General features: G+C 41.4%; 9 protein-coding genes across 26 annotated transcripts; 7 read left to right on the plus strand and 2 right to left on the minus strand.

The window, feature by feature from the left end:
- Window positions 1-4,884: 4,884 nt before the first annotated feature.
- Window positions 4,885-19,257, plus strand: map7d2a (MAP7 domain containing 2a). 4 transcript variants are annotated; one of them, XM_049592835.1, is made up of 17 exons: window positions 4,885-5,405; window positions 7,423-7,515; window positions 7,991-8,077; window positions 8,179-8,256; window positions 8,883-9,046; window positions 9,213-9,309; window positions 9,973-10,062; window positions 11,682-11,788; window positions 12,288-12,403; window positions 12,533-12,915; window positions 13,000-13,144; window positions 13,236-13,416; window positions 13,533-13,637; window positions 13,782-13,832; window positions 14,041-14,080; window positions 15,774-16,449; window positions 16,922-19,257. In XM_049592835.1, exons 1-17 carry the CDS (start codon window positions 5,369-5,371, stop codon window positions 17,178-17,180), a joined length of 2,709 nt encoding a protein of 902 aa, XP_049448792.1. In that variant the 5' UTR covers window positions 4,885-5,368; the 3' UTR covers window positions 17,181-19,257. The 4 variants fall into 4 exon arrangements, with proteins under 4 accessions (XP_049448792.1, XP_049448793.1, XP_049448791.1 ...); XM_049592834.1 differs by having other exon boundaries at window positions 4,888-5,405; window positions 7,991-8,086; window positions 14,044-14,080; XM_049592833.1 differs by having other exon boundaries at window positions 4,889-5,405; window positions 7,991-8,086.
- A 3,499-nt stretch (window positions 19,258-22,756) lies between these two features.
- Window positions 22,757-31,664, plus strand: si:ch211-114c12.2 (uncharacterized protein LOC336578 homolog). Its single transcript, XM_049591890.1, has 10 exons — window positions 22,757-22,849; window positions 24,653-24,714; window positions 24,919-25,608; window positions 25,961-26,599; window positions 29,548-29,663; window positions 29,790-29,901; window positions 30,031-30,097; window positions 30,612-30,683; window positions 30,781-30,930; window positions 31,127-31,664. The coding sequence occupies exons 2-9, from the start codon at window positions 24,674-24,676 to the stop codon at window positions 30,919-30,921; spliced, it is 1,878 nt and encodes a 625-aa protein (XP_049447847.1). The 5' UTR covers window positions 22,757-22,849; window positions 24,653-24,673; the 3' UTR covers window positions 30,922-30,930; window positions 31,127-31,664.
- A 2,269-nt stretch (window positions 31,665-33,933) lies between these two features.
- On the plus strand, window positions 33,934-37,974 carry si:dkey-71d15.2 (SH3 domain-containing kinase-binding protein 1). 7 transcript variants are annotated; one of them, XM_049592451.1, is made up of 7 exons: window positions 33,941-34,079; window positions 34,461-34,560; window positions 34,793-34,892; window positions 35,225-35,336; window positions 36,486-36,685; window positions 37,102-37,165; window positions 37,317-37,974. In XM_049592451.1, exons 2-7 carry the CDS (start codon window positions 34,530-34,532, stop codon window positions 37,353-37,355), a joined length of 546 nt encoding a protein of 181 aa, XP_049448408.1. In that variant the 5' UTR covers window positions 33,941-34,079; window positions 34,461-34,529; the 3' UTR covers window positions 37,356-37,974. The 7 variants fall into 7 exon arrangements, 6 of the variants coding, with proteins under 6 accessions (XP_049448407.1, XP_049448409.1, XP_049448412.1 ...); XM_049592454.1 differs by having other exon boundaries at window positions 34,793-34,845; window positions 35,226-35,336; XR_007450638.1 differs by lacking the exon at window positions 34,793-34,892 and having other exon boundaries at window positions 33,934-34,079; window positions 35,226-35,336; window positions 36,486-36,695.
- Window positions 37,975-38,320: 346 nt separating this feature from the next.
- lipia (lipase, member Ia) lies at window positions 38,321-47,363 on the minus strand. The gene is made up of 11 exons (XM_049592448.1): window positions 47,215-47,363; window positions 46,568-46,651; window positions 44,675-45,045; window positions 44,470-44,578; window positions 42,688-42,789; window positions 42,496-42,585; window positions 42,215-42,382; window positions 42,026-42,115; window positions 39,186-39,294; window positions 38,906-39,079; window positions 38,321-38,787 (listed from the first exon to the last, which is right to left on the minus strand). The coding sequence occupies exons 2-11, from the start codon at window positions 46,623-46,625 to the stop codon at window positions 38,703-38,705; spliced, it is 1,356 nt and encodes a 451-aa protein (XP_049448405.1). The 5' UTR covers window positions 46,626-46,651; window positions 47,215-47,363; the 3' UTR covers window positions 38,321-38,702.
- A 1,966-nt stretch (window positions 47,364-49,329) lies between these two features.
- pcyt1bb (phosphate cytidylyltransferase 1B, choline b) lies at window positions 49,330-55,407 on the plus strand. Its single transcript, XM_049592068.1, has 8 exons — window positions 49,330-49,842; window positions 52,056-52,155; window positions 52,856-52,972; window positions 53,159-53,310; window positions 53,423-53,501; window positions 53,582-53,724; window positions 53,846-54,034; window positions 55,004-55,407. Exons 1-8 carry the CDS (start codon window positions 49,762-49,764, stop codon window positions 55,232-55,234), a joined length of 1,092 nt encoding a protein of 363 aa, XP_049448025.1. The 5' UTR covers window positions 49,330-49,761; the 3' UTR covers window positions 55,235-55,407.
- Window positions 55,408-57,679: 2,272 nt separating this feature from the next.
- On the plus strand, window positions 57,680-65,779 carry zdhhc20a (zinc finger DHHC-type palmitoyltransferase 20a). The gene is made up of 13 exons (XM_049592021.1): window positions 57,680-57,825; window positions 59,167-59,193; window positions 59,297-59,391; window positions 59,554-59,674; window positions 61,162-61,231; window positions 61,702-61,734; window positions 61,911-62,031; window positions 62,498-62,630; window positions 62,749-62,875; window positions 64,197-64,283; window positions 64,380-64,459; window positions 64,562-64,608; window positions 64,696-65,779. The coding sequence occupies exons 1-12, from the start codon at window positions 57,708-57,710 to the stop codon at window positions 64,603-64,605; spliced, it is 1,056 nt and encodes a 351-aa protein (XP_049447978.1). The 5' UTR covers window positions 57,680-57,707; the 3' UTR covers window positions 64,606-64,608; window positions 64,696-65,779.
- A 3,876-nt stretch (window positions 65,780-69,655) lies between these two features.
- On the plus strand, window positions 69,656-75,600 carry LOC125898261 (organic solute transporter subunit alpha-like). Its single transcript, XM_049592022.1, has 8 exons — window positions 69,656-70,114; window positions 70,746-70,897; window positions 71,078-71,151; window positions 72,753-72,911; window positions 73,112-73,223; window positions 73,299-73,445; window positions 74,113-74,218; window positions 74,314-75,600. Exons 1-8 carry the CDS (start codon window positions 70,039-70,041, stop codon window positions 74,472-74,474), a joined length of 987 nt encoding a protein of 328 aa, XP_049447979.1. The 5' UTR covers window positions 69,656-70,038; the 3' UTR covers window positions 74,475-75,600.
- A 3,533-nt stretch (window positions 75,601-79,133) lies between these two features.
- si:ch211-244c8.4 (mucin-17) lies at window positions 79,134-84,548 on the plus strand. Its single transcript, XM_049592023.1, has one exon. The coding sequence runs from the start codon at window positions 79,334-79,336 to the stop codon at window positions 82,478-82,480; it is 3,147 nt and encodes a 1,048-aa protein (XP_049447980.1). The 5' UTR covers window positions 79,134-79,333; the 3' UTR covers window positions 82,481-84,548.
- Window positions 84,549-85,768: 1,220 nt separating this feature from the next.
- On the minus strand, window positions 85,769-108,781 carry phldb2a (pleckstrin homology-like domain, family B, member 2a). 9 transcript variants are annotated; one of them, XM_049592421.1, is made up of 17 exons: window positions 108,632-108,781; window positions 106,168-106,292; window positions 103,166-104,112; window positions 102,723-103,055; window positions 98,569-98,703; window positions 97,429-97,566; window positions 96,227-96,373; window positions 95,343-95,453; window positions 95,176-95,265; window positions 94,256-94,393; window positions 93,814-93,913; window positions 90,121-90,313; window positions 89,488-89,578; window positions 88,984-89,130; window positions 88,656-88,875; window positions 88,398-88,483; window positions 85,769-88,172 (listed from the first exon to the last, which is right to left on the minus strand). In XM_049592421.1, exons 2-17 carry the CDS (start codon window positions 106,220-106,222, stop codon window positions 88,032-88,034), a joined length of 3,072 nt encoding a protein of 1,023 aa, XP_049448378.1. In that variant the 5' UTR covers window positions 106,223-106,292; window positions 108,632-108,781; the 3' UTR covers window positions 85,769-88,031. The 9 variants fall into 9 exon arrangements, with proteins under 9 accessions (XP_049448378.1, XP_049448374.1, XP_049448371.1 ...); XM_049592417.1 differs by having other exon boundaries at window positions 90,121-90,316; XM_049592414.1 differs by having other exon boundaries at window positions 90,121-90,316; window positions 94,235-94,393.
- Between the last annotated feature and the right edge of the window lie 1,290 nt (window positions 108,782-110,071).

Raw genomic sequence — 110,071 nt, forward strand, 5'->3', positions numbered from 1 at the left:
AGCTCAACACAACAAAGACAAAAGAGCTGGTGGTGGATCTGAGGAGAACGAGGACACCAGTGACCCCAGTTTCCATCCTGGGGCATAACGTGGACATTGTAGAACACTACAAGTACCTGGGTGTGTTCATAGACAATAAACTGGACTGGACTAAGAACTCTGAAGTCCTTTACAAGAAGGGACAGAGCCGCCTCTATTTTCTGAGGAGGCTCCGCTCCAACATCTGCCGGACTATGCTGAGGATGTTTTATGAGTCTGTGGTGGCCAGTGCTATTCTGTTTGCTGTGGTGTGCTGGGGCAGCAGACTGAGAGTAGCCGATGCCAACAGACTCAATAAGCTGATCAGAAAGGCCAGTGATGTTGTGGGGGTGGAGCTGGACCCTTTGACAGCAGTGTCAGACAGGAGGATGCTGTCAAAGGTGCGGGCGATACTTCAGCATGGCTCTCACCCTCTCCACAACACTCTGGTCGAACTGAGGAGCACCTTCAGCCAGAGACTGATTGCTCCTAAATGCACCACTGAGCACCACAGGAAGTCATTCTTACCTGTGGCCATTAAACTGTACAACTCCTCCCTTTGATTATCGGACTCATTTGGCTATTTATAAAACAAAACACACAATATAATTACTCATTCTTATTTCATTTATAACGCTACAACCATTTCATTGTATATTGTATATATTTCAGGTTGTCTACTTTACTATTTTTATTATTTATTTTACTTTATTGTCTACTTTAATATTTTATTTTATGTTAATGTCTACTTTAATATTTTATTTTATTCTATTTTATTCTAATGTCTACTTTAATATTTTATTTTATTTTATTTTAATGTCTACTTTAATATTTATTTTATTTAGTTCATTGTCTATTTTAGTATCTTATTTATATCTTCATCTTTATCTCTTGTTTCCATTCATGCTGTATTTCTATTTCTACTTTGCACGGAGCATTGGAACAAAAACAATTTCCCCCCGGGGATTAATAAAGTATTCTGAATCTGAATGTGAACTGAATATTTTTATGATATACAGGCAATGCATGAACAAATACTATTTTTGTTCGCCAATGCTACATGGTGACTTTACTTCAATTAGACCCCAAAGAGGTTGTACTCCTTGTTGAACTGTTAAAACCTTAATCCTAATAGATTCATTTGGGATTTGTGTAAAAACAACTGTCTACGTCAATCACAGAAGCACAAATCCATTAAATTTAATCATGTTTTACAGCTGGTATCTCTGTCACTCCAGACAGATGTAATGTTTAGTGTACAACTGAAACATGTAGTGACTTAAAAATCGTGTTCATAAGAAAGTCTCACAAAATTTGGAGATGCAGTGAAGCATTAAAGGAGCTATATGTAAGAAATCTAAAGCAAATAGTCGTAAAATCATCCTAATATGTCACAGAGACTAAGGAATAATGTTCATATAACATACTGATCTCACCGACAACAATAGTACGGCCAGAATATTCGCATTTAAAAAATATTTACATACCACAAATCATGTTTATGTTTTGAATTTGTGTTTTGGCCTGTTGCACCACCCACCGCCGTCTACCAGTCACGCAGTCAGTAGAGTCTCAGCATCAGTTAAAGTTACGACTGAGCTACAGCAGCATGGCAAGCAGCATAGCAGTGTCCCAGTACATAGCGTTAGCAGCCGGCTCCTCCTCAGCTGTATCCCGGCAGCAGCGTTAGCAGCAGAGAAGCTGGACTTGCTCGAATGGTCCGCTGGAAAACCGAAGATCACGGACACGGCGACACGGCCCTGCCACGGCAGTTGCCTGTGGGCAAACAAATCAGTCTCCAGCGTGCCGCTGTCCAGCAACCTCGAATCTGTAGGGGAGGGGGGGCGGACACGACATGCGGCAGTATTTTGAATTTGAGTGCAGTAACCGTTTTGGCCACATTCTTACATACAGCGCCTTTAAGATGATAGATCGAGTTGTTAAAGAGGACCCAAGTCCTCGAAGGGAGCTCAACCTGAGCTATTGTGCTAACCAGTTGTGAAAATTCTGCCACTGGAGAAACTGTACCATATTCTGTAACCCATCAGATTCTGTGACCTGATTAGGGATTTCAGAAATGAGGGTCACACTGGCTGTATTACATAATCTTGAGGCTCTGTCTCTTTGACATTTTTAAAGCTTCAGTTTATATTGGTGAATATTCTAAAATAAATTTATTATCTGACCCACAACAAAACATAAGGTACTTGCTTAAGTTGTTTTTTGGGACTGTAGGCAAAATAAAATAAGGCTGCCATGTGTAGTCTGCAGTATGCACTTAAGTTGATGGCCACTTAAAGATTATGTTACATTCACTGAGTGCAGAGAGTTGGAAGAAGGGGGAGGATGTTGGGGCCCACAGCTTTTTGGGACCCTAAACCACTGCAAAGGCTTTTATCATGGTCATATTAGCAAAATAGCTGTTACTCAAAATGGTGAAAATATGTCACCCTACATGCTATAGGGTCACAAAGCTGCGATAGCAAAAACTAGTGTTTAGATCTATGCGTGCATCAGCCCTATCCAACCCATGAGACTTTTTTCATTCATGGCTTCAGTGGTGCCTGAAGAATTTTTTCATGGGGTGGCCAGATGGTGCCACTGAAAATCTTGGGGTGACACACCAAAGCCAAAAGCCATAACTGAATTTCAGGAATTCTGTTATGCTGTTGAATTATATACGCTAGTTGAAAACTGTCAATATGAGAGTTAAGGAACTGCACACTGATAAACCTCTGTTTCTTATTTTACAGTTCATATGACTAATTATCTGATGTGCGTACTGGTACAGTTAACATTTAGATTTTCACAACAATCCTGTTTCAATGTGTTGTGTATCTATACTGTTAGGCAATTCATTTTTCTTCAGAGAGGCTGATTGTCCTTTTCCTTAAAAAGACAAATATACAGCTTACATGTGAATGATTACATTGATTGTAAGAAACAAACCTTTACTTGGAACAAGCCTTCTCAAATTTAGGGGAGACTCGTGGGTATCCACATAAGCCATTTTCATTCAAATATCCTGAGGTGAGAGTTCAAACCCCTTCAAAATGGCCATGCCAATTGTTCCCTCACCAAAATATATATATCTATATTTATATAAACACAGAAATGTTGCTGAGAGGGGGAGTGGGGTGGCCAGCGATTGTAAAAGCAACATGTTCTCATTCCAACTCATCAAACATCGCTGTTTTATCAGTCTACAGTTGTTTATTTGACAAGGACAAATGCATAAAATATCGCTTCATATAGTATGTAAAATACAAAGCAGATGCATTGCATACTAGTTTCTAGTCATGGCTAATTTGTAACTCCATCCCTGTTTGGAATTTTAGTACAGCATTACTGAAGTAATACAGTACAATAATACTCGTGCGTCTGCTGTAAACATTCTGGGATGCCGTGTCAATTTGCACTTGTTACATGCATTGTGTCCCTGTTTTCACAGGGAATGTAAAGTTTCTGCTTGTTAGATGCAAACAGTCTTTTTTCATAATAATAACGTTGGTAAGCCACCTCAGATATACATTTATTTTCTTGTGCAACAAAAGTACAAGGTCAGGTTTAGGGAACAAAACTATGTGGTTAGGTTTAGAAAAATAGATCATGGTTTGGCTCAATATTCACACAGGAAATGAACAGCGGACTCCTGGGTAAAAGTCTGGGGTTCATCCACTCCTCTGCTGTCCGCCATGTAGGGACTTTCCAGCTCCTTATTTATAACACCACCTGGCAGCGTATCATAATGCAGTGAAAGATGCCTTTTTGCATTAGTGCCTGAAGCTGAAATCTCTGCCAGATTTTCCGCAAATGTTGGGCCATTTTGCCGGCAAGCTGCGAGCGTTTAGACACACAGAGCCGGATTGGCGAGTTGATCCGAGGTGCCCAATTTTCCGCCTCGTAGGGTAGTCATATTGGCGGAACCCTTTTAGTTTAAAAAGACCGAGGCAGCCTTCTGCAACGGGAGGGGCTGTTGAAGACTTGTGGGAGGAGCTGTTGATGACGCCGCACGTGCGACCCACTGGCGGTAGATAAACAGGAAACAGCTGATAGCAGGAATTAGCGAGCAGCTGGTAGCAAGAGGGAAACGCAAACCTGACAGACACTGTGAAGATGAGCAACTGGGGAGACAAGGAATTGCTCGCTCTCCTTGCCCTCGCAAACAAAGAGGACATTAGCCGTCAGATGACGTGGACGGTAGGGGACGTGCCAACTTACGAGAGAATCGCCGAAGGACTGACCAGCCGCGGCTTCCCTCCCATGTCACTGTTTACATCACATGCTGAGCTACACGTTTTGTTACTTGCTCACGCCCCCCATTAAACAAAAGTAGGTAGGTGGCATTTTTGCCAGACTTCCCGATTTTGTTTTTATACTGCCAATGCTGAAAGATGACTGATCGGGCTTTCCTGCAAATTTGCCCAATTCCTATCTAAAAAGGGCTAATCACTGGCAATATTTGTTTAGCTAGGAATGAGAACAGGTTGGTATCAGGGTGGCCAAGGCCCCCCTTACCCCCCTTGGGGACGCCACTTCATGGCTCTCCCACATTGATCTTTTCAAAAATACAATCAGACAATCAATGCCACGTAGTAACTGTAATTTTAATGAAATGTTCAGCAAAATTATATAAATCTAATTTTACAAGCCATCTAAGCCTACAGGTGAGATGTACGAGTGAGGGGAACTGATCGAGGTTTCTATCTATTTTTAATACCATCTAAACGATTGAGATGCCATAGAAAACCAACATCCTAATCCCTAAAGCATTTTATCAGCCTCTGAACATGATGTGAAATGGTTAACCTTCTGTTTATTATGATAAAATCAAGTCAGTATTTGTTGCATATTTTGCAGTTTCGTCCTATAGGAAAGCACGCACTGATTCTGCGTGTTGTCCCTCTGCCTGTTCCTGCATTAAAGTCAGCTAAATTTGGTTCGGACCCGGCTGGGCAGCGTGCAGAAAAGACCTCTCCCCCATCTGCCGGTAATGTGTTGATAGCCTGTGTATCAGGGCGGGCTTACGCTGCGACGCACAGTGTGGTCGGTCGTTGGTAAACTCGATTGTGTGCGCATCATCTTCTTTGCTCCAGCCTCAGCATCTCTCTCCTCCAACCATCCATCTACAAACGACTCTCCCGTCCTGCCCATCATCTCCAGCCTTCATAATGACCTTCACGCCATCCATTTGAATGGTGCGTGGTTGCTTTTGTCCGCTGTGGCTGCGCTTATTGCTGCTGCCGTGGAGGGAAACGGATACCTGTGCTGCATTGGCATCACTGCAGAGTGTTTCTGGTGACAGCAGCACGTCCGTACATTTGGCTGTATTGTGCTTGTGACAGCTACCATGGCAAAAACAGTCGCACCATCCAGTCCAATAACAGGTAAGCTTGGTGTAACGTTTGTTGGGCTCGGTATCATCACGCTATCAGGCTGTGTTTTTGTGTTTGCGCCGCGATTTGAAGCAGACTCATGAATGACGCAATTGACATTTCCACTGCTTTATGTGCGTGATGCCTGCTGTGCAGTCATGATCCGGCGTCACTGTTTTGTTTATGCGCTTTAAGGCCTTTTTCCAGTGGATGCAGGGCTAAAAAGTATATTTTTATTGCCTTTAAAGCAAACCAAAAATCCCTAGGCCTATTTTTATTAATTATTATGAATGAAAGGGACCAAAACAGATCTGTTTTTTGAAGGCTTCTATCTCCAGTCACTGTTTTACATTTTATCTTTACAACATTTAAGATTTAATGTGTCCGGTGACTTTAAAGCAAAATTAGGGTATGTGTGTAGCCTTTTCTTTGGTGATGACGCGACTCAATCGGATAAAAGGGTTCAAATGGGTGGAGACTGAGAGAGGAAGACTGGATTACTGTGTCATTTTTATGAGCATCAAACCATTGTCTGATGACTTTGTGGGTTGAAGACTGGGTCACTTTGTCTTTACTCTCCATGCCCTGAGAGAAGGGAACATCTCCCTGCAGGTCAGTAATCACATTTGATTTAACAGCATGAGGGACTACACCAAAATTGGAAAAAAGGATGTTCCCCTGTGACACTAGTTCACTGCCTCATTGAGAAGGTACTGGAAAAGATGCAAGGTGACTACAGGAAGCACTTTATGTTGGAACATTTATATTAAAAGAATATGTCAGCATCTTGTACACATAATTTTGTTTCTTTTTGTTTTATAATAACTGGCTTAATGTTTAATAATAATGCCTGGGCAGCTCTATTGACATAACATGTCAATAGAGTGTGAGTGGCATTCTCCTCAAAACCATAAAAGCTACAGTAAATACACCCCAGTTCATTAGAGATAGACTACTGGTGTGGTCACTGGAGAAATCAATGAAACCTTATAGAAAATCGTAAATGCTGAAGGTGATGAATGTGTACAGTAATATGTTTAGTTAAGTCAGTAGAGCGTAAAGGTTTGGGTGAAGTGAGCAAAGTCAGCCAAACCACATTTAAGAGGGCCTCAGTCTGTCTGCCAGGTTTCAGTATACACAATAAAAGACCTTAGTAAAAAGAGAGTAATTCACTTGATCGAGTGAGGCGACTTAGTTTGTTGGCAGTTTAGCTGACAATGCACATATTGATTCAGTGAATCTGTGGAATTAAACTTTTATTTTGTAGTTCAAGTTGCGATTTAGGGGCATGTTCAAGTTTTAGGTGTAATTATTTGGAGACTGATTTGGAGACTGTTATCAACTCTCCATATCGATATAGATTTATCTAATATTAACTCATTTAATTAGTTTATTTCCACAGTAATACTGACATATGATATTTGTTTAACTATCTCTGCTTCATATTAGTATATAAATTACTAAAAAGGTATCACATTTTGAATATTTACTCCAGTTTAGGTGTCTATTTCTATGGATGGATAGAAAAACGGGCCTGCTCAGCACAGGCCCAGGGGGTCCAACGTGTCACAACCTTCACCTGCAAAATTGCAAAATATCGCACAAATGTACACATCAAAACAGGAAGGGACTCAAAATGTACGCAAATTGATGCAAAACAACCACAAAGAGACACAAAACAACCAAAAAAAAGTGCACAGAATGACCTCAAAGAGACAGGAAATGACTACAAAGAAAAACAAAACCATTAAACATGCATAATGACTACAAAGAGATTCAAAGCAACAGCAAAAAATTGAGGCAGTGCCGCAAAGTCTGTGTGTCCAGTGCATGAAAGGTGATGGGGATGTCTGCCCATTGTCTCACAAATAGCCTATGTCCTACCCTGTGTTGTCACTATATACCCAGTGACTTTAGTTTCTCTCTTCTTCTCCATTCCTACCATTTACAACCATTGTGAAGTGATGCAGCTATAGGAACTATTTTTAAAAGCATTGGTCTATGTATTCTTTCATCTTCTGTGCATTAGGTGAAAAGATGGCACCACCGTCCATCACTCTACTTCCTGAAAAGAGATCTCCGACAAACGGTCACAGCTCTCCAGCTCGAACTGGAAGAACTAGTGAGTAATCCTCTCTGGCTTTCACATGACGCACTCTTTGCCTTCCAAGCGGTTACATCGGGATGACAATTACTGACCACACAATGATTGTTACGAGAGAATCATTACAGACTGCATGACTTGATTCTGTAGGCCTGTACATGTTAGGGAAATGTGTTTCAGGGCTGCTCTGTCATCAGCTGGTTACAGCAGCAGCAATAACCAGCAGAGGCATTCAGCATATGTGGACTGACTATCCCATCAAGGGCAGTTTCCTCCCTTCTCCTGCATATTGCTGCAGTTTGCCCTTGGCATGGGGCTGCTTGGCATTTTGCAACACAATGCATTTAACACAGAGGAGCAGCCCCACGCAGAGCTGTTTCCCTCTGCTGGTAATAAAGCAGCACTGCAGGTCAGCACTGTGGCGCTGATGTCATTCCTTTTAGGCAAAGCTGAGTGTGCTCTCTCTCTTCTCCTTCTGTCATGCTAATCCCAGCTCCATCCAACACAGAGAAGAGGCCACAAATAAATGGACATGCGTCCCCTTCACACTTAGCTGCTAACGTGAGCAACAACCATGCAGGTAAACAAAGTAAGTCTCTACGTTTGCTTCTGTTATTCTATAACTCTGTTGCCTTTCATTCCCTTTTTGGTTGTTCTCTGACATCTTCTTTCATCTTTCAGTCGTGGAGGGTTACATGAAGACAGATGATAGGATGCGATTAGCCAAAGAGAGACGTGAGGAGAGGGAGAGAAGCCTGGGTAAGTCATGTCCTGTTTTGTTTTTTAGGCACAAGTGCAAATAAAATTGCCACTTTTTGTGAACTTTAAACCCATGAGAAGTCTGTAAGTTCCAGCTCTTGCTGAGGTTATGCTTTCCTTGCAAAGTTTTTTTGTCATGACACTTTTCTGCTCCACTCTCTAATTGGTTATGGAGGAGCTTCGCCAGCAAGTAGAGGTTGAGTTCACTGGATTTGTGATATGATGAGAAATGCCACTTGAGACAATGTGACAGTAACACCGAATAGTCCACAAAAGTAGGTCAGTTCATCAAGCAGCTCCTGCAGTTGCCTCATGATGACAAGGATTTCTATCTTCATCATAGTCTCGGGTGCAGACTGACAAATTCACTGTAACACTTAGAAGTTCATGTAATACTGAACGATTTTGTTAAGGTTTAGTTACAAAAATACACTGTTCTTAAAAAAGTATAATGTAAAGAGATCAAATTGTTGTTGCAAAATGGTAGAAAAAAAATCAGAGTCTGTATATGTTGAACTCTACACGACCAGCTGAATGGTAAAAAAGGCCACTGGCAACAACACTGGTCCATTAACTCTGATTTTTGTCCTTGGAACCTGGAGCTGAATTTGTCTTGTCTCTTTCAGCGGCCAGGGAGCAGCTGATCCGGGAGAAGGAGCGCAGAGCTCGGCTGCAGTATGAACGCACAGTGGAGGAACGCTGGAGGCGGCTGGAGGAGCAGAGGCAGAAAGAGGAGCTCCGCAGAGCTGCAGTGGAGGAGAAGAGGAGGCAGCAGCTTGAGGAGGACAGGGTCAGCTGATTTAACAAAAACAAAAATCATAATCAAGACCTGTCTAATTAAAGAATACACTGTTTTCCAGGCTATCTAATTTGTGGTTGTTTGTTTCTGAACTACATAAAAGATCAATTCATGTGACTTCTTATTATAACAGTCGACTCTGCTGTGTTGCGTTCAGGAGCGACTGGAGGCTCTGATGAAACGTTCTCTGGAGCGAAGCCTTCAGCTGGAGCAGAGGACTAAACGCTGGAGTAGAGGTTGCCCTACAGGAGCAGGTAAGAACACAGTTTATAGCTGCAAATAGAGATATGGATACAAGAGGCATGGGTGCAAGGCGTGACTGATCTGAAAGTGAGAAGCAGCAGGATATGGACGTAAAACTGTGCTTGTTCCAGAACGATTGCATTTTGCTGTATTTCTGTGAGACACCAGACACTGTGTGTGTGTGTGTGTGTGTGTGTGTGTGTGTGTGTGTGTGTGTGTGAATGTATGCTATAGTGTGTGTGTGTAAGAGAGAGCCTTCCTCTTGGCTTGATCATTGCTGACAGCCTGGCTGCCAAAGTGCGCATGAGCAGAAATGTGTCCCTGGTTTCCCACAGAGACAGGATGGAGTTACATATCTGCACTGGTGTCTGTGAACTACATCTTTTAAACTCATGTGGATGACTGAAATAATGTGGGGGGGAAAAGAAACACTGAAATCATCTCTGTGCATGACTGTCTGCCACACTGACCTTTTTTGATAACCAGTGGAGAGTCATCACAGTCAGATGTTTTCAAAAGCTACACAAAAATGCCTGTTTTGGTTTCATTACATCACCACATCCCTGCTGGTATGTTAACTCCCATCCAGGTCTGTACGGCTGGATGAGGAATTGCTCAGATAAACTGTTCATAACGCTCTGTCTGCTCTGCTCTGCTCCGCCTGCTGCCTATAGGTGACAGTGAGAATGCCCCACTCCCTTTCTCTGCTGCCTCCGCCTTTTCCCATGGCATTGCCTCCCCCCTTCCTGCTGTCAGCGAATCTGGTAAAGTTAAGCCCCCCTTGCCATCCCAAATGTATCACCCCTCCTGTTCATCCAACAGTTGCCATGTCTGTGTTTGTTTGCCTCATTGGCGAGCAACTTAAACCTTCCTGTGATGTGCGCATGTCAAGGTGCTCTGTTGTCGAACGTTTGTGCAAATGAGATTTAGTGTATTTCTGCAAAGTAATCTGTGTGTTCTCTGGGCTTTGGTGTGTTTGCTGTGTTTGTGCTCTGCTGCAGTGGCTTCTATCTTAGAGCTATTGTCGCAAAAGTCAGTGTGGAAGAGCAACACTGTGGATACAAATTAGCAGTGCAGGAAGATTTCCAGGCATATATCCAAACTCGTATTATTATCATCTAACCTAATTTTCAGGCAGAATTAGGCTGAAACATTTCCATCTTCCTAATTTTCTGGAGGGACTCTCATTGTTTCCTCTATAACTGCATGTGAACCACCATGTAGGAACAACAGGACAAAATGCACGAGCATCAGCTATTTTTGTAGACTGACTTTTGTTGTCGAAAACACGTTTTCCCCCATTAATGCATCATCTTCAGCCTAGTATTCCTGTGCAACATGTTAGTTTAAGTAAACACATATGTTCAGTATGTATAACTCTCTTTCAAATTTCCCTAGAAGTCGACGTTTGGATTAGTTTCCCCAGATTAGAACCTCTCAGTAATCACAAACAGGCTAAAGGACGCTGGATCAGGATGACTTCTCCATGATCTCAAACACCAGGGGTATTACTGTCACAGTGTGTAGATGAGTCAGAAGTATTTGTTTCTTTTTTTGTTTTTGATAGCCTGGCTTTTAAAAATAAAAGCAGCTAAGTGGTGCCGACTCTCTGGGGTGGACGGTTTTGGAGATTAACTGCATATGACCCAGAATGGAAATAAAATAGACACGGATGGCGTCATCCCACTTAGAGAGCTGCACTCTTCAGAGATTACTCTTTACAGATGGTGACAGATGGATTAGAAGCTATAAGAGACGGCAAGAAGACCGCTTCTGTACGATGTGTTTCATGTGTAGGGCCTTTGCTTCTGTGATTGTGTGTTCGCACAAGGTCCGTGTGTTATTGTTCACAGCTGCCATTCTGGCGTGTGTGCTTGCATCACACTGACTGGATTGAAGCATACAGACTCAGGATTAATTCCTAAGCATGACAAAGAGTGGCATTAACACACCCCATTGTGTCTGACTGTTGACTGAATCAGTCAAACTGGGAATTAAAAGACAAAAATGTGTTCAATGTCCTGCCATCAGTTAGGTTTAATGTAATGCTGGGAAGTCATTGGCCTCCGTGTCTTCCTCCGTGTTTGTCCAGTTGGACAGATGTGTTGACTGGGAGTCGGTCTGAACAAAGTTCATCATACATCCAATGCCGAGAGATATTTAGGTTTGCAGGTCTTCTACCCAAATCAAAAGCCTGATGCCTTTAGCCCTGATTTCAGTTGGCTTAAACTGCAAATGACTGAAAAATGAGTGTGTAAGCTTCAGCTGGGTGCAGCACACACTGTCCAGTCAGGCCCTCCCCCGGCTATTGTATTAGTATCCCTGTGTCACTTGTGATTTGCCATCATTTGACTTGATAAGCATGGTGTTTGTCATCATGCAGCACCCTGCAGCCCTCACAGGTCACCTTTCCGCGGCTCGCTGAACCCTGCAGATCACAACAGAGCTGGACTTCAGGGAGGCTCTCAGTCCACTCCCAATACCCCAAAGGTCAGAGCTTGCACATTCTTTACTGTTCCTTTAAATGCTTTCTTTCTTTCTTTATTAACAAAGCTGGATTTGAGAGATATGCACAAGAATTCCATGTCTTGTACCTTTGCAGAGGCAGTAAATAAACTGAAGAATTAGGGCTGGGCAGTATATTGATATTATTTCGTAATAGACTAGATATCATCTTAGATTTTGGATATCTATAGTAGGTGTTGTGATTTCCTGGTTTTAAAGGCTGCGTTACACTTAAGTGATGTCATTTCTGAACTTACTAGACAGTTCTAGCTTTCTGTTAGTCATTACATCTACATTACTGATGATGTTTTTAATCACAAATGAAGAAATTGTGTAAATATTTTGTGTGAAAGCACCAATGGTCAACCTTACAATATCGTCGCAATATCATTATCGAGGTATTAAGTCACCCAGCCCTAGTAAGAATCAACCATTAATGGATACAAGCTGTAAGTTCTTATGTCTTAAATCACTTTGTTTGCAGAAAGAGCGACTGCGTAGAGAGAGAAGAACTGAATCACCAGGTTGTGGATCCCCTTTGAGAAGATCCGAATCCCCTGCTAGTGTCACAAGACACTTGGCTTCCCCTACTACCTCCAAGTAAGATTATTTAGTTGGTGAAAGGTGGGCAAACATGGCTGTCACCTTGTTGGCACAGCATACTTTTAAAATTTATCTCCTGTCATGACACAATTAATTCGTAAGCCAAACATCTCTGTCTGTGTGCAGGCTGGCATCTAAGGTGCGTGCTCAGTCTCCAAGCAATGCACATCAGTACCATTACTCTCCTACAAGACATCGTGCAAACCTGTCACCTGATGAGAGGAGAGTGGAAGATAAGAAGGTGGAGAAACACAGCGAGCAATCCAAAGCAGTGAAAAAGAATACTGACATCAACAGCACTAATCCACCGTCACAAGATGAGAAGAATGTGGCCAACGCTGAAATTACTAAATCCAGATCATCTAAAGGTGAAACCTTGGATAAGCATCTCGAAGGTGACACATCTGAAAAAAATCAGTCCCCTGACAGAAAGGACCACATGTCTCCCAAAGTGGATTCCTCAGAGAAGAGGACGCAGAACAACACTCAGGATGGAGACAAGAAAAAAGGTGAACTTTATCTACTATCTTTAACTACAAATCTTAGTAGTAAACCTGGATGATCTTACACAAGTCTTTCTGTGTGTTTGACAGAATCAGCACCGTGCAACACAGGCAAGGTGGCAGCTGGCACAACAAATGCAGAGGAGGCTACCAGGTTGCTGGCAGAGCGCAGGCGTCTGGCTCGAGCTCAGAAAGAAATGGACGAGAAAAAGCGGGAACAAGAGAAAGAAGAACGGTGAGTTCACTAAATAAATCATGAATGAAAGGCAGCATGTGGCATTTAAGTCTTTAAATGTGTTTAACAAGTGTATGCATCTGCCGATCAGGTTAAGGGAAGAGCAGCTGAGGAAGCAGCTCACAACAGAGCAGCAACAGCAGGAGGCAAAGGCTCAACAAGTTAAGGAAAAGCCGAAAAATGAGGAAGAGCTTCACAGGCTGAAAGACGATGAAGACAAACGAAAGAAGGAGGAGCAGGAGAAGGAGCTGCACACCCAGACGGACAAAGAGGTGAGAGATCACTGTCATGTGCCAGGCGGTTATTTTTGCCCTAGATGTCTGGCCATTTGTTGTGAACTTCAGAAGAATCTTTGGCATGTTGTGTAAATTGTGCTCTGTCTTAACAGAAAGAAAAAGCCAAAGTCCAGGCTCAGGAGGATGCAGAGCGTCAGCGGCAAGACAGAGAACTGCAGACGCAACAGGAGGAGGAGGAGAGGCAACTAAGGAAAAAGGTCATTTTAAACAAACAAACAGAAACCTCAGAGAGGACAGTTCAAGCACGCTTTGCATCCTGACTGCATGTTGCACTTAAAATGTTTTAATCTCTGAATTCTGGAAAGTTCACAAGGTGATTAAATGTTGATGTATTTTTGCAGAGAATCGAGGAGATCATGAAAAGAACGAGGAAGGGTGAAGCTGAACTGAAGGTACTGTAAGAGACGCCCCCGTTCTCATACAGTAGACCCGCTGCCTTTAAGCACCTGCTGATTATGGGATTTTTCAACTATAATTGATCAAAACTCTGACTTTCTGTTGTTATTCTCTTTATTAAATTCTATTGTCGGTGATACTTTGGTTTTGTGTCCTGATTACCACCATCATTGACTTGATCGTCTCTGTTCTGCATTGAATCAGAAGGAGGAGCAGGTGGAGACGAAGCCCGTCTCACCACCAGGTTAGTACGTAATTCAGTCGCCCTGCAAATACTTGAGTTTGCTTGCTGCCCTTGCTTACTCTCCCCATCTCTGTATGCCTTGCAGCTGTAAAAATGCAAACAGGGCATGCATGGTTTATGATGTGATTCATTTATTACCTTATTTTGAGCATGCGCAGCAGTACTCTGAATTTTTATGAGTTGGCTTGCGTGAAATCTCAATAAGGGACTTGTGCCAATATTTTTCCGGCATTTCTCGTTATTATCTTGTTATGCAATAATTCTGATGCTTTGACTATTCATTTATTCGGCTATGATTCTCATCTACATCAGTTTAAGTCAACCATTTGCTCTTTGGACTATTATTTAAAACCATTTGGTGGAGGTTATAAAATGTTTCCTGGAATATGGAGCAGCAGCCAAGGACTTCCTCTTGGTGCTGATAGGGCACCTTTTACTGTAGAGTAGTGCCATGGGACTGACTGTATAATTAGCTGCTCTTGAAAATGCCCTTGGAAGATTTATTCAGAGACCGGTCTGCGCAGTGTGAGCTCACACTTTATTTGGAGTGTCCAGTGTAAATTCTCAGCTCATTTGGGTTTTTCTAATTAAGCCAATGTCAATATTTAGCATCAATTTGTCCAATAATTCTGATAATATGTGACATGCACTGTTACTGCCAGTGGTGGAGGAAGTATTTAGATTGTACATAAAGTATTAAAAGTAAAAGTACTCAATGCAGAAAAATCAAAATCATTTTTTAAATTAAAATAAGTAAAATAAAAAGCAGCTAAACCCCATATTGAAGAAGCTGGAACCATTACATTTTTTGGAATTGAAATACTTCATAGCACTGACTGATAATTTCAGCTGCACTTGTATATTTCTACATGATTGGTGTGCAAAACTCTTCTTTTTTTTTTTTAGGTAACTAGTAACTAAAGTTTTCAAATAATTGCAGTGTAGGTAAAAAGTACAGTACTTCCTTCTGAAATTACAGTTGAAGTAGAAAGTAGCATGAGAATAAAATTCTCAAGTGAGGTACAAGTACCCAAAATTCTTACTTAAGTAAAGTACGCACTTACATAATTAGGCTCTGCCCTCCACTGGACTCTATGGGTGAAACTATTCTCCAGTCATGAGCATGCATTTGCCCACTGAAATTTGCACAAACATAGCGGCCAATACGGACGTGCCCACCCGAATATGTGCAGACCCCCCGCAGTCAATCACATCAGTAACCGTGATTTGCTTGCTGGACGGGATCAGTATGGCTGGGTCAGTGTTATGTCATGAGTCATGACAACATATTCATCCTTTGGGCTTCACCCACTGTACCCATAGAGTCCAGTAGAGGGCAAAGCTTGTGTGAAATAGACTGAAGGTTAAAATAGTGAGGCCCTATTTCTGTTAGCACAAGCAGAGCCCACAATCTAGGGGCCCTGTTGCTCCTGTGATGCTCATAGAGGGCGTAGGATAGTGGACAGTGTTGTGTACAGCACATATTTGGATAGGCACATCCTGATTGGCCAGCTATGTTAATACAAATTTCAGTGAGCAAGTGCGTGCTCCTGATTAGAGGAGAATATTACCTATAGAGTCCTGTCCAAAATTTTAATTGCTCAGTTGTACAGTCGACTCAAATGAAATTCAGTTGTTACCTGGACAGTCAAAATAAAGTGAAGCCCACCGTTATGTTTTTCATTCTCCACAGGTGAAGAACAAGTAAAGACTGTTCAAACTAATGCTCAGGTAAATGAGCAAGCAGTCAAAAAAGTTGAGTTTCAGGTTAAAGGGGAAGTCCAAGTCAACACGAAGGAATGTGCCCCGGTGAAGAAAGAAGCTGCAGCAGCTGTAGCAGCAACAGCAGCACAGATGGACAATCAGAAGCAAGTTAAAAACAACACTCAACAAGCGACACCGACACGCAGTGTTCCTGACAAGAGACCGGACACCAAACAATCCAGTGAAGAGCACGGCGGCCAGCTTAACAGAGAGGGCAAAGCCAATGTTGTCAAGCAACAGGGAAGAGAGGGGGAAATGAATGTAAACAAGCAGCCCAGAGCACATGTTAAAGTCGCAGACCAAATAAATAAAGAGGTGACAAAGACAGCAGATGCCAAAGTCAACCAAAATGAGGGCGGTATGATGAATGGAGCGGTGAAGGGTGAAGGAAGTGCCTTGATGAGAAGCCATCAGACCGCTGAGGTAAGCAAACAGCAAAGCCTGCATGTGTCGACAGCTGCTAAAGGAGGATCCCAGATGGAGGTCATTAGATCCTCTGTGGAACCCCTGCCAGTGGTCCACCTGTCACCACCAGTCATCAAGCTGGAGCCACTAGATGTGAAGGGTACGGGGGCTGGTGATGAGGTGCAGTCCATGGAGGTCAGGTGAGTCATTAGGTAATCCTGTATTATTATAGTAGTTATCAGAGGTGTGGACTCCAGTCATATGACTTTGATTCAAGTCAGACTCAAGTCCCAAATTTGATGACTTTAGACTCAACTTGACAAAATTAAAAGATTTGTATGCCGACTTGGACCTTGCTCTTCCACAGCTCCACCCTATTGTCTTAATATGGTCATTTATCGCCCATAAAACCAAGATGACGAGGCTGAAATGAAACCAATAGGTGACCTCACAGTGGCTATGTCCATTATTTTATACAGTCTGTGGTTTGAACCAATCTGTGGATAAGTGGATGAGAAGGACATGGGAGTTGACTCTTGACTTTTCAGTCTTACATGTGACTTGCACCACACTGACTTTGTCCCACTTCTGATTTTTCTTATCACATTACACACTTGGTCTTTAAGGGCACCAATATTATAAATAATGTTTTTTTTAATTATTGTATTCCAGCCCGGTTTCAAAGGAGGAACTGATTTCAATCCCAGAGTTCTCACCAGTCAATGAAATCCAGCCGAGCAGCGTGAGTAACACCCGTGCTCTTGAGGACCTGATGGACCTGACAGGCAGTGTCACCTACCCGAAACTGTCCTCTGAAAGCAACATAGGTGACTGCAACAAAAACCTCATTGAGGGTGTTGTTAGTCCCATGTCAGACTCAAAGCTCATTGGGATGTCTGCGCCATCCTCAAATAAACTTAGCATCCAGTAGTCCGTTACGCTCTCTCTTTTCTTTCTCTATCGCTTGTCTTCTCTTTCTCTCTTCCCTCTGTCTGTCACACACACAAATCTTCACAGGACGTCACATTTGGAGTGTGTGCCCTTGTGTCACTACATTTATGGGAATAGAGCCATAGAGATTGACTTAAAAAAGTAAACTTGCAATATAAGGAAAACATACATTCTATATTCTAACCACATAGCAACTGACCATTGAAAGTCTGTGTCAAAGATTTTGTGTAATCTGCAGTTTTTGTTACAAGGACAAGTGTGTGTGTGTGCAACATGAGCACATGTGAGAGCAGTCAGGGAGAGAGAGTGTGTCTGTGTGTGAAATAATGACAAAAATGACAAATATCAGGGTTTTCAATATTATAAGAATTTAGAAAACACATTATTGCTAATGTATGGTCATAATATCTAATTTTCCCTGTGTAGATTCCTCACTGGGTCCCAGTTCAGTCCCAGTATAGGGGTGACAAAGCCTGATTAGAGCACTGACTATTGCATTTATACCTCTGCCTTTCCACATGCCCTCTTTAGCCTTTAAATCTGATTCAGTATGTTGCTGGGAAGGGCATGATGATGATTTCATTATAATGAAAGCCTACTTTTTAATACTTGAAAAAGGTTCTTCCCATGTAATGTAATTCATGCATGTGCTGATGACTGATTTGGTTGGAATTTAATGCATTTATCCCGCAAACTAAACTCCAGCAAGTCTCGTTCACTCTTCTCTAACCCAGCGAGGTCTGATCATGGGATTGTTCACATTTTTAACGTCGTGGCAATGAGATGATTACCCTTTATCCTTTTTTATTCTTTAACTGGGACTTTCTAACTGCACGTGAGTGAGGACGATGATTCCAAAGCTGTCAATCTGAATGTTATCGTACACTGAGAAAATCATGGCATCAACACAAATGATGGCACATACCTATACTACATGTTTGTTGCAGACTAGAGTAAATTGCTAACTTTGACTCAATTGTGAATATACAGTAACTGCATTCATAAAAGCTTACTGAACTGGCAGGGTGGCCATTTTTCCAATGACTCCAATGATGAAATGGGTTTCCAGCGATAAAAATACTGACAGCTTAGCAGCTTCATGTCATTTAAAGATGTTCTATAGGTGTGCCTTGCTATGTAAAGGGTTTCCAAGGCACAACTGATGCATCAATCTATTAGACATACAGTAACATACAGTAACATACAGCACATAGATTCCAATCAGTAGATATCTGGTTGCTGATGTGTGACTGAAGTGCACTGAGGCAGGAATGTTTGCTTAACAATCAACTTGTAGCTATAAAGATGCTGTTACAGTTCTCCTTTCATCATGTTGTACTGTTTGGTCCTGTGGGGATTATCCAGTGGGCTCCTTTAACTTCTTGAGCCAATTCATAAAATTACTACTAATTGTAATTTTTCTGTGTCATGTCTAAATGTAATTTCAGCAGAGATGCCTTATGAGGGACTGATTAGGTACTGAAATTTTGTGCAAACTGTTTTAAAGTCTTCTGGCTGTGTATGTTTCTCCTTTCTGGCCACTGGGATTGTTGTGTGTGACCTGTAATACTTGAACCTTGGTTTGAAATGCTTCGTCTCCACCATGCAGACAGCAAATTACTGTAACAGCTTATACACATTGTTATGCAACTTATAAAGGGACATTTAGATTTGTTCTCCTTAGACGATACATAGCCTGGAGAGACAGAGGCTTTCTAAATTGTCTTAAGTGAATTAACCTTATATGTATGTTACATACAGTATTTGAAAGTTAGGATTTGCTGTATATTTTGCATATTCAAATACCGCTGTACCACGCTGACTAAAATTACACTTTTTTTTTGTTTGTTTTTGCAAAGGGGATGATTTTAAGGAAATGCAAACGGTTCAGAAATGATACAGTATAAACAACCACTTTGAAAAGTATTTAAGTTTGCTCCGACCCATATTTCAAAGTCTATCACAGTTAGCTTAACTCCTGAGTTACGTAATTACTGTAGACATTGTGCATGGTTAGCATGGTCACAACAATGTTACCTAAAACAATAAAATGTAAAACTGGGTATTGTGTGTTTTTGTAATGTGTTAATGTGTGTTTGTGTTAAGTAGGGAATAAGGGGAAATGTTGATCATGTCTGGAAAACAAACATGAAGTGAGATGAAGAAAGAGATGGAAGACTCCAGAGAAAGAGAATGAGATGTAGAAAGAAAGACAACACTTGATTGGTGAATCCAGAGCATGCACATATAAGTGTACAGTAATTAAAAGTATAAACGTGACCATAAAGCACCTGGGAAGAAGCTGCACTTTAGCCTAGTTGTTCTGGCTTTGAAGCTGTGCAACCTTCTGCCTGAGGGGACGGGGGATGAAAAGTTTGTGTGCTGGGTGGGTGGAGTCCTTTATGATACATGACGCTCTGCTTCTTTACCTGCTGACAAAAATGTCCTCCAAGGAAGGGAGTCTGCTGCTGGTTATTTTTTCAGCAGATTTCATCAGTCATTGCAGTGCTTTCCTGTCAAAGCAGTTCCCACACCAAACAGTGATGAAGGATGTCAGTATGCTCTCCACCACACACCGGTAAAGACAGGTCAGGCAGCAGGGCTGAGGCAGTCCTGCTTCAGCCTCCTCAAAAAGTATAAGCATCGGTGGGCCTTTGTTATGATGCTGGCTGTGTTGGTAGCCCACATGAACTTGTTGGAGATGTGCAGGCCCAGGTATTTGAAGGTGGACACCATCTCCACAGCTGCTCCTCTGATGAAGAGGGGAGAGAGGTGTGTGACCTCCCCTCCCAAAGTTCACAACCATCTCCTTATTCTTCGCCACACTGGTGCAGAGATTCTGAAGTTCTTCCACCTCCTGGCTGTATACAGACTCATTGTTGTTGGAGATCAGTCCAACCACAGCTGTGTCATCTGCAAACTTCACTATATGATTGCTCAGGTACCTTGCAGAGCAATCATATTATATGCGAGGAGTGTGCATAGCAGGGGGCTCAGGACACATCCTGTGGGAAGCTAAAACATACAGTACAGGCCAAAAGTTTGGACACACCTTCTCATTCAATGCATTTTCTTTATTTTCATGACTATTTACATTGTAGATTCTCACTGAAGGCATCAAAACTATGAATGAACACATGTGGAGTTATGTACTTAACAAAAAAAGGTGAAATAACTGAAAACATGTTTTATATTCTAGTTTCTTCAAAATAGCCACCCTTTGCTCTGATTACTGCTTTGCACACTCTTGGCATTCTCTCCATGAGCTTCAAGAGGTAGTCACCTGAAATGGTTTTCCAACAGTCTTGAAGGAGTTCCCAGAGGTGTTTAGCACTTATTGGCTCCTTTGCCTTCACTCTGCGGCCCAGCTCACCCCAAACCATCTCGATTGGGTTCAGGTCCGGTGACTGTGGAGGCCAGGTCATCTGCCGCAGCACTCCATCACTCTCCTTCTTGGTCAAATAGCCCTTACACAGCCTGGAGGTGTGTTTGGGGTCATTGTCCTGTTGAAAAATAAATGATCGTCCAACTAAACGCAAACCGGATGGGATGGCATGTCGCTGCAGGATGCTGTGGTAGCCATGCTGGTTCAGTGTGCCTTCAATTTTGAATAAATCCCCAACAGTGTCACCAGCAAAACACCCCCACACCATCACACCTCCTCCTCCATGCTTCACAGTGGGAACCAGGCATGTGGAATCCATCCGTTCACCTTTTCTGCGTCTGCGGTTGGAACCAAAGATCTCAAATTTGGACTCATCAGACCAAAGCACAGATTTCCATTGGCCTAATGTCCATTCCTTGTGTTTCTTGGCCCAAACAAATCTCTTCTGCTTGTTGCCTCTCCTTAGCAGTGGTTTCCTAGCAGCTATTTGACCATGAAGGCCTGATTGGCGCAGTCTCCTCTTAACAGTTGTTCTAGAGATGGGTCTGCTGCTAGAACTCTGTGTGGCATTCATCTGGTCTCTGATCTGAGCTGCTGTTAACTTGCGATTTCTGAGGCTGGTGACTCGGATGAACTTATCCTCAGAAGCAGAGGTGACTCTTGGTCTTCCTTTCCTGGGTCGGTCCTCATGTGTGCCAGTTTCCTTGTAGCGCTTGATGGTTTTTGCGACTCCACTTGGGGACACATTTAAAGTTTTTGCAATTTTCCGGACTGACTGACCTTCATTTCTTAAAGTAATGATGGCCACTCGTTTTTCTTTAGTTAGCTGATTGGTTCTTGCCATAATATGAATTTTAAGAGTTGTCCAATAGGGCTGTCGGCTGTGTATTAACCTGACTTCTGCACAACACAACTGATGGTCCCAACCCCATTGATAAAGCAAGAAATTCCACTAATTAACCCTGATAAGGCACACCTGTGAAGTGGAAACCATTTCAGGTGACTACCTCTTGAAGCTCATGGAGAGAATGCCAAGAGTGTGCAAAGCAGTAATCAGAGCAAAGGGTGGCTATTTTGAAGAAACTAGAATATAAAACATGTTTTCAGTTATTTCACCTTTTTTTGTTAAGTACATAACTCCACATGTGTTCATTCATAGTTGATGCCTTCAGTGAGAATCTACAATGTAAATAGTCATGAAAATAAAGAAAACGCATTGAATGAGAAGGTGTGTCCAAACTTTTGGCCTGTACTGTATCAAGAGGCGTAGATTACAAAAAACCCCACTAAAGTACAAACACTTTCACATACATATATTTACAGTTTTTCTAAAAAGTAAAAGTATTTTGTGACACACACTTGGTGTGTCACTTGTGTCCAGTTTGGGAGAATCTATATAACTGACATTAACAACATTGTTGTGGAAAAATTACCACATATGAAAGTATGCGAATGACATCATGTGTAACAATAGTCGCTACTTGTATGAATGTGTGATTCATCCATGGTAATGGTTTAAATATTTTTAAAAGATCACAGGGTCCTTGACTGGCTGTGTGCAAGCATGCGAGGAGGCTCGATGATGTCTGAAGGTTAAGATACTGTAAGACGAAGACCTTGTAGACGTTCAGAATCTGATGTTAAACATGTTGGACCAAGGATTAGGCTACACATGCTTCCAGATGACATGTGAAATACACTACACAAGGCTCAAACATTATCCTGTCACTTTAAGTTTTTGGTGTGGCTGTGATCCTCTTTGACATTAGATTTGTGATGTATTGAACTTACATTCAAGTAAGATCAACTATGGCTCAACAAGTTTATTTTGATATTCATCAAAATGAAAACTGACCAAGAGCAAAAGTTTTTCCACATCAACATTTTTGTAAAGCATTGCTGTCCCAGTGGGAATAGCTAAAAAAAAAAAAAACTGAAAATGAAAATAACTTCTATGTTAACAGGCAACCCTTGCTTTTAGAAAACTGTCTCATTAATATATTATTTATTCATTTACACAAGGACTTATTTTGACACAATATATAATTATCATGTCAAATAAAATAACTGTGAAAAATGAAAGAAAATACCCTGACCTTCCAGCCTTCTCCCCAGACATGTACTACCCAGCCGGGGCAGTAGGTGGCGCTTCAGTTTTGCCGTATTGAAGATCGGGGCGTTGCGAACACGAAGGAGTAGAAGAAGTAGAAGAACAGCTGAACTGTGTCGCACGTACCTTCCACTTAATCGACGGTTTGTCTTCGGTGAGTATTTAGCTAAATTATTTAATTACACATATCGGTAATGAGAGTTAACATTTGGTGATTTATTTTTGTCTTACTTGTCGCCAAAATGTTAAAATGACTCACATTGTCAGTGGCCTTTTCTGGGAGCTGCAAGCGGAAAACCCAGGCTAATGTTAGCTAACTGGCCTTAGCATAGAAAAGGTTGTTAGCGTTAGCTCAGTCTGCTTTTCTGTGTGTTGCTAAATTTAAACCAACCCGAAACATTGTGGTGGGTTACTTTACTAACGTCTGATATGCTTACCGTTGCCGTGTAGGGGCTGTGTTTTACCCGCATAAGGGACATATTGTCTGTCTGGGTCGTGTTATTTGTCTCAGTCGACTGTCAGTCGCTCATACTAAAATGGAAGCACGACCTGCCCAGAGTCCTCATCAGCAGGATCAGGACTGAAACTGACCCCACGGCGACCATAGAAATACATTCAACCTAAACTAAAGCTCCTTTTCTAAGCAGTCTCATTTGGTTACACGTTTGAGCTTGTCATCTTGTTTGAAATATTAAATAATAAGTATTAAATAAGCAAACTACTAAACGAGGTGTTACCGTTTCCACTTTGATCTTGTGTCTGTTAACATTAGATCCGTGTCCATACTTAACTGTTAAGTCTGAATGCCGTTTTAGTTGTTAGGACACTAATTTATCGCTACATACGCCAGGAAAAGTTAACATATTTGCATGTGAAAATGTTTTATTTTGTTTTCTTTTCAGTGGCTTTCTCGCTAATTCAGCCTACTCTCGTTACATGTGGTCTGCAACGTGTATTTAGGAGAAGATGAATTGTAGTAACTTGTAGTGTCTTGTTTTACATGTGTTAGTTTTCAAGTAAAAATTGCACAACACTGAGGACAAACACGTGGACAAACCTGTTGTTTGGATGCTTGTTGCTACAACATTAACAGGGAATTGAAGTTTGTCTGAAACAAGCTAGAGGACTTGATCTAACCATGCATGGAAATGTGCACTTTATTTAAACATCTGCTCTATAGCAATCTGTCTATAGATACTCATGTTATATTAAGTATCACTGGAGTGAGAGGGTGTCTGTTTGAAAGAGGGCAGCTGGGATACAGGCTAATCTGTCCTTTTATCTGAATAGCACTGATTAGGTTAAGTGACTGGACTTTAATCTCTGGTTAATAGTTAACATGTTGCTTTAAATTAGCTTATCAATATTAAGGATTAACTGTAAAAGAAACATGCACTTTGAACTATTACCTTTGAGTTGTTTGAGTTTGCACATTTGATTTACAATTTTTACTGCAGCTTGTATGATATTATTAATTTAACAGCTAAATACTACGCTGTTAAATATGTACTAATAATCTGAAATGTATTGCGCAGTCAATTTTATTGTGATATGTTCTTCAACAGCACTGTAACATTACTTGTCAAAAATCAGTAATATTTTTTAATAGTTGTTTAAATTAGGCTTTTGCTTGTTTTCATACCATCTGTTTTAAGTCACATGTACTCTGTGGAAATGTTTATAATTTGCAAAGTATACCATGGTATTTGTGATTTTTGAGTGCATTCTAATATGAGTGACAAATAGAAGGTGAGTAAAAGTAAGAAAAGTAATGCCCTACTACACGCCCTTTTCTCAACGATAAAATCAAATTCATTCCCCAGTTTTGTTTCCCGTCTGCCTATTTTGTTTCATTGGGAAATTCGTCACAATACTGAAATTATATACTCTCAAAATGCTGTTTTCATGTGGACTTTAAGGCTGTCAAACCTCAACGTGGTTTCTTTTTTGTCTTTAGATTGTAAACTCACTTCCAAAGATGGTTCGACCACATTTTGGACCACCACGTTTGAAGCACAGGTAATGTGTTTTGACTATCTCAAGTGGCACTGGGATACTTTGGTGTATTTGGTGTATTGTATTCATGATAATTAAATATTTTCTTGTGCATACCATTAGTGATTTAAGCTAGAACCTGACCCTTGTTTTTACAAAATTATGGTATATTTAAAGTGGCATTCTGTGTTTTAATTCACAAAATTCTCTTTTTTTGTGTCCTATCAGACCTTACGAAGACGGTCATGGCATGGGACCTAGTGAAGGAAATTATAACTCCAACTCCAAGGGTCGAAGAGATGTCCAGGGCTACCCAGCAAAGGCCCCTTTTCACTGGAGAGATTCCAGAGGTAGAGGACGACCCCCAGTTGTCAAAAGAGTCCCCCTAATGGGAGAGCAGAGGGAGCCACGTTTCAACCACTGGAAGTCCCAGAATCAGGATTCCTTTCAATCATACCCTCCCAAAATGGAACCCCACAATAGCCAGAGGAGGCCTTCCCCAGCTAGGCCAAACCGCTCCCCCCATGTCCAGCATCACTCATCCTCTCGCAGTCCTGCACAAGGATCCATGAGTCAAAGGGGCCCCCCCTTCCATGGCCACCCCTCGGGTCACAGGTCACCCTCCCCAAGACATTTTCGCAACCACCCAGCTGACAGGAGGCCCGACTCTGCACCAGCCTACCAGGGGTCTTTCAGGGGCCCCAAAAGGCAGTCAGGTTTTCAGCATCAGGAGCAGCGGAATCGAGACTCTCGTGGCAATTACAGTCCTAGAGAAAGGCCCTGTGAGCACACAGGTCATGGCATGAAGCGCTGGAACGAGGCTGGAGCGTTCTCTCATCCACACAATGGAGAACATGGGCACTCTGGGTCACAGAGGAACCCCAGAGAGATGCATGGGAGAGGCTCATGTCCAGAGAGGTACAGGAGTGAAGCAACAACCCCAGCTGGGTAAAATTATTAAAGAGGAGGCCTGAAGCTGGCCCAGTCCTTCCAGTCACTGGGGTCGTATTATTACCTCTAATCTGCCCCAGCTCATAATTATTAGAGGGGATTAATGGGGGTCTGATGTAAATGTGGTTTCACCTGCCATTGAAAGGAGTTGCTGCAGCTGTAATTGCTCTTTGAAAATTTACTTCTCCTACCTGTTTCATTCTGTCATGGCATTATGAAGGGTCTGCATTAAGATAAAAGTTAAAAGTTCCGCCTCCCACTTAACATGGCAGTGGATCTATCATTGTAACGATTTCTCTATTGTTTGATGGATATGCAGGTGGTCATCTGAGCAAGACTCCAGACGGCAACGTGGTCCAGTGGAGAGGCAGGGCAGCAGATCTCACAGTAGAGAGAGGGCACAGGAAGTCCCTCACCCACCCCCTTTCAGATCCCCCTCATGGAAAGGAGGTCCAATGCCGTCATCTTCCTACCACAGGAGCCCTCAGGAGAGGCATGTGGCAGGACCCCGCAAGAGGAGGATATCAGACATCAGCATGCCCTCCTCAGACCCTGCACTGGAGCATGGCAATCAAAAACAACCCAGGAGAGAGAGGCCTCAGCTGCTCAGTATTCCCAGACCATTCGGTGGTAGACCTTTGTCTCTTAGGGATAAAAGTTACCTGGTCAAGAGCCGACAAGTCAGAGCAGAGTCTCTCATGAGACTCAGAATACCTCCATCTGTAAGACCCCGGCCTCACCTGGGCGACTCTGCCCCACGGGGAAATTTCAGCTCTGTTCTTGCTATCAGGAAGAAGCGTTTCCAGTCAAATGCAGTTCCCCTGAAAAGGTTTGAACCACGGAGGGGAAAACCACAACAGTCACCCCCCAGAGAAGAAAGCAATGCCAGCAAGTCCTCAAGAGACTCTGACACAGGCAAAGAACAGGTGGAGTCTCGCTGGTCCTTGAACACACACAGGTACGGTATTTTCCTTCTAGCACTGTTCGCAGGGGCTTGATGATGATTAAGAGGTCAAGACAGAATGTCACTATGTGAAGGGGGTGCCAGCTTTGGAAAATGGAGATGTCGTGATGAGCTAAATGTGCAACACTGATTCAGTTGATGAAAAGCTGCAAAGGTTTTCAAATGCCTCCCTGTCTGCGTGCTGCCTGTGTTTCAAAATATCTTCCTGTGAAGTGGGCTGAAGAGAAAGTGCTAAGTTACTCGCCATATCGATAAAGCCAACCTGTTTAAAACCTGAGAAATGCTTAATGCCCCTGATGAGGAATGTGGAAAAATTAGTTGATCAGTGCTGTTGAAGGATTCCTCAGTCTGTCAGCATTACGCTTGAAAGAAGTGCTCTTCAGCATGTTGTGAAGACCCCTTCATCCTCATTAGAGAACAACCGCAACGCAGCACGTAGTGTAAAACAGCATATCTGTGTTTGGAAAATGAGGGCGTGAAGAGGACTGAACTTAACATGATCTAAACTGAAATTGCTGTGCTGCCCCTTTTGAAATTATTGGCAACATGTCAACCAGTCAAGGACCAGGGGAAAAGAGATACATCAAATGTTCAACATTGAACTTCACTAGTTAAAACATGAATGAGCAAAGTTGCAAGTCAAGTGGCATGTCTGATCACAGGATCCAAAAACAAAGGTAGTCTGAGCTGTGACACTTTGTTATACTTGGAATATAATCCCAGTATCAAGATGGATGACGATGAATGTTGGTGACAACTGAGACGACAAAAGCCAGAAAACAGTGGAGAGGAATGTCTGTTGAAGGACATAGGTAGCCACCTGAGTTACATCATTCATTTTTATACTCATAAATTATCTAGTACATGACTTAAATGCAAAGATGAATATTTCTGACTCCATTGTGTATGCACATCAAATTACCAATACAACATGTCTTTTTGTGAAGTCTCAGTAAGGTTATAATAGACATTAAACAACATTAAAATCAAGTAAGCCAAGACAAAGAAATCTGCATACAATTGATCTTCACAGTTGATTTCTGTTTTTACTAATATAGTACTTCAATTACCACATTGAGGAATTTTGAACGTCACACATTCACTGGATGCTTACCTACTTGTATGTGTACATCAAAGACGGGAGTAATACCCAATTTGTGTGTTGCATCAGAAGTGGAGTTTGGAAGTGGGAATCTTGCAGTGTACAGAGTTAATTCCAGAAAGATTTGCCAGACAGTCAAATACACGAATCTGCACCACCTGAAGTGTTAAACCTCGTGGATGGTCATCATTCCCATTGAGCAGAACGAAGAGGAGCCAAAATACTTCTTGCACTTCATACAGTGCATCAAAGTACTGGAATTTTCATTCTTCATGAAAACTTAGAGGACACATTCAGACATCCATCAAGCATTAACCATGTCATGGCCGGAGAATCATCTTGAAGTATTTTGATGAAATGCACCAGCGATCATAATGTCGACTTTTGCATGCGTCTGCGACCTCAAAGCAATTATTTGGCCTTCTCTGTTGTAATCATATCTACAATGCCTGCAGTGAAAAGGGCCTTGATGTGTCATTGTGAAAAGCTGGGAAAAAATAATGTATGAAGTGGCTGAGAACGCAAAAGAAGACTCTTCATCAAACTTTAAAAGTGACAAGACACAAATATGAAACAAGACCAACTTAAGAAAAGGGATTTTAAACAGATGAATACATGAAGAAAAGAGTGACCAGAATTCTAACTTGATGCTACATAGAGAGAGAAGCAAGATCTGTTTGGTCCCGCCTCTGTTATATTCTTCACCTGGTATGCATTTGTGCCAGACCCACAGGTCAGCATGTGCTGTGGTCAGTTCCTGTGTCTAATCTGACGTGTGACCCAAAATCAAAATATTCAGTAGCCATCTTACAAGGCGAAGTGACAAAGTCCACAGCACCCAAAGTCTAACCCAAACCAGCATATCTCAGCCTGTGAAGACATTGCCTATTATGATGGACAAAAGATAGTCAACTCTCTGCACTTTATCTGCTGTAACTTAAAACTACTGTATGAAGAGGACAGCGTTCGCTCCTTGACTGTATTTTACTTCAGAACCGATCAGATGACCATCTTCATTAACCCCTGCTTTTTCCTTCATCACGCCCAATGCCCTAAATGTTAAGAAGAGAAGGCGATCTAAAGGAGTAGAAGTCTCACTTGTGGGCACTGCAAAGCCTTTGGTCAGTTGCCTTGAAACCTGAAACCGTGTTAATGGGCCGACAAACACCGGATCGTCTCTTTAACACCACTGCACAGCTATGGAGAAGAAGCTTTGAAGCTGACGACGTCACCATCTTGGATATATTCAGTTCAGCACCACAGCTGTCTCCAAGATTCAAGTCCCATGAAACCTTTTGGATGACGATGATTGAAGACAACTAAGGAAATGACAAGAAACGTCCTGATGGAAAAAAACCCTCTGAAGTTCACTCTGACGGTGAAAACAAAGCATTGTCCTCCTGCACTTCTGAGAGAGGAATCATAGAAGATTTGGTGATGTGATCTAGACCGATATCTTAAAGTTGTCTCCAAGATTTGCCAGCTCTAACGATCACTGAGTAAATGGAGAGCGCTCAGATTGATTCAGGGTACAAAAATAGGAGTAAAGAAGCATGGACATTCCATGGTTTTTGTAAGTACCAATGTGATGAGTGGCTTTATGATCATTTGTCTGCCTGCAAAACAGTGCTGTTCATTACTGGTTTAAATTGTATTACTTCTAAGAGTTCACAAGGTGATTTAATCTCTTACTTTTTTCCTTTTAAACACAGTGAAAACATGAATGACGTTATTTTTATGTAACCAGACCATATTTAAGATGTTCATACACTGATGTACACCTTATACTGTGATAGAAATGCTGATGTCATTAACACTGTCTCCACTTATCTTTCCCCAGATCTTCTCCCATAGAGAAACGTGACCTTGTTGTTTTGTCCCACTGGCCACCTGGGCCGAGCTCCTCCTCTAAAGATGGCTCACCTATGAAAGATCGCAGCCCAAAGCCAAAGAGCGGTAAGTCAGTTCTTTTCCCTCAACCAGTATCGAATGTACAAATTGTTTTACTCATTTTAGATTTCTTTATTGTTATATAGGTTTAAAACTGTCATTTAGCTGCAGGGTCTCTTCTCCTTGTTGTAGAACACGGTTCAGATCAAGAGGGGGCATCGAACAGCCGACTCTCAAAGACAAATGATTCCAGATCATCGCCTGAAGACCGAAGACGTGGCTATATGGATAAGAGAGTGTTTAGGTACATTTCATAGAATCAGCTTTTCTCAGTGTTTTAAACAAGGTTGTTTCATTAGGGAGTACAGTGTTTTCCAGTATGTGAAATGTAAGCTTTATGCAGTATTTCTGATGTTCCTTTATATCTTTACAGGCCATTTAATGTGATGCAGGACAACCAGAGACCTGGGAGGCCTTTCAGGAGACCAGGACCCATGCAGGTGAGTGAAACATTGATTGCGTAAGGCCGTGCAGAGCATATGCCTCTGTATATTATCATTTACAAAGAATTGGTGGTCACAAGCAAAGTGTACATACTTTAAAACAGAGTCCTATGTCTCGATTCTGAAATATTTCATTATATTCAGGTGTTATGCAAAAGCAAATCTGACTTAATGAAAGGGAGTGAGCTGTCAGTATAGGTCTGAAACTTCATTTTTGTAAATTCGGCCTATGAAGGCACAATGATTAACACATCTTTTTCCGCCTCCTGGATGTGTATTGGCCTCATAAATTGGAGCTCTACAGTTACAGTCGAACTCATAACAGTAAACAACCACTTAAATACGTCAGCTTGCTTGTTTTGACAGATATAAACCCATTCAGCTTTGTATTGTGATCCCAGGACAGTGGTGTAAATATATATCTACACTGGCACGGTATTGTTTTAATTTTAGATGTTACAGGAATAAATGAAGCCTACTGTTTGTACTCAGCCTTTGTTGTGTTTTACAGAGACCAAGGTTTATGGGTGGTCCAAGGAAGCCTGGCCCTGAACTGTCTGGAAATGTTAGACGACCACTCATGGTATGTAGACCCTCTTCAGAGATCACCCAGTGTGTCTGGGAAATGTGACATGGCTTTCTTCACAACTAATATTTTTATTTCTTATGTGTTTCATAAGGAGAGCCTAGTGCCTCGTCCCTTCCCAAATCAGAGGCCAGTGTTCAGAAAAAGTCACAGTATCATGTCCAAATATCGCACCATGAGAGTGATGCGTCAGCGAGCACCTTACAACCGAGGGCCCAACCAGCAACGCTGGTGATAACTTCTGGTAAGTTATGGTGATGTGTCGCTGTGAGGGGGCAGCAAGGCAATTTCGAGTAGGCCTATTTATTACTTCAAATGGATCGGCTGTCTTATTTATTCACTGTAAAGAAATCTTTAGTCATCATAACAAAGCAACCTGTAAGTAACTTAATAAGGTCTTTAAGAAATGTATTTAAATGAGTTTTTTTTCTTGATCACAGCACATCTTTGGTGTCCTGCAGACGTGATCCCAGAAAAGGCAGAACAATCTCATCAAGATCTTTCTCACACTACAATCCCAACCTGCCTGTATATTGTGGAAGTGTTGTTGCTTACATTTGTTCTCTGGTACAGGTGTTTCATTTGCATCTTTGAAATATTACAGTACCTTTCTTTGAGAGTATTTTGTAAAATATGCCATTACATGACACAGTCCTGCTTTTTTTTTTTCTTGTGTGTAATTATTTGGGAGTGACTGCTTATGATCTTGGCAGTGTTCATTTTACTGAAATAGTTTTAACTTTTTCGTAGTTTACCAGCAGCAATATGTTTCAGGTTTGTGAAGTCCAAGAAACGTTTACTTTGGTATCTCAACTTTACATTTTGTAAAGACTTATCACATGAAATGTCCTGTTTGATTAATCATGGGTGTTTTGACTAAGAACGGTAGCTTGTCCAATGACACTTAGCTACTACTTGTAAAAGTTGTATAATCACATGTTCAGTTTACTGTCTTGAAATAAAACAGATTTAACAAGCTCTTTTTGAATTATTTTTCTTTTGCTCACAGATTTGAACAAAGGACAGAATGACTTAATCAGTAATACTGCTGTAAAGACTCATAAACCTAAAAGAAATAATTTTTTTATAATTGTGAGGTGCTTAGAGTTTCCCCTAAAATTGAAGACTAGGTCACTGTAAAGATAAAAGTTATGAACAGAGCATTTTAGACCTTAAAAGAGCTCCTGAGGTGAAAAATTGTTAGTAGCTGGGAGGACTTCTACGAGGTTTAAGAGTTTTTAAACAAAGGGGAAAATGGCAGTAAGACGAAGAGGTAGGAGAACTATTCTCCAAACACTGGACGACTGAGTAAATGAAATGCTACGGATTTGATCGTGCAGGAATATTTGTGGTCGTTGTTGCATTTTTTCATATTTCCCACCTAATGCAGTAATGTTAGAACACCAGAAATGAAAAATGCATCAGTGCAGCAGTGATGACTTGGGTCTGTCTCAACTTTCCATCAGCAGAGTGATCACACTAACAATGACAACACTTTCACAATCAGCAGTTCATTTAATCTCCACTGGGCATCCACACCTTGCAGGCTCATAAAGGGGTGTGTCTGTGACAACCAATCACATCTGTTAAAAGAACGCATCATACCTAGTAATGGGGTCAACCACACCTCCTCACTTAGGTAAAAGTTTCTGTGCCTTCCTTGCTTAGAGCTGCTCTGAGAACTTTCCTAAATCACTCCTAAGCTAGGACTCAGAGTATTCGCAGAAGTTTTGTGAAGGTTTTTTTCTTTAGCTTAAGTAACATTACAGATATGGCAATATATTTATAGTCTGTTTTTTGGAAGTAATTGGTCAGACAACTTTATTCCCTCATTTAAAGAGAGTCTGTCTTCATCATGTTCAAATGACTGATGATATAAGATACTTTATAGATAAAGGAGAAGTGATTTCAGGATATTGCAGAATTCCCTGAAAATACTTGAAGTCATACTTAAGCAATTTAGTACTTGCCTGTCCATTAAATTGGAGAAGAGAAATTCTGAGCATGAATGGTCAAAATTGAAGTAGCAGGGGCGGAGATATTCTGACCTATAGCAAAGAGCATGGATACCAAGAGGCGAAGCTCCGTTGAATTTCTGCCAACAGCCACTAGGGGTGCTACCGCCATTTTGGACTGTTGAGCTTGGACTGTTGCGCCCAGACAACATGCAAGATGTCAAGGAGAGAGGAGAAAAAAAGTAAAAGAAAATAGTGTAGTGCAATTAACTGCAACAACTATCGGTGGAACACTCCGCACCTGGCCTTCCACCATTTCCCAAAGGATCCCGACAGAGGTGTACGTTTTAAAGTGTTTTAATATCAATTTAATATGCCAGTTTTGGTGGGAAGATAATGTGTGTGTACACACACACACACACATATACATATATATATATATATATATATCACTATATATATCACTAGTTGGGGTCAAGCTTACTGGTTCCTACATTTCCCATAATGCAATTTAGTAGAGAATTTTTTAATCATATCCCATTCCTCCTAAATACCCATTTCTTTCAAGCTTCATACCTCCAGTTTGTAACTCAGACTTTCTGTCAAAGTCTTTGGTACAAGCTGAGATAACCCTGATGACAGTGTCAGGGTCATTTAAAAAAAACTTTGCAATCTCCCTCCAGAGCCATAGAAGACATTATGTAACTGACTTCACTGGCTGGATCACACTCCTTGTGATCAACGAACCGGACCTTATGTGTAACATCAGTGGAGTGTCACTGTCAGTTTAGGAAGCATTACGAAAAGCTGATCAAGACGCTTGTAAGGCGTAGTTCCCAACTGGTAGGTTGCGGCCTAAATGTGGGTTGTGGGTCCATTCTGAATGGACTGCAAACAAGTCAAGTTTATAAAAAAAACAATATTTACTTTTAAGTACAGTGAATTTCCAGCAAAAAGCTTTTATTTTAAAGTATTGTTTTCTGCTGTAAAGTGAGTGACTAATGGACAGCTACTTGACAGAGACAACCAACTAGCTTGACAACATGGCCAAACCCAGGTATGAGTGTGGACCCCAAACTAATTACTAAAGAGAAATCTGGACCCTGTGGGTGGACCACTTGGGATCCACTGTTCTAAGGTATCACAATGAAGGCAAATCCTCACCCTCACTGCTTTCTCTCTCCTGCCCAGTTTAAACATCACTTCTTGTGTAACTGCACTCGAGTTTGTCCCTTTAAAACCACCCCTCGCCCTTCAGCCTGTGATAGCCTTTGCTCTGCCCTGGTGATATTTGTGAGCAGCAGAGTGGAGCTAAACTTAGCTCTGACAGTACCACTCCTCATCACAACATACTCTGCAGAGCACAGTGGGTTACAATGGATGGTGTCGCATTACCACAGATGCTGCTGTATCTCAGCAGTGACGCTGGCCAAACAAGGTGAGTGTGTGCCCCAGATCCTTTCCTGTTACTGACAATAATCTGGTAATTAGTTTAATATGTCTACTAATGATTGTACAGTATAATCTGTCACTGTGCTCCTTTCTTCCAGCATGTGTGGCACATTTGTTCCCTGCTGTGGCATGAGAGAAACAGCTGCCTCTGCCAAATTTAGTTTAGCCTACTTTGATAAAGAATGATCTGAGTTTAATGTACAAACTGAAGTTGCTGTAGTGTCAAGAAGAGCATATATGATTTAAACAAATACAGAGATTTTTTCACTTTTAATTCCTTAGGTGTAGCATGACGTGTGACTGCACTGAGCTGACTGGTTTCCGTTGATTTCTACTCCACTGACTTGCTCCAATCTGTTGTTTGTAGATGTAGACTTAAAGACTCTGCAGGTTTTTCTGTCTTTCACTCTCTCCGCTTGTATTCCTCTCTGTCACGATGGGCAACTATAGCTCAGCCCTCATTCCTGGTAAGCCTTGCAACTATTATTGTTACAACTATCTGTTGCAACATACTTTGAAACACTCCCATGCTTGAACGCTGCATGTTAAACAGGCTGAATGTTAATGCAGGCTTTGGGATCACAACAATGTAGGTTTCTTACTGATCAAACTGCCTGCATTCTCCATAGTGATGGGTTTAGATTAGGTTGTGGGTTCTGCAAGGTGTGTTTTAACGGCTATTTTCTGTTTTCTGCAAAGACACTGAAGAGTTTGACTCAATTGTGTCGATCGCGGAGAAGCTGAATGAGCAGGTAGCTCATGTTGCAGATGAGAGGTTACAGTCAGAGCTTCAGAGTCTGGGAAGTATACACTTTTAATAATAGTTACCTAAAAGTCAAATACTGAGTTAAATACGACAGTTATATCGTGACTCACTGTATGAGAATAGTGTGTGGTGTAGTGTGTTTGTGTCCCATCTGACCTTGGGATAAATTTAACTTTTCTGAGGTGCCTCGTACACACAGCCACGTACAGTACAGTGACTACTTTAACTCCTTATTCAAAACAAGTTTAAGAGATACTTGCCTTGTCATTAATGTGAGCTATATCTTCTGAATTTTACTTAGGGGTAATTAAGTGCCCGTTAATGTCTTTTACTTATCAGATGTCTCAAACTAGACTTAACTTACAGGTAACACTCATGATGGAGGAGGAGAGGAAAGAAAACCAGAGCGAAGAGCTGGATTCTTCAACACTTCAAGAAAACACTCAGAAAACAAGCCAAAATGGTTCTGCTCTGCCTGTAAGATAAGATTTTAAGACTTAAAACACTTTGAAATCAAAATTAAATGAGCTGTATGCGACATTCAGAGCATATCTATAGCCCTTTTTACACAGAGCTACGAAGTCCCTTCTTCATACCACCTTTGCCTTATTACACAGCATTGAACAACGGTGCCATCATGCTGCTCCAATGTGTGATTTTAGACAGTATGCCAGCCTTGTGGAATCACAAGAGGTGTTACGGGCGTGACATGTAACACAAAAGCATCAGCCTCCAGTGTGACACACAACATATGTGTCTGCAGTGCCGTAATAACAATAACAATAGCATAACATGGCAGTAACAACCATTTCTCTGTCATAAGGCGACTGATCTCGCCCTCTGCTCGGGGCATAAAGAGCTTACAGAAATATTTTTCCCGTTTTGTAGACATTTTTGGCCACTGTTTTTCCTCGTTGAGTTAGCTGCTAACTGCTAAATGCTACTTTTTAAATCACCCACGGTGGGTTGCATGAGTAACACATTGTCAAAACGTCACACCTGTGCTGCCCATGATCCTGTCCTGCTGGCTGTCCTGTTTATACTGATGTTGTTTCGGTGCTGTTACCACTTCCGATGCTGGCTTACAACGAGACATCTCAGTCCCACCTTTCCGCAATTGTACCTTTTTTTTCACAATAGCGAGGCGGCATAATTCATGAAATTCCCACCTTGAAGAGGCAGTGTAAAAGGGGCTTATGATGAAGTCTTAACTGGGATTGTCTGCACATGGCTCTCAACATGGAGGTGGCTGAGACAAAAGCTAACAGTGCTAACCATGGCTATTGTGACAAGGCTAACATGTTAACGTGAGGGGTGGGTGTTGCTTCTGTGGCAACACCGTTCCGCCACCTTGGGTCTGGACTGCATTATGAGTGACAGCAATTGGGATACACACACAGGGACTCACATGCACTAACATGCACGTGTGACCAAACTCTACCACAACAAAGAACAGAGAAACTTGGACTGCAACACACACAGAGAGGGAGCGTGGCTTCACTCTCTGCTCATGTCGTCAAATAGCAAATAGTCATTTTCTGCTATGTCAGCACTCTAAATGTCGTATACAGCACCTTTAATATTTCACATTGTTGTCAGACAGTAATGTTGGGTTATTCTCTAAAGGTAGCAGCATCCAAAAGTGTGCCCACAAAGTCCTTCACCTCCCTGTTACCAAAGGCTCTCTCTGCTGTACTTCATCCGACTCTGGCCCCTGGTCCCAACTCTGACCCGCAGGCGAACAGGAATCCACCTAACCTGGAACAACTGCAGACAGAGCTGAAAGAGCTGAAGGGGCAGTTTGAAGTGATGAAGTGTCAGCACAAGTATGGCTTTGTCAGTGTCAAAATCTATGTCCAGATTTTATTTCAATCTCAGCCTGGTGGGTGACATTTGCATCATTGGCTTTTTTTATGCGAGCCAACTCTAGACTTTTGGGGGCCCTGAGTGGATTTGGTTTGGGGGCCCTCCTCATTGTAACATGTTGCCACTTCATGTGGCATTGAACCAACTTGTGTATTAGTGTAAGCGCAGGTAATGTACAAATAAGCATGTAGACTAAAGTGGCCTACAAGCATCTTTATCTTTAAAAGGACTAAATACAGTATTTGTCTATTACATCCCAACCCGTTGAGTGTTCCTTCTTAGGGCCTTTTGCTTGATCTGGTTAACGATTGATGCATATATTAGTGATATGGTTAAGTTTTTTACTACACTAATCTGACAATATCTTGTGTTCCAGCAAAGAAATTAAACTGCTGATGAGTGAGCTTGATGAGGAAAAAAGGATTCGCTTGACTTTACAGGTAAAGAAACAAAGACATCCATAGGCTACAGTGTGGCTGCCAGACTGTGCTAAAGCAGTGACTCTCAACCTATGTGGAATGATTTCAAGGGGACAATATTAGATTTTGTCCAGCAGTTGCAGTCATGGTTTAATCTTTTGTTTTGTTTTAGATGGAGATTCAACGAATGAAGAAGCGCATGTCTAAATGAGTGGAGAACTTCAGCATCTTCACAGACAAGTTTTAAAGGCCCTGTTGCACACTTATATATAAAAAAAAATCACCCTGGCTTTTGTTGTATTTTTTGGAAAAACATTTCACTTTAGTTTGTTGGAGTGGCAAAGGAGCCGGCCTAAAGGAATGAATGTTTTTATTAAGTACTTGCTCAAAGTGCACAGGTGAGGCACAGTGGTAGCAGACTTCAGGTTGACTGCTCCTCCTTGGAAACAAGCAGTGGATCTCAATGAGCTCAGTTTTTCTTTTTTTTTTCTGTGGATGGACTCTTAATGACTTTGGCATCTTCAGCATTCTGTTTTGGGAGAATATTTTTTAAAGTGTCGAGGTGTGTTGAAGATCATCACTTAAGAAATACTTTTTAATCACTTTTTCCTTTATCCGACCATGTGGAAAACATTTGACAGTAAGAGAAGAGGACATGAAAACGAGAGCCAGCAGTTCATCTGCAGTCATGTGGGCTCAGCTATTATTAGTTTATCGACTAATAATGTAATGTGGAGACAAACACACGGCACATGAAACTGACTGACCAAGCTGTCAGTGAATTGTTGACATGTAGAAAAAAATGTGAATTCATTAAACGTGTTACCAAATATTGACTTTTTATTAACCTTTACAGATGAATCCATATACACAAATAAATATTTATAGTTACAAGTGAGGTCATATGTTACAAAATCTCCATGTATGATTAAGGAAATATCATCTAGAACATAAGTCCAGTCCTTTTAATGAAAAAAAAAAAAAAAAACAACAGATAAAAAACAGGGATCAAAGGTTTCACTGCTTGACAATAATTGTTAATACTTTTTTTTCAGTCTTAATGAGAAATGTGTAATTCTACGAAAAATCATTTTGGTCATTTTGGTCATCTGTCTCTCTCAGCCTTACTAAATTTCAACTTAAACAAAAACTGACATTACTGGAGTGATTTTTGGAGACAAAAATTAGAGTGATTGAGAGGAAAAGTAGAAAAAAAGTCCACTTTTTTTTCCAAACAAGCCTCAATTTTGTTGTTGCAGTCACAACTGAGATATCTTGTCATCATAAGCCATTGTCAGATGAACTGATTTTTGTGAACAAAAAGTCTAATTCACCCGACAATTAAAAGGTAAATACATTCACTTTTTGGGTAATATCGAAAAAAAACAAACAGACAAATATATTTTATGATAAAAATACATATACATAATATATTACATTTCATTTTCAGATCCCAAATGATCCCAAATGAAAAATGATTAGTCCTTATTGTTTTCCTGTACAATCTTGGAGGGACTGAAAAGTGTTTGAAATATCTGACGTGGTGTCCAATTTTGTCTCAGAAGTTGGATTCTTCACAGGGAATTGGCCTGAAGGTGACCTCTTTGTTGTCTTCCAGAAGGATGTCATATCGACAGAGAGGCCTGTGAAGGACAAAGTCAATATTACTGTGGTGAAAAAAGCTAAAATTATCTGTCTAATAGATCAATTTTCTGAAATATATTACCCCTTTTTTAAAATAAATCAGTATGTGTTGCATACCTCTCCTTGCGTTCCAGATGTGTGAGACGTATTCGGAGAACACGGAGCTTATATTTGGGCTTGAATACATTCCCAGTGGAGAATTTTAGAGACACCTTTTTCACTGATTTAAGGTCTTTGTCAAACTGGGCAAACAACTTGGTCTCTGTGTACTTCTTGAACTTTGATGCTTTACTGAAATGAAAACAAAAAGAAATTACTGAGAGAATGCATTAACGGAGGGACAACGAGAAGTCATTTTGGAATATTATAATTTATCATAAATAAAGTGAAGACTTACTGGTCAATGGTTGCCACTGCTTCTTTACCGTCACCGTGAAGTTTAACAGTGATGTATCCCCATCGTATATCCTCATTCCATACCATCACTTCCATCCTGTATTCTGTCCCTGAGAGAGGACATTCAAATTGTTATTCAAAAATAAGATGCCCATTGCTTTAAACACAAGGAATCTGACTCCATTTTTTTTTTTTACATTGCCCTACATGTACTTACACAGAAATGAACGTAACAGTTTGGAACAAAGACAACAAAGTTGGACAAATAAAGCTTTAAAAATGACAGGACTATTATGTACATAAGTATGTGGAAAAACTAAGTGTTTACGTAAATATTGTGTAAATATAGATAAAAAGCACCAATAAACAATTAGAAAATTAAAATAAAAATAAAATATATATATACATATATACAGGTAAAGTGTTCTGTAAGCTGTAAACTACACAAAAAGTGCAAAAAATAAATGAAGGAATGAATATGCATGGAATAGATGATTATGTAAAGTATGTGCATGCATACGTGTCTATATGCTGTATATACAGATTTTGGATTTATATTGACAATGATTTTATGTGCATAATAAAAATGGATGCATTGAAAAATGTAAAATTCTCATCTGTTAACTCCTCTCATGAAGTACAACCTACTATCAGACCATTTGTGGCCTTTTTTGATTCGAAACATCCTCATGAATTAAATATTTTCAGTATGTGTCCAACTGCAACCTGTATTTTAGTCAATAATTTAGATTTTCTCCGAACTGATGTCAATGTGCAGCTGCATTTCCAGTGGAGGAAAGATGGATAATGGTAAATGTAAAATACAGTACACAAGCAGAGGGTATAACATGACATAAACTTTAAAAATTAAACTTTAAAAATTGAACTCCCAATGCGGATGGTGTCAGCATATTAAATGCCCTTTACCTGTGGTTTTCAGCATTATGGGTTAGAAGGGGCCAGTCACACTTACTATTAAGTCCCTTTTCCACTGCACAAAAAACCTGCTAACACCTCAAATGTCAAACAACTTTGCAGTAAACATGGGTATTAATCGGCTCCGGCTCTGATCTGGCTGAAGAGCCATGTATACAGCTCTGGTCCACTGGCACTGGGCATGGAGTCTATCGACTATGTTTAACAGGTTTTCACGTGTTAAATAAGCCTGTGTAGGTACATGCACAGTTTTGGTGGAAAAAGGTGTAAAGTCCATTATCAGCCCACTAAATGGCTGTTTGCATAATGTTGTGAAATGGCTGCCATTTCGTTAGGTTTCATTTTCACTTTCCTTAGATTTAAGTGCAAAACTACAGGGTTGGATTTACGAAAAGATGTAACATCAGTCAAAACAACTGTCACCGGTTAAAGTAAGTTACCGCTGACTACTGGTTTCTCCTGGGTCAAAGTCCTGTGTTTGTCCTGACTTTCTGCTTTGCTCCCATCATAATTATTACAGTTATGAGAGGTTGATGCCTAACAATAAATGTAAAAGGCCATTTCATGTCTGATGATAACCTTGAGTAGATGTGGCAGGCCCCTTCCAACTCATACCTATGACTCTTATAAGAGATGATAATGGACATTTAATGGCCTGTTAACAGCCAAACTGGCTAAAAATACATCTTAAAGGCTAAGTTCACAATTTGTCAAGTCTATCTCAAAACAATAGTCATGTGCTCATATGAATATTAGAACTGGTTGTTAATGTAATCATTCATCCTCTTGCAAGCGGCAGCCTCCAGGGATGACAAGTGAAGCCAATGCGTAAGTGCCAAAAACTGCAGTTCATTGAATGGCCACTTGAGGCAGGCTCCAAAAGCGAGTCAATCCCCATAGACCCCCATGTTAAAATGCTCAACTTTACAGCAGAAATAAACATGTTTACAGCCTGGTACAAAAAACGGTTTTGGTCTCTATAGCTAATTTCCCCTTTCATGACAACTGCACGGGGGGTGAATTTTTTCATAACTCATCCATTTAAATTTTATTAAGGCTTAAAGTTGCACATAATTAAGGGCGTGGTCACTTTGAGTGACAGGTGGCGCCATCACGGGTGGCTAACTAGCCGCTGGCTGTCTGCTAGGCGTCATCTCAGCTAATTCGCAAGTCATTGAACCTGACCTCTCAGCCGTGTTGGTGCCTTTTGAATATTTTGTTGTAGCTGGCACTAAGCGGGAGCATGAGCGAGAACAGCCAACACCACAGGGCTAGCCACAGTAGCGTAGCTTGTTAGCCTAGCTTGTTAGCCTTAACTAACTTAGCAGCTTCGAGCGAGGTGGGCGTGTTTTAGCAACCAGGCTTCATTTGGCCCGCCTCTTTGCCCATTTTTGATTGGCTGGGAGTTGGGCGGAGTCAGGCACTGCCAAGATGGCGACGGCCAAAGCCGCCTACTTTTAGCTTCAAATCCGCTCCTCAGAAACCAATGGGTGACATCACGGTGACTACGTCCATATTTTTATACAGTCTAGGTCCTCTTCATACTGGCCATTAAGAGATATATTCCAAATGACAGGGGAATTTGCACCATACAGATGGGAACTTTGAAACATATCTAACTGATTTGACTAACTCAGGCTACTGAGGCTTCATATTAGCTTCAGATAAACTTTTTAGTTAGGAATTGGGTTTGTCTTAGTTTCCCTTGTGTTACATTTTCTTGTACTTTTCCACTAAATACTCTGATCTGGTGTACAGTCTTTAACATCTGCAAGTTTAACCATTTGGGGGGCTAAATGTGAGTTAATGTGAATCCCTTAAACATTACTAAAACATGTCTGTATACCACACTAAAGTCAACTTATTAAGTTGCAACATAGAGAATAATAGTTTCCTGTTACTTACTGCAGAATGGAGTGACCGCATTGGTGGTGAAGTAAGTTTTTGTTTGGCCCAGCGTCAGCAGGACATCTTTCCACTCTCTGACGTCATAACCTGGATTGGAGTGAAACAACTGCGTCAGATCCATTTTGATCGACCGGTTATGTCTTTTTTTTAAAAATGAAATCAATTAAAGATAATTAAAGTACCAACCAAAGACAGGACATCCAGCAGCACCAAAGGTGTCACAGCTCAAGCAGTTACCACTCAGAAACTCTTTGTAGGAGCCACAGGGGAAGACCCTGCTGGCACACGTCCGATGCACAGAGTCAAGGTAGAGCAACACTGATCTCTGGTGGTCACATTTAAAATAGGCTCCTCCTGTGCAGGGGTAAGTCAGAATTGTCACATTATAAAGCCATGTTTTACACTTGATCAGCAATTTGAGTGTGGTCTTTGTGTTTCTCTTTTCCTCATCATTTTAAAGACTTTACCAGAAAAGATTGTCTTTGGGCAGCCGGGTTGGTCTGTTCCACCATTAGCATAGACATCAATGTGACCCAGAGGTTCTCTGAAGCCCAGAGCTGTGCATGACAATAATAATAATTAATCATAATAACAATAATAATAATAAGTTGTATAACACATTGAATGAATATGTTATAGAGTATTTCAGATAAACTGACCGTCTATGTCTGTGTGCAGCACATCCACAAACTGAGCATCCGTGGGGTCCAGTCGGTCCTCTGGAGAAGTGCCAGTGAACTGAGGTCCAGCAGGATCCAGAGCTGCAAACATCACATCAGAAGATCTAAGTAAAGCTTCAGGTTTATTTTCAAACCCAGCTTTAGCTGATGGGAGCTGAAAATAGCACACGCAAACAGACTGATTTCACCTTATTTTTATGACTTAGGTAACACCTTTAAATCTCTTTATTGTTTGATTTGTCTATGCCTTTTCCAAATTCTATCCATAAAGCAGTTTGACCAGTTTGACAAACCAGCATTACTCTTTTCTTATCATCTTTATTTTTTTTCCCCATAAAGAAGTATTTTGATACCATCATGTTTTTGTTTTACATGACTGAACTTTAGACATCTAGACCAGTTCTTCTTTCCTCTTTGGTGTTTTACACTCAGTACTCCTCTGCAGCAGTGCTGACCTGGATATCTGTGGTTCTGCACTTCACTTACGCTGCAGGCACTGCGGAGGGGATAATCTCTCCATGGGGATTTCAGGTGAAATCATTGAAACTGTCAGTTTACATCATGATCAAAATCCTTCATCTGCAACATCTGACAAACCGCTTCATCGTCAGTGAGGACTTTGCCACTCGGTGCTCTCGGTTACTTGTAACGGTAACAATCTAGGAACTGAAGTTCATTTGAGTGTCACAATTATAGTGAATGACATGATAAGCATCTCAGCTAAAGTTTATTGCCTGATGCAGGCAGAAGATAAATGTCCAAAGGTTGTGTAACTAAATACGGTGGCAATATGTGCAGTACTTCTTTTAAAACATACACTTCACAATATCTAATATCCACAGAGGTCTGTACTATACATTTGCTACTTTTTGTAAAGTTTAAATGGACACACATGTGAAGCTGTTTTGTCATTGTGACTAAAGGAAACATAGTTTTTAGCATAACTGCTTTTGTTGATGTTTGAAAGGTAACTTTATTATTGTTAGGGTTGGGCAATATGATACTGAGCAATGGTAGAAATGTGTCTGCAGGTAGATTTCGCAATACTCTTTCTACCTCAGGAGATGTTCAGGGCAGGCTATGTAGCCAATCACAGCTGGATCCTTGCATGATCTTCTGATCTCATGATCTAATGACCTCATGATCTCATGAATCCAGCTGCCTCACAAGGCAACATCATCTGGGCAGACACGTGGGAGGAGGGTGACGTTATGAAAACAGAAGCCTAGAACACTTGAAATTATTGTTTTCGGGAACCTTAAAGCTTTCATTTTGAAAGAATTTTAGTTTTACTTTTTATTTTAGTCTTTTGTTTTTTACTCAAGTGTTGTTTCACCCGAGGCAGTTGTGTTTTTTGTTTGAAAGGAAGTTCCTAGTCAGGCTAACAGGATGTAGACTGGCGTATAAGCCCACAATTGACCGCCTATTTCAGATATCCTGATACTGTTTCACAAGGGCACCGGCGCTGCATCCTGAGCTTAGCGCTGCCAAAGATGATTGTGATTGGTTTAAAGAAATACAAACAACCCAGTGTTTTTTCCCTTAGTGCCGAATTATGTTGGGTTCAGCCAGACAGAACAATTACTGTATTGTGATATATATGCTGTCACAATGACATAAAATTACATATAGAATTTGACCATACTGCCCACCACTAATTAGCATGCATTTGACAATGAAATTGACATTGTTCTCCTATATCTGAGGGGTTTGTTTGAGGATTTGAATTTGTATCTAGGGTCTGAGAGAGAAATCTCTTACCTGTAATCCATCCAATTGACCCATCCAGGTTAGCACCCACAAAGCCTGATATATGAGCCCCAAGACTGACTCCGATCATGTGGATGGAGCTCAGAGAGGCACCATGTTCCTGAAAAGATTCGTCATTAGTCATGTTACTCACAACACCATCTATGATATAGAGACACAGCAGAGTTGGTCACAGAGTGTCAGAAACATCACATACCTGCATCATTTTGATGAAAGCAGTGAGGTTGTCAGCCGCCTTGTGTGTGTTTTCCACTGCTTTGAAATAATTCACATTAGCAGCTCCGCGGTTCCAGTCCACCACTATTACGTTCATGTCTTCCCTCTCCAGCAGCATCTCCGTAATGGTGTGCACCCACACCGGTGGAGATCCCGTGGGCCGATACCCATGAATGACGAAGGTGGTTGGCCTGGACAATTTAAGCTGGGGATGGGCGGACAAGTTGGAGTGGGACACGAGTCTACCACAGGTGGCATTTTCCCTGGTGTACAGCAACAACTTTATTCTGAGGCTGGTTCCAATGAATGCGTGGCCAAAATCTAGGTCTGTAAATTCTTCACATCCCTCAGCTGGGAGTGGTGAGTAAAAAAAGGAGTAGACAGAGAAAAGTGTATTTGGGAAGAGGAGGACAACAAAAAAAGAATTAATGAGACATGATCATTTTGATCTTAAAGGTACAGTTCACCACAATTTCAAAAAATATGTTTTTTCCTCTTACCTGTGGTGTTATTTGAGCTGCTGTGTGTTTGAGATATCGGCTGCAGAGATGTCTACCTTCTCTCATATACAATAGAACTAGATGGCACTCGGCTTGTGGTGCTCAAAATGCCAAAAAAAAAACAAATTACAACAAAAAAAAACATGTCTCTTTCCAAAAACCATGACCCAGTTACGAGAGGTAATCCACAGACCTTGTTGTGAGCAGTTTCATGTAGGAACTATTTTCCATCACTGCCCTGAAGGAAGTATGGGTCTACTGCGTGATCACCTAGCACCACTGAGCTACCTAACGTGAGCTCAGCCAAGGAGGATGCCATCAACGTTTACATCTCGTGCTGTCATGAGCCTCTCATCCATGAGTAGATGCACACTTCCTCATGTGCGGTGATTCGATTCATGGGTGTAGTTCAGTAGAAAGAAAATAGTTCTTACATGAAACTGCTCACAATGAGGTCTGTGGTTATGTTGAGTAACCAGGTCATGATTTCTGAAAAGACACATTGCCATTGAGTTTTTCAACTGTATTCTTTGCCGCTTTGAGCACCACAACTCGAGTGTCATCTAGTTCCATTATATTCGAGAGAAGGCAGACATCTCTGCAGCTGATATCTCCAACACTCCGCATCTCACACCACAACAATGGATAAATAGTACTACAGGGTGAACTGTCCCTTTTAACAAGCATTGCTCAAAAAACCTTTAGTGATTTATCATTCAGGGCACACTGGGTTGACAGTGTTTTCAAACACAGCTTCACCCACCAGACAGACGTCATGAACAAGTTTGACTGGGTGAGCAAACAGCACTGAGAAAAAAATAGTGACACCTGAATCGGACTTCAGTGTGAAACCATCTGATAATCTCACAAGATTTTATCAGTGCCATCTACATGATAACTGATAAAAACAACAAATAACAGCTAAAACATATAAAAACATCTGTCTCTGTTTCTACTGACACTCTTCTTAGCATATTAGGTGTGTTGACCTGACACTGTGTAAAAATGTATCACTGGCAGAATTTTCATTTCCTAATAAAATAAATGTCACACAAATAACCTAGTATATCGACTTCTGCTGAAATAGAAGCATCGCGTCATTTTAAGAAATGCCACCAACTGTTACATAACTGATGTGGCTTTCCATATAGGTAAATGACTGTTGCATATATATCAGCTGACATCCCTGTATACAGTGCCAGTGGTCTTTGCAAACCACATTGCCAGCCATTTACTCGAATGTGTTGGTTTAACCAAGAAATTTCAGTTCCTCAAATCCTGCTTGACGGTTTTTCCCCTTCAGGAGTGTAGTCGCTCTGCACTTGTGTGTGTGTGTTTGTCTGTATACATTGACACTTCAGAGTGGGCTTTACCTTTGCATATTTGAACAGCTATCAGCAGGAGCAGTGTCAGATATTGCCACAGGAACATGCTTTACACCAGCATGTGCAAATAACCTGTAGACAGAGTTACCACAGTCAGACCATTACAGAAAAATACACCTGTCAGACATTATATGGCCCAATATAAATATCACAGCTATTCACGTGTACACCAACACAACAGGCGCAGCAACAAAGAGAAGACCGTCAGAACTCTTTAGGTGTTTCTCTGACACTTTATATTTTTCACCACAGACTGTAGTTTTATTTTTTTTTAGCTATTTTTGCCCTGAATGCAAATCTCCCCAAACCAAAGCAAATAAAATAGGTCAGTTGCTTATCTACTTACCTTCCAGTGTTATTATAAGTCAGAGCAAAAAATATCACAGTTGGTGCCATTTAGGTAACCTGCAGGCTGAAAATCTGTTTTCTCGCTCCACCCACTATTATTAACTTTAACCAATGAAATTGTAATGGTAAGCGAAACTGAAATCCACAGAAATCTGTCTGTGACTAAATTCCTCTGCTACAGTAAATGCCTCATGTTTACTGACTGTTCAGTGTCTTCTTCAGGTGTAACTCTAACAAATTTGACAGCTATGAGTGAGCTTAACATGTCATTTTCATAAGAGGCTTACCTTTGCCGTAGGATGATATTTCCTGGTCTGGTGTGTGTCAAAGGTCCAGCAGATCACGGGCCATCCTGTGTTTGTACCTCCACATATTTGGGCAGTGTTCACTTCAGGAAGTGAGAGGAGGAACAGCAGAGCAATACTCCCGCCCTGCATGCTCTCATGGTGATAGCCACACCCCTTGCTCCAGGTCATTGTGTTCACAGGTGAAGCATTCCTGTGAAGTCACTCCTGGTTCCCATGTACTCAAACCGGTTATGGGACCGTTTCTTGTGTCTTCTTTGAACTTGATTTGAATCTGTAAAAACAGCCCAGTCTCTGTTTACAGAGCCCATTCTTATTTTAGCTCAAGGAAGTAGAGTGAAAGCGAAACATGTTGTGGGCATTTCCAAGAACTTGTCACGTCTGCAGAATGGAGTGTCTCATTGCTGTGGTGATATATTAACATTCAGGCTTTACTCAGCTGGATTCAGTCAAAGCTCCACTGACGCTTGTAAGAAGTTGCACAACAAAGTCTATTATAGTACACAGTCATATGTGCACAACCTGTTTTGACAAGGTGATAGACTTTTCAAAACTTTAGCCTTTCCATCCCTCATTGTATTTCATGTATGTCTGAGTATATGTACACATCATTAGTTTCCAAATTACTAATTTTAATGTGCAAACAAGTCAGTAGAAGAAAGTAGAAGAAAAACACTAAAGTAGGAGTTGATGCTCTCGCTTTTCGTTCTTCAGTTTCAGTTGTTGCAAGTGTCGACTGAATCATAATTTTAGGGTGAATCATGGGGAGGGGTTTCCGCTGAAGGGAAAGCAGGGGAGGGTCTTTAAACTTTTCCTCATACTGGTTTTATACGTATATTCTTAAATTAGAGGGTGGGTGTTTTCTCACCATTTTTACCAGCTGTGACAATGCTGTGACAGCAGGCATTGGTTTCACTGTGAGTCTGTGTGTGTGTCATGGAAGAATGTGGTCCTGGTGGGACCAATTTTAGTGGGAACTGGGTGTGGTCAGTGGTCACTTTACGCCCCTGCCACGTATTTAAGCCGTGGGTCACTGTATCGGTTGAAGTGATCCCATTGCAAGATGCTCTCCAGTGTTATGTTGGCTATAAATATATTCATTCATTCATTTTCCATAACCGCTCATCCTGTTAGGGGTTGTGGGTGTGCCGGAGCCTATCCCAGCTGAAATTGGGCGAAAAGAAGGGTACACCCTGGGCGGGTCGATAGACTATCGCAGGGCTAACACATAAAGACAGACAACCATTCAGGCTCATATTCACACCTATGGAGTCACCAATTAACCTAGCCTGCATGTCTTTGGACTGTGGGAGGAAGCCGGAGTACCCAGAGAAGACCCACACTGACACGGGAAGAAACATGCTCCACAACCCCCCACCCTGGGTTTGAACCAGGAAACCCCCTTGCTGTGAGATGACAATGCTAACCACTGTACCACCATGCCAGAGAGTATTGCAATTTAAGGGTTCAAGTCAAGAGAAAGATCAAACAAAACAAAACAAAACAAAAAAGGCTATAATAGGGAAGGCCCAGTACAGCTGAGGCTGATGGGTATGTCATTTGCAGGTATTTGCTCATAAATCATAAATTATTGGCCAAATTGAGACTTTGACCTGATGACGGTGGTAGGCGAAACGTTTAAAGTTTACCAAAGTTATTATAATTCATCATGAGGGTGAAATGAATGCGATGAAACCACAAATGCCAGGTGCTGCCTGAGGTAAAGCCGGTAAGCTTCATCATGAATGTCTACAAAATGTCAGTGTTATTGTTTGAGATATTTCAGTTGGAACTAAAGTGGTGAACCAATTGGCCTAAACATTTTTAGCTGCTGGTGTGGCTATATAATAATGTGCTAAAATAAGAAGGTAGGGCAGCATGTCAATGATTTCAAAATGCCAAAACTGTACTCACAACAGAAATGATCTAATCTGCAGCTGTGTATCCACCGTGGGCAACTCTATGACAGATTTGTGTAATGTGGGAACACATTGTCCCTCTGTGTTTGGTTCCAAAGGCTGCTGCTGTCAAAGCTCTGGGCACACACTCAACTTTTTATTTCATCTTATCTAGCTCCTCTACGCACGAAATGTTACATTATTAGCAGCCTCTATTCTCTACATGTCACAGCCCGAAAGGAAATGTGAGAAATGTTTCAAAACATGAGCAGTCTTCACATTAACTTCTTGCTTGACTGTTTTCATACAGTTTATGGAGTTTACAGAAACATTGCATACACCATCCTGTTGCTACAAGCTTCCATGTCACCACATAAAGGAAGAGAAAGTCCTCACAGTTCTTAATGAAGTGCAATCTACATTTCTGAGTAGACAACTTTACTACCAGAGTGGCTTGAACTTTGCCCACTACATCTCCTGTCATCAGGGTCAGGCAGGCCCCTGGGATGTATACTTTAAAACACACACCGGCTTAGAAATTTCCTCGCGTACACACCAGTAAAGCCAGCCGAGAGGAGCGGCAGATAGGTGCAGTGGCGTTGTTGGAAGACCAGAGAGTAGAGCGTACAGGATGGCTGGAAGGAGACGAGGCCGAGGCAACAACGTCCAGCAACAACAGACCCCACGGAACCAAAGAGGAGGCTCTCGTAGGGTGAGTCCTACTCTGTCTGCTCTATGATCACGGCCACCATATTTGTCCTTACAATTTAAATACTACTAATAATATGAGAACTATATGTGCCATAAAGAAGATTCTGGTTGTCTTAGATGTGTGTTTTTGGGCTTTCCTTGTAAAGACACAGGAAATGAGAACACACAAGTGTATGTCAGACCTACATTGTATTTAATGTGACAAGCTTTGAATATTACAGAAATAAACTATCCCTCTATGGCTATTTCACTTGTGTCAGGGAGTGGAGAGTTAACTGATTATCTGGGTGGGACGATGTAGCGATGACTCATGCTATGTCGTCAATATAGTGCAGCGATACTTGATTAATCTGAAGTGATATTGAGTAATCAGTTTTCAGTGCTGTAAATGTTACAAATAAATGTGAGTCATATAGTATAAAATGTAAGTGCATATAAGTGCACATTAACATATAACATTTGTGTCTCCTATGTGGAAACCTGCATGTATGTTGACTTCTTACCTGAAGGTGTAAACTTGCTAATGCTTTGCTAACTATAAAGACTAAGAGTAAAATAAATTAGAGGCATGGACAGATAAATTCAGAAGCATTCACAAAGCACTGATCATTTCAAAACTTAAACAGGAACACTAGTTGTAGTTTAATACAGGAAACACCAGACATATGAGCAGCATCAGAGTTCAAAGTGTACCTTACAACACAGCAGATAAAGCTACATATATGTATCTACACACGACACAAAGTCCATGACATGTGGAGCGCTGAGATTCTTCACATCTGTCTTAATGATTTAATCAAAGCTTCAATATCTTTTTTTTTTTTTTTTTTTTACTATGTCGAATTTAGGGAGATTTGTAATACTTTATGTTTTATTAAGTTGGAAACAAACAAGCTTTTGGTTTAACGCATCATTAGAAAGTAAATTATGATTTCACAGTGCAATGGTTGTAGAATAATGAATAACGAAACCATTTAGTGTTCAGGCTGGTGCCCTATAAGCCTCGCTTTCACTGTTGGAGTCTGAAGTTACTGGGTATGGGTATCTCCTGGGAAAATGATGACTAGGGAACAAGTAGGGGACAAGCCCGTCTTAATTTTGTCCTAGACTGGTAAGACCATCTTGATGACATGAGCTCAACATTCTGTTTCGCTCACTGTATCAGTCTGAACCCGGTGTTGCCCCAAACACTTTCATCGGGCAGGAGTTCTTGCCTTGATAGACAAACTCATTCTTCCAATCAGCGTCACAAAACACTGGGGAACATCTTCATCACCGATGGAACCAGTTGATAAATGAAGCTTTTGCAAAATTCAGTTGAAAGAATGGCGAAAATATATTTTCCTTCGAGTAACTCCATGAGTGCATTTTGTTGTTACTGACTCTGTTTCTGCAGTAACTTCACTTATTGCTGTGTTTACTCTACCTATGTTAGAGTTAGTGTTTGTTGCTTCAGGAGCCACCATTACTGTTCTGCAAGCTGCGGCCTGCATTGTATTGCATCAACTACAATGCAGTTCCTGATTGGCCCCGATTGGATTTTAATTTCTGGAAAGTGTTTGGGGCGGCACCAAATGCAGACTGATACAGAGAGTGAGACAGAATGTTGAGCTCACGCCCTCAGGACGGTCTTACCAGGCTACATTCACCCCCCACCCCACCCAGTTAAAACATTTACTCCATAAATTGATGCAGAAAAGGCACAAATTGGTGCATAAATTATCACAATAATGTATGGGAATTAAGTGTTTGATGCTCAGAAATCTCTAGCAGAGGACCTCCAAACCCCTGTTTTATATGCGTGTGTCCCTCAATACTGAAGTGAAATCTACACTCTTAACTGCTTTGTTATAATTCTGCAATAACACTGTTGTTGTATTCGGTCCTCCCACACTGTTTGTTTTTGATTTCCTGCGTATTTCAAATGCCACATAACTCCCAGCAACACCCCTGTCCTCCCACACACTCCAAATACATGCAGGCTAGGTAAACTGGAACTGTACAACTGCCCTTAGGCATGAATGCAAGTATGACTATGCATGTCTGTATGTAACAGCTGTAACAGCTTGTTTAGTTTGAACTTTACCTGTCACTTAATGCACAATGAGACCCTGTGCAGGATAAGATGTTTAGGAGATGGATGAACTAAACTGGAAAGTATTTAATCAAGTTGAACATGTGGTTTTTGTTTTCCTCTACTCTCTCTGTATTCAGGCTCTCCGGGAACCAGCTGCTTTTGCCAAGTCTACAGGTTGTGAATCAGAGGTCCCCCATGAAAAGCTGACCCTTGCCCAAGCACGAAGGGGCACACCAGGTCACACTTCTCTATAGTTTTTGTTATCATCGCTCATTAACGTCATGCAACTCAGTGTCCTCTTGTCAGTCTCAGCTGGTGGCAGCAACGAATCAGGGAAGGCTAGCAGGAGAATTGCTGACTCCAGATGCTTCAGTATGTTGGTATCAGCTGCAATATGCAATGATCTAATGTAACTTGTGCAATAACCCCATTTCACCCTGACTGTATATATTCTGTTTGTGTAAATAATCTTGTTTAGGTTACAATTCACTTTTTATTTTTGTTGATAATTCCTGTTTATTTTAACTATATATTTGTAAATACTATTGTTGCAGTTTCTTATATTTTCATATATCTTTCCTCTCTTGCAAGGAGCACCTGTAACACAACAATTTCCCCTCGGGGATCAACAAAGTATTTCTGATTCTGATTCTGATATCAGCTGTGCAACGTGATATTAGTATAAGTGCAATATGGTTTTATTGCTACTTAATTGATTGACAGTTGGTTTGGTATTATTATGATCTTTTCCTTCAGGAATGTGTCACGCCATTTGACCAAAGAGTTAGCAACAGATTAGAAGTGGCTGGTCAGATATTGGCATCAACTTCAAAATACCACATCAGTAAATCTCTATAGATAACAGAACAAAGAAAGTGATTTTTGTAGCGTTACGCTGGTATTTAAAAACGTGTTTATCACAATTCTTATCTTGTAGCTCATCGTCCAGTGCGAGTCTACGCCGATGGGATCTTTGATCTTTTCCATTCGGGGCATGCTCGAGCTCTAATGCAGGCCAAAAATGTTTTCCCCAACACATACCTGATAGTAGGAGGTAAAGTATGGCTCTCACTCCCTCTGATGCAGGAAAACACACTGCTAAACACGAATCCTAATCTTTAAACAAAATGGCCTGAATAGGACAAAAATCTTATGGCTCTTTAAGTGGTTTATTCCAGTTTACTTATTCCATATTAACCCTTACTATCCCTTAATACTAAATCCAGATCTCTGTCTTTAGTCTGCAGTGACGAGCTCACCCACAAGTTTAAGGGTTACACAGTGATGACAGAGGATGAACGCTACGAAGCCCTGAGGCACTGCCGTTACGTTGACGAGGTGGTGCGAGACGCTCCCTGGACCCTTTCCGCAGAGTTCCTCAAGAAACATAAGGTCAAAGATCACGCAGTCATTGCACAAACAGCTTCTCACAATGTCATACAGTGACAAGAGCAAAGGTATCTGGTGTTCAGTCAGTCTGAATACTGTAATATTGCGCTTACAGATTGACTTTGTGGCCCATGACGACATCCCTTACACCTCTGCTGGATCACACGATGTTTATAAACACATCAAGGAAGCAGGTGAAGATATGAATAGATATAGTGAATTCTTCCTCTGTAATTTCTCACATTAGTTATAAGAATTTATGTTTTAATGTCAGGGATGTTTGTGGCCACTCAGAGGACAGAAGGCATCTCCACATCTGATCTGATCACTCGAATCGTCCGTGACTATGACATCTATGTTCGACGCAACCTGCAAAGAGGCTACACAGCTCGAGAACTGAATGTTGGATTCATTAATGTTAGTGAAATTATTTTTTACTGAATGACAAAAAATTAATATTGAATTGTTTTTAATGAACACTACAGAAAATAATATCAGAGATGTACTTATGATAACTTGCTTTGTCTCTTACTTACAGGAGAAGAAATACCGTCTGCAGGAGCAGGTGGACAAGATGAAAGAGACGGTCCGTACAGTGGAGGAAAAGTCCAAACACTTTGTCTACAGAGTGGAAGAGAAGAGTCAAGACCTCATCCACAAGTGGGAAGAGAAGTCACGAGAATTCATTGGCAACTTCCTGGAGCTTTTTGGACCTGATGGAGCCTGGGCATGTTCACTTTTATATTAATCCACATTAACATTACATTAAATTTGTTGTTTTATAGAAAAATATATAGAAGTTATGTAATTTGCTCAAGTCTTGTTGTTACTGTGTGGTTACCAGGAGACTCCAGTAAGTCACCGTGTCTTGCCAAAAAATAGTACATAATAGTCATAACCACAAATATGTCATATATACACTAACACAGGCAACATAGGCAATTACCTGACGCAACATTGGGAAAGGATTTAAAATTCTAGTTTACCGAGCCTGCAATTTAAAACTTCCTAGGAATTTCACCAGAGTATACAGTATATGACGGTATTTGTGTTAAACAAAAAAAATGTAAAAGCTGAGCCGCTGGTGATAGAATTCATAGTGGCATGTAGGCTATGACATTGTCTATGATTGAGTGGTATTTTAAAATTTTCCAAATGGCCACTGTCAACCTAACAACTGTTGCGTGCCCTGTAGTTTGGGTGGCGAGTCTGCTGCGTTCCACAGGCTCTCTTAACTTTTTCAGCCTAAGAAACTGTCACAAAATGTCAAGAAAGTAAATATTCATACACCTATATTTTCTCTATCAAACAACGTGAGTTAGATTTGAAAATATGGTTGCTCTATCACTGTTTTTCCCTGCTATTTATCTCTGACTGGCTGTTTACAGTCTTGTGACATTATCCCCACAACTTACAGTCCCCATTTTTCTTAGCTCAGCTGCTGTACCACCGGAAGAGACCGACCTCTAGTGGCATGTTATGTGCACTACATTGCCTCCGTACAACATCTTTGTATTAGTTTATTAGAAAGAGTAGCATCTGTATTTTTGATGGTATTGAAAATCAAATGGCCAGGATTTCTAAATACTCTACTATACTTTTATACCTTGATACTGCCCAAACCTAAAAGTGAGTAAACAACTGAGCACAACATTACAACTCGTTAAAACTTTCCTCTGTCTCTTTCCTTGTTTAGCATGCGATTCAGGAACGCAGTGGCCGTATGCTGCAGGCCCTTTCACCTTACTCCTCGCCCCGCGGCTCCCCCAGCAGCAGTCCCACCAGAAGACGGTCTGTTTCTCCTGACTCCGCCTCAGCCTCTGCCTCCCCCTCCTCTCTGTCCCCTCCTTCCTCCCCCTCTTCACCTAAGAAGACCACACGCTCCTCTCTCAAAGCTGCATCCACACTCAGTGAACATGTACAATAAGGTCATCTTGGTTTGATCTTTTTTGTTGGTCTCCTTACAGGCTGTTGGTCAATAACCTGGTTCATAATGTGTCAAATGAGGTTATCAATTAAATTAACCAATGACAAGGAAGTATTTACTGGTTTATTCAAGTGCAATATATCACAATGTACATAATGTTTCTTCACTGAAAATAAATGGAAAAGACATTCAAATTTCCTCAGATGTTATTTGTCTTTTGTCATCTGTTACTTTTCAATATGTCTAAATACATGACACACATTTAAAGTGCCTCTATAGGAATCTGAATACAATAACTTCATCAATTCATAAAAAAACAAAAACAAAACATATGCTTGTACTTAAATGTGCACAATGCATGCACTGATGGGAATGTCTGTGTCTCCTGAAACAGAAATTGAGATCTGCCCTGGAAAGCATATTTGGGATGCTGTGTAATAAATGTGGGATGCTTTATCTTCATATTTGCCAAGCTGCAATATTGAGGGAAGAGTATAGTTTTGTCTTTTGAAGTACAGTATTCTCCTGACGTCTTAGATCATTAAATTTTCTGTTACTAATAAAAAGAGCTGCTGTGACTGGCATTATTAAAGCTTCCCTTAATTTCACCCGCTGCAAGAGACATGAGGAGCTCTGATGCCTGGTTAGACGCCATAGAGCTGAAGTTGTGGCATCACCTCAGCCACATGTAAGTGACTCTGTGCTCAAACCTTGTGGTGTGCCTAGTGGCTACAGTCAGTGCATAGATGGCCTGGATGGCCTTTGCTTGTCTGTGCAGGTACCCCAGAGAATGCCCGCAGGGCAAGTGGCAGAACAGGCCCGGTGAGATTCGGAGCTTCAGAGATCTCCCGTGTCTCAGTGGGATCTGGATCCTCCCTTCTCACTCTCTTTCTATCTCCATTACATCAAAAAAGCTATGACACAAAGCTATCACTTTATGCATCATAAAAGCAGCCAGACAACTGACAGTATTTGCAGTAGAGGCAGCACAGCATGTAAATGTAATGGGATGCAACGAATTAAATGCCTGTAAATGAATATTATTGAGATATATTTATGTCAGACTTAAAGTCAACCCTGATGTCCATGTCATTTAATGTCCTACATGGAGTAAAAAGTTTGGGAGGTGGCTGAATATTGCTAAAATGGGTGCTTACGAAGTTGGGCTAAATCAAATTACCAGTGTGAAGGGTGTCACTTGTAGTGATATACACACACATCGTTTTTAGCTTTTTTAAAATTGGTTTTACGACCTGAAAAATCAGCTTTCGTGAAACTAGTTTCCAGCAACAGTTGACAGCTGTTTTTAGCAAAAAAAAAAAAAAAAGCTCTAATAAACCACCTGTATGATGCCTGCCCAGCATTAAACAGCAGACAAAGTTTCTATGCATGATAAAAGAACATCTAGCAGCTAAGGAGTTGGTGGAGTCCAAAACAGAGCTAAAAGGAGTGTAAATATTGGACTTACATTCATCACGTAGCTGGAAACACTGCACGATCCCATATAAATGCTCCTGTGTCCCATAGACTGTATAAATGATGGAAGTAACTAACGTGACATCATCCATTGGTTTGTGGACTGCTGTTTTGAAGCTGCAAGTTTGGTATTTCGGCCATGGGCATCTCTGTTTTTTTGGAGCCAGAAGTGGCCATATTTGAATGAGTGGTTGGAGCTGTGGAGGAGCAAGGGTGGATCTGACTGTGAAAACACGTTGCAGACAGCCTGTCACTCAAGCAGCCCCACCCTTACATATGCATAGCTTTGGACCTTACTAAAATGTAAATGAGTAAATTATAAAAATAAAATTCAACTGCAGTTTTTGCAGTTAATTGGCTTAATTTTTCAGCCTGGGAGGATGCTGTAACGTGTTTATCATAAGCTAATATTATAACAGATGCTGAGCTTTCAACTTGTTGTGGAGTTCCTCTGCCCCCGTGTGGCCAAAAATAATTCAATTAATGCAGATTTAAATTGAAGTCTTTAAACTGACATTGGGTACTTTAAATCACTGAAATTATTTCTAGGTACATTTTCTTTTTATCTTCCTATGAATTCATTTTTTTAACCATTCAATATGTTCTAAATCCTGATATAAAAAGTCAAGAAAACAGCCTATGGTTAAAGAAAGCATTTATTTACACAGTCAAACAAAGATGCTAAGATGCAAGATGAGTCACTGTAGTGTCCTGTGATGGTTGATTGGTACGTTTAAAAGTAAGCTACTCTTGACAGGGCATCACTTATATTTGTTGCTGTGTTTGTAGTCAAAACAAAGCAGTCTCATGTGTGCAATTTATCAACCAAGCGTTAAAGTTATAATAAAATCACGCGCGGGACCTTTAAAAACACGGGCGGTTGTTCCAGAGCGCCGTGGTCTTAGGTATCTATCTTGGTCTTGTATCATCTTTGGCTCGCTCATTTAATACCATGGAAATAACGTCACCGCCAGCTAATGTCCCATACGGATTAAAGATGGCGCCCTCTCATGCACTGAGGTGCTGTAAACGGGCTCTAAACTGGGTACCTGTCCTGTTTATCAACCTGGTTGTCGGTTGGTCTTATTACGCTTATGTTGTGGAGCTTTGTGTTTGTAAGTACATCCACTTTCATAAGTATTTATCGCCATTGCGGAGCGAATATCTGTTTGTGTTGACAGTTCAGGGCTGCCAACTTTAATAAGCTAGTTGGAGATTTAAAATCATCCCCAGGCTGCATACCGTATACATGCGTTTAAACATCAGGGAAATATTACACTACGTAATTTGTTTCAGATTGTTTAACCGTTGACTTACATGCTTTACTTCATGATAGTTACGTCTATAACGTTATAATAATCGGGCAACTTTTCAGTTAGATTGAGAGAGACTTGTGTAGTCATCAAGGAATAATTAATAACTTCACCATGATTGCTGTAATGCACCTGGCAACAGGAATTTTAAAAAGCCAGTTAACTGGGATAAAAGTGTTTATTAAAAAAAAATTAAAAAAATAAATAAAACTTATTTTTGTTGTAATGTGCAGTGTATTGTAAATGAATGGACAAGTTAGCTCTCTAATTGAAAAGCTCCTTTAATGGTACACATTATTTTCACGGTTTTAAACACATAGTTAAATTATAAATGGGGTTTATTTCCTGGTGTTGTGTTGTTTCCAATGTAGGCTACATATTGCATATATGTATATATTTTAATCTCAGTTGAACACAAGTTGATATTTAACAAATACAATGATAGTTAATCATTTTTTAAAATTGTTGTTTGAGTGATAATGGATAAACCTTGGGGGCCAGCTGTAAAAATTATAACATAATGAGGAATTACTGTATAATTTAAGCGCATGATGCATTTTATGTTATTTATTGTCTATGGGAAAATGCACTGAGAGGCTTGTGTTTTACTGTCTAATAGCAAGCTACCAAACCCATCTTCACATAAACTTTGGCTATCGTAGATGCACCCAAAACCACAGAAACAAACTGACTCATTCAGTACAGGACATGATTTCTGACTTGTATTTCATAATAAGATGTGATCATCCAATCTTAAACAGATCTAAAGGCAATTCAGGTACATTAGTATTGATTGTATGTTTTAACAGATAGATGTTGATTAGTTGTGAGTGCCCTGATATGCACTGCCTCCACACTCAGAGTAGGTTTCTTATAGTTTTAGCCTAGAACTGATTGTACTATATCAGCATGTAGTCGCACTGTACTTATGTCTGTAACTCAGCGGTCAGCACAGGGACATCCCTGCTGCTTAAACAAAGCTCTCTGTTATGGGTGGGTCACTGCTGGCCGTGCCAGGCTGCTGCCACATGGTGTGAGAAAGGGGTGGTGTGTGTGAGTGTGTATGGTGGGGGATGTGTAGTCATGCATTCTTAGGATTTTCATGACTGCTCACTAATATATTTTTTTCTCTGCCTTATCTAGATACGATCCCAGGTAATGCAGAACGAAGTAAGCGAAATCTACAGTTCCTCTCATGTTGATCATTTATGGCAAAAATTATGTCAGAGATGCAAATGTAGCTGCAAATCTAATGTTTCCTTTCTCTCAACAGTCAGTTATTTGGTCATCTTTCACATTGTCCTCGGCATGTTTATATGGTCCTACTGGAAAACTATCGGGTCCAAACCAACCGGCCCCTCGAATGCGGTAAGCCGAGAAAAAAAGATTTCCCATGAACACTTTTATTTTTATGTTCAGAAGGGAGGATTTGGTGAATATACACACATAGTAAACTATCCAATACAAGTTTATATACAGTGAGTCTTTTGCTGGTCTGTTCCTGACTCCAGTCTGTTTTCCTCTTGTCAGTTCGGTCTTCCCAGAGCAGAGAAGGAACTCTATGAGAGAGAGGAGCGAGCTGAGATGCAACAGGAGATTCTGAAGAAAGTGGCGAGGAATCTACCTGTGTATACACGCACCGCAGGAGGAGGTGAGGCTTTTACCACAGCATCAAAACTAACTATGGTTCGCTTCCTATTTCAATGCCCAGTAGTTGCTTTAAAGCAGACCAACAGGGCAAACTCTGTTTAAGAAGTATGTCACTGCTGGAAAGAGGGTCTTTTCACAAAGCAGGACTGTCTATGCAGTAGACAGATGCAAATACTTAAGAAACTGGGGCACTTTTTGGAAGTTCTCATGATGGCGGCTGGTATAAAACAGAATGTTTTCAAGCAAGTACAATCTGTGGTTTGAACAACAACCAAAGAGCCAGCAAAAATCTTTTCATCATCAGGGTTTTTGTTTTTTACTCGCAAATGACCAGGCAGATCTGGGAAATGGTAAGATGGCGGGAAGCTGAACACAAGTCATTTACACATACTACCTGCTCTGTTACAATACAAAGCCGGTTGAAAACATAGACTGTAAAAATAATGGATGTAGCTACAGTCAGCTTTTGGTTTTGAAGCCTCGAGTTTGGCGTTTTGTCTGTCACCATCTTGTCTTTTTTTTTTGGGGGGGGGGGGGCATTTGTTGAACACACATTGGAACAGGCTAGTGAGTGCCCAGATGGGTGTCATTGAAGAGGCCCTGCCTGCATTCTCTGAAGGAAGGACTCAGTCCTCAGTAGAATTCGAAGGATCCTTGACATTGGAGCATTCCTTTTCAGTAGGATTCGATGATGCAGCGTCCTTGAAATTCAGCTGTTTAAGGATCCTTCCTTGACTTTGAGAAGCACCACATATTTGGGTGAAAGGCTGGAGCTGTTGAGGAGCAAGGGCTGGATCCTTGGGGATTTTCCTTGCTTCCAGTGGCCGTTTATGGATCAGCAGTTTTTGGCACTTAGGTGTTGGCTCAGGTTTTTAGCTCTGGAGGTGGCTGCTTGGTTAAAAATCGGAAAAGTATCCCTTTAAGTAACTGTTTTACTGTTGTCACCATTGCCTTACGTGTGACATTGCATAACTCTGTTGCTACACTGTGTCTTCCCTTTTTAGATAAAAGAGCAACACTGATTATATCTTTTTTAAAAGGAAGTACTCTTCGCCATTTCCTGCTAATGCATGTCAGGCTCATTTGTGTTGTGTTTACAACGCTGCATCTAGCAGGAGGGTTAATTGGACTCAGGTGCACCTCGTTGTCTCTGCGGGCTACACACATATCCTCTGTTCATTAACAGTCTTGTTCTCACGTACTCTGTTTCACAGGGACATTTGAAAAGACACTATAAAAAATGATGCCCTCATGTTTATATTTAGTCTTTAATCAGCTTAAAGAATTATTAAGTGATGGAGATGGTCAGCTTTTGTTTGAAACATTAAAAGAGCAGGGAATTTCTAAACAAAGGAGAAGTGAATGCAGAGAAATACACCTCAAATTCTTATTTTATTTAAATACCAGCTACCTCACATACACCTTGATGGTGATGGTGCCATGTAATCGTGATACAGCACTAATTCTGCTTTCATTTTCTCTATAAAGCCATCAGATACTGCGACCACTGCCAAGTAGTCAAACCCGACCGCTGCCATCACTGCTCCACCTGTGAGATGTGAGTGTTTTTTAAGTGTACACACTATAATTAAGGCTCATCATTTACATTTTTGTTTGTTTTCCTAGAAGAAGCAGTGCTACGATTTCACTGTTCCTAAACATCTATAGGTTGTTATTTCTGGCTGCAAGTAAACATGAACCACAATTTCTGGTAATAGGAAGTGAAGAGAAAATGCAAATTCGTTGCTGTTGAGAAATAAGACAATAAATGGTTAAACAGACTGTATGTCTTTGCTGGTTTTAAACCAAAATTTCACTTGCTTTTGTTATCTGAATTAGAATATACAACGTATACACATAAAGTCATACTTCTTTTTTAAATATTGACCATTGTGTATTTTCTGACATCTACATCATTCATTGTACTGTAAGTGCTTCTGGGTAACTGGATCAACAAATTGTCGAACATATAACATCCTATAAATGGTACTGATGGACACATGTTTTCCCTTATTCTCATTCTTCAAGGTGTGTGTTGAAAATGGACCATCACTGCCCCTGGTAGGCTATTTTTTTATTTAATTATACATTTAGGTTGTTCTTTTTATTCCACCATGATCATGATGAAGTTGGTTTCTTGTGCTGTCTGTCAGAAAAAGATCAGTTTCCTCTACATGAAGAGATAAGAGAGATAAGCATCACTTTCCGTCTCATGTTTCTGTTTTGTTTTCTTTCAGGGTGAATAACTGTGTTGGATTCTCAAACTACAAGTACTTTGTCTTGTTCTTGGCCTATGCTTCACTCTACTGTGCAGTCATTTGTGCCACAGTCATCCAGTATTTCATCAAATTCTGGACTGTGAGTACAGAAACTTCCTCTTATGTACATATCCTCTAATTGACAGTATCATTAATTGCTGAATTAATTTGAAACATGTAGTGCAGTCAGGCTGTGGTGAGTCATGTGAGGACTGCCTTGTAAGATACTGAGCAGTTGGTTTACAAAGTGTCACTGTGGTGCACAAGTGTGTCATGTGATCACTTATCAGGAGATCCTCTTCAGCATACTGCGTTGCAGGAGACAATGGCCTCTGTCACACACTCCAGCAGTGAAGGAGTATATTGTGTTATAGCAAAAAAAAAAAAAAAAAATACTAGTACTAAGATACAGTCCTGTGCAAAGGTGGGATGTTGTACAATAACAATAAAATGTTGACCACTGTACCACAGTCAGTTGTTGGGTAAAGATGACTTGACACGAGAACAGGAAATCTTCTTGCAGACTGACAAGACTGACACTTTTGTTCTCCTTTCCCCCTCTGAAGAAACAACTGGCTGACACGCACGCCAAATTCCACATCTTGTTTCTGTTTTTCGTGGCGGCCCTGTTCTTTATCAGCATCCTGTCACTTCTCAGCTACCATCTGTGGCTTGTGGGAAAGAACAGGACCACTATAGGTAAGAACAGGACCACTATAGGTAGCCATAAATAAAAATGGAATTTAATTCAACTTCGATTACATAATTTTAGAAAATCACCTCTGACTGACTAACTATATATTACATCTATTTTCAGAGGCGTTTAGAGCTCCTGTGTTCACAAATGGTCCAGATAAAAACGGGTTTTCGCTGGGCTTTAGCCGAAATGTAGCTGAGGTGTTTGGAGACCAAGGGAAGTACTGGTTGTTTCCTGTTTTTTCAAGGTGAGTCTACTTTGACCTGATATAACTGCAGCCACAAATCACCTTAGCAATCACAGTGATGCACATGAACACACCGCAAAGGCTACAGCAGACTGTCAGCCAGCACTTACATTCTACAGCTGTGTGAGGCTGTAACTCTCCACACCAGCAGACGGTGGTAGTCTATTATCCTCATTCAAAAACGGAAGCCGGTTAGCCAGTTAGCACGTTAACAACACAATCTGGTGTTGAAAGAACAAAGCATATTTATCGTGCACCAGTGAACAATAACACAAACCGTCACGAAATGCTTCTGCTAAAGAGCTCAGTGGCAAAGGAAAAATAATCTCACCTTACATGACAAGTTTGTTTTAGTCTCACTACCTCTTGACTGTACACATGCCTTCAAATTCATTGTTTTCAATGTAGAAGAGTGGTATGTGTGCTCAAACGCCAGAGCAATGCAGTCACAGCGCACATGCATTCCCAAGTGCCTACTTCTCAGAGTGCTATGGCTGCAAGCAAAGAACCAAACAGAGCCAGCAGATAGCTCTTCTGTCTTCCATTAATATCAGTCTGTGGTAAATATGAAGGAGAAGTTAATCATTTTAGTGCAGGGCTGCCAAAGCTTTACATCTGTCCATTTTTGGCCTCATACACTATAAAACACCTGAAAGAAGATCAGCTCTGCACTTAAGATTGCTGATAAGTAGGCTATGAGACGGAGCTGGTTATTGCCACATCCTCAGAAGCAACCTGCCTCCACACCCTTGAAAGTTGGCACAGAGGACGCACAAGAGTAGCGCCCGACCTCGCATTCCCCAGGCGGTGAAAGATGCAGCATGTGTATGTTCCCTTGGGAGCTCTTTGTTTACTTTTCTCACTTCTTTTCTCTTCTCGTGTGCCGAGCTAAACTACAGATCAGAGTGATTTCATTCACCAAAGGCCCCACTGTTGCCGACGCATGTTCGGCCAAAAACAAGCCAACAAGGACCAACATTGCGGGACACACCGCACCAGGGTGGCAGACGCTCACCAACAGTCCAACTTTGACAAACAGCCGATTGTTGGCTTGGTGTGTCAGGGCCTTTATACCAAACTCTTCACAACTCGACATGTTTCTGTGACGTTAGCATGTTGCTACATGAGGCAGTGTAGGCTATGTAAAGATTTGCAGTAGCATGCCTGGAGCAGATGATAAAGAAATCCAAAAAATAAGTAAAGCTTTATAGGTCCCCTGCAACTCCAATGAGCTCTGTATTTTCAGCTATTTCAGTGGAGTTAAAACTTGACCTTGAATCCACCTAATGCTAACATTCTGTGTCTATCTCTTTCTTATCAGTCTGGGAGACGGGCATTCCTTTGTTACCAGATTGGTACACATAGATCCTGAACAAGCAAACAGTGTCCTCCAGCAGAATGGCAAAAGGCTAGTATTGTTTTTCTTTTATCCCCCAAATATTTAATCTGTTTTCTTTCAGTTTTGTTTGCTGGGTGTTAATCTCTAATGCAACTTTAATTACAGCCTTGCTGATGGGGAGGCCAACCCTTGTGAGCTTGGTAACAGTATACAACACACAACGGAAGACAGTAAAGACAAAACTGGTTTGTTGTTCTCACATTTTCCTTGTTTTTTGTAACTACTGTTCAAAAGTCAACCATTAAACACTCCCTGAAATGTCTCATGTCCTCACTGTTTCCTTACAGAAGGAGGCCAGACAGTTTCTGTGACAGTGGAGAGTGAGCCATAGCAGGTATGTGAACGTGCTGTGAATACTGTAGAGTGGTGGCAAATTGTCCTCCTCCTGTGTTTATTTGTACTTTGTTGTCTGTCACTGCAGGTCGCAGGCACATCAGTAAACTATGATGCCTTAAACCAGGAGCATCAGCGCCGCCACAGGAGCCGTCCTCCACCCTCATTTTGAGTTCAACAGTGCAGCCTCAAGCTACATGTTTTGTACATACATCAAATGGACCATAACTTCATCCGGTGTGCTTTAAACCAGCACCCCAACAATACTGTTATCACGTGACAGTGACTGTACAGCGACCTCGTAGACTGCACCAGTCTGAAGCAGAGGTAATTCACAGATTTCGTCTTTGTTTTGAGCCAAAGACATTCATTTTGTTGTATCTGTTGTTGTTGCATCTGAAAAACTCTGGGACTGCTTTTTCGCCTCGAGCCAACGTTTGTCTACATTGTCTGTGTTTATCTACATGGATTAATTGCATAACACATTCCTAATAGAGAATCCTGTTTTCAGTATTAATTAAGCATTAATGACCAAGAGGGAGAAGAGGGAGCCACTAAAATGAGATGTGTACAAGTTGTAAAGAATGGTGAGACATTTCAACACTGTCAGCAGTGTAAGAATGATCAGTTTTAAACTCCAAGCACAGTGCAATTATTAAGACCAATTATCTAATGGTCTAATTTAGTTTACAGTTTACATGACTGAAAAATATTTTGAATGTCTTTCTGTTTACACTTTTAAGATATTTATGTTTTACATTTCAGATTTTATACTATGCTCAAACATACAAATTATCAAGGGTTTAAATGTTTGGACCTAATCCAGTTTAACTCCAGTTAAATGATTTTAAATAGTTAAAAAGTTGGTTTGCCATTTTTAATTGCACTATAAATATTAATTTATTTATTTTCAAGCTTTTCTAATTTAATTGCATCATTTTAGTGTCTGTTAATTTTATTGTAATGGATTATTTTTATTTGTATTTATTCGGTTTTCATGATCAGTTCTTTACTACAGTGAGTATTTGTTTTTTAATTTATCAATCTTGAGTGTTAAAGGTTAACTTTGGTATTTTTTTATATTTTTCAGCCTGGATACTATTCACCCAGTTAGATGTGAAAATATGCTGCCTGTACACTCCTTTCCTTTTTTTTTTTTTTTTTTTTTTTTTTTTTTTTTACATCTAATTGCGTGATTTAAGATTTTATTCCAACCAAGCCAGAGTGGGTGATTGTTGAGTGGAAAGTCAAACCAAGACAGTTTTGTGAGTTTTATTTTGTTTCTGTCAACTTTTACTGCTTCTGTCAGCTTCTGTTTCTTTAAATGGAGTCTGGTGGGTTTGGCGTTAGCGATCTCAGGGCTGTTTCTAGACAAACAAAAAGGATCTGAACAAAAAGGATTTTACTCTTAAATTAAAATGTTAATCTCTTTAGTGATCCTTTCCGTAAGCTGTCAGACACTTAAAATGTCAGTGGCAAAAAAACAAGCACTTTTAACGAGTGAACACTGAAGGTGCATTTTGCCCAGAGTGGTTACATTGCAGCCCTCTCCACTAATACCGGACAAATTAAAGGCGCTGTATGTAAGAATGTGGCCAAAACGGTTACTGCACTCAAATTCAAAATACTGCCGCGAGTCGTGTCCACCCCCCCTCCCCTACAGATTCGCGGTTGCTGGACAGCGGCACGCTGGAGACTGATTTGTTTGCCCACGGGCATCTGCCGTGGCAGGGCCACGTCGCCGCGTCCTTGATCTTCTGTTTTCCAGCGGACCATTTGAGCAAGTCCGGCTTTTCTGTTGCTAACGCTGCTGCCGGGATACAGCGGAGGAGCCGGCTGCTAATGCTATGTACCAGGACACTGCTAATGCTGCTTGCCGTGCTGCTGTAGCTCAGTCGTAACTGTAACTGAAGCTGAGACTCTACTGACTGCGTGACTGGTAGACAGCAGTGGGTGGCGCAACAGGCCAAAACACAAATTCAAAACATAAACATGATTTGCGGACCGTAAATTTTTTTTTAAATGCGAATATTCTGGCTGTACTGTTGTTGTTGGTGAGATCAGTGTGTTATATGAACATTATTCCTTAGTCTCGGTGACATATTAGGAGGATTTTATGACTATTTGCTTTAGATTTCTTACATATAGCTCCTTTAAAAAAAAAAAAAATTCCCATTAGTCACTTAGACATACAAGCATGATAAAATGAGGTCCAGGTTGAAAAATACCAAGTTACCTGTTAATGCCAATGATTAAATCTTTTTGCTTGCTTTCTTTTATTTTCCAGTTTAATGATAAGATTTATTTGAAAGTAAATGAGAGCACAAAATGAAACCATAATTAACCATTAAAGGATATTGTCAGAAAGGTCAGGTGTTATTGATCAACTGTGTTCTTTAGCCTCAACCCAGATAGATAAGGTAGAGTTTATATACTGGTAATGAAATAGTAGGATTGCCATCCTAAATCTTCCTCTTTGTGCTCCTGGCAGCTGCTTCCTTGTATTACATTCATTTTAGTGGAAATGATGAACAGCACAGTGTGGGGTTTGCTGAATGATCATCAGACAATAATGTGTAGATATTACTGAGTGCTAGCCCATGTGCATGTACTCACAGAATCTCACAGTAGTTTAATAACTTACTTCACTGATTAAACCGAGCTTCCTGCACCACCCAAGCAGCTAGTGCTGCTAACGTCACCAGGCTTGTAAAGAACTGCTGTTTTGAGAGAAAATGATTCACGCAGAGTGACCTTCAATGTTCTGTAACAATAAATATAATGTAATAAAGTACGAGGTGTTTCTTCATTTCAAACACTGGTGCACTGCGATTTGTTATAAATTAGAGGAGTCAAAAATCCTTACTTTACTTAACCACTGCAGAGGACTGACTGTGTTTATAGCCATACGAATTCAGGTGATTATCGTAACCAGCTTAAGATGTCTAAGATGTGTCCAGATGTGTTTGATATGACATGCTTTTTTAGGTTGCAATATTTTGGTGATGCACATGTGACAATAGGAAAAACAGGCATTTGCGATCAGGTGCTGAGCTTACTCATTCTTTAATCATAAAAGTCAAAATGAACCTTAGCATGCTGACGTTAGCATTTAGCTTAAAGCACAGCTGTGCCAACGTTTTCTCTAATAGAGCTGCTAACATGGCTGTAGTCTCTCATCTTGTTAAATCTGAGGGGTACTGCAGCTCCATCCTGTGTGGCCAACAAGAAATACATGTAATTGTGATTTGGCACGATGAGATTTTGCCAAGTAAGACACTCCTGGATCAACAACCCAACCAATCACAGCCCTTTGACGTCATCAGTGTGCTGCTCCTGTGCTTCCTTTACAATTCCTGTGCCTCTTCAGAACGAAGCTAGTTTTCCGGGGCGTCTGTAGCACAGTGTATAGTGCTGGGGCCCCATATACAGAGGCATCGCCTCGCTGCAGCAGCTGCGGGTTCGAATCCAGCTCGCGGCTCTTTGCTGCATGTCAGTCCCCGCTCTCTCTCTGTCTCCCCATTTCACTCTGTCCTGTCAATAAAGGCAAAAAAAAAAGAACAAAGCTAGTTTTCCAAATTTAAGTTAGAACCAAAACCATTATAAGCACTGCAGGGTTAGCAAGTTAGCTTGCTAACTAAGTAGGTTATGCTAACAAGTAAGCTTGCTGGTAGACAAGAACATTAGCGAGCTAGCTTGCTAAGTAGGTATGCTATGTTAATGAGGAAGCTTGCCAATAGGCTAAAATATTAGCGAGTTAGCTTACTAACTAGGTTGGTTCTACTAATAAGTTAACTTGCCAATAGACAAGAATACTAGCGAGCTAGCTTGCTAAGTAGGTGAGCTATGTTAATAAGGAAGCTTGCCAAGAGGTTAGAATATTAGCAAGTTAGCTTGCTTACTAGGTTGGTTCTACTAATAAGTTAACTTGCCAATAGACAAGAATATTAGCGAGCTAGCTTGCTAAGTAGGTATGCGATGTTAACAAGGAAGCTTGCCAATAGGCTAAAATGTTAGAGAGTTAGCTTACTAACTAGGTTGGTTAAGCTAATAAGTAAATTTGCCAATAGACAGGAATATTAGCGAGCTAGCTTGCTAAGTAGGTATGCTATGTTAATATTCTGGTCCATCAGTAAGCTTAGGCTACTTGTTAGCATAGCCTGCCTAATTAGCAAGCTAACTTGCTGACCCTGCAGTAGCTTATAAGGTTTTTGTTCAATGTTACTGAGCATTTTGTTCAATTGTACTAACTTAATTAGAAAACTAGCTTTGCTCTGAAGAGGCACAAAGGGATTTTGAAAGAGCCACAGGAGCAGCACACTGATGATGTCAGAGGTGCTGTGATTGTTTGATTGCAGTGTTTGTCCTGGAATGAAATGTAGGATGGTGATACAGGAGCATGTCCAACTTGGCAAAATCACATAGTGCACGATATTTCCTACAGTAAACAAAATGCAGTGGTGGATATTCCAACGTCGAACAATTATAAAAGAGATGCTGAATGAGGAACATGTGGAACAATGCTCTCTCAGCTCTCATTAAAGAGATTATGACAGAAAAAGTGGTGACATGACTCTGCCCTCTTTACATGAGGGTTAAAATGGTGGTTAAAATTGGTTAAAATTTGCCAGACATGTTCAGGCAAGCATTGACACGTAATGAGTTACTCTTCAGGCACAGGAACATGTGCAGGGAGCAAGATTGGCCAGCTAGCCGGGAAAAGGTGAACGACCTCAGTGCCGTTCACCTCTCCATAAATATACAGCAGATAAAGTTGTAAGAGTCTCAACACCCAGTTTTATGTTGGGAAGAGGAAACCCTTTGACCTCAGTGAAGCTTTATTATAAAAGATAATCCAAGATTTTCTAATCTGAAACTTACTTTTTAATTTTTTTGCTCATTTATCTATGATTAGTGCCCCTCTTTGATGTATTGCTGAAACTGAATTATAAAACAGACATGTTCCTCATGCTTGAAGGACATTCCTTTATTTTTTTATAATTAGTAGGAAGGAAATAACACACATTGTCAAGGTTAATGTTAATCTGTCTCACTTGCTCATCTCACAACTCCCAACTCTGACCTTTGTGTTATTTTAATTACTGTGACTTCAGTCTGTGAATGAATGAGCGACAGTCACTTACGGAGGTGTTCTCATAAACTTCTAAGCTGTCATCCCACCTTCACTCCTTAGAAGCCACCTAAAGGGTAAAGTACACACACAGTTAAGTCTGCTACTAGAATCTACCGGCAGACACTGCAATGTAACGGGAAACAGAAACAGTAGTAGTAGACCTTGTTATTTTACAACTGATCAGGTTTCGCAGAGGTCATTTAATCCAGGATATAAAGTTCAATTTAATTTGTCTAGAGAATTTCTTCTTAAACTTAAGTCTATTAGTGAATTTCTCAGGAAGAATACTTGGACACCATGGAGGAAGCCCTCAACAGCACCATCGATCCAGCTTGTTTACAAGAGCCCCCGCTGGCTATCGACGTGATAAAACGTAAGTGACCTGCATCACCACATCCTGCTTGCTGATAATGTTTCTTTATCAACAAGTCTGAGCTAATGACATTTGGAATTCACTCAGCAGTGTAACGCGAGCAGCTGTGTGTGGGGCTGGTATTTTTTCAGCGTATGTCTGTGTTTGTGTGTGTTATCATGGCAAAATGTGGTCTTTGAGACATCTTCTGTGGCAGGAATTACCAAGGGAGCAGTTCTCAGTGCTTTGCTAGGTGTTTGAATATCTGTCTGTCTGTATGCGGACAGATTTTGTCACAGCAATAATGTCACAAAGAAGCAGTCACCAAACTTGTGCCCCATGTACAGAGGCAATGCCAGCAGTCGCAGGCTTGACTCCGGCTTGCAACCATTTGCTGCGTGTGAACCCCCCCTGCACCCCCTCCCTCACCCTTCCTCACTCTGCCCTGTTCAAAAGCCTGAAAAAATAATCATGTACTGGCACACTATGTTCTCATTAAAATAACTCAGCTGACTTATGGTTTCACACAGGACCTGAACAATGTTCTCCTGGGTTTATTTGACTCATCCAACCATTCCAACCTGTTTCTAAAGTACAATGTTGTGCACATTTTTGACTTAACCTCCCCCCCCCCCTCTCTGTTTTCAATCAGAGCTGGACGTGTTTGGCTTGTGCCTGTACTCCATGCTCACCTTCATGTCCTGCATCTCCCTGCTGCTATACCTGGAGCAGTGTGTCTATATTTATAAAAAAGTGCCCTACCGCAAGAAGACAACCATCATTTGGATAAATGGTGCAGCACCAGTAAGCATTCGGACCTGTTTTGGTGTTATAATATAATAATAATAATTTTAAAACCAATAGAAAATAATCATTATAAACCACTTTATTTGTGAACTAAGTCTCCAGAACTTGGGCACAAGGCCTTATGAAATACAACATGAAATCTAATTGTATGCACATTCTTGTGTTTCTCTGTTTTAGGTCATTGCTGTTATGTCTTGTTTTGGGATGTGGATCCCGAGGGCAGTCATGTTCACAGACATGACGTCTAACAGGTACATTTTCATTCAGCATCACCAAAATTAGTACTCAGGGCTCAGGGCAAAGTACTGTCTCATAAACTGGAGTCTTTTTTTTCTTTGATATTTTAAAAAAAGCTGAAAAATGATATTGAATCCGATATGAATCTGTATTTACGGATGTTCTCTTCTGCTCTCGTTTCCTATTGATACTCATTGGTAACTAGGGGTAGCTACTGATAGCTACCAGGGGAAACAAAAGCGCACTTCCTTTGTGCTGTAACTTGAGCCTTTTTTTTTAATACCCAGTGGGAGACATAATTGCATGTTGAAAGCGATGCTGATGGTGTCATTATTCTATAGCCATTACATTGTGTAATCAAGATTGACTTCATGATGATAAGTTCAGCAAAAAACTCTCCAGTTTAAATGTCAAAAACTAGCAGTAGCCAGTGTTTGTTAAATGTCTGTTATCTTAAAGCTGTGACCTGTAAGTCTCACTTTGCAGTAAACTCATTACTACTGTTATCATATCAGCTTCCAGGTTATAATAGTAATCCATTCTTTCCTTTATTATGTTTCCCTCCATATAACATTAATATAAGATAATTTAATATTAAATTATATTTTGTATAACAGCCTTTATGCCAGGCTGTGATTCTAAATAAGTCAAAACTAAACAAAAAAATCACACAAACCTGGTTGCTACATTTTAATAAAATCCCGACCTCACCTGAGTGCTGTGCCCATAAATGTCCTGAACAAAGCAAAATAAGAAGAGAACAAGAGAATACAGCCAGAAGGCAGAGTCTCTGCAGATACATACACCACCACTCACTTCTAGTGGATCAGAATGGCCGATTTAGAGAGATTACTACGAGTAAGTCTACACATTCAGGAAAATCCTGCATAAAATATCTTAACATGTACAAATTGTTTCTAGTGGTTGCTTCATTACAGCATTTTAACATTGTGCCACCCAACTCGGTGATTGGCCTTTTATGCACAAATGCACAGCATGACTTTAAATCACAAATAACACAGTGTAAAAAACAATTGTAACCATTAAAACATATTTATTAATAATGGAAACCTTAACCTTTAATTTGTTGCTGGTCAGAATATTCCAACACAAATTATGCCAGAGAAATACAGCAGAGAGTGAAAGGTTTGCCCGATGGATCTGCTAGACAAGATGACTTGAAGCCTTGTATAGATTAAGTGAAGGACAACAGTTATACCACTTGGTGAATCATTACACACCAAGACAATGCTACATCTCCAACCAGCATGTGTCATCTCCAATAAAATGAACAAAATCTTTATAGGCTTTTGCCGACTGCAGTAATGTATTTATGTGCTTTCTGATTTATGAGATTAATCAGCAGAACAGCATATTTAACAGCAGGGTCAGCATCCTTTAACAAGGGTTAATTTGTTCTCACATGTCAAAGGTAGATGTGTTTTATGTGATAAATGAAAAACGTAATATGTCATATGGCTCCCTTGCTGAAAAAGCTTGAATATACCATCACGTACAGTGAAGCTAAACTGTGGTGCTCCAGAGTGATTATTGAGAATTATGACATATCTGGTGTCTATAAACTGATCTAAATCTCTTTTCCTTCTCTGTGTAGTTATTTTGCAGTCGTGGTGTATAAAGTCTTGGTTCTGCTGGTTGAGGAGTTTGGGGGCAGCACTGCTTTTCTGAACCGGTTTTCCGGTAAACCATTTAAGATCAGAACAGGACCCTGCTGCTGCTGCTGCGTCTGTCTTCCTCTTGTGCCCATGTCACGGTATTTATACACTCTGTGTGTTACTGTTCCAGTTCCAATAACTCAAGCCTGTGCTCTTTACTGCCCATAAACTGAGTTTTTTTAATGATAATTTAATCCTGCTCTTAATTATTTTCATTACTCCTTTAATACTGACTGCATATTATATTATGATTGTGTACATTTCTACTCTGGATCTTTTTTTGGGTGGGATCCTTTAGGCGACTGTTATTCATCCTGAAGCTGGGTGCTCTACAGTATGCAATCCTTAAGACGGTGCTCTCTGTCCTCTCCATAATATTGTGGACAAATGGCAACTTTGACATCTCTGATGTAAGTATTTAAAATACTTTTCTATGCATCCAATTGACAACATGACATTGAAATATTTCTTTGCTCCTTTTTCAGTTAGAGATCACTGGTACAGCCATTTGGATCGGCCCATTCCTCGGCGTTCTCACTCTCACCTCCCTCTGGCCTGTTGCCATCATCTTCATGAACACTAACAGCTTTCTACGCACCCTCAAAATTGTCCCAAAGTATGCCATGTACCAGGTGAGTCAACACAACCAATATCATATGGATGCTGAACCCAATTTCCTCCCGATGTTCCATTGGTTAGTGAATGTATTAAAAACAGAGTAGAAGGTGGCACCTTGTATGGTAGCCTCAACCACCAGTGTGTGAATGGTGAATGCGACTCGTAGTGTAAAAAGCACTTTGGGTGGTCAGATGACTAGAAAGGCGCTATACATAATAAGTATGTAATAAGTAAGTTTGTTTTAAGTATGTTTTCTTATAATCACCTGAAAATAACAGTTTTCGTGACCTTAAACTGAGCTGTTTATATCTACATACAAAGAGGGTCTTCTTCCATGGAGTCCGCAATATTGCACCCCCCATGTTCCTATAGTAGCCCAGAATTGACAAAACAAACAACAGCTCTAGATATGGCCATTTGAATTTTTGCATTTTCATATTGGCCACCATAGTTCCCTACAACTTTGGCACATGGGATTGGTTTCATTTGCTGCAGTACTCAAACTCAACACTAGATGCCACTAAATCTTACACACTACACCTTTAACACCAGTCCCATTGACTGTCGTTGTATTTCTTTGGTGCCATAATACATAAAATATTCATATTTAGTGTGCATTTTAGCTGCATGTACACCGTATGTACAATGTGTAACTCATCAGGTGTTGTGTTTTCTTTTCAGCTAGTACTTGTACTGAGTCAGCTGCAGACATCAATCATTAACATCCTGGCTTTAGATGGGACCATCGCCTGCTCCCCTCCCTTCTCTTCTCAAGCTCGTGCCTCCAGTAAGAAACATTTCTGAATGTCTGCTGCTAACATGTGAGGTGAACTAATCCATCTGAAACCCTGATTTTGTTCTCTCTCCCTCCCTGTCCTGCAGTGCTAAATCAGCAAATGATGATCATGGAGATGTTCATCATCACTTTGGTCACTCGGAATTTGTACCGTCGTACATATGACCCACTTCCCCCTGAGGAACATGACAACGACCAGAATGCCAAAGCCGCCCTGCAGGCTTGTCTCGTGGAGCATGACGTCTGAAAAAGGAGACAGTGACGAAAGAGTGGGCGTCAGCACTGCTCTTAAATGATGTATCGCACCATCAAAGTTTAGAGATCATCAAATAATCTTAAGTCTGATATTAAGTTTTTATTTTTACCTCATTTTTGTCACTTAAATTTAAGAAGAGAGAAAACAGCTTTCCTCTTCTGACTTTCAGCCCTATTTTCTTTGTATTTTTATGTCTGTGCAGAAAATATGAAGCCACTGCCAGTTTAGCCCAGTTGCCAGAAGAAAATGTTGGTAATGTTTGTTTCAGAAAAACCACGAATAAGTTGTATTTGCATGTTACATACGTATCACATCAACATTTTCAAAGTGATGTAATATATGAGCTGACTTTGCCAATGAAAGGTGCAGAGGATGATGGATGCTGTGTCACATGGGCCAGATATCTGCCAAGCTGCAGACCACTGCAGACCCCTCGAGACCAACAAACAACAAAAACTAGTTGTGATGCAATGTCAATGCATGCAGAAACATGCAATGCCAACATTTTTTCTGACAATTGGGTTGGGCTCAGCAGTTGGCATGGTACAACAATTAGAAATGGAGAATCGGCTAGCCTGTCTCTGTCCAAAAAAATCATCCCACCAGCATCTCTAAAGCCTACTAGTGGTTTTCAGGAAGTTATGCGCAGGACTTTTTCTTGACTGTGCACAGTGACTTCCTGGAGTCATTACATCCCATACAGTATTTAGGCTACTGTACAGATATAAAAGTGGTATCAATCATTTCATCTAAATCTCTGTAAGAGAGCAAATATGTGTATTTATCACAGTGACAAAGTATTCTTTTGAACTTCACTAGTTTCAGAGCATTATTGGAGACACTGGGGATTTTCAGACTGTAACTAGGATCTGCAGGTGAGGAGCAGAGCCTTCCTACAAAATCCAGAATATACAGAGAAGTGTAACAGCATGCTGTACAGTGTTTGTATACATGTCATACTGGAACTAAACAGAGAGGAAGAAAGGTTTAAAAATTGGAAAAGTGGTCCTTTGGCTGGGAGTGTGCAGGTTTATGAATTTTTGTTTGCATCAGAGTGTTATTTTTACATTTGCCTGGAGAACGGTAAATAAAAACACCTATTTATTTGTGTTATTGTGTGTGTGTGTGTGTGTGTGTGTGTGTGTGTGTGTGTGTGAGACCTTTATTGTCTTTGCACATGTACAATTAAATTGGGTGGCTATCCTTGCCAGCGCAAGGGTTAAAGAGAGCATGATTACAAAATAAGATGAATAAAATATAACTATGAAAAGAAAACAAAAAAACACAACAACATATAAAACAAAACATAGCACATATGCCCACACACCATATTGCATATTATGCTTATGGGTGATACTATCATATAGACTATCATATTGCACATCACAGTGTATTTCAGGTGTTCATGTTGAGTGCAGCAATGGGTCTGGGATAGAAACTGTTTTTCACTCTGTTTGTCTGCGACTGTAATGGCCCTGAAACACCTTCCAGAAGGTGTTGGCTCAAACAGGTGATGTCGCAGTGGGTTGAGTCCTTGAAAAAGCCACGTGCTCTAATTGTCCTCAAGGAAGAAGTAGAGAGCTGCCGATGTTTTTTTTTTTGGGCTGTGGAAATGACCATCTGGAGTGCTGCTAAGGAAATGGAGACAATGCTGTGCCTTCTTCACAAGCGCAGTGGTATTTGCATTTCATGACAGGTCACCATCCACGTCTTAAGTGCTACTGTCATAGGCGACTGGACTTACTTGAGTTTCTTGAAGACGTTCACTTCTCATCCAAGAGGCTTCTCCAGTTCTAGCTCTAGGTATTAAGTTGTCATCATCCATCATCCATCATGTACACCCAGGAACTTCAATACTCTCTCCACGCAGTCTCCGTTGGTGTGGATGGAATTGGGATTAGATTTTTTTCCCCTCTTTACCAGATGATCAGTTCTTTGGTTTTGGCGCAAGGACAATCTGGTTTGTGTTCAGGACCGGGTTGTCTCTATGCACCACAGTTGTATCATACGCTAACTCGATGATGACATTGCTCAGGTGTGTGGGTTTGCGGTCATCGGTGTAGAGAGGCGGGGCTAAGACTGAGGGCTGTGGGGAGATGGGGACCTGTTCTAACTTCTGAGAGCGGGTGAGTAACAGATGATATGTGAAAGTCCTTAGTCTAATGGTTTAGTGACCAGTCTGTGGTCATCACAATAATGGTGACTTTGGTCAAGGTGTGGGCATGCCCGAGAAAGGCCTACATTGACCTCTGATGTATTTTTTGTACTCTCATGGGAAGTAAATGCAAACACAGTATTCAGCTACAGAGCCCAGGTTGCATGTATTCACATATACTGAGAATCGAAGCACTAATACAAATTGGTAAAAATGATCTGTTTTTTCTATTGTTATTCTACAGACCGATACTTGCATAAACGTTTTTGTGAGGAAACTTAATCCTAACTGTTTGCCCTGTACAACTGCGTACCAGTGTGACTCTACCCTTAAGCCTCCTGCTGTGTCTTCTTAACAAAAAAACAGCCAGATTTGTTCAAAGATTGCTGACCCACTTCCTCAGACTTATTTGGGACAGGGAATACATGCGGATGAGACAGCAGCTTTATTTTCAGACTCCGTGTGTGCACTTAACAGCCGTCTCCAGCCTAACTGTGCCACGTGTTGTTTCCTGAGCAACCACAAGAGGCCGCACTTGTTCCATCCCAACACCAGTCGCCGCTCCTTAAACTTCCACGATTAATTTATATTGATTATTTGTTTTCAGATCAACCTGAACAAAATCTTTATATTTTAAAATGGTGAATACAACAGAGTTTACCAGAGTTTTACAGTTCCCCATTTTAAAGGGGAAGAATTAAATCATTTCGAAGTGCTTGTGCCAAGCAAACAGAATATCCATTAAACTGGCTTACAACATTAAACTGGTTAGGTTGTGTTTACCCAAGATCTCCAAGCCAGCATTTGCTGTAGCCCCTACAGTTGTCCTCTATAACTAGAAAAGTCAAGTCAGACCTGAACATCCAGAGTTGGTTTAGCTGATGACAGAGAATGCGTCATTTGAGTTCATGCATAACCCGAACAAAAATCACATTTATTTGCCTTCTATGAAAGGAGTAAACGTGTCATAGGATAACACTATAATTTTTAGAAATGTGTTTGCCTTTTAGATGTACAGCTTACATTTAATTGATATCACGAATACTTCTTTTTTTTTTAATGAATTACCATCATACTGGTGAGAGGACTGGCTGTGCCATGGGTGACTTTTCTTTGGTTTCCAGGTTTGATCTGGTCACTTGATGACTCCTTCAAGGACTTGTGCCATGCTGACAGACTCTTGAATCATCACCATAATCGTGAGTCTGTGTGTGTGTGTGTGTGTGTGTGTGTGTGTGTGTGTGTGTGTGTGTGTGTGTGTGTGTGTGTGTGTGTGTGAAAAATGTGCTCCTGGTGACTAGAGGCCAGGTGTTCATTTGTCTGTCTGTCTGTAGATTGAGGAAAATGAAGTCACAAAACTTTACAAATGTGCAGCTGAGATCAAAATGAAGGCCAAGTTCAAAGATGGGTGTCTTCTGGGAAAGGGTACCGGAAGTAAGAGGGTAGAAAGTGAAGAGGGGGCCATTTTCCCCTCTACATTACGCCCGTGGGATTATAAGTTATTTTAAATTGTGGGTCATGGTATCACGGGCCGGCTGGGGTGAAGAGGGTCTCTAGTGAATGTTATGAACCCTGCAGAGATGATGCTGTGCTTTTGTTTAGTCTGTGCTTTTTTTGGTTCTTGTTTATGTGTTTGCCTTTGACTTTTGTGCTTGTTTATTTGCCCTATATATCAGTATGAGGACATTTTTTTCCCTTTTCCTGAAGAATTTAATTTCCCTGAATCTGTTCATTTTCAATTATGTAATTATTCTCAATGGCTTGATTGTCTTAAGGGGTGCATTTGACTGTCGAAGCTGGTAAAAAGTCACGCCTTCCTAAAAGACTGATCCCTTTTAATCTGATTTTATAATAACATCAACAGTTACACGTCACAGGAAGCTTTACTTTGGAGTTTTTGTTCTCTAATAGGTGTTTAAATGAGGCTTTTTGAAGTAATATCCAACATAGATGATGGATCAAAAGAGAAAAATATTATGCATATAGACATATGGGTCAATATGCTAATTATTTTCCAAACTTGAATATGCTAAATGGTTCCACTTTACTGCACTTTCTTACTATCTGACATTTTAAATATATTTTCAATACACTTGGGTGAGTTACAGTGGGCTCCTGTGACACACTCAATGCGAATAACATCAGTTTATTTAGAATAAAAGCAAATCTGTTCCATTAAGAGATTATTAGGCTGCATATGAAGGTACATTGCATTAATCTGGATGAGATGTTTATATAAAGCCAGATCATTCAGAATTCAAAATTTGGCCCTATTAATGGAGTGTTTGTCTCTGCTGTTATGTAAACAGAGTCATCAGACAGAGAGGAAGAGAGAGAGGAAGGGAAAGCTGTGTTCAGGGTGGGTTGTCGACAGCCCCTGGCTCTGCATTGCTGACGAAAGCTGCTTAGCTCCTCAGTTGCTATGGCAACCAGGGAGAGCAGCCAGACAAAAACGAGGCAAAGGGGAGGGGCTTTCAAGGGAGAAATAGAGGAGAAAGGGCTGGATGGGAAAGATAGACAGAGGGAGGGATACAGACAACCGATAAAGAAACGCACTGAGAGCAACAGTGGTAAAGCAAGGCTACAGACGGAGACAGAGATAAGGTCTGGATATAAATGCTCAGTCCACCAGCTGGGGAATAATAACTGCAGCAAGTGACTGGAGGATACAGAGAAAGGGGGAAGCAGAGAGAAGATGGATGTACAAACAGAGAACGTGGACCCCCCGCCTTGTGAATCCCAGTCGAGTGGAAAAATCAGAAAAGGATTCAAGCTGTTTGGCAAACGCAAGCCAGGTAACATTTTTTCTATTCGTGGCAAAGGGGATGGGAACAACAAGTCACCTGTTATCAGGAGCAAAACCAGTGATGGATTATCTGAGACTGCTGCACCAGATTCAGAGCAGGAGCCAGACAAGGAAAAGGCACAGGAGGTGAGTCAAGGAGAGAGGGAGCAGGCAGAAGAGGAGGCTCTCGGTGAAGATGGCGTTCTGGCTGCAGCCCCGGCTCGTGCCTCCATTTCTTCAGCCAGCTCAGCCAAGTCCCTCAGCTTCCTGTCGCTGCTGAGGGGTGGTCGAAGAGGAGTGGGGGACCGCAGGGTCCACACCGTGTCCCAGCCTGTGGGTCGGCACCGTCGTGGGCTGAAGGGTCTGTTTGGCAATGTTAAGTTTAAATCAAAAGATAAAGAGGAGAAGGAGGAAGCCCCTCCGAGCCCACTTCTCATGTCGTCCCGCGCCAACAGTGTGGAAATCATCAAAGAGGACCTCACCCTCACCCCCAAATCCCATCCTCGCTCTCTGGACAGCCCAGAGACTGAGAGCTATGAGCCTGAAAAGAGCTTTGCAACACAGGACAGTGAAGCTACGTCCCCATCAGAGACCTCAACTCCCCAGGTGACGGCAGGCGATGTGAGTAGAACTGATGAGCATGTGCCGCCTTTACCCACCTCTGAACCACCTTTGGTACCCGGGGATAACAGCCTGAGCTGCCTGCTGGCAGACATCTCCTCTCTCCTGACCTTTGACTCAATCACAGGGGGTGGAGACATTATGGCTGATGTGGAGGCAGAGTGGGGAAAAGCGAGCAGTCCCGTGAGTGCTGCGGGGACTGAAGTCATGCCATCATCCACATCTCTCTTCTCCAAACCCACCATCTCATCTCCACCGACCTCTGCCTCCATCAACACAGCTGCTACGGCAAAACCCTCTCCTGTAGCCGTCCCCACAACAACCTCTACCCAATCCTTTACTCCTCTGACAAAGACAACTGCAACCTCTTCTCCCAAGCCGAGCTCCATCATCACGACGTTGACCAAATCTTCCACTTTGACGACTCAGTCAGTCAAACTGAGTTCGGACTCTACTCCAGCCCCTGAGCCTTCTGCTAGCGTAAAAATTAAATCAACTCCTTCGCCCATTGCAACGAGAACCTCAACTACCCCTGTAACGTTAACAAGCCTTTCGGCTCCAATAATGGCTCCTCCTTCCATGACCGTTAAATCCACAACGAGCATCACCTCTGCTTCTTCAACAGCTCCTCCGAACACACCTGCCACTGTAGTAAAGGCTCCCTCAGCTAGTCCAACTCTTACCAGTACGGCTAGCAAATTGGCTTCAGAGGTGATCGCAGCACCTCCTCAAGTTGTTGCTTCAGTAAGTAAACCTATCCCTGTTGTGACTCCAACGACTACATCAGCTAAACCTCCACCAGTAACCCATAGCCCTCCCACAGCTGTTGCTTTTACCCAACCTCCACCTGCTAAACTGGATTCAGCTAGCAGCTCGAACCTGCAAACTTCCACTTCCTACAAACCTTCCCTGAGTTCAGCTGCAGGAGAATCTAAAGCCCCAGTGACAGTATCACCAGCCAGTGCTGTTACAACTAAACCCCCCTCTCCTCCACCCTCTAAGATGACAACGGTTCCCACATCAACTACGACCTCAGGCTCAGTATCTGCGGCCCTTTCCAAACCATCACTTACCTCCAGCCCAGTGGACTTAAGTAAGCCCTCTTCCTCTCTTGTAAGTGTTCCAGATGTTCCTTCCTCTACTCTGACTGCCACAACTAAAACCCAACCCAGCCCTGCACCTGTCCCAACGCCATCTTTAACTTCTTTAGATAAGGTTCCTCCCACGACTAAACCCACTCCTGCACCAGTGTCTTTAGATAAGACGCCCCCTGCTCCCACACCAACCCCAATCACTCATGCTGTTGTTTCTACAGCATCCGCAACACCTCCTCCCCCAGGTCAGACCCCAGTCTCTCAATCTAAAGCCCCTCCTGCTCAGATCCCAGTTTCTGTACCAAAAGATCCAACTGCTCCAGCTTTGATCTCAGTTACTCAGTCTAAAGCTCCTCCTGCTCAGATCCCAGTTTCTGTACCGAAAGAACCACCTGCTCCTGCTCAAATGCAAGTCTCTCAGTCTAAAGCCCCTCCGGCTCCGGCTCAGATCCCAATTTCTGTACCTAAAGAAACACCTGCTCCTGCTCAAATTCAAGTTTCTCAGTCTAAAGCCCCTCCTGCTCCTGCTCAGATCCCAGTTTCTGTAGCTAAACCTCCTCCTGTTCAGATCCCAGTTTCTGTAGCTAAACCCCCTCCTGCTCCTGCTCAAATTCCAGTTTCTGTAGTTAAAGATCCACCTGCTCCTGCTCAGATCCCAGTTTCTCAATCTAAAGCCCCTCCTGTAACAACTCCTGCCACTTGCCCTGTACCCTCTCCTTCCTCTCCTCCTGCACCTTGTCTGAGTGAGGCTGCTAAGATGAGAGGAAGTGGACAGGCATCAGTAGATGGGCAACTGACTAGTTCAAGTGGCACGGGAGCCCAGGGGGCCCAGACTGTGCCGCCTAAAACAGAAGAACTGCATGCTGAGACACGAACGAGCGTCCAGGGCCCCCCCAGAGAAAGAAAGATACCACAAGCTAAACCATCGGGACTTAGCAAAATACCTGTAGTTGGAGGGGGCAGAGCAGGCAAAATACCTGTCCGGGACAGTCAACATGATGATGAAGCAAGCAGGGATCCACCTACTCCTGAAGACGACAGGCCCCATTTCAACTCACATGATGCAGGGAGCAGAGATAAAATCAGTGATGTTGAGGCTAATGTGCCCACCTCAAAACACACCCAGGAGGAGAGTCAGCAGCTTCCCCAGCCGAAAGTCCTCACCAGTTTACCGCGTGACTCAAAGATCCCTGTAAAGCACGGCGCACAGTCTCACGCAGCCTCCCAAATCCCTCAAGCTAAAGAGCCTGCTCGCACTAAGATACCAGTGTCCAAGGTTCCTGTCCGCAGGTCTGGCACTAAACCTGCAGCTGCAGGCGGCAGCACCCAGTTAAGAAAATAAAACAATGGACTGAACCGACCAACGATACAGATTATGGCTTTGACTGCAACTTTTTTTCCAATATTACTACATGACCACCCTTTTTTAATTAACGTTTCTAGACTGTAATTCTTGGCTTCACAACAACATAAGCAACAGTAACAAAGTCAAGGAGGCTGACAGCACTCAAGCACAAAACATCTCCACAAGGAGCCAAAGCAACAAGCCTGGCTCTTTGGTGCTGAGCCAACTGGACATGCACTCAGGAAAGGTTCGGGGTCACACCTGAACACACAGCAGCATCGAGAACTAAGGATAAGCAAGAAAAAAGGTCTTCTGGGAACACAGTCACACACACACAACACGGGCGAGTGCCTTTTTAAGGGTGCTTTTTCCGACAGACTTTCAGAATTAATCTTTTCTACAGTACTTTTAACTTTTGTTACTCCCACTTTTTGTAGGAACGGTCAACTCTTTTTTGTCTTTCTTTCCAGCGAGTCTCTTTGATAATAACCAGTCCCTTTACTCTTTATTTATGTCAGGAGAAGAACAGCAGGAGCTCTATAAATTAATGCAACAACCAAATTTACATTCCACACCTATCTCTGGATGTATGTAGCATAAAACGTGCCATTAATTTTTTGCACAAGATGTTGAACTGTACAGCGCCTGTGTGTCCGCCTGCTCATATGTAACATGATCAGATCTCACTGTGAACTATGGGGAAGACTGGTTTTTATGGGAGGAGTGGAAATAATTGCTCCCAGTGTAATGGACAGCAGCCATTATGAATGGCACTATGGACAGAGAGGATGCTGAGATGAGATCTCTCGTACACTGGCACGTCCTTATCCTTATCCCACTTATACTCAGATGAGAACAGTATCTCTGTGTATAGTCTCATCTATGTTGTTCTGTTTCCTATTTAATCAATAAAACAATATAAGTACTTTGCAAGATGAGATCTGTTTAAGTTGTGAATTATATCCTGCATGTTTTCTACATCGTGGCAGTTGGAGACAGAAAAGGAATAATGTGGGCACACATTACGATTTACTGGCTTGGTATTAAGAAGCAATACAGCACCTCTTGGGAGAATTTTACGCGGAAGGGAATTACATGAGGGAAAAGTTCAAGAGCAGAGTAAAGAGATATGACAAACATTCTATATTTTCACTGACAAATCCCCACTGTGACTCACCGTCTTACTACAGCCTGGGCTCAGAGTGTCCTCATACTGTAGGAACATCATTCCAACATCATCCACACTCAAAGCTCACTGACCTGAAAAGCGAGCAAATGAATGTCAAGAGAGCCCAGCCAATCAGCTGCAAGGGAAAACGCTTAACATGCATACCTTATTATCAGGAAAAGGGTTAGGGAATGTGTGTCATTGCTATTCTTAGTGTGAAATGCTCCCGACGGATGTGCTGCATTATGTCTGAGAGGGTTATTTGATTTAGACATTTAGTATCAGTTTGATATCAGTGCAGGAAAGAACACAATACAGATACTTATTTGAACTGAAAAGGCTGTCGTGAACAAAAAAAAAAGACTATCTTTGATGTTGCACAAAGGCTATAAATGTAGGAAAACATGTTGAAAAGCAAGTCTAGTGGTGAGAGGGAAAAACCACAGGTTAAAGATGGGACGCTGATCTGAGTCATGGGGTAACGTTAAGAGGAGTCTGCTGTTAGGAATAAAGTGCAAAGGACAAAGGGTGAATTTCTTACGAAAAAAAAGCAGTGCGGTGGTGACACAAAAAGACCTCTGTGTACTTCAGGAAGCCAGAGGCTGCAAGCTGAGAAAAGAGGACCATCATTTTGCCTGAGAAAACACGAGGATTTCACCGCATCAGGTGTTGATACAGACTACAGAGGGTAAAAGCATCTCCCTGAGAAAAAGAACAGTCTCCCCCTGAGGCTGTGACGCAACACAGGTTTGCCTCTTAGTAACACCTGAGATTTTGGGTTTAAAATATTGAAAAACAGTCTTTAACAGCATGCAGATTTATCATCACGCCTGTTAGAGCAGAGGTCTGGCTGGTTATGAGGGCTCACATTGTGACACAGCTTGATAAATTGTATAATGCTCTCCATATAGGAAACTACTGAGATTTATATGTATCCTGAGTTCATAAGAGGAATCTGCATTCAGTGAATGCTGCCTTTTATCAACATCCCTTCACATTCCCCAGCAATGTGTTTTTCATGCCTTAAGTGATAGTGACAACAGGAACATGTTGGAATAAACTTTTGAGCAATATTGCGTAAGATGTCTCAGAGTTTCTCTGTTCATAGATTGTTTGTGCAAATCCAGCCCCCTTGCCCCAAATATGTTACACAAATTACAGCACCCACAATGCACCGAGGCCACCCTGGCTTTCTATGGACTGCATGTGTTTGTGTCTGCTTCTGCCTCTGGAGAGGCAACGTGCCTCTTTAGAACCTAATTTAGCATGCTTCATTCTGTGTTTCCATGCCAACCCCACTAGGTCAACCAATGAAAGGCTGTGAGAGTTGGGAGGAGGAGTTTAAAAACATGAGTGCCTTAATGAGCACACTCACACTATACATGCTAATAAGACAGGTTATCACTTCACACGCTATTTTAAATTGAGCTATGGAATTAAAACAATCTAAAGCAGCATAATAATACTTCACTGTAATGATGAGACATATTTTGAGTTATCAGTTTGCTTCCAAACTGTTTTTGCAGTGACCTGAGCTGAACCAGCCATGTATAAAAAACACAACATTGCTGAATTTTCTGTCACCCATCCTACACACCTACGAATATGCTGTCACACAGCCTTAAAATGTGGAGATTCACAGCTCCTGCTTCTTCTGAAAAAGGCTGAACCACATTGTAGATAACATTACACTCCCAGAAAATCTTTGAGTTTCTGAGATATTTCAGATACTTGTCAGGGAGCTGATAATTTAGCGCAAAATGCCACAGCGATGATGCTATTGGCTCTTATCATGACAATTTAAAGATAAAGAAAAGGTCAGTTCCTTTAAGAGGCTTAAGGGCCTAGTTAAGTTTCAATCCAGGGACACTGTGCATCCCTATATAATAAGACTATTGATTCCCATGATGATACATTACGTAACCGTGTAAGAATAAAGCTATGATACTCTGTATCCATGGGAAAACACATCATGTTGCCATGTTGGGATTTAAAAAGCTTCTTTTCAGTGCTCAAACATTCAGTGCAAATTTCCCACTGTTTAACATGAAGTTTATAGAGCCCATGAAACACAACGTGCAACTCAACAGGCAAAGTATACCATTTCACAAATATAATTCATAATCAAAATTATTTATTCTTATTCATATTGAAACATGACAAATGCCAAACATAAAAAATGTAGCATAGAGTCGACTAAAATTACCATTTTTCATACACAAAATATAAAATTTATTAAAAATATATATAAATGCAGTTATTTGTTTGGTTTCAAGGCCTGTGTCTCTCACAGCGGAGGACAGTTTGCGGATGAGGTGTCAACAGGACTGATACCTCCGTTCACTGAGGAGCATCCAAGAAAGGCAACACCTCATCTGCAACACTGTCAGCCCTGCAGCCTCCTCTGCACTCTGTAGTCTGTAAACCAACAGCTGCTGGTCACTTGCTGTTAAAGAGATCTTTCATTATCAGTCAGACTGCTACAAATAGTCAAAGAATATACAGATCAAACATATGGAGTTTATAAAACATTTAAAAGAAAATGATTAAAAAAAATCATTTTGTGTTCAAGATCCTGAACATGATTTCTGCTTTGCTTCCAAAGAGCAAATCTTCAGCTTGATATGCATGTGCTGATAAATGCACATATATGATATATACGAGTTAGAAAATATGGCTCATTGATGAGCATGGGCCTACTAACCATGGGCATTACATCATTCAGTGCAATAACTCTGCACTGAGGACCTCTGCTGGTGAAAACGCATACTGAAATGCTTTAGTAACGTGGGTGACGCAGTACAAAACAGCATCACTGCTGCACAACATGGCCTCAAATGTAACACATCACATCAGGCCTGCAGCCTCTACTATGGACAGAGGGAGCTAGCTGCACAGTGGCAGGCATGTACCACAGTATCACTGTAATTTGGGAGCATTTTATACTTTTATGAATACAATATTTCAATTTCTAAAAATTCATAACAATAAAACCTACAAAAGTGCCTGAAATAACCTCTTCTTCATGAATAAAGTTTGCATAATGTGACATTAAGACTCACTGGAGTGAAAGTGATGCAAAGAGACATGGTTTGAAGTAATAGTAATGGTGGACATTCAGCCCTGCTTCAAATGAGCAAGACAAGACCAGCTTATGCTTGTAGTCTGGCAGCAGCAATAAAATGCTTGAGTTGAAAAATGTAAAGTAATACTCACACTCATGACATTTGAATATTAGTGACAACATAGAAATAATAAATCTGAGTTGAAGTAAAAATGTGCATTCTTGCAAACACAAACACAGACAGTATGATCTTAATTAGAGAAAGAACAAAGAAGTGGTGACTCACTGATACAACCTGACGTCCAACCAGAAGACGAGAGAGAAGGTGGACGTATAACTTAAACATGGAACATGACGGATACATGTATGACTAAACGCTAGGTTATAGAAAGCTGTTTGGCAGATATGCATCTGCTATAGACGAGCAGCACCAGTATGCACCACAGTTTAGAGGTGGAGCAGGTGTTGTGTTTCTGATCATTTAGAACGGGGATACTCAATTTGTTTTGCTCAGGGGCCACTCTTGCAAAATGTCAGGAGGCCAGGGGTCAGTTAATTAACAAACATCAATAATATTTATCAGTATATATAATAAATGAAATACCTTTTTTCAACCTTGTGATGTTTGTTGTACGTGGGCATGTTTCTAGGATTTGAGGACATTCGGGGCTTGGCCCAGATGTATGTCGGATCCTCCCCGGCACTGCTTTTTATAAACAAGCTCTATTCTGATGCTTTTTTATGCACTCTGACACCTTATTTGCATTTAGAGTACAAAAACAACTCCCTGTGTGAATCAAATGATCTTCATCATAAATTAGAAAATGGTCAGTGGGCCACCCGGCACCCTATCGTGAGCCAAATGGACCACAAGTTGTGTATCCCTGATTTAGAACATTCCCTGATCACGTTTTAATTGAAAAGAAGCCAAACATAACAAGGAGAGTTTAAGACAAGCAGAGGTTTTGTTTAAGGAAATCTGAGGTTGGAGAATGTAACTACTAAACTGGTGCGAGATTTAATGATGCGCGACATAAACAACAACAACAAAAACTAAATAGCTTAATTATAAAACCTGTATATCCATTCTTTTGCTCTGTTATACATGATTACATTATAAAGTGTGCTTTTGAGCATGACATGTAGGCTACAGATAATACAAGTGTAAACAGAAGTTCTTTTTTTGTTGACCTGATGAACATCAGTCTCAGCTCTGCTGCACAACGTTGATACAAGCAGAGTACCGCAACCGTCCCATGTGACACAACGCTTACCAATGAACTTTAGTGGTGTGGATACTGATCTGTTGGGATCAGTTACACCATAAAATGCATGTGTCCTTCAGCACCCGTGACCATAACATCCATCCAAATACGCATGGCTTCAGGCGACGGAGCGACCATATAGTACACCCGATCGTGGGTCTTCAGACTGAACGTCAGTGAGGGGTTGGGGCTCTTGGGTGCGAAAGTGAATGAAGTGTTGAGAGAAAAAGTGGGATAAGAGGAGAAGGGAGAGGGGTGAGGTGATGCATGTGGGAGGGAGAAAGACAAATGGAGGGAGAGAGGCAGAGAATAAACAGATGTCAGCATCATTCAATAAATGCTGAAAATCACACACACACACACACACACACACACACACACACACACACACACACACGCACACACAAACTGACTTACTTTGTGTGCGTTCTTTAAATGGTCATAATACACCTCCTCTATGGCTTGGAAGTAAATGACTCCTTTCATCTTGGTCTCATGTTTGTCTGCAGAGGAGAATATAAACAGAACCGACAGCACTGTGATCAAAGCTCGGCCTCAGCATCCAAAGTACCCTGCTGGCATAGCTTAAAAAGTGACATCACTATTGCAGTAACTGCATCTCACATCTTAAACCGCACATTATCAACAGAGAACTGAAAACAAAGAGTGACTCACCTGCATAGTAGGTGAGCGTCCTGCGATTCTGGTCAAAGACAAACCAGCGTTTCTTCCATGTCTTGATCTTGCCACCCATTTTGACCAGAAAGCCTCGGCAGGTTTTATCAGTGATGGCCAGATGGAAGCAGGCATCTGGGTTGTGTCCAGCTGCCTCGATATGGCCGTGAAGATCAAAGTCGTCTTTTCTTACAGGGAAGTAGCGAGTCAACAGCCGGGACTGTGGAAAAAGCATTGAAATTAAACATCTGATTGTTCAAGAGGTATTTACATGAAGCACATGGTGAAAAAAAAGATTAAACATTCTCTCGCCAGTAATTCTGAATACCTGTGATCTCTGTTTCTCCCTGAGCTTCACCTCTCGCTCTACAAGTTTCTGTCTCCTGCTCGTCTCCTCCTGCAGTCGTTTCTCCAGTTCCTCCCTTCTTCTTCGCTCCTCTTCTAGAGCATGCCTGCGCATCTCCATCTCACGCTCCTGCACAAGTTACACAGTGTAAATTACATCCATCAACAAACACACATACCCATGGATGGATTATTGAACTGGTTTATCAGGCAGGTCAGGCCCCACCCCGGCCTTCACCTGCAAAATGTCTCTGATATTAACATGTACTGACCAAGAAGAGACTCAGAATGACTACAAAGAGACCAAACCACACACACACACAAACACAAAGAGATGCAAAGGATCTGCAAGGAGGATGTGTTACTCCTGTGTAGAAGAGGTGGTGGATCCTTTTGCATATCTATGCCCAGAGGCCAACTGCCTTGCTATCTGCCCATGCACACATCCATATGCACAAGAAGCTTTAAATTAGGTTTGGCATATTACCCGATGCTCGAGGAGCCTATGCTTCTCAGCCTGGGCCTCTCGGAGTAATCGCTCCATCTCCTCAATCTTCGCCATATTAGACGTACTGGCACTGATGGAAAATGGAAAACACCAGTTGTCAAACACATGAAGAACCAGATTTCTGTGATAAGGTGGAAAAATAAAATACAAAGTCATAAACAAACACATAATAAAAAACGCAACTTTCAGGCTTTGTTTAAATTTGCAGGATAAATAGGTGACTCGAAAAACACCATGACGTAGGACTTTCCTGATAATTAACTCGTAAGCCTTCCCTTTAAAAACAACAATTTCCCGTGAACACAATTAGGCTCTGACTGACTTCACTAACTTATATGTAACTGTTTGTTAGGGAGTGTAAGTACAGCTAGACATCATGTGGATCATTGTCTCTCAATTGACACAAACACAGAGCATCACATCCTCTATAAAAACCAAAAGCATTTCCTCTGTCTGTTTGCTCTTCAGAATATCTCTCATTTCCTGCAGCCTTTATACTCCAACTTCTTTTCTAAAAATACATCTCTCCTTATTCTGACTCACCCAAATTTGCAACGTCTAAACTTTTCAAAGTAACCTTTCATCTGTTCTTCATCATGCTCTCTCACTAACCTGGAGATATTGTCTGGGGAGCAGGCAGAGAAGCTGGTCTCCAGGCTGTCAGAGCTGTCCACGCTGACAGTATCAGAGGCCTGGCTGTTGTCCGGGTAGAAGGAGTCCAAGAACACACTGGGCTCAGAGACCATCCTGCTGCAAAAATCACTTCTTCTCTGCCTGTCTTCATTCATGTGTGCATGGCTGTTGCCTGCTGACAGAAGAAAACATTACAGTAAGAAAGTGGAAATACCCTCAGCATGCATGATCTAATGTTAAAATACTAAATCATAACAAGAGGGTTGCAGTTCATTAATGGCTGGCCATGTGGAATCACATCTTGTGATCATAATTTCATAAAAATCTGGCTCCAGCAGCTGGGCCAAGTTGAACTGATTAACCTGGACAGAGAAGGATAAAGGCTTTTAAAGAGACAGTTCACTCCAAAATCAAAAATATGTATTTACTTTTCCTCTTTCCTGTGGTGCTGTTTACAAATCTAGATTGCGTTGGTGTGAGTTGCCAGTAACAGCGATGTCTGCCTTCTCGTTACTCAAGATAATCCACAGACCTTGTTGTGAGCAGTTTCATGTAGGAACTATTTTCTTTCGACCGAACTACACCCGCCATCAGTATCCAGGCAGTATCAGTATCACAGCGCAGAAGGAAGCATGCATTTACTGCGGGCTCACCTAGCTCCATGCGTGGATGTATTAAGAGACCTGAGTACAGTGTTGAAGGTAGGACCTGTTCATTCCTGTTAAAGTTGCTCAGTGGCACATGAAGCCAAAAAAGCTCAATTTCCACATAAATTACCCAAATGATCGGTACTGCTACCCATGGACCGCGGAACGCATCTGAACTAGGGGGGGCCATAATTTCAAGTCATGGCGGAGGGGGTGGGGGTGGGGGTGGCATATGCATTGAAACAGACAATATTACTGACGTTGCAGAGCACTTTTTTTATTCCGACGCCACACAGTTACATCTACAGTACACGCATGAACACGAACACATGCTTGCTCAGATTAACCCCTCTGATCCCACTCTAACATTCACACACAACAGGCCAAGCCTATTTATACATAAAGGCACAGATGAGGCCACAGTGGAAGCTGGAGTAATTTGATCATTTTGTTTTTTCTGTTTACTTGAAGAAAATCAGATATCGACTTCTGTCTCTTCATATTCCCAGATGCAGCCAGCGCAAGTGCCCGCCGTTAGCTCGCGACACTCATGCATGATGTATTGATAAACAATGCACTTGATAGGCACACTAATATCAAATCAATATGCAGCAGTCAGTGGGATTTTTTTTTTATCGGCAGCAGCTGGTGAGAGTGAGTGAAGGTGTGTGGTGACTTGGCTCGTAAAAACACAGATAGGCTACAACTTAGGCTTTTATTCATATAAAATAGTTTGTCAGAGTAGAGCCCTGCGCGGGACAGTTTTCTTCATCACGCTCCTGCCCGCTCCGCTGAATTTCTGACCATTACCGCCCGCAACCGCAACGTGTGTGTTACACTCCCGCCCGCTCCCGCAATGTGTATGTCCACTCCTGCCCGCTCCCGCAAAACTCTGAGAATTTATGCCCGCACAATAATAGAGATGCATTGATTTTGTGTCTTCTCCCATCCCGCAGGAGAAAACACGTCATATTATAGGCTATTAATAAAGAGATTCATGGGGTTGTTTGTTTCGTTCCCCTGGCCTGCATGTCTTTTGACGCACTGGTCAGTAATAGCGCTCCTATTTCGTTGTTTTCATTTAGTTTTTAATGAAATAAAGGCTGTTTCATATTCTATTCTCCTCCTCTGTATTTATTTAGGCTATTTTTCTACCTTTACCTTTATGTAGCCTAATCACGCAGTGATTGAGGTTAAGGCAAGCCCGGCGCCAGGATGAAGTTACTGAGGGAGCGGTTAAAAATTATGAGGGGGCAAATCTTTATTATGCAACATAGGTTCACACAGTGAGTTATAAAGAGTGCGCAGACATGCATAATAGTCGCTCGTAATGAGAGCTCGTCGCCGGTGAAACACAATAAACTGCACGTCTTCTTTCATGTTTGTCTCATGACAGATGGAGCTGACAGACAGACAGACAGACAGGTGGAGCAAGCAGCAAATTGGTATGAAAGCTGGTTCAGGGCATATTCATCCATTTATGAATAAATATGGAGTGGAAACGCTCATGCATGTGCACCAAGTTCCTGTGTTGACATCCCGTCGCTAGGCTACATCTTCTTCTTGTTATTATTTTTCTTCTTCTTCTACTGTTTAATGGCGGTTGGCAAACAGCGAATTGGCCCATTACCGCCACCAACTGGTGGAGTGTGGATCAAAATGACTATTACTATTTGCGTTGGGTCCCGCCGGGTCCCAATGCAGCCCTCTATGTCAGAGTACAAAAGTTACCTGGGCCATGGCCCCCCTGCCCCCCCCGGTTCCGCGGTCTATGCTGCTACCCATAGATCAGAGACTTATGCGGGCTACTCCTGCTTTAGCAATCGCTAACTTGAATGGGGATAAAATCAAGCAGCTCTTTCAGATGTGTCAAATGTTATCAAACTAAGTGGATTAAATCCTGATAGTGGAACGATTCATTTCATGGGGGTTATGACGTTCAAAAAACTGTATCCACTGATATACAGACGTCTTTTTCCCAATGTAAGTCGATAGGAAAAGTCTTTTTGGGCCCAGTGGCATCACGTGACGAACCAGGAAATTGCAGTTCGACTGTGTGGCCACAACGAAACTGGCTTCAAAGCCTGGCACACATCTTGGAGGCCTGGCTCTACTAAGCTAGCTAATGTTACAACCCAGTCAAGAAGGAGTTAACCCCTCACTCTGTCATGAACGAGAGCCTCTCATCCATGACTAGGTGTATGCTTCTTCTATGCTTCTGTGTGGACACATCGTTGATGGGTGTCGTTCGGCAGAAATAAAATAGTTCCTACATAAAACTGCTCACAGCAAGGTCTGTGGATTATCTTGAGTAACCACGTCATGATTTCTGGAAAGAGACATAGCTGTTGAGTTTTTCAAATGTGTATGAAGGCAGACATCTCTATGGCTGCTATCTTCAACACTTGGCAAATCACCAAACCAATCTAGACTGATATATAGTACTACAGGTAAGAAAAAAAAAACAAAATGGATTTTTGATTTGGGGTGAACTGTCCCTTTAATTGAGTCAACACAGTGACAAAGGTAATCAGGGTTTATGAAGCACAACAGTATCTTCCAAAAACCATTTGAACACAAATCCTCAATCCTCCACATCACACATAAACCCTGTATGGCTATTATGCTACAGTATTTAACATCATGCTTTTCTTGAGGGATCAATTTTGAGTTTCTTAAAACCTCATAACACATTTCTGTTAAATTACACATTGTTCACAAGTACTGTCATTTCCAATGAAGATACTTTGCATGTGTCATTTGTTTAGAGCAAGCTGTGCAAACACGTCATTTGCCTCAAAATCACAAATTCCAATCTGGTATAATGTTTCGACATTCTGTTTCCACAAATATTTAGTCTTTGGTATCAGATTTGGGCCAAACGTGTTTCCCTTTGTGCGGTGCCACAGACTATTGCATCAGTTGAGCATTTCCTGCCCTACATATCTAACGCCTGAGGTTTAAACTGGTCACACAGTATAGATTTGATGCAGACGAGATGCGACATCCTGTAACTCTGACTCACTTTTAGGCAGGCGGCGGGTAGTCAGGTCCCTGGGGGAGAAGCTGAAGCCTTGTGGGATAACGCTGCCACAGCTGGAGCTTTGGGACAGAGGCAAGTGGGCCTGAGGAGGAAACAGCAGCACACATGCTGTTCAGAATCAGGGTCTACAACCTTCATACAACTACAAACTCCTCTCGTGTGCTAAGTACTCCTTGAGCTGGATGGGTGTTGTAAGCCCGACTGAAACTGTGAATTCCTGTTTGGGTGGATCATTCTCTTGGGGAAGTTTAAATCCTTCCAGATACACGTAATGAGGGCAGTGAATTCCCCTCCTCTGCAGTCCAGAATCAGAGTGAGCACCATCATCAAGAGATATACTCATCGTTCTTTCAGATTTGAAACACCAAGTTGAGTCCTACACCTTTAATGTCTGCTAGATTACCTCCGACATAAAGTTAATGACCTTGGGAGGAAGAGTGCGTCCCAGGGATCTGCCGTAAGGGGTGAGGAGCTGCTGGCTCCTCTTATGAGGTAGGCTGTCACTCGGGTGGGAAGAGTTTTCTTTGCCACTTCTTCTCCTTTCCTTCAGAGAGTGCAAGTGCTGACGTGATCACAGAAATCAGAGGAATCACAAAGGATGGAAAGGATAATAATAACAGATCATCTCATCAGAGGCACTGGGTACATTTACATGCACACTAATAATCCACCATTATTCAGAATATGACAGAATTCTCAGTGACATTGTATATGCCGGTTTTATTTAGGTTTTAAGAGCATTATTTGGACATGTCCGCAGCATATTTGGGAATAGGCGTCTCATTGAGGGTGTATACTGCAGTTCGCGACACATGGCCTATTTTCTGTGAACGGTCAGCTCTGTGCGTTGTCATAGATACGTTCTACACAAACCAACTCGCCCCAAGTTTGCATGGCTGTGGGGTAGAGATGCATTTCCTAAAGAAAGGCCCACATTTCTGGTCAGTAGAAGAAACACACCTACATATCACCGACATCTTCAAGAAGGTGGCTGAAGGAATGACAGAGGGAGGTTGTGTTCGCACGGTCCAACAAGTCCGTGGTAGGAAAATTTGAAAAAATCCTATTTTGATGCAAAGAACCAAAATGACAAGCAGCTCCAGCTGTTCCACTTGTCTATATTTTGATGTGATAAATGACATGTTAGGGCACGTTAACTTGCGTATGCAGGGCTGCATGTAAACAAGAGTATTTGGGGAATATTGATTTTCATTTGCCATCTGAACAGCTTAGTAGGCATACTCTCTTTTCCGAATGAGGGCAAAAACCAGTATCTTTTGTGCATGTGAACGTAGTGCGTGACAGAGACGAAGGAGAAGTATCAACGTAGCTGTGAGCACTTACCTCTTTAATGGCTACAGGGTTGTTAGTGAAGGTCTGCCCTTCGGATAACTCTGCATACTTTCCTTCCAAAGACACCAGTTTCTCTCTCTCCTGCAGACATCGGGATACAATCTTCAAGTAAATAAAATCAAATATTTACCAAATCAGCATGCAAAGGATCTTCTTACCTTCTGAAGCATGACGAGCAAATTGTTTTTCTCTCTCTGGAAATTCTCCCTCTCTTGCTGAGCCTGTAAGGTAATCTGTGAGGACTGTTTCTTCAGCGTCATGATTCTTTCCTGTAACAACAAACAAGCACATTGCAACATTATGTGAAGTTGTCACAGTAGCAGATACTGCAGACTGATGCTTATCATCAAGCAGAAGCAGAAACAATGAAAGCAAAATTCTCACTTTGGGATGGCAAATATAATTTTTGTGAGATATTGGTTTTCCTACAGCCACATCTTATTTACACAATTGTATACCCTCACCCTGTTAACGCCCCATCACTGTGGAAATTTCCCTCAATTGAAAAATCAATTAATTCTCTACATAAACAGAATTTCATGCTTACCATTTCTGGTATTGCTGTTTCTCGTAATTAGTTCATGCTTTGTGCTGCAAATCTCACAATTTTGCAGCTTTATTTTCATGCACAACCTGTAGTAAGATTAATGACAACAGTAATTTAAAAAAGCCCCAAAAATTTGACAGATTAGGTTAGATTTAACACCTAAACTTCTGATAATATTCAGAAGTCCACCCCTGAGATGAGAACAGGGATATTTCTGTAGGCCTGTTACTTAAATCTGAGAGCAAGACAAAGAGCCTGAACCTCTGAGACCATCAAGACACAGTGTTTTTGGTAGGAACATGCACTGAGAAGTCCATACTAATGCTAAAGACCTACTTTATCACGCTCCAAAAATACCCACAGTAGTCATTATACTGTAGATACTTTTGGCTCAAAAAATAAGACATTTAAAAGTGATGCAGGGCCAGCACTATCTGTGATGTTAAACATGCAGTACATGCTACATGCAGACTCACAAAACCTCACTCATCGTACCTTGCGTGTGACTGTAAGGCGCTGACACTCGGCGATCTCTCGCAGCAGCTCTTGGCTCTGACTTTCTTTTTCCTCGTCCTGATTAATTTCTCTCTCCAGCTTCTGAAACTCCAAATCCTCCAAACTTTTTGTCTGCTCTTCAACTTCCTGCTGAGAGGCAGCACAAACACACACACAATAACCCTATTATATAGTACAAATCCACAACAAATGAAAATACACTGTTTAAGAATTGGATTTACTTTTTAAAGGAATAACTATAACTTTAGATTGTTCATGCCACTAAGGAAATCCATGAATGGAAACAGTTTGAGTTTTTAGCACAGTATTTTTCAGCTCATTATAACATTTAAGCATTTAATGGACCTTCTCCTTAAGAGCGATATATAATAGGTGCTAGTTTGGACAACGTAATAAGTGTTAAATTTTTGTGTCCTTCCAAGTGATGTCAGGTTTCAGGTGATTATAGTTTTCCAAATTGACGTCAGATGTGCTAACTCTTTTTTTTTTTACACATGGTAACTATTTGGGCCCCTTCCCAAATGTGGGTGTAAGGGATACCAGGGCAAAATCAGAAGTTGTGAATGTGAGACAGGAAGTAAAGGAAGGAATCCGGGATTACACAGAACAAGGTCAAGAGGGATAAAAAGGTGCAAAAAAAAAAAAAAAAAAGACTGCACAGGTGAAAATGAGAACTGAGGTATTTGGTTCTTCTGTGAATCTCAGTGATAATATGAGCTAATACTGGAGTATACAGAATAGACTGCCATGTATTGTACTGTATTTTAGTTGCTCTGCTTAGTGGATTACCAGAAGAAGACTGCAGCAGAGAAAGTCAACTAACCGGCTGACATGCAAGAACACAACATTTTGTTTGGAGATGCTTTTACATTTCATCTCTTTGTCCTCTGCTGCACATTTGGACAGTTTTAGGTAAGGATATTTTAGATGACCTTTCGAGCTGCTTTGTAGATCCAATTTGTGATGAACCCTCTTGATCTGGTGCTGTAAGCATTTCCTCTTGGAAACATAATTTGTTTGTTTGGGTTTTAAAGCAAATGTAATTGAACCCGTGTTAGAGGAAACTGTGGTTGAACTGAGCTGATCCCTGAGCGTTTGCTTGAGCTGTGGCTTTAGTGTTCAAGAATCTGTATACGTCTGCCCAAAACCAAACATGGCTCGCTCATTTTATATATTTTTACCTGTGACTTCTCAGTGTGGCTCGTCTTCTCAACACTGTGAATCTTTTCCTTGAGTTTCTCCAAAAGCTCCTTTTCCCTTTGCAGCTGGGCCACTTCCGACTCCTGCTCCCCCTCCAGCAGAGCGCACTCCACCTCCATCTGCAGGAGACAGCAGCACACAGTAAAAAAACTACCTAAGAAGTTTATTGTCAACTTTAGAGGCAAAGCTCACCTCAAATTCAAAAACACATATTTCTAATCTTACCTGTAGTGCTATTTATCAGTCTTGTTTTTCTGTGTTGCCAAGTGTTGGAGATATCATAACTAGAAGGCACTCGAGCTGCAATGTCTCTTTCCAAAAGTCATGACCCAGTTACTCCAGATAATCCACAGACCTTGTTGTGAGCAGTTTCATGTTGGAACTTTTTTCCATCTACCTAACTACACACATTAACTCTATCACTGCCCAGAAGGAAGTATGCATCGACTGCAAGCTCACCTAGCACTACTGAGCAAGCTACTCATCATTACAGTTCAGCCGAGGAGGACGCCATTAATGTTTACATGTTGCACTGTTATGAGCACAAGCCTCTTGTCTACTGTATAAATAGATGCATGCTTTTGTCTGCATGGTGATACGGTTGGCAGGTGTAGTTAGAAAGAAAATAGTTCCTACGTGAAACTGCTCACAACAAGATCTGTGGATTATCTTCAGTGACTCAGTTGTGATTTCTGGAAAAGAGACATTGCTGTTGAGGTTTTCAAATGTATTTTTTGGCACTTTGAGCACCACAAGCTGAGTGCCATCAAGTTCAATTATATTCAAAAGAAGGTAGATATCTCTATGGCTGATATCTCCAACACTCGGCAACTCACACCAAAACAATCTAAACAAAAAAAGAGCACTACAAGTAATAGGAAAAGTATGTATTTTTGATTTTGGGGTGAACTGTCCCTTTAAAGTCAAATAAATTTAAATAATCAGACAGAATAAGATGCATGATTTCTGCAGCTTACTTCATCAGCTTTATTGTTATGAGCTTGATTGATAAACCACTGCACAATGCTCATTGGTTATCAATCAGTCATCTCAAACTAGATAAGAACAAACACTACGACGCTCTTCAGGTGTCAGTTTACATACTGCACTGTGCTACGTACCTCTCGGACAGACTCCTCCATCTGGTTGTCCAAGTCTTTGATCTTCTGCTCCAGCTCCTCTATGTTGTTCAAAACTTGAATCCTCTCTTCCTCTATATGCGTTACTTCCTGTTTCAGCTGCACGCTCTCCAAGGCCTGTAGTGACATCAGGAAACCATTTAAATGCTTGGCTGTGCAGGAGAGTTCAACTTTTGTGAATGCACACTAACTCTAACTTAGCACTCGTTCATACTGTAGACTGAAGAACTGCACATGAAAATCCCTGTTGTAAAGTTTATTGCTGGTAGCTTCTCTGGGTGATTGTATAATCAGTGCAGAGAGTTTTTGCACCATGAGAAAGTCATTTTTTCCATGCATATTATATGTTGTTAAACTCATTTGCCTGCCAGTAGAATCAGACGACAGCAGCTGCTGTTTTAACTCATCCAAAGCTGGATCACTGACAACAGGGGCAGAATTCTTCTCTACTTGCTGTAATGGAAATCTCTATCAGTGCACTCCAATGCCAGTCGTGCCAAAGGACTCCCACGCATTTCATCGTCTGCCAACGTCCTACAAGCATTCATTCATACTCATACGTGGGCACATTTAGAGATCCTGCATTATCAGGTATTCTTCCTCTTAGGAGTCAGGAGGATTGTTTTGTGGTTACAGAGTCATGTGGTCAGCAGGTCTAGGATTTATAGTTTCCCAGGCTGGTTTGTGAGTGCGCTTTCTTCCTGCACAAACGGCTCTGTGGTATGCAGATGGTGGAAGAGAGGGTTTTTGAGTCTGTAAACCTCTGTCACTATTGCCATATTGCAAAATGGTGGTCTCAACTTGAAAAACTTATTTCTATAACTCTAGGTGTGTTTAGAATGTGTGTCCTTCACATAAGAAACATATACCTGTGTCATTGTATTCTGATTTTCACAAGGTCTCCCATCTATTTAGTTTCAGTATTAAGTTTTAAACATCTGGAAAAACGCATGTCTCTTCCATGCATATACACTAGCCTTCTACCCGCACACAGTCGTGCATGTGCGCACACACACATGCACACACTAATTCTCTGTGGGATAAAGTCATTTCCTGTTCCCCTGAGTTTGAATGGCTGAGTGCTGAAACAAAACTAGGACTTCTTCATTAAAACCAGACACACCATTAGCTTGTTACCGCTCACTGCTTCAACAGAGACAGTAAGTCAGCCACACCAGGACTGGGACAGTGGAGGAGGGGGTCAGCCTATGAACTTTAAATCACGGTATGTGATACAGTCAATATGTTTATATTTGTAAATGAAGCATGTTCGTTTATTTCTCAGTATGTACGGCGAGGCTTCCCGCTGAGACACATTCAGAAATAAAAGAAAAGACGAGGTCGAGTCGTAGTGACATCAAAGCTGTGAGGAGGTCTTGCTCAACTGTGATGTCCCTGTTTATGTGTCTGAAGAACCCACATAAACAGGAAATGTACCAACTGCCGACTGCACACACTTACAGTACACAACGTCTCACTGAAAGCCCAAGGATAGAGAGGAATCTGCTCGACTAAAAGAAGTTTATGTGTTGAATGATACTGTGGAAGACACACACTAAATTCAATTACCATGGATGTGTCAGTATATGACTCAGAGTCTGCTTTAGAGCGTCATGCCACATATGTTTGCACTTTCCTTCAAGACAAATCCACTGTGGACCAAATGTAAAGCAGAATTTGTCACTGCATGATGTATGTTGATTTGATGTTTTTGGACCACATTAACCCTTTCAGCTCTGCTGGTTGCTTCTAAACTTTAAGGGGAAAATGGCGGCACTCTGTCTCGAACATGATTCTATACACATTACCTACGTAATAAACATATGGACACATTTATGGAAACTTTGTAATCTGGACTAGATTCTGAAATGGTGTTCTGTGGAACTGTGTAAAAAGGAAATGGAAAGCATGTTTCCTGATACTACTAAAGGTAAACAAACAAAGATCAGCAAGATAGCAGCAGTCTGATAAACTGCATACCACAGGAGGGGTGCGTGCCATTAGTCAGCTTGCTCCCCTCTTCACACACTTTAAAAGGATAGCTCGGATCTTTTGAAGTGGGGTTTACATGAAGTACTCAGCCATAGTCAGTGTATATACAGTAGAGGACCGTCAGCGTGCCCCCGTTACAGCTCAGAGTTCTTAGGTTATGTTTCATTCATTCATGTTGTTTCCTGTTTTACTTTGAAACTCACATCTCCTGTTCCAGATAACTTCACTTCCTGCCTCTGTGTGTTTTCCCTCCCCTTTGATGACTTCACCTGTGTCTGATTGCCTGTCCCGCCCTGATTAGCCTCACCTGTGTCTCGTTATCTTTCCCCTCACCAGAGTATTTAGTTTGTGTCTTGTTTTCTCTCAGTGCCAATTTGTCTTAGCTGCTTGTGTATCTAGTGTTCCAGCCTTTTGTTTCCTTTCTTGTTTTTTTTTTTTTTTGGATTTAGTCTGCTGATTGACTCTGCCTCTGCTTCATTCTTATGGATTTGTTTGCCTCCACTGAGTCCATTTACCGAATGTACCTTTTGACCAGTAAAGACTGTTATTTTACCCAAACTGTCTCCAGAGTCATGCGTTTGAGTCCACCAGTTGTTTCAGCCCCCAATTTGGAAAAGCCGGCATGAAAGCTAAGTGTATACTACAACATTCCCAATTTTTCTATTTTTCATGACCTCTCCTGGTTTCCTAAAGGTGTCACAATTCTCACATATTCCTTCCAATTTACAAAAATTTGTCACAACCTGTTTCTAGTACCATACAGCGTGTATAAGCCCTTCACTTCTAAAAGTCTATTGTTTCCACCTGGGAAACAATACAGCCACAAAAATGCCTTTTACTGGCATGCATGTGACGCGAAGGAGAGCTGCTTGGGCCTCGTCCTCCTAAGTGTGTGAGAGATGGAAGAAATAATGGAGAGAAAGACGTACTCAAGCAAATTTCAGACGTCCTGGAAAGAAAAATAGCCCCTTATTACGGAAAGTTTTAAGGAGAGGGGCATGGAATTTGTAAAATCTGCCACATCGATTTTTCCTTCGAGCATGGTGGTCGCACAGTGTGATGAAATTAGCTAATGAAAACTGATGAATATCAGTTCATGCCAGAGAATCACACAAGTTCACATCAGAGGGGCGAATTATTCTGTATTCTTTCCCGATAATTAAAAGTAAAATTAAGAATACCATAAAAATGCTGTTGTGCTGTCCTCATTATTTTTTTCACTCTCTAAAAGTCACCAGAATGCAGGAAACAAAGTCTCTAAAGCTCAGATTTGTCCTTACTATTTTTGCAGTCACAAAGTATAGTTAAGTGATGTACTGCAGTGGACAGGGGCAGCAGCAAAATGTATTTTAGCCACTTAGAAAAATCTATGCTTCATTAGAATCTTTTCATCACTTACCTTGCTGTCAGACAGCCCTTTCTGACAGGGAACTGAACTGAAAGTGAAACTTATCTGTGCTCTCTTCAAAGCCAGACTCCCTTGATAAAAACAGTAATTTTGCCCTATAGAACACAGGAACTGCTGGTCTATTAGCTTGTTTGTGTTATTGTGACTTTGGTGTGTTAAAGGGTTAGTTGAGATTATCGAAAGTCATAAAATTACGAGTTAATTTTTGTCAAAGGAGCCTGGTTGCTTTGAAGAGAGTGATAAATGGCTTTAGTTCCCCGTTGGAAAGGGTTGTCTGACAGCAAGGTAAAGTGGTAAAAATATTCTAAATACAGTATCTAAATAGTTTTGCTGCTGCCCCCGTCCACAGCAGTACATTGCCTCGCTTCCGTGGTGGTACTCCTGCCTGCTTCCTGCAAACTCTGGGCACGCTGACTGCCATCTACTGCAGATAATATGTGGACAATGGATAAGTATCTCATACAACCCCACTTCAAAAAATCTGAGCAATCCCTTTAACACCTGTTGTAAGAGGAAGTCACTGAGAGGAGGAATGAAAATAAGAAGAGGACGTGGATGTGGATAGACTTGTGGGTTTTTTCCTTAAGTGAAAATGTGTGATGTATGATTTTGGCCTACATAAATGAAATGTACCTGACTTGTGTTGCTCCCCTAATGATAAATTACCGCTTCATATCATCTTTCTGACCTGATGTTAATAAGGAACTGTGAATAATAATAACTTTGGCATTCTTACTTTGGTTCTGTGGTGGGTGGATGGTGAGGGGGCACTGCTGTTCAGGCTGATAGCAGGTGAGTGGGACCTGGCCTCTCTGTAGCCGCTCTGCTGACGCTGGCTGACCTGCTGCTCCTCTGTAAGCTGGAAGTCTCTGGCTTTGGCACCGAAGCAGTTCTCTGGAGCAGTGCTGCTGGGAGAGTCCGAGAACACCGACTCATCATCAGACACCTGCAGCTTCTCCAGCTCCTTGTTGATCTTCTGCAGGTCAGACACAGCTGAGCCCGCCGGCTCTCTCTCCATCTGGCCAAACTCAGTGCACAGGTTTAAGATGGTCTCTAGACGCTGGCACTCCTGTGGAAAGGTCATTTATACTTAATTATTTTACAATGTTAACTTTAATGCTTTCAAATAAGGTCAAACAAGATGTCAAATGGATGAATCAGATTCAAACAGAAACTCACCAATCTCTGCACTTTCTGCTCCCTGAGTCGTTCATCTCTCTGGTGCTGGTGATAGTCTCTCAGCTCCTCTTTGCCATTCAAAGAGGTGATGCTGCCCACCCTTTGCCCTGGACTCAATCCACCCTTCCCAAAGGACAACCTCCTCTCCCCAAAGCCCAGATCGTCCATATCTATACCAAGAGAGCTCAGAGAGGCCAGGCTGGCCCTCCTGGGAGTGCTAGGCATGCTGGCTGGTACTGTCACATCTGGCGGCTGCTCCAGGGAGGAGAGACTGCGCCGCTGCCCTGCTGAGCCCACTCCTCTGTGGGAACCCACTGCATGTCGTAACGGTAAAGACAGAGCAGGGGGGTCTGCCACGTTGTGAAGCCGTGGCAAAGAACGGCTATGCAACCCCAGGCTGTTGAGGGAGCCGGTGGAGTACTTCCTTTGCCGAGAGTCTCCTCCAGCTTTGCCCTGAGAGTAGAGCCGGCGGCCCATACGAGGGCTGGACGGCACACTGGCTGCTCCACTTTTCACCCTGGGAGAACGAGGTCCGTAAGAGGAGAGCAGAGAGCTTCCCTCTGCTGCGTTAGAGAGGAGCAGGCTGTCTTGTGACTGGTGGCGAGAGTGGGAATGACGGAGCAAGCCGTTAGAGCTCAGCTGGCGTTCACCTTGGCGAGGTGATGGAGGCACGCTGCTGCTGGTCATGTAGGAAAAAGTTCTGGAGGCAGATGGAGGCCGATCAGTATTGCTGAGGATTGACAGCGGCCTCGTGGACTGGGATCCAACAGGTGGGGGCACGCTGAGGTACTTGCGGCTGCACTCAGCTGCCCTCAAGCTGGCCTCCAGAGCGCTCTTCCTGCGCTGTAGCGTCTCCATCAGATCCTGTAGCTCTGCCTTTGAGCGAGAGCCCCTCAGTATCGTCCCACCCACTGAGCCACTGCTGCTGTGGTCTATCTTCACACAGTCTGTAAGAAGAGAGAGAGTTGACAGAGCATGAAGTCCTGTCCCTTTTTGGGCTATATAATAGAGTCAGGTTTAATGGAGCCTATTTAATAAGCACCGTCTAAGCTAAGAGAAGAGCTATCACACGTGTGCTGAGTAAGGGGGGGAAAACCAGCGAAGAATGAATGCTCATACAGTTCTGAGCCCAACACAAACATTGGCTCAATCAGTGGTTAAGCTTCTTCTAAAAATGGAAGACTGCTGGTGGACCAAGACAAGCCAGAATGCATCATAGTCTCGACTGCAAGAGAAATCACCCCAGCCCAAATATCTTAGCAAGCAGTGTGACGGCGGTGCCCTGAGTCATGGGTGGCTGGACGCTGAGTCATTACAGAGTTGTGATATTGAAGAATGTCCACCTCCTGTACTCCTTTGTCACAAAACTCTGTCACAAACTTGGGATTTACAGATTAATTCTGGTTTGCTGGGTCAATTAAACTTAATTATCTTAGGCCTAGACTGTTATTTAAATTTGTGACAGTGGTTAACTTTTTGTCAGAGATCATGAAGGAATAAAGCTAGTATCTTCTCCTCATAAAAATGGCTGCCATGTAGTCTTGGAGTTGGAACACATCAGTTATTGGTCTGACAACAATATAGCTTCTGGGGGCCAGCAGATATCCAGGCCTGGATCTCTTTTCCTGTGCGCTGGTCCTTGTTTACAATTCAATTAGCAACTTTAGACAAACCAGACAACATTTCAGCTGATATCTATAAACAGATATCAACATACGAATGCAGATAAAAGTAAAAAGCTATATCAGCATCAGACAATAGCCAGTGGGTTCAGAGATTGCATTTTGGCCAATGCAGTTTGCCTAATATATTCTCCACACGAACTGTTTACCCACATGCAACCAAAGCCCACTCTACTGATTGGTCAGTATTACTTGGACTGTAAATGGATTACAAATAAAAACCAGAACACTTCCAACATCTTGTCCTGTTGCCTACAGATTCTGCATTCATATGCAGTTAATAGAGATTAGCTGTCACTTAATTCCTCTCAATCGTCTCTTATGACCCACTAAAAGTGTATGGCGGTGTTGGTCTCTGCAGACACAATGCCCTCTGCCTGTATTTTCTTACATTGCTGTGTTTGGGACATTTCTGGGCCTCAACCGTTGGGCAGCGGTGTGTAGCCCCCTGCCAATTACAGCACAGGACTCTATAAAAGCATAAGGACCATGAGCCAGATCATTATGTATCCAAGAGGAGCTGTCAATTAGACGCCTGGTCTGGTTGCCAAGCAGTTTTTCAATAGATGTTCTTCAGATGTATAAAAGCAGCTTGTTGGCAACCTCATAGTATGTGTTTATTCCTCAATTACCCTGTAAGTTATTCATATTATTTTTGTCTGGTTGGGTTCACTAATCAATCAAAAGTTGTGAGTATTAAAGTGGTGTTGTGTCAGTCAGTCAGATGCCATAGTGATGCTGAGTGACAACAGTACGTACTTTTTAAGGGCAGCTGCAGTACCCACTGAAGGTAAAAAGAAAAAGTTTGCAAGTCAGAATGCACTCTTTAAATGTTGTACTTAGAAACCTCCACTGACACATCCTTCTCATTCTGCCCTAAAGATAACACTCTTTTCAGCCAATTAATACTGAAAATACAGGCGAGAAGCTTCTTCCAAGAGGTACATTTGACTAAAACCCCGAGGCCCTTGAGGTCTTGAACACAGACTGATGCAAAAAAAAAGCTGTTCCAGGTTCTAGGTCCCAGGTTAAGGAAAGTTTACTCAATAAACTTCCAGGCTTCATGAAGCACTTAAGTAATCTTAATTTACATGATTTTAACCAGTTGAAATGGTCCTGTTTAATGTCATTCAGCTGACTGTGTTCTTTGAACACAGGCAGGGGATGGATTTCATTAAAAGCATATGCAACATGCAACCAAATATTAGATGCGAAATGTAGATTTCTGTGAGAGTCACTGCTGATTTGACCCAATTAAAGTGACCAATATCAAGAAAATATAAGCAAGAAAACAAAAACTCCTCTTGAATGTTGTCTTACCTGAGCCATAGCCCAGTGTGGCGACAGCGCTCCTCTGAGGAAGCATGCTGTTCATCACACTGACCTCCTTTCTGTGATTCAATCTGAGGCTTCAGGATTCAGCTGGGCCCTACGTGCTTTGTTCCCTGAGAAGAAGAAAAGGGAGGGAATCAATATGAAACTTTCACAACAAGACTGAAAAAACAGCAACTTCCTGAATTCTTTATCATCAAAAAGGAGTAACACCTCATACAAAATCGATGCATCCTAATCTTACCTACTGGAATTTAAATAAATACTGTACATAACAGTTGAATGGGTTCATCTCTCCACCATTACAAACTAGTATTCCTGCAAAACCACACAGCAGCTTTCAATCTAAAGACAGAAGATTTAAGAACATCGCAGATCACAGGAAGTTGAATCCATTCCTTGCGGTCTCTCAACGTATCCTCTAACAACTCCACAACAATACCTCAATTCAAGCAGATATTTCAGATGTGCATATTTAAACGGAAAGGGAAAAAAAAAGTTCCTAAAGACTAAGTAGGAAAACAGATCCAGAGGAAAGTTTTTATGCCTGGCTCTGTGTCACCAATAAAAAGTCTGTCTGAAAAGCAGCACTCTGCACCTTAATCTGTCTCTTAGCCCCAAAGCTCATGACCAGTCCTTGAAAGTATTCCCTCAGAGCCTCAGACTCATTGAGAGAGCAGCCACAGTCAGAGGTTCAGGCTGGGTCAATCTGGACTGGGACTTCTTCTAAACACTTTTTTAAAGAATAAAACTAAATGTGTTTCTGATTAATTGAGAAAAAAAAACAAATATTTGCAGGTTATATCCTAACAGCTTCAACGGTTGCTTCCTTTTCACTATTTCATACTATTGTAAATTAAATTATTTTTTCATTTTGGTTTCTGGTGACTAAAGATGAGATTTCTGGCATTAGAGAGTGTAAATGATTAATCAGGGCATCATAAACATAATCTATAGATCAGATGAGGATGAAAACATCACTAGTACAACCACAGTTACTCTGGTGAAGATGTTGAGCAGCCAGCAGCACAAAAAGAAAGCCGCACTCCCTCCTACAAGAAAAAAAAAAAGCTAAAAGAAATAAATCAAATAAAACTAAGAAATACATCTTCAGGTCCCCACACTATGGGTCATAACTCAGAAAAATCAGATTAAGTGAAGATATTATTGGTTTCAGTGTTACAACAGAGGGGTTTTAAAAGTCAGACATTGCTCTTTCCTGAATCCACAGACAGAACACACACACACACACACACACACACACACACACACACACACACAGACTCACACACACCGCAGAGAGAGACAGAGATGGCTGATCCAAGACTTTCTGCTCCTGCTGTCTGGAGAGAGGGCCTACAGGAAGTAGGGTATCCTTTTACACAGTCACACAATCAATCAGCATGAGTTCATTCTCCAGACCTCCTAAAAAAAAAAAATAAGGGGGGAAAAACCCCGGCCTCATGTCAGGAGGTTTTACTGCATCGTCCAGACTACAGGCCGGCAGGGTAATGGAGATTATAAACACAGAGAGAGATGTAAACAGTTTGAGGAATGGTCATGGGTAAGATGTTTTTCATCTTATGTGTGGTAACACTGTGAAGATAACTACTTTCATGTTGCAAAAGGCTCAGACTATTGTTGTCTCAGTCATTGCCCAGACAAACACACTGATTAGTTCCATGAAAAGTAAAAAGAAGAAAAAAAAAAGAAACAGACGGAAATCTCAAACATTCAAAAGAAAGTTTGCAAAAAGCTTTGAAATCAATCAGGCCAATCTTGTGGTATCTTTTCTTGATCGATCATTAGGTCTATAATATGTCTGGTGTAATTTCCCGCAGCTGAAAGTGACACTCCACATCTTATTTAGTCTGACAAACAATCCCAAACCCCAATATTCAGTTTACAATGATATAAAAACAGAAAAAAAGCAGCACATTACAATTTGTTTAAGATCAACTTATCAATTAATCGACTCAAGACACTGCTTTTACAACTGATTCAACCTCATGCATTAAAAACAAACACACAATGCCTTATGCAGTCAACAGCTTGAAGACTCACACGCTGATAACCACTGCTGGCTGTCATCCACATCTGTTTTTAATTGGTTGTGTCCTTTTCCAGCAATGTCAAGTCATAAACGTCAAGTGTGAACAGCACTACCTTTTAGCCTCCTAACAAAGCCAGAAAACTGAAAACTCAATTCCCTTTACTTTTTGCACATTTCTTTTATACAATAGCTTGCACTGGCCTGAGTTACAGAAAATATTTAACTCAAACCATTTTTAATTTCATGCACATGTTCACAGCTCTACAGTTGTCAACAGACTGTGCATGCATAAGTGAGAAATTAAAATGCAGCCCTATGATTCTCTCGGAGCATCACTGTGTTGACTGAGAAATACAGGAACTGACTTAATCGACTTCAAACCAAGCAAAAGTGACCAACCTTTGAACCTTTGATCTCTGTCCCATTCACATAGTTGAGCCTGAGTTGGGTTTTCCTTCTTTCGCAGCTGAAGCTGAAGTCCTCCTCTCTGTCTCACTCCCTCTGTATGAAGCAGCAGAGTAAAGTCTTCCCATGACAAAGGATCAGACAGGAGACCCTCTCCCCTCCCACCTCAACTTTCAGCTCTCCTCCCAGGAGAAGAGAGGAGGGGGAGAGAGTGTGTGTTTACTTTTCAGCATCAGGCGCTGCTGCTGCCCCTCACTGGTCAGATAGAGGACTGCTCTTGTATAGAGAAGCAAAAAACCAAGGGAGGAAGCATGATCAGCCTGTTAGCTTTAATTATAAGTGTCCTTGAATGAAATCCTGCCCTCCAGCACAGATTTCTGTCTCTCTGCAGCTGATTCAGACCTCTGACCTCACCACGATCAATAGGCAGCAGTGTCATGTTATCAGTATTCCAGCATGGAGCCACTGGGTTTGAGTGAGTTATCTGTGCTCATCATGTGACAGTGTCTGATCTCCATTTTCCAACTCCTTCCTTAAACCTTCACATACTGTCACAGACTGTACTCTTGCTTACAATGGCTGCAGTTTTCTTGCTGTTTGGCCAATTTGTTCCCAACACACACAAAAAAAAGAAACCTAAACTCTTTCCAGTTCTCACACAGCAGAGTCTTCCCACAATGTTTTCTGAAGGAGAAAAAGCAAAAGAAGGCATCAGCGCTCAAAATTGTAAAAAAAAAAAAAAAAAAAAGTTGACTCTCAGTTTGTTGTTTCAGCAGTATGTGGAGGCGGGAGGAGGCCCCATCGCTGTGTTTGAAACAGAGCCAACTTCACTCCCCCTCTTTACTGTGCAGCCAGAGAGTAAAAACCCCTTACAGTAAGAGACATAACCCACACTGCGACATGGAGTGTATCTAATACCCAGATCATTCTTTGATCTAATAAAAGCTTTATCAAAACTGATCAGACTGCCTACAGACCAAGTGAATAAAATGTGAGATTATGTAAGTTCTGATAGGAGAATGAATGAAAAGTTACTTTGGAAAAATCCCCCCGAATCCCACTGAAAATCTAAAACCATCATGCCAAAAAACTCCAATTACATCATAGGGAGGGGGCTGTGGAGTGCAGCCTGGACGAGATGATTACTTCCAGACACAGAGCCGGGGTCTTTGTCATAAAAACGCACACACATGCACACCAACACACACACACTCATCTGTCTGCCTCTCGCTCTGTCGTTCCATCAATCTTTACAATTTCAGGAAAATAAAATGACACATATAAATCCCAGGAGGGTCTCATTTGAAAAGTGGGACACTTTAAATTTATTGCCAACACAAAGATTTAATTGACATAGAGAGCTGGAATGTTTCTCACTTCCTGTCCAAAGAAGGTTTAAAAAAGAAAAAAAAGGTAAGATTTTAAAGCAGCCAC

This window comes from Epinephelus fuscoguttatus, linkage group LG12, assembly GCF_011397635.1.
Source record: "Epinephelus fuscoguttatus linkage group LG12, E.fuscoguttatus.final_Chr_v1".
Classification (NCBI taxonomy): Eukaryota; Metazoa; Chordata; class Actinopteri; order Perciformes; family Serranidae; genus Epinephelus; species Epinephelus fuscoguttatus.

Excerpts from the sequence above, each read along its gene's own strand:
- map7d2a (XM_049592833.1), top strand. The coding sequence starts at position 5,369 with ATGGCAAAAACAGTCGCACCATCCAGTCCAATAACAG. Across the intron at positions 9,310-9,972 it reads AGGTTGCCCTACAGGAGCAG|GTGACAGTGAGAATGCCCCA; the intron begins GTAAGAACACAG and ends TGCTGCCTATAG. Across the intron at positions 16,450-16,921 it reads GTGCAGTCCATGGAGGTCAG|CCCGGTTTCAAAGGAGGAAC; the intron begins GTGAGTCATTAG and ends ATTGTATTCCAG.
- si:ch211-114c12.2 (XM_049591890.1), top strand. The coding sequence starts at position 24,674 with ATGGTTCGACCACATTTTGGACCACCACGTTTGAAGCACAG. Across the intron at positions 24,715-24,918 it reads CCACCACGTTTGAAGCACAG|ACCTTACGAAGACGGTCATG; the intron begins GTAATGTGTTTT and ends GTGTCCTATCAG. Across the intron at positions 25,609-25,960 it reads AGAGGCTCATGTCCAGAGAG|GTGGTCATCTGAGCAAGACT; the intron begins GTACAGGAGTGA and ends ATGGATATGCAG.
- si:dkey-71d15.2 (XM_049592449.1), top strand. The coding sequence starts at position 34,018 with ATGGATGGTGTCGCATTACCACAGATGCTGCTGTATCTCAGCAGTGAC. Across the intron at positions 34,561-35,225 it reads TAGCTCAGCCCTCATTCCTG|GTAACACTCATGATGGAGGA; the intron begins GTAAGCCTTGCA and ends CTTAACTTACAG. Across the intron at positions 37,166-37,316 it reads GGATTCGCTTGACTTTACAG|ATGGAGATTCAACGAATGAA; the intron begins GTAAAGAAACAA and ends GTTTTGTTTTAG.
- lipia (XM_049592448.1), bottom strand. The coding sequence starts at position 46,625 with ATGTTCCTGTGGCAATATCTGACACTGCTCCTGCTGATAGCTGTTCAA. Across the intron at positions 39,295-42,025 it reads TGCGGTCACTCCATTCTGCA|GGACAGAATACAGGATGGAA; the intron begins GTAAGTAACAGG and ends GTCCTCTCTCAG. Across the intron at positions 38,788-38,905 it reads CATCTGGAACGCAAGGAGAG|GCCTCTCTGTCGATATGACA; the intron begins GTATGCAACACA and ends TGTCCTTCACAG.
- pcyt1bb (XM_049592068.1), top strand. The coding sequence starts at position 49,762 with ATGGCTGGAAGGAGACGAGGCCGAGGCAACAACGTCCAGCAACAACAG. Across the intron at positions 52,973-53,158 it reads CACATACCTGATAGTAGGAG|TCTGCAGTGACGAGCTCACC; the intron begins GTAAAGTATGGC and ends CTCTGTCTTTAG. Across the intron at positions 53,502-53,581 it reads TAAACACATCAAGGAAGCAG|GGATGTTTGTGGCCACTCAG; the intron begins GTGAAGATATGA and ends TTTTAATGTCAG.
- zdhhc20a (XM_049592021.1), top strand. The coding sequence starts at position 57,708 with ATGGCGCCCTCTCATGCACTGAGGTGCTGTAAACGGGCTCTAAACTGG. Across the intron at positions 57,826-59,166 it reads TGTTGTGGAGCTTTGTGTTT|ATACGATCCCAGGTAATGCA; the intron begins GTAAGTACATCC and ends TGCCTTATCTAG. Across the intron at positions 62,631-62,748 it reads AAAGAACAGGACCACTATAG|AGGCGTTTAGAGCTCCTGTG; the intron begins GTAAGAACAGGA and ends ATCTATTTTCAG.
- LOC125898261 (XM_049592022.1), top strand. The coding sequence starts at position 70,039 with ATGGAGGAAGCCCTCAACAGCACCATCGATCCAGCTTGTTTACAAGAG. Across the intron at positions 70,115-70,745 it reads GGCTATCGACGTGATAAAAC|AGCTGGACGTGTTTGGCTTG; the intron begins GTAAGTGACCTG and ends GTTTTCAATCAG. Across the intron at positions 72,912-73,111 it reads CCTCTTGTGCCCATGTCACG|GCGACTGTTATTCATCCTGA; the intron begins GTATTTATACAC and ends GGGATCCTTTAG.
- si:ch211-244c8.4 (XM_049592023.1), top strand. The coding sequence starts at position 79,334 with ATGGATGTACAAACAGAGAACGTGGACCCCCCGCCTTGTGAATCCCAG.
- phldb2a (XM_049592413.1), bottom strand. The coding sequence starts at position 106,222 with ATGAACAGCATGCTTCCTCAGAGGAGCGCTGTCGCCACACTGGGCTAT. Across the intron at positions 93,914-94,234 it reads TCATTAACTTTATGTCGGAG|GCCCACTTGCCTCTGTCCCA; the intron begins GTAATCTAGCAG and ends TTTCCTCCTCAG. Across the intron at positions 88,484-88,655 it reads GACGCTCACCTACTATGCAG|ACAAACATGAGACCAAGATG; the intron begins GTGAGTCACTCT and ends TCTCCTCTGCAG.